Source organism: Ceratotherium simum, chromosome 14 (assembly GCF_057802395.1).
Source record: "Ceratotherium simum simum isolate JZ-2026a chromosome 14, ASM5780239v1, whole genome shotgun sequence".
NCBI classification, from domain to species: domain Eukaryota; kingdom Metazoa; phylum Chordata; class Mammalia; order Perissodactyla; family Rhinocerotidae; genus Ceratotherium; species Ceratotherium simum.
The window spans coordinates 52,726,301-52,870,479 of NC_141913.1; positions in this window are offsets into that span (position 1 = coordinate 52,726,301).

Here is a 144,179-nt window from a genome sequence, read left to right on the forward strand (position 1 = left end):
AGCTTATGGAGCCCAAGTGATCAACCGGGGTCTGGCACACATGTATCTCTCAGTCACTCCAAAATGTCCATGCACTTATTCTGCGATTATTTTCCTGATTGTATAAATGGGAGGAATAAATTATAACTGGAAGAACCCCATGAATGTTTTCTTACTTGTGAAATAAGAATCACTAAGATGCAGAAGGCCAAGTGGAAGTCCCTGAAACCCTCTTCTCCTTCCATCACACAAATAAATTCATACTTGGATGAATTAAATAGATTAACACCACCATCAAAGAATAAAGGATACAATGGTAGTGTGCCCTAAAAATCTACATTTAGTTCCCAGTCTGGGCACTGCAAAAATCAAGCAAATTGTGTCAGATAATTGTGGAATATCATAAACTTAAACAGACGGTTCTTCGGTTGCAGCTGGTATGTCACATATGGTATTGATACTCAAATAACACAGCCTCTGGAACTGGGTACGTGGCTATTGATCAAAGTTAAGAACTGCCGTGAAAAGACATCAGTGAGAGAATCAAAAAGTCAAGCCCCAGAGAGATGATAGTTGCAATAATTATAGCCAACAAATTATTCATATTTCAAATACGAAAAGGATTATGTATCAAAAATGTGGGCAATCCAATTGAAAAATGATCAAAAGGACTTGGGCAGTTTCTTCACAAAATAGGATATCCAATTGGCAATAAAAATAAAAACATACTTGAATTGATATGTCATCAAGGAAATACAAATGAAATCACCATGTGATACCTTTAAACACCCACCAACATTGCCAAAAGTGAAAAAACAAAAAAAGACAATGGTGTTGGAGGGATGTGCACCAAATGGAATTCTCATATATAAATCAGTGAGCTGTAAATTGGAGCAACTGCAATTGAAAGCTGCTTGGCAACGTCGACTAAAGCTGTACAACTGCAAGCCTTGTTACCTGATGATTTCTCTCCTAGGTATACACAAAAGGAAAATCCATATAAATATTTAACTAAAGACACGTACAAGAGTCTTTTGGAAGCACTATTTATAACAGCCTCAAATTGAAGACCCAAATGTGCGTCAACAGTTGGCTGAATAAACTGTAATATATTCATAAACGGAATCCTATAGAGCAGTCAGAATAAATAATTTACAACTACATACAACAACATGGATGGATCTCACAAAGATAATGTTGAACAAAAGACAACAGTTACAAAGAAGTACCGAAAAAAGGCAAAACAAATCTGGTGTTCGACGCCGAGATTGTGGTTATCCCTGCGAGGAGGGTGATGACTAGAAAACAGTTGACAGTCTCTTTCTGGCCGTCATGCTGGTTATAAGCATGTGTCTACTCTGAAAATTGACCAATGCGCAAACCTCTGGCTTGTTTACTTTTCTCTATTTATTTTATACTTGAATAAAGCTTCTTTATGTTGAAAGAACAACAACACACACTCACTGTCCTGCCCCAGGGTGGTGTTTATTCCTCTGTTCTCTGCTACAATATTGTCTGCAGGGGTTTTTGCCACCCTGTTATCCTGCAGAACATCACGCTGGTCACTATATTGATGCAATCATGTTTACTGCAATCAAACTAATCAGGAAGTAGTACTCTGGGTACCTTAGTAAGACATGCATTGCCAAGGCTAGGAAATAAGGCCCGCAAAGACTACAGGATCTGCCACATCAAAAACAATTTTTAGCCTCTGATAGTTTGATTCATATCTTCCTATCTCCTCTAAGGTACAGGGTGATTGCTTGCACTTTTGTACCACCTTACCTTAAGCTTGCTGGGTCTCTTTGGATTCTGGAGGGGCCATCCATGACATCTGGAATGCTATTCCAATGAATTTATCAGGTGATTCAGAAGTCCCTGAGCAAGAAAGTGTCCTGCAGCATTTCGAGGCTGCAGCACAAGCTGTCTTTCCACTCACGCCACTTGACTCCACGGATCCGACACTACTACAGGTATCTGAGTAGATGAAGTACTGTGTGGTATCTCTAGTAAGCCAAAAAGGAGAGTCTCAGAGCTGATTCTCAAGAACTGAAGCCAGGTCTTGGCTCCTCTGGTGGAGAACTACTCATCATTTCAAAAACAGCTATTGGTATTGGTCCTTATTAGGGCTGAACTTCTGATCATGGAACAAATGACTATGCAACCAGAGCAGGCCATCCTGACCTGGTTATTCTGAGATCTGTCAGGCAGGCTTGAGCAGCCACAGCAGCAATCCATTGAACATTGAGAATAATGCATTATAGATCTGGCCTGGAGAGGTCCAGAAGGGAAAAATAGGTTGAATGAATAGGTGACTTAGATTCCTTTCTCAACTCCCTCTGTTACATCAATGATTCTTTTTCAGTTGATATACGTGGCCTTTTAGGGACTTCTCCATCGTAACCTCATAACGGAGAAGAGCATTTTTCATAAATTCATTGGGTTAATATGACACACTTCAGTGATTATGCATTATATTTATTCTGCTACACAACAGGCCTATCAAGGATGGCCTTACGAGCAAGGATCAAGGGAAATCTTCCCACTGAGCAGAGCAGTTGGCTGTGGACTTGGTCATTTACCTTATACAGAGGGATGCCTGAGATATAGATATACATGGACACCTGAACAAGTGGTTGAGATGTTTAGTTAGGGGCCTGGAAGAATGAAGATAGAAAACTGGAGCCAAAGACGTTTGGGAAAGGGGCAAAGTGTATGGATCTGTGGGAGGGGGCGCAAAGAGGAGCAATCTTTGTGTTTTTGCACAACGGACCTGCAAGCACCACTATTCATAGGCTAATGGATTATCTGAGATTCCACATAATACCGCCTAGAACCGAGGGACACATTTGATAGTATGGGAGGCACAATATTCAGTTTGGGACCATGGGATTCATTGGTTTTACCAAAACACATTTCTTTGAAACAGCCAGCTGGATGATATATTACATGCTTGGGTAAGATGACAGCTTGGAACAACACACTGCAGAACGCATTATACACACTATACCACAATAGATGTATGGCTCTGTTTCCCCAAAAGCTGGAATATGATGAAATCATATCAGGGATGAAAGTAGTATTGGTCCCTTCACCATCTATCCCAGAGATGCACTTGCAGAACATTTTCTTCTCAAACTCATAATTATACACTTTGTGGGATTAGAATGCTTGGGTCCAGGGACCAGAGACTGCAGCTGGCCACCAATGTTATGAATGTGTGATGGGTTGGACTTTTTGTAGGATATGAGTTTTCTGAATGTGTCAGGTAGTGGATGTCTTATGTCCTGTTTTATATCCTCTTAGCCTTTCTTTGAATTCTAAACTCCAGCCATTAGTCTGCCTCTGGGCACAGGAGTAAACTTGGGCAGCTCTTTCTTTCTGCCCCAGATCATCTGTGACATCACTATTTGGCACACCTGCGGGAAACTTAGCTATTTTGACACAAGAACCAACCTGGATGTGGAAGGACATTAACTTTTGACTGGTGGTGTGAAGCAGAGCATAAGTCCTCTCCTTCTAGACGCCTTTGGTAGACAGTGTCCAGGTGCAAACAGAGGTGAGGAGCTTCATCATGTACCGAATGATTGACTTTTCTTCCATCTCTTTTTCTATTCCCAGCCTCAAGTTCTGTTTTCTGGGATCAATTCCCAATGTAATCTACCTGCACTCTACAGGTTTCCCAGACTTTGGGGGAAAAACAAGAAGATATTGACATCTGAATAAAAAGAAACAAAACACCTTGGTAATTGTGAGGGACTTTAGACAGGAAATATGAGGACTTGAAGTGTTCTTGTCAGGAAGTTTCTTGGATTGGAGTCGGTATATCTAGGTGCAATATAAGCAGTTTAACTTCCTAATTTTAGACATCCTGCTACCCTTCATTCTGACAATTATTAAAATCATAGCCTTTTGTATGCAAGGGAAAATCTGTTTCAATATGATGGACTAGAGTCACTTAATCATATCTGTAATTGCTGAGTATTAACGTGTGAGACATTTTAATAAATAAAAATGTACTTTTGTCACAGCTCAAGCTATTTTAATTACATTTGTACTTCCTCGTGCATACTAGAACCCCAGTCTCTGCCTACCATTGTATACTTATTTGCAAACTTACTAATAGTTAGACTGCTGAACAATCTTCAGTAAGTAATTTGATTTCATACAGACTTTTGCTTGCTCGTATATGGTACAGCTAAATAGATATTCAGAGAGCTGTCCTGACCTCAGATTCCTGGAAAGTAGGAAGTTTGGCTAAGGGCAGTGGCTCAGCATCAGCAGGGGAAGTTCTGAGGGTGTTTTTCTTCCTGGACTTAGGTAGCTATACAAGGAGAATGAGGCAAGCAGAGAAATCATCTGTGGAATTCATCTCTTCATTTCTGAACCCTAGTCAGGTTCATGCTTGCCCTCACTATATGTTTGCACAGCACTTACAACATGGTGAGCACTCTCATAGTTGCAGTTATGAAACTCTATGGAAGAAGTAGAAGAGGAAAAAAGAGATTGCACAAGGTATTTTCAATTTACATGGGCCTCTCTTGTGAATTGACTCAAAGAATGTTGGAACCCAGATATACTTAGCTTTTTAAAAAAAAAATACTTATATACATGTATCTACCAAGGTAAGGGTTATTTGGTGACTTTATTTAACTCTAGTTTAGTTTTATTTATTGATCTTCACCAATGTTTATTTAGGAAGAAAAAATAATCCCACCTAGTGCCTCCGCACGGAGCAAGAATGAAAGGTTGAAATGGAGTAGACAATGTGACAGCTCAAGGGGAAAGAGGAGCTAATTATTGTCCACTGCTGTGCCTCAGGATCTGTGATGAGACCTGAGTGCCCCCTGAATAGAAGGATTCTCTTTCTGTTACAGGGGAAGAATGACTCATGGTCAGGATAGAGTCTCTCTTTTCTTCTTATACAAAGGAGACAATGCAATTTGGAAGGCAGGGTGCTTTCACCACAGAAGCACAAAACATTGTGTAGCCTCGAGGATAATGACATTCTTCAGCTATGCCTTCCTTTTCTTTGTCATTGACTAGAATAGTATCATCTTCGACTTCTTTTGTGTATTCTTGTATTATGCTGTGTGTACAGTGATGATACAGCCATTTTAATTACCCCATTTCCGATCTCGATAGACAAACATTTCACTTGGGGACTTTTCCTTGTTTTCACCAGGCAACATATCAGAAAATAGACAAAAGAGGAAATCATTGATTTACAGATTATGTCCCAGATATCTGTATAATAATTGTTTAGAATGCAATGCATGTCAGAGAAACTGTGAATAATAGTGATAAGGTACAACTTGGATCAACCAAAATAAAAGAAAAAGCTACTTAGCTCATAACATTCCTGAAGCATCATATTAGTAGCATTTCTCATTCATAGAGGAAAGGGAAGAAAATGATTAGATGGAGAGAAAGAAAACTAACACTAGCTGTGAACCCTCTATATGCTGGATACTTTAGACAAAGGATCCCATTAAATTAACACACAGTGCTATTATTTCCCTATTTTATAAATGTGAATGCTAAAACTTAGGTTGTTGATAACCTGTCCAAGGTCACTTAAAACTTGTGAATAGCTAAGCTAGTATATAAACGCAGTTCTGTCTCACTCAGAAATTTTTTCTACTGGAGCTTTTCAGGATGGCCAAGAAATGGATGCTGCCTGAGTTCCCTTACAGTTCCAGTTCATGGAAGAAAAGATCCAAACAGTACAGGAGCATCACCATCTTAACTTAGTCACTCACCTCTTTTAAACTTCACAAGAAACCTTCTTAAAACCAGACCATTATTATCAGGACTCAGACCTGATCCTGGGGATTTGGAGGGTATTGGAAAAGAGGGCAGATATACAGCAGAAAGCAACTCTGGGTGTCCCTAAGTGTCCACAACAGGTGCTTGGCAGTTTTTGTGGACAAAATACAACTCTTAGAGCTGTGTCTTTGGTCATTAAGACCTTTAACAAATAATGTTAGTAAGTAAATTGACCTCTAACAAATAGATGATTTAGGTCAGTTTACTTATAATCCACTTAGATGAATTTCACTATTTTAATCAGATCCAAGAAAATCTTTTCCTTCAGATCACTGTTTTATGGAAAGATAACAACTGTTTAAAAATCTTTGTATAGGGGAGGAAATCTGAATTCTTTCATTCTTATCTGTCTCCCTAATTGAGAACTGCACTCGCATAAAAAGAGCAACAATTCTTAAGGGATATTTTAAACAGGAAAAAAAGCAGAGTTGATGTCTTTCCCCCTCCCCATTATCACTTCTTCCAGTTTTACAGCTGTGATTGATTATCTATTGGGTGATCAAGGATTTAGCTACCTCATTCTGTTTTTCCATGAATGTTAATCAAAAGGCTCTTCCAAGGCAGTTACTTAGTCACCATACAGAAAATATGTCCTTACAAGCACAATATTCCAGTCTAGAATGTGTGACTGACATCAATGACACGTAGGATGCTATTCTTATCTTTTGGCTCATGGGAGAGTGATGGGAATATATAACTCACTTTCAGGAACTGGCAGATACTGGGAAAAAAAAATCTAGATGTCAGTGCTTTCCTTGAAGAAAAGATAGACAGCTCAATACACCTGTAATTTGCTAAGTAATTTTTTCTATATTTGCTATGGTCACAGGTTCTGGGAATGAAGGAAACTACCCATTTAAAAGCATAATGGGATTATATATTTATTTTCATAATTATTTTTTGAAAGATAGAAGTTTCTTTTCAACAAAATCTAATACTGTAAAATTCGTTCTCTCTTTTCTCCAAAGTCAACCATAAGCACATTACCAACTTACATATATTAAAATTATTTTTAAAAATAAAAGTTCTCAGCTACCCTTCTTTAAGCAAAATTTCTCTTTATGTTAGTGGAGAATGTAAATATCCTGTGATAAAAATGGCAACACATTTTATATTCTACAATTTTGAGGTAGTCTTAATAAATCACAGAGGAATTGATTAGATGTTTACTGCATATGAGAAAATTCAGGCCATTACATTAATATGATATTTATGCACACACCCTTCATATCACTGACATTTCTTATTTTGGACAAATACATACACTTTGCCATAGCTTATTTGCATACATTCATAATTTGAGTCAATTTTCAAATAAAAATTTCATAATTAATTTGATTCTAGCTGGTTGTTTACAGAGAAAGATTTTATCAAATTTAAGAGAGGTGAAGAAAAAGATGATTAACATCTGTGTGAGAACAATACTTTTCATAAAAGGACCCATAATTTTTTAGGATAAATTGTCTTTGTCTTTACAATCTATATTCAGGCAGGTATGAATAAAAGAATACCCATTATTTAAATAACTTCAATTATTTAATTTCCCATTTGCATTTTAATATAAATTTCGACTGCACCACCTGAGACTTTCCATAACGGCAGAATTTAAATATTAAAGTAATTAAGAACTGAGCAAGTTGGGAATTTTTCTCTGATCTGCTTAATAATTGTGTTTACAGCCACCCACTGAACCCAAGTTATAGGCTGGGAAGAAAGAAGGTACTTCCCGTTATAATAAGGATCTTAAATTTTGTAATGTGGTCTCAAATTTGAATACAGGATAATAATAAACATTGTGTGTGCTAGTTCTCACGCTAAGGAAAAAAACACAATTAGGGCTGATTCAATGCTATACCCTTTCGTTTTTCATGGTTGAGAGAAATTCAGAAGTTAAAGAAGTTGTCAGGTAAATGGATTCTTAGAATGGTCCACAATACATTTAAAGTGTAACCTTTGATTTGTCTGACACTAGGTTGATAATCCACATTAATTCTCTTGCTGAATTTATATTTATTTATCATATGTACAGTGTGTGTGTGTGCAGTGTGTACAATGTGTGTACACACTGGTACTAGGTTACAACCTTGCATTGCTCTAATAAAATATGAACTTTGGCTAATGATTTCTATTTTTGTCAACCCAATTTTTGCATTTTCACATCTTGTAATAAATTAATAGTTTCCATTACAAATTTTGTAACTTCCTGAATACTGGAGGTACATTTATCTTAATTAAATTCAGCAAAGGCTAAAGAAGAGTATTATAGAATATGTATAGTTGACCCTTTCATATATTTGTGAAAGAAATATATTTGCTTTCTCTTTGGAGAGAAAGCAATTGTATAGATGACACAACTTTGGGACTTTTTTTCATTGTGAAAGCCACCTGATGAAAGTCACAGCTGTTTTATACCCCACTGGCAGGGCAGCCACCCCATCAGGAGAAGTACATATTTTAGTGACCCCTGAGCTCCACATTTGCAAAAACAGGCAACCAGTGTGGTTGGTCTGTTTAATTCTACTTATCTGAAAGCCAATAGGGATTATAAATATGCATACATTTCCAGTGGCATGATCTAAATATTGCTATAAGGGAGAATTAGCTTATAAACAGATCAAGTGAATATAAGACACATTGTGATTAGAATCTAGGTTCTAACTTGGCGCAAACCAATGACTTTGAAACCAAAAACTAGGAAAAAGTGTTATTCTTAGGGTTGTATATCTTAGCATGTATTTCTCCACTAATGTAATTTTCTCATTTATGACAGTTTTAATATGATCAATTGCACTAAACTCTTATAAGATGGCAATCATGATTCAGGAAGCATAGTATGTACCAGGCATTCAAAGATGAGGAAGTCAGAACTCTTTCCTAAAGAAGCCTAGAGAGTAATAGGGACATCTATAGATAAATAGATAACGTCATTTTAGGGCAGAATTTCTCAACCTCAGTACTGTTGGCATTTGTGGCCAGGTGACGCTTTGCTGTGAGGTCTGTCTTGTGTATTGTAAGACATTTAGCAACATCCCTTGTATCTATCCAGTAGACTCTAGTATCTGTTACCCCTTTCTTCAAAAATTTCTCCAAACGTTGGCAAATGTCTCCCAGGGACAAAAATCACCCCTGTTTGAGAACCATTGACCAAAAAATAGACGTGTTTAAAAAGTAAAAATTTAACTATATTACTAAGTGATTAACCCTGGTGGGTGTTGAGAGGGATGGGGTGGAAAGAAAGAGTGGTTAGAGTTGTCTTCAGAGAACAGAGTATGTTTTCTGAACAGCTTCTTGAACTATAACTAGGATAATGCACAAATCAGCCAGGATGAGGTGAGGCCATTAGAAGGAGGGAGATAATGTGTGTGAAATAGGAAGACCTGAATCGCATGGGGATTGCTGATTCACTGTTTCACGCAGTCTACAGGAAGTTTGCGAAAGAACCCAGAATGTTATGTGGGTGCTAGATTATAGTAGACACTGAAGCCTTTCTAGGAAACTGGGCACACACAACCCTTTGATGATGAGGAAAATTAATAGTGATCATCTTTGCAGGCAACTAATTTATTCAGATTTCTGGTTGAGAAATGCAAAACTGGTTGCTGTGTGGAGATAGAACTGGAGGAGGACAGCCTATAGGTAAGGTTAGGGCTTTACTATGTGTAGGCAAGAGGACAGGAGGCTCTGAATTAAGACAGCATGAAAAGGAAAAGAGAAGCGTGTTTGCATTTGAGTATAATTGGGAAAATACATTAAAATAACTTTTTGGTTACTGAACATAAGGGGATGAACAAAGTGAAGTTGAGAACCACTGAAAGATTTTCGGACTGAGTCAGGTAGCAGATGCTTTCAGGGCTCACCCATGACCCCTTGGGTCCCTCTACATTTTGAGTGCACTGATCCCCAACAGTGAGCAGCTGGGTCTCCTCCCAGAGGAGCCCCCTCAGGCTGTGGGAGCCTGCTTGCTGGCACTCATGGACAGCCAGATTGCCTGGGAATTTACATGTGCCCTGAGGTGGCCTTCAACCAATGACTGACAGGCACAGGAAGATGACTACTCCAGCTCCCTTGCACATGAGCAGGGCAACTCTGAGATGCTGCCTGCACTCTCTCCAGAGTTTCCCTGCAGGATTAAGCCAAAGTTACTACCTATCATACTTTGCTTGTTAGTTTACCCTTTCTTAACCTCCATCCTTTTCTGGTACTTTTTTTTTTTTTTTTCTGAACACAGTTACTAATCTTTCCTGAACATAGTTTTTAATAAATTACGTTAACATAAATCCTTGTGTCAAGATCTGCTTCTAACAAACCAAACGTTTTATTTGTTTATTTCAGGTACCTATGGGATATTGGAGATGACCAGTCATCATTTGACTATCTGGAAATGGAGATCAAAAAAGATCTGATTGAAGTTTTTGGTTATGTAGATATTGAGGAAATATAATTTTTTTTTATTTGTTTGCTGAGGAAGATTTCCCCTGAGCTAACATCTGTGCCAATCTTTCTCTATTTTGTATGTGGGACACCTCTACAGCATGGTTGACAAGTGGTTTAGGTCCGCGCCCAGGATCTGAACCAGCAAACCCTGGGCTGCTGAAGCATGGTGCGCCAAAGTTAACCACTACGCCACCAGGCGGGCCCCAAGGAAATAATATTTTTAACTGTTACTGTCTCCGATTCTGTGTAATAGTATGCATTCATGTTTGTCGAAGTCTTTCAATATGTAGAAACAGCCCCTTTCAAATAAAAGAAAGATGAAAACAGGTTCTGCTAATATATTAACACCTCTTACAAAACAGCAGGTGGATTGTGAAATTAATACCCTGTCCTATCTCCACGGCATATGTTTTTTCCATTATGACCTCGATCTCATTTGCCATTTGAGCTGAAGCTTTTTGATTAACGCTGTCAATGGTTCATTTATTTGCTTGTCCCCTATTCATTTATTTATTCATGTGTTCATAATTAATAAATAGTTGTGACTGTCTGTAAAGTGCCAGGCTCTGTGTTAGTCACTGGGAAACAATCATACATTACAGAGTTACCTTTCTACACGTAAAGTGACTATAATATCTAATATCTGACAAGCCTATGCTCCTATCAATTAAAAACAATGAATAATTTGCTACAGTTTACCAAGGAATATTAAGAGATTACACATTATAGTCATTGTTAAAAGCCAAGCATGACTAAAGTTATATTAGATAACCTTGTTTTATACATGCAAAAAAGACAGAAAACCTAAGTGCTAAGAAGATGAATTGGACAGTTAACGTCTTAGTAGTTGTGCATAAATAGGCTTCAGGACAGACACTTGGGTTTCTCATATGCTTTAGCCAGGACTTCATGGGAATGTGCAGTTCAAAGTTTTAGCTCATAAAACTTCAAGAGTCTGAATAAGAAGAACTATGATCCCCACTACGCTGTGTGCTCCCCCTTGCTGAATCTTCAACATTGCCTGGAACTGTAATTTTCATGAGAAGCCTCCCATTAAGTGTTCATTTAATTGAATAATTATATTTAATTAATCAAAATACTGTTCTGAGGCAATGAAATATTTTATTCCCAAATTAGACATAAAGTAATATTCAAATAGTCTTAGGAGACTAGCACACAATGCATTCTTAGTAACATGTACCATCTTATAGCATTACTTTCCTAAAAGTTGTCTTTGACTAAGTACTAAGGAAATAAAATAGTGGATGTGCCTTCTGCCCATTTCAGACTTTGCACAGGGAGGGAGGGGGCAGTCCAGAATTTACATACTTCATCCTCTATATGTGAAGACAGCCTAGGGACTAGGAGTCAAAAATATTGGTTTTCGGTAGCTCAGACACTCCTAGCTACATCTATTCTTTGTATTTGAAATAGTGGGAAACAACACTGAAGCATGGTACAGAACTTCAGTTTTCAAAGTGTTTTCAATTCCATTATTGCATATGAGGATTAGATACAGTGCCCTCTTTACTTCACAAGGATACAGTGAGGAGATAAAGTACTTTGAGCAGTAAAAAAAAAAGCCTCTTCAAATGAGTGTGTCTGTCTATATAAGAAATTATAACAGAAATAATAAGTATGTCTTGTCAAATTGCCGGGTAATTCCTCCAAGGATATAAAATTGATTTTGAATGAATAGAAAATAGGAGTTACTAACAGAAAATACAAATGGCAGTGGTGAAGCGGATCATGTTTTTAAACAGTTCTGTTCAAATGTCTTGGTGACTACAGACGATCTATTTTTAACAAGTTATAGCTACAGTCTAGCTGTGGATAACCACCAAACATCAATTTTCAGAATTTCCATTTCAGCTGACTAAAAATCATTTAGTTGCTAAAGGCAAAGAAAGTATCTTTGTTCCTGATGTTGTATCAGCCTACATGTCTTGCTGTCCTAATCTACTCTAACGAAAATGAACAAAGAATCAGGCAGGAGAAGGCTGAGGCTATCAAGGAAATGTGTGCATTCTACAGGACAGGACATACCAACTCAGCTTTTGGCCATGCTTCCTCTTACGTCACCTGAGAGGAATACGCTCTGAACTGATATGTTGGGTAGTTGTTTTTATAAATCTGTTTTTTCTTAGTTCTTGCCTGTGAAATTATTTGCTCTTTTATTTTGAAATTTTAATCTATGTTTTTAATTGACAGCCAAATAGTAGGACCTTATAGAACAAAGGATGGCATACATAAAAGTTAATTTTATCCTTGTGTGCTATAAATATTTTCAAGCACAAGTAATCCATAATTCAAAGAGTAGCTCAGAAACACAATGCAACTTGATGGAATTAGAACATGCATTCAAATACTGCCAGTTTACATAGAGAGGGTATATCTTCTGGGTAGGAAGAAAATGTATCTCTTTCAACCAACAAAATATGTAACTCTTGGTTTGACAACTTGTTTACAGTTCCCTCAGGATGTAAGGGAAACTTGTTCCCCTCTCATTGACAAACTCTTCATTGATCTGTTGTGGGGGTAGTTAAATAATTTTTATGTTGAAATACCATATACACAAAGATTGATCATTAAAATGACATAAAACAAATTTCATCATATTATAGACTATTTTTATCCTTAGTGTTACTATTTTCCTTCCAACTTTGTATTTAAATAAACATTCTAGAAAAATAAAGACTCTATCATTCTGAATAAATTATGACAACCCTCTACATTGATTACATTTTGTATTCTTAATTGATAATATCATCTATCTTCTGGTTACACAAGAAAGAGAACATATATCATACTATATCTAACATATAGGCATCATATAACAATAGGAATGGCTCAGGAGATCCACTGTAATTTTATCATAAATAAACTCCAGAGTTAGTTTACAAAAGTGTGCACTTGGGAGAGAGTAAAATATATGATTGTTAAACTCTATAGCTACTCAATATCCACCACTTCTCTAAATACTAATGTATTAAGATAGTATAGGATGAATGTGAATTTGCTTCACAAAACATCGTCTTGATAATTTAAATTAACTCAAAATGATAAATTAATTTTGTGCTTTAGAAATTTGGCAAGGCAGTTAAGTTACAGTCTACTCATCAAAATAAGAAAAGTTTAAAATTTGTCTTTCTAATATAGGATTATACATAGTGCCTCTTAAGAATTTATCTCATCTAAGGATATGTGGCAAAATTTTACATTCTTCCTTTGCTGGCTTCTCACGGAGATTTCTTTACTTGCTTGACTTGAAGTTTCTATTACTACTATCATTCCTTTGGTTGGAGTTTAAAGACAAAACCATTGTCTCCAAAAGACTAAAATTAAAATAAATATGGTTTACCATATCACATAGAAAGGGCTTTTTTTTTTTTTTTTTTTTTTTAACTTTACTCTCTAGTCATCCCTACAATTTTCTTCTCTCTTATGGCAAAATTTCTCAAAAAAAATAGTCTTTTCTTGTGATTTTAAATTATTTCCTCTCATTTCTCTCTTGAACTACCTCCAGTCAGTTTTACACATACTATGCAGCTAAAATTAACCTTCTCAAGGTTATAAATGACATCTGACCTAATCTAGTAGAAACATTTGATCACTATTATCTCTTTAAAACACTTTCTTCACTTGGATTTTCTGACACCACTTTCATCTGGTTTTCCTCATACCATTTTGTCTACTGCTCACTCTCCTTTTCTAATTCCTCTTCACTGTCCCAAATTCTGAATGTGGCAGTGCACCATAGATAAGTCTTTGGACCACTTCTCTTTTTTATTTGCGTTCACTCCCTAGGTGTTCCCTCTAGATTTTTGGCTTTAAGTACTCTCTATATTATGGAGACCGTGAAATTTATATCTCAGACTCAGAGCATTCCTCTGAGTCCCAGATCTTTATATCCACTGCTTCAGACACCTATAATTGTGTGTACCATAAGCATTAAAATCCTAAAATAGACCTACACAGAGCACTGTACCCAATAATAGCAGAAGACACATTCTTCTCAAGAGCACATGGAACCTTCTCCAGGATAAGACCACATGTTAAGACACAAAATAAATCTTAACAAATTAAAGAAGATTGAGATCATGCAAAGTATTTTTTTACAATCAGAGTGAAATAAAACGATATATAAATAGCACAAGGAAAACTGGGAAATCTGCAAACATATGGGAATCAAGCACTTTTAAACAAGCAATGGGTCAAAGAAGTCACAAAGCAAGTTAGAAAACGCCTTGAGACAAATTAACATGAAAATAAGTCTTATAAGACATAGTGAAAATAGTGCTAAGATGAGCGCATATAGCTATAAATACATAGGTATAAAATTAAGAAAGATCCAAGCCAACAACTTAACTTTCACCTCAAGAAACTAGAAAAAGAGGAACAAACTAAACTCAAAGCTAGCAGATGAAGGCAATAATAAAGATTGGAGCATAAATAGACAAAATAGAGAATAAAAAAACAATAGAAAAAATCAACACTATGAATTGTTTTTTTGAAAAAATAAAATTGACACTTAGCTAGATTAACTAAGAAAAAAGAGATAAGAGACCAATAAATAAAATCAGAAATGAAAGAGGGGACATTACAACTGATGCCTCAGAAATAAAAAGGATTATAAAAAGAATACTATGAACAATTTCACCCCAACAAATTGGATAACCTAGAATAAATGGATAAATTCCTAGAAACACACAGCCTACTAAGACTGAATCATGAAGAAATTGAGCATCTGAAAGGACCAATAAGGAGTGAGGAGACTGAATTAGTAATCAAAATCCCCCAACAAATAAAAGACCAGGATCAGATGGCTTTACTGGGAAATTCTACCAAACACTTAGAGAAGAATTAACACTAGTCCTCCTGAAACTCTTCCAAAAAATTGAAGAGGAAGAAACATTGCTAAGATCATTCTATGAGGCCAGCATTACACCGATACCAAAGCCAAACAAAGACACTACAAGAAAAGCACAAATCAATATCCCTGATGAGTATTGATGCAAAAATAAATTAAATTTAACAACACACTAAAAGGATTATACATCATGACCAAACAGGATTTATCCCTGGAATGCAAGGATGGTTCAACACACTAAAATCAATGTACTACATCACATTAACATAATGAAGGACAAAACCCACATAATCAATTGATGTAGAAAAATTATTTGAGAAGATTCAACATCATTTCATGATAAAAAACACTCAGTAAACTAGTAATAGAAGTAACTAAACATAAAAAAAGGTCATTTGTGAAAAGTCCATGGCTAACATCATACTCAATAGTGAAACACTGAAAGCTTTTCTTCTAATATCAAGAATACAAGGATGCCCTTCTTGCCACTTCTATTCAACACAGTATTAGACAACATAGCTAGATCAATTAAGCAAGAAAAATAAAAAGCATACAAATTGGAAAGGAAGAAGTAAAATTATCTCTGTTTGCAGATAACAAGATTTTATAGGTAGAAAACACTAAAGATTTCACACACACACCTGTCAGAACTAATAAATTCAGCAAAGTGGCATGTTACAAAATTACAACACAAATCAGTTGTTTCTATACACTAACAATGAATCATCCAAAAAGGAACTTAAGAAAACAGTTCTATTTATAATGACATCAAAAAGAATAAAATATATGGGAATAAAACTAACCAAGGAGGTGAAAGATACATACTGGAATCTTCAAAACATTGCCAAATGAAATGAAAGAAGACACAAATAAATGGAAAGACATCTCATGTTCATGGATTGAAAGACTTAATATTCTTCATATGTTCATAATGCCCAAAGAAATCTACAAATTCTATGCAAGCCCTATTCAAATATCAATGACATTTTTTGCAGAAATAGAAAAATTCATCCTAAATTTCCTATGGAATCTCAAGGGACTTTGATAGCCAAAACAGTTTTGAAAAAGAAGAATAAAGTTAGAAAATTCACACTTCCTGATTTCAAAAGAATTGAAACAGTATCTAAAAGAGATATTTGCACACCCATGTTCATAGCAACATTATTCACAATAGCCACCCAAAAGTCCTTGGACAGATGAATGGATAAACAAAATGTGGTCTATACATGCAATGGAATATTATTCAGCCTTAAAAAGGAAGGAAATCCTGTGACAATACAACATGGTTGAAACTTTAGGACGTCATGCTAAGTGAAACAAGCCAGTCACAAAAAGATAAATATTGTATTATTCCAGTCATTTGAGGTATCTAGGGTAGTCAATTTCACAGAAACAAAAAGTAGAACCATGGTTGCCAGGAGCTGGAGTTAGGGCAAAAAGAGGAGTTGTTATTTAATGGGTATAGACTGTCAGATTTGCAAGATGAAAAAGTTCTGAAGACCTGTTCCTCAACAAGGTAAATGTAATTACCATACTGAAGTGTACACTTAAAAATGATTAAGGTGGGGGCCGGCCGTGTGGCGCAAGCAGTTAAGTGCGAGCGCTCTGCTGCAGCCGCCCAGGGTTCGCTGGTTCGGATCCCGGGTGCACACAGACACACCGCTTGTTAATCCATGTTGTGGCGGTGTCCCATATAAAGTAGAGGAAGATGGGCACGGATGTTAGCCCAGGGCCAGTCTTTCTCAGCAAAAAAGAGGAGGATTGGCGTCAGAGGTAAGCTCAGGGCTGGTCTTCCTCACAAAAAAAAAAAAAAAATGATTAAGGTGGTGGTAAATTGTATCTTACACCTTTTTTACCACAATGAAAAAGTCAAAAAAAAAAAAAAAAAAGAAAGAAATTGGGTACAGAACCTACAAAAACAAAGAATTTGAAAATTTTGCATCATGTCTATCAACATCATTATTTCTTGTACGTATTAATAAAACCTTACTGCTCCCACTCTCATCCCTCTGTTGTTTATTCTCAATGCTATAATGCCAAGTGTCCTATTACATTTAAATTAGATAATATCCTTCTTTTCTTCAAAATCCTTCAATAGCTTCCTATATCCCTCAAGGTAAAAACCAAAGTTCTCTCAAGGAACTACAATTTCTCTCCCTATCGCCACACATTACGTCTCTGACCTCACCTGCTCACTTGGCCGCAGCCACACTTGTCTACGCCTATGCACGCTTCTTCCCCACTCCTATCTCTGGGCCATTGTTTTTGCTAATTCCTTTAAACAGAATGTTCTTCTCCAGGACATCTACTTGGCAAAATTGCTTTAGGCCTTTACTCAAAATTTATTTTCTAAGTGAGACTTATCTAACCGCATTATCAAAAAAATTAATCAACCACTTCTTTTATAAAATCTTTCCTTGCCTTCTTTTTTTTTTTTTTACAGTTTTTCATGGTTTAATATACTATATATTTTAGTTATGTTTCTCGTATAACACAAGTGATTGAGATAATAAGAGTAGACATGTCAATTCAGAAATTCCAACTAAATTAAAGATGCAAAAGCAAAATGAACCGAGCAGAAAATGGAATCAGTGACATGGAGAAAACATTCTAGAACATCATAGAGACTGGAGAGAGAGAGAAAGAGAGAGAGAGGGAATTATCTGCATTTGCTTTAAAGAGGAATGACTCAAGACCACAGCAAATAGTTAGTTCTCCCCAAGAAGATACTGTTGTGTCAGGTATAGCTAAGAGAGTCAAAAAACAAAATCAAGAATGATCCAGAAAAAGGTTAAGTTTTTAGTGCATAATTCTTTGTCATTATTTGTTTAATTTACTTACTCTTTCAAATAATATTTTGCTGAGATCCATATCATAGTGCAGAGGGATGAATTGGATACAGAAGTTTACTGCCAACTGAAGCATACCTGCTAACAAAGAATTACAATATAACGGGTTAACACTGTAACAAAAGACTGTGCAAAATCCTATTACTTTAATATAAAGCACCTCTTATCCACACATGATTTGGGGAGGTGGATTGTACCTAAATGCCCAGACCAGCAATGACCTGGTTTATGTGGATTTGCTTTTGAAAGAAACACCAAGAATTTCTATATAGACAAGCTTATGGAAGTTGTTTTTATTTGTTTAGCTTGTGTATTAGTTTTCTAGGCTAGTGTATAATGCTGCCATAACAAAGTACGACAAACTGGGTGACAGACAAAAGAAATGTATTTTGGCACAGTTCTGGAAGTAAGAAGTCCAAGATCAAGGTGTCAGCAAGGTTGTTTTATTCTGAGGCCTTTCTCCCTGACGCTGTGCAGTCTCAGGGTCTTCTCTGTGTGTGTATCTGTGTCCTAATCTCCTTTTCTTATAAAGACACCAGTCATATTCAATTAGGGCATACCCTTATGACTTCACTTAACCTTAATTATAATTAATTAATACCTCTTTAAAGACCCTATCTCCAAATACAGTCACTTTCTGAGGTACTAGGAGGTTAGAGCTTCCACAAATGAACTTTGGGGAGATGAAATTCCATACATAACAGATTGATTAGCATTTTAAAAAATATTCAACAGCACAACAATACTCTCAATAGTAATTTAAGTTACATATGCCTAATATACAACTCTGAAAATTTTAGAGTTGAAAAATATCTCAAAAACATATAATATTTGAATATGTAATTTAAATATACTATAACTAATATAATATAAACTAACTATAACTAAACTAATATTTTAATTGAGATACACTGTCTTTCACTAAAATTCACGAGGTTTTTATTTTCTTTATGAGACGTCTGTATATCTTCTCTCCAAAGTACATGATAAACGTTTTTGTTTCAATATTGTGTTTTATCTGGGAATCGTGTTTCTGTTTTGTTGATACAACAGTTATGCAAGTGTGAGGCTTACCAGACATTTTTCTACCTAATTTGTTCATTATATAAAACACCTAGGGCATTTTTATTTAGGCAATATGTATTTTGCTGATTTTCTTTATTTTAGGAATCACAATGATTTAAAAATAGAAAAACTTTAAATAAAATTAAAGGCAACACATTTCAATGATTCAAAAACCTTAAAGCTTAGATTTTAACTGTAAAGTTCCTAAATATTATTGGGTACAGTGTTCAAATATTAATTCTAAACTAATTAACGAAACTAATTAAACCTAAACAAATATTAATCCCACTGTGGCGTATGCAGTCTGTCATTGTCTGAAACATCATTATGCCACAATGTCTTTCCTGTAGTAGGAAAGACAAATATAGACTGCATTGTTTTCAACTGACAGAAAAAGTTATTTAAATAAAATTGTAAACCATTCAAACTTAGTTCACAAAATGTATAAATAATATGAATAATTACATTTAGAGATTTTAAATTTTTTATTAAGGATAAATTTTTAGGCTAAAGAAAATTGTTTTCCATCGAAACTTGCAATAAAATACACATATTTGAAATGTATTTGGATGTAAATAATACTTTTTTATTCATTTCCCTATGGCTATCTTTGTTTTTTGAAATAGCGTAAACAATACAATGTAGTCTGTTAAATAGAAGGTGGAAAAACAAATTTCAGAAAGGAACAACTTTAAGAACTCCTCTACATCATACGAGCATTTTCCAGAAATTCTGAGTGTGAATGGATTCATACATATATATTATTTAGCCATTTACTTTTGCTTAATTTGTGGCAAAAGAACACACTGTGTGTGATTTCACTCTTTTTAAATTTATTGAAGCTTAATTTATGGTCTGGCATATGTTCTATCATGGAGAATGTTCCATGTGCAATTTGAGAAAAATGTGTATAATGCTACTGTTGTAGAATGCTCTGTAGATGTCTATTAATTTATAGTATTATTCAAGTCTTCTATTACCATGATGATCTTTTGCCTAATACGTCTGTCTATCATTTAAAGTGGGATATTAGTGTCTCCAAATAGGATTGGCATTTTTATTATTATAAAGTACACCTCTAAAAGAAAAGTACTCACACACACGCACACACACACACACACGATGGAATATTATTCAGCCATAAAGAGAAGGAAATCTTGCCATTTGTGACAACATGGATGGCCCTTGAGGGCATTATGCTAAGTGAAATAAGTCAGATGGAGAAAGACAAATATAGTATGATCTCACTTATATGTGGAATCTAAAAACTAAATAATAAACCCTAACTCATAGATACAGAGAATAGATTGGTGGTTGCTAGAGGTGGGGAGTGATGGGGGTGGGCCAAATGGGTGAAGGAGGTCAATAGATACAAACTTACAGTTATAAAATAAATAAGTCCCTGGGGATGTAATGCACAACATGGTGACTATAGCTAATAATACTGTATTCTATATTTGAAAGTTTCTAAGAGAGTAGATTTTAAAATTTCTCATCACAAAGAAAAAAATTTTGTAACTATGTGTGGTACTGGATGTTAACTAGACTTATTGTGGTGATCATTTCACAATATATACAAATATGGAAACATTTTGTTGTACACCTGAAACTAGTATAAAGTTATATGTCAATTATATCACAATTAAAAAATAAAGTGAAACTTGTTATCTCTAGTAACAATTTTTGTTTTAGTTTTGTCTGACACTAGTATAGCCATTCTTATTTTCTTAAGGTTGCTATCTGCATAACATGTGTTTTTACTTTGTTTTATTTTCAGGCTATTCATGTCTTTGAATCTAAAGTGTGTCTCCTGTATATAGTAGTTACTTTATACACTATATAATATATACTATATAGTTAGTTACTTTATACACTATTCCAATCTCTGCCTTTTAATCAGTGTTTACACCATTTCCATGTAATATAATTATTGATAAGGTAGGATTTATATCTGCCATTTTGCTATTTTTTTCAATATGTCTTATGTGGTTTTTGTTCCTCTATTGCTCCATTTTGACCTCTCTTTTATGTTAAATATTTTCTAGCCTATTATTTTAATTCCTTAGTATTTTCTTTTACTGTATTCTTCTGAATTATTTTCTTAGTGAAAGTAACTTATTATAAGTTATTTTCTTACAATAATTTTCTATCATCTTAAGCTAAAACAATCTAGTTCAGATTAATTCTAATTTAATTTGAATAATATTCAGAAATTTTGCTAGCTTAATTCCCTCCCTTCCCCTTTGTGCTCCTATTGTTATTCAATTATATCTTCATACATCAGAAGCCCATTAAAACAGTTTTGTAATTATTGCTTTATACATTTGTTCAAATCAAATAAGAGGAAAATCGTTACCAAAAAAACATTTAAAGTGTCTTTTATGTTTACCTGTGTCATTCTTTTTAATGGTACTTATTTTTCTTTACATTGTATTGAGTTACTCTCTAGTGTTTTTTTATTCAATATAGAAGGACTAATATTTCTTGCAGAGTAAGTTTGCTACTGACAAACTCACAGTTTTTGTTTATCTGATTGTTTAAATTTAATAATAAATTTAATAAATTAATAAGTAAATTTAATAGTGAAGGCACTATTAAAGCAAACTGATGCTGGATATAAATTTACAGGTGGATAGTATTTTTCTTTTAGCATTTTAAATATGTCATCCTTCTGCCTTCTGGCTTACATGCTTTCTGATGAGAACTCATCTGTTAATCTTTTTGAGGATGTTTTGTATGATGTTTTGTATGTGATGAGTTATTTTTCCTCACTTCTCTGAAGATACTCGCATTGTCTGTGACTTTTTAGAATTTGACTATAATGTGTCTACCTCTGGAGTTCTTTGAGCTTCTTAGCTATGTAGATTAAAGTTTTTCATCACATTTGGGGAATTTGTGGCTATTCTGTCTCTTCTCTTTTCTGGGGCTCCCATCACACATATATTTAATTCTTGATGGTATCCCACAGGTCCGAGGCTCTGTCCATTTTTCTTCATTTTTCTTTCTGTTTCTCAGATTAAATATTCTCAAATTGATCTAACTTCAGGTTTGCTGATTGTTTGTTCTGCTAACTCAAATTTGCTGTCGAGATCCTCGAGGGAATTTTCCATTTCAGTTATTTTAATTTTTAACTCTAGAATTTCTGCAGTCATTTTTAAAAAATAATTTATATCCCTTTATTGATGATATTTATGTGGTGAGACACGGGTCTCATACTTTGCTTTAATTATTTAGACATAATTTTCTTTAGTTTTTTGAAGATATTTATAACGGCTGATTTGATGTCTTTGTTAAACATCCGGGCTCTCTCAGAAACAATTCCTGTTGACTGCTTCCCCTCACCTCCCCTGCCTGTTTATGGTCATACAGTCCTATTCTGTGTATGTCTAATAATTTTTAAATTGAAAACTGGACCAATTATATAACATATTGTGACAAGTCTGGAAAATATATTCCGTCCTCTTCTCTCAGGGCTTGTTTTCGTTGTGTTTCTTTATTGTTTGTTGTATCTACTATATAATCATTAAGTGACTTATATGGACAAAATCTGTGAAAGCTATTATCTGTAGTGTTAGATCATGGACATCTCTTCTCAGTCAGATTACTGCTCAGTTATTGGTCAGTAATATCATCAAATGCCTTGAACCAACGTTCTTTCCTCCTTTGGTAAGAGGCTCTGGGTGTGTGTTGAATTATCTTGTCATGAGTCAGCAGTTTAGAACAGTGCCTTTTCCTTCCATTTCCTAGTTTAACAGGGCCCAAATGTCAGCCATAGATGACATATAAGGCCCACTCATTTATGACTTTCTTGCACATGCAAACAGATCTCAGTCATGATTTGCCTTCTAGATCTCCAGGGATATGTGTATAGGTCAGTGTCCTTTTTTTTTTTTTTTTTGTGAGGAAGATCGGCCCTGAGCTAACATCTGCCAATCCTCCTCTTTTTTTCCAGAAGAAGACTGGCCCTGGGCTAACATCTGTACCCATTTCCTGCACTTTATATGGGATGCCGCCACAGCATGGCTTGCCAAGCGGTGTGTCCGGTGAGCGCCGGGAATCCGAATCGGCCAACCCCAGGCCGCCGAAGCGGAGCGGGCGCACTTAACTGCTTGTGCCACCAGGCCGGCCTCTAGGTCAGTGTCTTTCAAAAACTCCTATGAACATCCCATTCCCAATATCCTCCTTTTAAAATTTTGGCCAAGCTCTTGTTTTCCCAACTGGCTGCTTCAGGCAGCCATGAAATTACATAATTGTTGCTGATTGCATGCGAGAAATACCCTGAAGATATGGCTTTTCTTGAAGAGTAACTCAGGTCAAATAACAACTAAAATTGAGCTTTTCCAGGAAACAAGACAGTGGCAACGCTCTAGGTATGGACTTTTTGAGGAGCTCAAAACCGGGTCTACTCCCTTCCATGGATGCTAAGATGCTGTGTTTGTGGCTTTCATGGCTACAAGGCTGTTGGTTTTCAAGGCTCTTGTGGAGATGGGGAGAATTAAATGGAGTAGGGGAAAGAAATTGTTAAAAGACCACACAAACTTATTTTTTTTTACTTAAGTTCCATAGTTTTTCTTGAACAAACACTCCACAAGCCTTTGTTTAATTTCCAAATCTCTGAAAAATGTTAATTTTAACCGTTTTACTAGTGTTTTTTTTTTTTAATGGAGAACAGATTTATCTTATTCTATAGCCCAGAGGTACCACCCTAGCCATCTATTTTAAACCACTTGCAGAAGGCCATTAATTTTCCCAAGATGCTTCTTTCAATATTAAGTAATTTAAAATTACCTCTCACCATCATCTTTCCTAATTGTGGTTTAACCTTTGAACCACGGGATATTTTATATGTATATTGGTTCTCCAAACTAAAACCTCATTTTCCGACATATTACTTCATATGCAGCACATTTTCATATTAGAGGAAAGGCCATGTTTCCTACCCAAAGTCATTTAACTTCCTCTGCAGTTAATTTTGAAATATAAATAAGAGGGGAGAATAATCCTATCATTCTTTGCCTCCCTGAAATAAAGAAAAAAACGAATAATATTATAATAAAACAAAGAAAATGTGCAGGAAAGATATGTGCACATGACTAGTACTAAATATTATAATGCACATTTATATTCAATCAGGTAATATAAAAATCCAATAGTATTGCAACTGAATAAATCAAAGAACCTTATTATTTTCTCCATAAAAAGATTGTTTCCCAATTCATGAATTGAGTATCTTATAGAGAAGATATCACTGAAATGTTAAATGGATCATTTAAAGTAATTCTGAAGCATAATTATTCAGAAAACAAACTACATGTTTGAAGTTACTTTGAAAAGTACTGCCTTCCTCATGTTTAATGACAAATTTGTTGTTTTTGAAAACTGAAAATCAGTACAGAGATCAGTAAAGAAAGTAAACATTTTGTTTTAGGACGAATTGAGTCTTAAAAACTGAAGAAAGTATTATATCATGCTTTAATTTGATTTCCCCACTTGAAAATTAAAGCTTTTTTTTTTTTTTTGCTTTACCTGTCTATTTAAGCTTAGTAATCCCTGTGCAAAAAATGCATGCATATCAAATCTCGTCTATGTACAGCAGTGCGTAGAAATAAGCACAGTTTTACTACCTAGAGTCTTTTCTCCCAGTTCACATGCTTTTATAAAAAAAAGAAGAAAAAACTTAAGAATCGCCCCCCCCAAAACAGAAATAAAAACACTAAAACAAGAAATTGTGCTTTCTCGGAGGGAATGCCCCAAGATGTGGTAGAGAAGATATAAAACAATACTACGGGTAAACTACTGACAGTTACATAATGAACATCTACTTATACATAAGACACAATTTCCTACCATTTTATTGACGTGTCCTTATATAATGTGCAGCTGCTCATCGTTAGAGTTGCTTCTCTGAATTTACATGACGTCACTTTCTGGTCTTCTCTGGTCACATCCACACTAAAAACCGTATAAGAACTCTCGGACTGAATTTGGATTTGCTTAGTATTCAGTTACCACAGTGGAAGGGTTTGTTACTGGTTTTAACACTTCCTGATAACTTTTCAAATTGTATTGAATTGTGTTTAGGCTGTTTTAGTCTTAGTTTCCCTTGTTTATTTTTCTTGTGTTGATTTTGTATCTGATCTCAAGAACATGCTTTATCTTTCGTTGTCTACCCACTTATGCCTAGTTTCAGTTCTGACAGTCCTCAGATGTAATGATTCTTGAATTGGGTTCCAAAGAGCCCACTAAAGTGTCTTATGGACTATCACACCACAGGTGAATGACAATGGTGTGGGTGATGCTCACAGCCCACCTCTGTATCAAGCAGAGCATCTACCTTTATCTCTTTATATATTTGGTTCCTGTCTCAAATTTTACTTGAAAGAAAAAAAAAAAAAGGAGAGAAATAAAATAAAGGAGAATCAATGAAAAAAGAAAGAAAAGGAAGAAAAACGTAGTTGGGGGACATAGAAACACTAACTATGAATAAAATACAAAACATATACACATAAAACACTAATTTGTTCACCTCAGTGATACCTTGCTTTCCTTTCTGATGTTTCTGAAATATTTTTTTTTTCTGTTTCTCTTAGATCTGTAGAGAAATATATGATGCCTAGGGAAAACGATTTTAGGAAAGTCATCCTATGGAAAACAACAAATCCCTTTATTTACGGCCCTTTCCTGTTTTCACATTTCAGATTCTCCTTTAAGCCCAAGAGCAAAAGCATGAAAAAATGTTCATGCTTTTAAATGCTTCCAGCTTAGATTCACACCAAAAGTCCTTAATGAGTTCTTGGCATTACATAAAGTTTTTTGAATCAATTCATGATGACCTAGTATAATTTAATTACGTGCACAAATTTGTCCAGCAAGGATAACAAGGAAAAATTTTAATGCTATTTATTGCAGTGTCAACTCATTTCTACACACCCTGTTCCTGGTTCTTTCATCAGAGCTGGCTTGGCAATGCATCATACGCATAGTTCAGATGAGTCTCACCACAGTCAGTGTGCTGTCTTACGTATTCATCCAAATTTGCCTTTCTATTTGCCTATCTGAACTGTCATTCTCTGTTCTATTTACTTGAGAGTTTTCCAAAGTTGACTTTGTACCCTGGTTTTTGGAGTTGACTTCTTCCCCTCCTGCTTGTTTAGGTGACTTATTCAGATTCTGTTATCTGCATTACAAAACTCTGTCACCCTATTTAATTTACTATCTTCTCAGATATTTTGATCATCATATCACTTACTGGTCCAACCAAGTAGACACTGATAATGTCTGCCCTATGAGACCCTCTGAAGCAGAATCTCTTTGTTCATGTGTCCCAACTAAGGAAATGAGTGATGGAAGGGCCATGCTCCATAAACAATAATTGCAAATCCAAAGGACACTACTCTCTGTTCAGCTTCTAGTGCCTGGACTCATCTACTGCGGAGTAATTAGTGACTTAACTTCAAGTTCTTCACAGGCCACAGTTACTATTTCTAGTGAAAGTAAAACTCACTAGGCTCCCACTAATCTGCATTTTTTTCCTACTGCAAGATGCATATACACCCTCAATTTCAGTCATGGGAATCACTTAAGGAATCTTAAGTGCAATTACAGGGGAAATACAATGATGTGTTTCTCTATTCCAACAATCAGAAAAAATATGGAAGGAATTTTTTCTGGGTCCCTTGATTTCCTATAGAATAGAGTTGAGAGATCTGTCAATTAATTTTGGATCAAATTTGGAAATCACTGGCTGTCAGGGAGCAGTGGCAGTGGCAAAATATTTATTTTCGGTCTCGTTCCCAGGGAAAAAAAGTTAATAGAATGAGGTTAGAAATAAGCCTGATTTAGGAGGAAAGAAAAGAAATGTTGAGTGATAAACTCCCTGGGATTTCCAGTACCCTTCACGTTATCAGGATTCTCTGAACTCACATTTTTCTGTTAGGTTAAAAGTGTACCTGCTTGCATTTCCTGCTTCTTCAACATAACAACCCTACTCCATCCACATCCCTACCTTCCAAAACAGGGCTCTGTGGGAAAGAACTTATATCCAGCTGCTATTTTCAATCATATATTGACTCTTTGAATGTGGAATTAAATTCCAATATTTGTATGTTGAAATCCCCCTGAAACAGGAGTTAATGAAGCCTCAATAAAGCTGTTCTACCTTATAGAAGCCCATTTTAGAAGAAGGATGAGGAACTGTCTGTATAGTAATTATGACAGGCTCAGTATCATTAATATTCCATTTAGAAACTATTTAATGTGCTCCCGAAAATCAGTACAAAAGTTTTCAGGAGGAGGGAACTTCAGTTTCCAATTAGAATGTAGAACATGAAAGACCTTTGATCTTTGGGTAATAGCATGAAATAACCAGATACAATAAAAACCATATTTTCTATGAAAATATTGAATAGCAAAGAGTGCAAGTAAAGCTTGATGAATTGAAATCCAGAAAAACAAATGCTTCATAGTTAAGTAAAGAGCCACAGAATCATCAATACCTGAGGGGAAGTAGAAAAGAAATGAAAGTTTGAAGGGTCAAGGAGAGAGTAACCAAAGTAGTGTTTAAAGAACACTACGAATTGATTGGAGGAATCAATTGGAAGAAAATACAAAAATACACTGCTCAGCCTAAAAATTCCCTAACCACCACTCTCCTCCAACCTCAGAATTTTCATGAAAAGCCAGAGTGGAGCAGGGTTAGTAAAAAAGAAATCAGTCTCCTACAATAATATGGTGCTTGGTTTCCAAATGGATTTAAAAATGTAAATCCATACAATGACGTATTATTCAGCTATGAAAAGAATGAATTACATATACTGCTACATGGATGAACCTTAAACACATTATGCAATGTGAAAGAAGTCTGTCATAAAAGGCCACATACTAAATGATTCCATTCACATGAAATTTCCGAAAAAGGGAAATCTATAGAGAATCTATACAGTCAGAAAGTACCTAAGTGTTTGCTAAGGGCTGGGGGTGGGTGTGTGTAACACAGGGCAGTGATATCTAAAGGGTATGGGTTTCTTTATTGAGATGATGCAAATCTCTAAAATTGACCATGGGGATGATGCACGTATCTGAGAATATACTGAAAACCACAGAATTATATCCCTAAAATGGGAATGTATATATGTGAATTATATCTCAATGAAGTTGTTAAAAATAGATATCTGCTCTGTTCTTTAAAAATATTGTCCAGAATAGGGGACCAAATTTCAAAATATGTGGAAACTAGGAAATCTTGACCCAAAATCAAGAGAAAAAAATAGGTCAACATGAGACTATCCATTGATTATACAGATATTAAAATTTGCAAAAAATAACTTTAAAATATTACAGCCATATAATTTAGAGACTACAATTACTGTAATGGCTGAAGATATGAGAAGTTTCTGGAGAGAATGAAAAACTTAAAGAAAATATAATTATAGAACTGAAAAATGCAAATGCCAAATTTAAAAATTCATCAAATTGGTCTAAGAAAAGATTGGATGCTATAGAAAAAAAAACAAAAAACCCTGGCCTTGAGTACAGGTTAATAGAAAAAAAAAAACTGAATTATAGAAAATAAAAAGACAAAAAATGAAGCATGTACATGACTGACTGTGGGACAATATATAGTCATCTCATATCTGGATAATTGGAGTTCCAAAAGATCAGATGAAAAAGGATGGGGCAATTGCATAGATTTGAAGAAGAAAATGGCTGAATTTTTCCAAATTATATTTTAAAATGAAATCACACATCTAAGAAACTTCATGAAAACCAAAGACATGGGGGAAAAAACAACTCTATCATAGAGAAAGAAAATAAATAATAATATTGTCAACCAAAAATTATATATCCAGCAAAATATCATTTAAAAGTGAGACTAAAAAAAAGATATTTTCAGATAAATGAAAGCTAAAAGAATTCCTTGCCGGTAGATCTACGCTATCAGACATGCTAAGAGAAGTTCTTCATGATAAAGGCAAATGAGGCCAAAAGGAGACTCCATTGCACCTTAAACAACAAAGTTCCCTGGTAATATTAAATGTGTCTGCAAATGCAGAAGACTACATTTTCTAATTTCTTGTAAATCAGTTATTCAAATGACGATTGTACATAGCAAAAGTAATGGATAGGAGGAATAATAATTTTAGAAATAAATATTTGATAGTAATACAAAAAAAATCCAATGAAGTAGGTAAATGGAATTTTACCATTGTAGGTTTCTCACATTGAAAGTGAAGGGTAATGTAACTATTTTTCCAACACACAATGGAGCTCATGGATAGTCTATTAAGTATAAAATAAAGAGACATAGCTAAAAAGCCAATAAAGTAGAAATATATAATACTAAAAATAATTGATTAATGAACATAAAAGTTCCAAAGAAACAAACATGCAATCCATATCATACTCTATTAAGTGTAAATTGATTAAACCCTTGATTTTCAAAAAGCATGAATTGGCAAATTAGATGAAAGGAAGATATAATGATATGCTGTTTATGAGAGGCACAGTTTTAAAATAAAGACAGATGGGAAAATGCAGGAGAAAGAAATAACATGCAAACACTAATCATGATAAAGCAGGTGTGCCTTACTATCATGCAAAGTAGATTTCAAGACAGAGTATTAGTTGATAAAAAGGGACATTTCATAATAGAAAGAGATTAATACATCAAGAAGAAATAACAATTCAATATGTGAATGTCAATAAGAGTTCAAAATTAATGAAACCAAATTAGGTTGATTTAAGAGATAAATACACAACGCTAAATGATTTTTGACACTCTTTTCTAAGTAATTGATACAAGTGTAGGAGATGAAAATGCTATCACTGAACCAAACCTAATTAGCAGGTATAGAAGACTATACCCAGCAACTGCTGAGGACACGTATTTTCTTTGTATATGAAGCATTCACCAAAAAGTCATGAAAATGTCTGAATAAACTTTAAAGTACAGAAATAATATATGTCAGAAGTAAATTAAAAATCATTGACAAAATATAATTAGAAAATCCCCGTATATTTGGAAATTAAGCAAAATAACTTCAAAATAAAGTAGAAGACATAAAACAGGAAATATTTCACACTGAATGATAATGAAAAAACGGCACATAAAAATGTCTGAGATGCATTAGAACAGTGCATACAGCCAATTTATATCTTTCAAAACATATTTAAAGAAGAAATGTCTAAAATTAATAATGAAAAGTTCTACCTTAAGTATTTAAAGAAAAGTAGAGTACTTTAAACCCAGTGTAAAGAAAGAAGTAAATAATAAAAATAGTAGAAACAATAAAATAGAAAACAGTGAAAAAATCAGCAAAACTAAAAGCTGATTCTTTAAAAGCCTTAAGAAAATGGATAAACCTCTAAGTAAACTAGTCCAAAAAGAAGAGAGAGAACCAGGTTACAAATATCAGGAATGATGGAGGAAATCACAAGAGATCTTCTGGAAAAGCTTAATAAAGAACACTTTATGCCAAAGACAAGACAATCCAGCTGACAAGGTACTTTTCTTATAAAAACATAATATAAAAGGACTCAAGAGAAAATTGAAAATCAGGATAGTTCTCTATGTGTTTAAAAAATATAATTTGTAACAACAAATCTTTTCACAAACAAAATCCAAGGCCCAGATGTCTCTAATGATTAATCACACTTAGTTATAGAATAAAAAAAAGATACACTCTTTGAGAAAACATAGGTGGTTAAGACCGTTTCTTAATTCATTTTTTGATACCAATATAAAAGTTATTTAAAATTATGTAAGTAATTAGATTTAAAGTCACAAGGACATTACAAGGAAAGACAATTACAGCCTGTAACTTCTAAACTTAGATGCCAAACCCATCTTTATATAAATCAAGACCAAGTGAATCTTATCACAGCAATGCAAAATATCTGTCCACAAAACTCATCACTAACAGAATAAAGAAGAATCACAGGGTCACCTGATTACACACACAAAGCCTTTAACAAAATCAATACATATTTATGATAAAAATTGAACAACTTAGGAAAGAATCAATCATCTCAATCTGATAAAATCATCCATAAAACACCTGTAGCTAGTATCATAACAAATGGTGTTCAATGCAACAATTTAAGAATAAGAAATAAAAGGCACAAAGGTAGAATTAATTGCTATTATTTATAAAAAACCTCATTTTGTACACAGATAAACCTAGGAAATGTACAAAAATCTATAAATAAGTGATTTAGCAAGGTATGGGATAAAAAATTAACATAAAAATTACTTGTTTTTCTATTTATTAGGAACAAAATCTTAGAAAATTAAATGCAAAACAATGCCTTTTGTACTAATCCAAAAATGGTAATCCATTTGCCAATGACGTGTAAGACGTTTTCCCTGAAAAGTACAAATATTATAAAGTTCAATTTAAAATAAGCTAAATCAGGGGTTGCAAAGAATATCTTGCAGACCAATCTGGCCCACTGCCTATTTATGAACGGTCCACAAGTTGCCATTGTTTTACATTTCATATATATATATATAATTTCATATATATGAAATTTATATGAAATATATATGAAATATATATGAAATTATATATATATATGAAATATATATTTCATATATATATATAATCTCTGTCATATATATGTGATACACATGCACACACACATATCCGCAACAGAGATGATACGTGTTGAACAAAGACAAAACATTTAATATCTTACCCTTTATAGAAAGTTTGCTAACTCCTGGTTTAAATAAATAGAGATATATACCATGTTCATGGATTTCATGACCATATTACTAAGCTGTCTTCTATCCCTAATTTGAGCTACAGTTTCAGTGCAATCTGTATCATATTGCCAGATTATTTGTTTCCTTTTGTAGAGACTGGCAATTTTATTCTAAAATGTATGGTAATGTAAAAAATATATATAATATCCAAAAAGAAGGAGTCTTGTAAAAGAAAAAATTTGGATGAAAGTTTTAGTATGATAAAATATTCTATTTCTTGATATTTTTTGAAGTTGGTTTCAATAAGTGTATACATTTGTCAAATCTCATACTGTGTCGTTAAGATCTATGCTTTGTATTCTGTAAAATGTACCTTAGTTAATGAGACAAAAAGAGAGAGAAGTAAAAGACAGAAACAGAGAAAATTGAGAGAAAACAATATTCCTGAAATAGAAACTTCAAGATGACTCAAACCTCACTTTCATCAACAAGGCAGGTAAACGAAATATAACTAGTATAAATGTCTTGGCTCATTTCAGTAACAAAGGAATGTTGTTTAGAGTGTGCAATATCCATGTCATCTTCGAGGGCTGAGTAGTATTAGTACTTGAAATCAAGTCATGTCAATCTTGTAGTTTGTTCTTCATGTTCCAAGTTGCCTTGGCTATTCTAGGTCCTTTGCATTTCCACATGAGTTTTAGAATCAGCTTGTCAACTGCGTTAATAAAGCCTGCTGGGATTTTTGACTTTGATTGCCTTAAATTTAGAGATGAAACTGGGGAGAGCCAACATCTTAACAATAGTGTGCTCTAATTTATGAACAGAGTATACCTCTTTACTTATTTAGGTATTCTTTAGTTTTTCTCAGTAATATTTTATAGTTTTCAGGATATAGGTATTGCACATTTTTTTTTTCAGATTTACCCATAGGTATTTTATATTTTTAATGCTAATGAAAATAGTATTTTTCTTAATTTCTCTTTATTTTTCATTGGTAGTATATACACACGCATTCATTTTTATATATTAATCTTGTGTTCAGCAATCTTGATAATCTCACTTAGTAGTCATAATAGCATTTTGTATGTCATAGAGTTTTTTTGTTTTTTCTTTTTAGGTTTTAATCTTTTTTTTAATTAAAAATTAAAAAAACTTTTTCAGCTTGAAATTATTTCAAATTTACAATTCAGTTGTGAAAATAGTAAAAAGTGTTTCCATATACACTTCACACAGCTTCTTCAAATGTTAACATCTTACATAACCATAGCCCACTTATGGAAACGAGAAAATTACCACTGATAAAATACTCTTCAGATGTTGACCTTATTGAGCGAAGTGTTGGGTCTGAGGAGAGAGAGCCGGGAGCATTCTGGGCAACTGATCACCCGCCTTATGGGTGATTTAAAACAGTGGACAATTCTGAACACCATTTAGTTCTGGCTTCCAATGATGAAATGGTGGGAGGGGGCATGCACTTTACCTTGCTGATTTTCTTTTGTGTACATTTACGCCAAAATTTACATGGATGCTTTTTTTTTTTTAATTTAATTTTATTTTTTCCCCCAAAGCCCCAGTAGATAGTTGTATGTCACAGATGCACATCCTTCTAGTTGCTGTACGTGGGACGCGGCCTCAGCATGGCCAGAGAAGCGGTGTGTCGGTGGGCGCCCGGGATCCCAACCGGGGCCGCCAGTAGCGGAGGGCCTGCACTTAACCGCTAAGTCACAGAGCCGGCCCACATGGCTTCTTGAAAGACATAAACTCAAGAGAGTTCTTATCCCAACCACTATTTAATCAATTCCTTACAAGGTGCCAGCAGCTCTGCTGGATTTTGGGAAATCAAAGATAAGTGAGATTCCTGTTCTACTTGTGTGCCGCTGCTGTTTTCATCTTTAGAGGAATTATCACATTTATTCCTTACAACGATCTAGCAGATAAAAACTATTGTTATCCATATTTGATGGAAGCAAAAATTGAGGCTTAGAGACGTTCCATAGATTTTTACATTTCTCATTTACCTTAACTTTATGTGTGTGTGTGCATGCACGTGTGTGTTTGTTGAAAGAGATTGGATATTAATTTTTGACATGCTATCATTGGTCTCCTTCCCATTTTTCTGTGATCATCACATGCCTTTTAGTAAATGATTTTCACCAAAAGGAGAGACCTAGTCCAGCCTTGGTCCTTTAAACTGGCATTAACTTACCTCGGGCAAAGTGATTTGACAGCTGTGACAAATTTACAATGTCTTTCTATTAGGAAGTATAAATGATTGTACATCAAAAATCTCCTCACAGTTCTAGATCTAGAATTTCTTATTTTCACAAAATCAAGTGTGAGATCAGAAGCTATCTAGAATAAAAAGATAATAGGGATTTTATCAATGTTCTTTGTAACATGCACTCTGAACACACTTCAAATGGTGGCTAACTTGGGAAGTTCTCAGCTTCAACTTCGATGTACTCTGAAGTATGCTTGGGCTTGGAATAGGTTCGCTTTTTAGCATGGATTTGTTTTCGTTTATGTATAATAAAAATATGTGGTCTGATTAAGCTGTTAGGAATTGGGTACTCATCCATTCATTCAACAAACATTTCTTGAGTGCTCACTGTGCACAAAATTGGTCAAGTACCTAACGATTTTTATCAAATTATTTTTCTACTCAGTGAGAGAAAAATTTTTTTTAAATATGCATGCACATTCATATGCTTACCTGAGTACTAAGCCAGAGAAGAATCTCATCCCAGTAGCTCCAATTTGAAAGGGCAAGACTGGATATAATTATCTACTGCCACCTTTCTATCTAGTTTACCCTTTAAATATAAATTATCTTGCTATATTTTTGACTACAAAATAGAGGAATAGAGAAGAGATGAAACGTTATCTTTCACCATCCATTCATGTACCACACTCCTGCTTCCTCCATTTTTGGAGCAGATCCCACCATTCATTGCTCTCTACTTGCTTTGTTACGGAAGTTGATAAAACTAAGTAGTTAAATAAAGTGTTGTCTGTGTTATCTTCCATCTCCCTCATAACTCTCTCTCTGGCTCTCTCTGCAACTCTCTGTCTTTACACACACACACACACCCTGAATCAATAAATATATGACATTACTCTGGACAAAAAAAATCAAAAAACTAAATTGGAAGAGTTAGAAATTCACTTCAAAATACAGAAAGCAAAGGAATAATCAAGAGTAATGTAGGAAAATTGAGTTACAGTGTTATTTATCTGAAAAAATATGAATAGTAAATAATCATGAGAGCAGTTGGATAAAAATTTGAAAACTGAAATTCATAAGATTTTCTCATAAGTATATTAATTTAATTTGAAAAAATAATTTCCCAAATATAACTGACTTTCTCTTTTCATAGGGAGTTTTAGAATAAATTACCATATTCAAACGGAAAAACAAAACACTATATATGATCCAATTCTAATTGTTTCATTTTACGGAAAGTGTAGCTGAGACCCAGAGAAATTCAGCAACATGCCCAAGGTTACAAATCTAGTAGTTTTAAAGAGCTTTAGGGTAACACTCTATTAAAAACAATTTACTGTAGAAAAATATTCAAGAATCAAGAAGAATACATGTAAACTATTTAAATTCCAAATATTTGAAGAATTAAGACAGCTATCACACATAAAATATACGAGGTGGTATGAAAACTGATGATCTCACTAATAAGCTGTGTGTGTGGCTGGGGGAGGTGAGGGAGGTTAGGAACAGCCGTGAGCATCACTATTAGTATATAGAATGTTTATTGCATATCACAAGCTATTGTGCCTTGAAGTTCTTCTGTTTTAGGAGATGATTGTGTTGGTTTTTCAAAGTATTACATCACTTGTAAATCACAGCAATCTTAGAGGATAAAAATATACCTATCTTGTCACAGTTGCTATATTTATTGGATTTATCACAATTTTTCACTGGGTATCTTCTGCTGTTCCAAAAATTCAAGCAAATCATAAAAAGTAAAACAATTTGACATCAAAATTGTCAATTACAACATGATAGCTCACATAAAAGAAATTTCCAGGAGTTTCTCATACATATCAATGCATGTCTAGAGCAGTGGGGCAGTTATATATTAGAGAGAAGAAAATTATTAGAGATTACTCATGTTTCATTCTATTGTTAAATAATATTTATTTATTTCATAATTGCCAAACTGATCCCAACTTGGAGGTACCGGAAACTAATAAATGTGTTGTGGAAGATTTTTCTTAAGTATAAATTTGCTTTTGAAGTGCTATTATTTTTCCCTTTCCTATTGAACTCCTTTCCTCCTCTTCTAGAAAAGATTTTGTGGCATACAAGGTGATATATTAAAAAAGAGAAAACTTGGGGCCGGCCCTGTGGCATAGTGATTAAGTGTGCGTGCCCCACTGCTTGGCGGCCTGCGTTCGGATCCCAGGCGCACACTGAGGCATCGCTTGTCAAGTCATGCTGTGGCGGCATCACATATAAAGTGGAGGAAGATGGGCACAGATGTTAGCCCAGGGTCAGTCTTCCTCAGCAGAAAGAGAAGGATTGGCATGGATGTTAGCTCAGGGCTGATCTTCCTCACAAAAAAAAGAAAAAACTTATTTGGTCCTTCAAATGTGATAAGAATATTAGATGCTTCTGAGAAAGAGTAGACATATGTTTTCCTAGTCCTACTGCTAAATACAGCTGAAAACTCTATACACTGTAAATAAAACAAACACTAAAAGGTTTTGAAGGGTGAGAGAAGGTGGAAGACAAGCTAGGATCATTCGAAACCAAGGAACAATATGGTGATGTGTTCCCCGGGGTTTTTTTTTTTTTTTTTTTTTTATCTCATATATTCCAGATTTAGAGCTGAAGAAACTGTCAACTCAGAAATGCCAATGGGCACAGACAAAAGCAAACAACAAAACCCTGCTATCTCTAGCCAAATGAAGAAGAAAAAGGCAGCCTTTTGAATGATAGACTTTAAAAAGCAGAAAATTTTTAGATAACCACTGATCTAACTCAGACAAGCATTACAGAAGAGATCTGTGGCTCTGCTCCACCCCAGGCCAGTGAAGGCCCAGTAAGGAGCCAAGATTTCCAACCTCTCAAGCATAAATAATGCACTTGCCTGGCTTGTGCCAGAGAAGGTCAGGTAAGGAGCCAGGACTTCTGTCACCACTGGCCCATAATACCCACCCCCATACTGTTAGTGGGCACCACATGGGAAGTCAGAACTCCCACCCCTACTAAGCAGTAATGAGGAGCTGCCCCACTTAGGTGTCAATGGAGACCAAGTGGGAAAACTGGAATTCTACTTCCACCTGGCAGTACTGATGTAACATCTCCTCTTACCTTCTTCCCCCATAGCTGTCAGAGCAAGCCAGCTAAAACAGAACATTGAAATAAGATGCAGAGTCTCATAGCATAGTACCAAAATGTCAAGTTTCATTTGAAAATCAGTTTCCTACCAAGTACCAGAAAAACTTCAAACTAAATTTAAATAAAATAACAATTAATAGATGGCAACACAAGATGACAGAGATGTTAGAATTATCTGAAAAATATTTTAAAGCAACCATGATAAAAATGCTTTAACAAGCTATTATAAACATGCTTGTAACAAATAAAATGAATAGAAAGGCTCAGCACAAAAAGAACAAATTGGAAATATCAGAATTGAAAAATATAATAACCAAAATAAAAAGCTCTGTGGTTGTGCTTATCAGCAGACTGAGGAGGACATCATCAAAGGACAAAGGAAAGAATCACTAACATTTGCATAATTGGAGTCCCAGAAAGAGAGGAGAAAGAGGATGAGGCCGGAAAACTAATCAAAAAAGGATGGCTGAAAACTTTTGAAATTAAGCAAGATATATAACTATTGATTCAAGAAACTGAGCATATTTCACAAATGATCAACCCAAAGAAATCCATGTTGAGACATAACACATTACACTTTTGAACACCAAAAACAAGAGAAAAATCTTGAAAGCAACCAGAGAAAAATGACCCCTTGACTATAGGAGAAAAATAAAATGAATTATAGTGGATTTGGAAGTCAGAAGGAAGTGGTCTCCACTTGATATTTCTCAGATGCTGAAAGAATTATCAACCTAGAATCTTATACCCAGAGAAAATATGCTTCATCAATAAAGAAGAAATCAAGACATTCTCAGATAAAAGAAAACAAAGATCGTTAGCAACAGCAGATCCACTATAAAAGAATGACTAAAGTTCTTTAAACATAAAGGAAATAACAGAAAAAGGAATCTTTAAACATGAAGAATAAAGAAAAAAGTTAGCAAGTATATGAGTAAATATAATAGGCTTTCCTTCTCTTGAAAATTCTAAATTTTGACAGTTGAATCATAATTTATAATCTTGTCAGATGCGGTGCTAAACATAAATTTATATTCTAAATAGGGGATTGTTAAGGGATATAAAGAGAGTTAAGGTTTGTACCTTACTCAAACTAGTATACTCAAAACTCTATAGGTAAATAAAAATTGAATTATGAAAAACGTTCAAGTAATTCATAGGAAGACAAGAAAAAGAAAACAGAAAGGAAAAGAGAACAAAGATAAAATTTTTTTTAAAGTTAAACACTACTATTTCAGTAATTACTTTAAATACAAAATAGGCTAAATATACCAATTAAATAATGTAGATTGGTAGATTTAAAAACATGACCCAACTACATGCTGTCTACACAAAATTCACCTCAAATATAATAATATAGGTAGGTATCTTAGTCTACTAAGGCTGCCATAACAAATTACTACAGCCTGGGTGGCTTAAACAACAGAAATTTATTTTCTCATGGTTCTGGAGATTGGAAGTCCAAGATCAAGGTGCCAGCTAGCTTGGTGTCTGGTGAGGGCACTCTTCTTGGATTACAGACAGCGCCTTCTCTCTGTGTCCTCACACGGCCTTTCCCTGGTGCATGCATACAGACAGAGAGATTTCTCTCTTCCTCTCCTTATATAGCTGCCAATCACAGTGGTGAGGGCACCACCCTCATTACTTCATTTAACCTTAAGTACTTTCTAAAGTTCCTATCTCCAAATACAACCATGTAGGGGATTAGAGCTACAACATATAAATTTCAGGGGACAAAATTCAGAATATAGTAGCAGGTTAAAATAAAATGAATGGCAAAAGATATATCATACAAATATTAATAAAAGAAAAGCAGAAGTAGTTATATTAATATCAGATTTTTAAAAGCTAGATTATAGAGCAATGAAAATTACCAGAGACAGAGAGGGACATTATATAATGATAAAAGTGTCAATGTCCCAGGAAAATATAGTAATCCTATGTGTATATGCACCAAACATCAAAGCTGGAAAATATTTGAAGCAAAAACTGATAGAACTGAAAAAAGGAATAGACAAATCCACGATTATAGTTGAAGATTTCAGTACCTACATATCAACAAATGCTATAAAAAAAGATCATCACAGGAAGGAACACTTCTCTGCTCATTTTATGAAGCTAGTGTTACTCTAAACCAGACAAAGAGTACAAAAAGAAAACTGCAGACTAATATCCCTCATAAATATAGATACAAAAATACTTAATAAAATATTAGCGAATAGAATTCAGCAATATGCAAAAGAATTATGCTCCATGATCAAGTCAGGTTTATTTCAGGGATAAAGCAACCAAAGTAATCCACCATATTAACAGGATAAAGAAGAAAATCATATGGTCATATCAATTGTTGAGAAAAATCATTTGACAAAATCTAATACCCATTCATGACAAAAATTCTCAGAATAATAGGAATAGCACAACCTAGAGCTAACATATTGAATGGTAAAAGACTGAATGCTTTCCCCCTAAGAAAGGGAACAGAATAAGAAGGTTCATTGTCATTACTTTAATTCAACATAGTGCCAGAAATTCTAGCACTAAGGCAATAAAAGGAAATAAAAGGAACACAAATAAGAAAAGAAGAAACGAAAATACTTCTATTCTTATACCGTATGATTATCAGCATGAAAAACCACAATAAATCTACAAATAACGCTTGAAAAATGAGTAATCTCAGCAAGATATCAGAATACAAAATCAACAGTAAAAGTCAATTGTATTTCTATATGCTAGCAATGAACATGTGTAAGCGGAAAAAGCTACAATGCCATTTATGACTGATGAAAAATTTAAATAGGTGTAAACCTAATAAGCATTTATAGGACTCTTATGCTAAAAACTACACAATGCTGGTGAGAGAAGTAAAGAAGATCTAAATAAAAAGAGATATACTATTTTCTGAACTCAAAGACTCAACTGAGTAATGACATCAATTCTCCTCTAATTGGTACACAGGTTTAACAAAATTCCTATTAAAATCTTACCAAGATTTTTTGTAGATATATTCAAGATTATCCTAAAATTTATATGGAAAGTCTAAAATAGCTACAACCATGTTGAAAAAAGAATAAGAAAGTGGAAGAAAAAGTCTACCCAGTTTCAAGACTAATTATATAGCTACAGTAATCAATATAGAGATATAGACATATAGATCAATGGGACAGAATTAAGAACCCAGAAATAATTCCACACAAATAAGCCCAAATGAATTTTGACACAGGTGTAAAAGCAAAGCAATGGAGAAAAGCAACTGCATACTTTAACTTCTAAAGACTTTTGTCTCATTTCTCCAAAAATATACCAATGGCCTATTTCACATTATTATATTACTGGCTGGCAATGGTAACTGTTCTCCTGACCTCTTGTCCTGCCATCCTAAAATCCATCATTTTCATGGGGGCTGGCCTGGTGGCATAGGGGTTAGGTTCACAACCTCCGTTTCAGCGGCTCAAGGTTCACAGGTTTGGATCCTGGGCACGGACCTACACACTACTTATCAAGCCATGCTTTGGCAGTGTACCATATACAAAAATAGAGGGAGATTGGTGAGGACGTTGTCTTAAGGACCATCTTCCTCAAGCAAAAAGAAGAAGATTGGCAACAGATGTTAGCTCAGAGTGAACCCTCCTCACCAAAAAAAAAGGAAAAAAATCAGTCATTTTCATTATGAGATCTCTGCTCAACTATCACCTTATCAGTGAGATCTTCTCTTATAATTCCTCCTAAAATGGATTCTCTCCCACGTTCTCTACTTCTTTATTCTTTTTTCGCACATTATATTTCTTCCTGTTAGCAACTATTGACATGTATCTTTGTCTTCCCCAACTAAATGTAAATTACAGGAGATAAATGACTTTCTTCTGTGGATTGGTCTATCTCTCAGGTGTGTGGAATGTGCCTGGCATGTAACAGATGCTCAACACATACTTCTTGAATGAATGAATGTCACCTAGCAGCTAAATTGTTTACTGCAGATTTTCCTATGATAACAAAACTTGAGTGGAAACACAGATCCTGATAAAAAAGGATGATATTATGGACTCACATGCAGAATCTGGCCCACCTGCAAATAGAATGTTTTGAAGTTAAAGAAAAATGATAAGCTATCATATAAATGAGATTATTCAAAGTCATTTCTAGATTTTAAAGACAAGAACATCTTTAAATTAGTTTGCCATATCTAACTGTTATTAAATTTTTAATTTTCATTTGGTAGTAATATTCCACTTATTTGAAAATGTTTGGTAATTCTTGATGTCTGTAAAGAGTTTAATATTGACAGAATCTTAAAGAAAAATTTTGACTTAATTATTTTTGCTATTGACAGTATTTACTTCTTTTCAAAGATCTTATTTTAAGAAAGATGAAGAAATGAAGGGTGCTGAGTTGGGGGAATGCTCTACGGAATATGTTGAATTTTTATATGTTCTTAATCTCTAACAGTATTTTGAATTTATATATTGATGCATTGTAAATATATTACTTCTAATAAAGTATCATAAAAAATAATTCCAGGTGTAGTTGATACAATTATTAAACAAAGATTTATAATGAAAAAAAACCAAGTACCTTCATTGTATTTCTTACTGTTTTGAAACATTGGGTCAAAAAGTGTTACTCCTGCTAGCAAGTGTATCTTCCCTAATTTGTAGTGATCAAATGAACAAAACAGTATCTTTTATTTATCTAACCGTATCTTCATACTGAGGTCATTATAGCAGTGGGCAGTATGAAGAGGAGTAAGAACACTTTGCTGTGGTATTATCTTATTTACTTTGATGAGTTTTTAAAAATGCAAAAAAGTAAATGAATTCTTTAGTCTGCAAACTATAATAAATCATGAACAAAAATTATTTTGTTGCTGATGTTTTCACCAACACCCCCCTCCTCCCTTGTTTAAAAGCCTGTATTGGTTTCCAGTGGTGAAAAGGCTTAAAAAAAAAACCCTAAAATATATTATCGTAATCCTTGAATTATTATGGCCTTGCCTACTCTTTCACTTTAACTTTTGTCCCTGGTTTTATCGCTCTCTATGGTGCAGACAAATTGGCCTTCCTTCCGTTTCATGAAAGTATATTCTCGGGCTTTCCTCTGCTTAATTGCAACTCACTTTACTGACCTCACACTAAATATTGTGCGTCAGAAAGCCTCTTCTAACTTGATAGTCTAGGCTGGACTCTTTTTTTCTTATAAGCTCACAAAACGCACATTACTTCCAGATAAATTACTTGTTTTTCTTTCAACACTGTGACTTCAATCTCCTCCATAGCAGTTTGCATATAGTATATAGTATATGCTCACTAAATTTATTGAATGAATTCTCTGTCAATAGTTTTAGATTTCTCCTCTTATTGTATTTTAGCTTTTTTTTTTTTTTTTTGCTATCTTACACTTTCTTCTTTAGGTTGGAGAACACACAAATTTGTCTTAATCAGACTACTAGAATTTTTGCATTCTATGTACTCACACTATAGCTGGAGCAAAACGAAAAAATCATATAATCTACTTGGAGTACAGATTGATATACTATCAAGTTTAATAAAATTTTAATGATTATTTTACTGTAGTAGTTGTTTTGTCATTGTTATTGTTCGTGAAATTACAATTGTACAGTTCAGGATTATGGCCTGAAACTTTAAATTACTCCCTATAATTACTGTCAACAGTAAAAATTTTAAAGGTAGTATGAAGTATCCATTGCATTTTTGTATTTTCAAATTTCAAAAGAAAATTAAGAGTGGAAAAATAACACCACAGATATCTAATACAAGGAACTTAGCATCGTATTATGAAAAAAACCCAAAAACTAGAATTTACTGTAAGCTTGGGCGAGTTAACTTCTTTGTAGCTTGGTTTCCTAACAAATCATATATAATTTTAAAGGTTGTCCTGAAGTTAAAATGCATAAAAGTGCCATATAAATGTGTGGACAAGACTACATTACTATGATCTTAAATAAAATCATGGTAATCTGAATAACAGATTCAGCTCTTGCTATAGTCTGAATGTTTGCATCTCCTCCCACCCCAAATTTGTACATTGAAATTCTAATGCCCAATGTGATGATATTAGGAGATAGGGCTTTTGTGTGGTGCTTAGGTCATGAGGGTAGAACCCTCATAAATAAGATTAGTGTTCTTAGAAAGGAGACCTCACAGAGCTCCCTAGGTTCCTTCCCTTATTAAAGATACAACAAGATATCTGTACCCTGAAAGAGGGCCCTCACCTGACTACGCTGGCACCCTGATCTAGGATTTCCAGCTTCCAGAACTGTGAGAAATATGTTTCTGTTGTTTATAAGCTAATCAGTCTGTGGTATTTTGTTATAGCAGCCCAAATAGACTAAGACAGCTATTTTAAAATTTGGAGGTGATAGTCAAAGGGTACAAAGCTTCAGTTTTGCAAGATAATTAGGTTCTATACATCTAACATACAGCATAGTGCCTATAGCTAACAATATTGTATACTTAAAATTTCCTAAAATGGTAGACCTTTTGTCAAGTGTTCTTACCACAAAATAATTTTAAAAAATAATAAAAAAGGAGGTAGGAGGAAACTTTGGGAAGTGATGGATGTGTCTATGGCCTTGATGGTGGTGATGGTTTCATGAGTGTCTATTTATCCCCAAACTCATCAAGTTGTATACATTAAATATACACTGTTTTTGTACATGTCAATCATACCTCAATAGTGGTTTAAAAAAATGTGGATTGTATCTGTGAGATCAAATGAGAACAAAAATGGTTAAAGCTCATCTCTTACTGACTTTTGTATTAAAAAGTTTTAGTCTTAAGAGAAACTTCAACAGAAGGAAGCACACCAAATTTACATTTACACCAACTATTGGTGCTTGAGCTAGAAAACAAGAGTAAATAGCAGCAGCCACAGCAGTGAGAGAGGGAGGAGAAAAAGAAATTTGTATAGTGAGGTTGGTCCCCCTCTTCATTCCATTCATGGCCTGGATAAAATTCATGCGTCTTTCGTGAGAGAGGCGGGAGAGATGCATCCCAGTGGGACCAGGAAGTAAATCTAGATGTGTTAGACACATCGAGAGAGAGTTTTTTGGGAACTTAATGGGAATCCAAATTTCCCCACTTGTTCCCAGCCTGAGTTTGGAATAATTGAAAGAGAAATGAGTTACCTAGTTACCACTAGCACTGAAAACACTATTGAGCAGGGGTTTAACCCTGTAAAACTTTGAGCATGGAGAAATAGAGAAGCTTATTTATTATAATTAGGCAACTGTCACCCAAGACAGGGAAAAGTTGAGCAGTCCAAGTCCAGTTCCTTTCACCAAAGCCACCAGATCTTTAAGTCACAACCCCAGCCCTGGGGAGAAGCGAATTAGGTTACAAAGAGTATCATTCTATCTGCTATGGAAAGCTACATCAGAAACATGGAATGAAGTCCTCCCTAAAGTATATGTCTGTCCCAGTCTAGCAACTTCCTGAAATAATTTTATCTAAATGTGATTAATTTTTGCCATATACTCTGACATTAGACCCTAACTGTATTTCTGCCATTATTGAAATCTAATGTAAGAAACAGTTTGTCATAAATTTTTTGCACTGTTCTTGCGGCTTGACACTCTCTGGGTTGTAAGCTTCTTTAGGAGTTAGGAACTGTGTGTTTATAATTTTTATTTGTCTCATGGCTTGACATAGACTAAATATTCCATAGGTTTTTATGAAATAACTGACCGAATACAAAATGAATAAATCAATAGAATGCATTAGTTCTATGATCACCAAATACTAAGTATTAAGTGACATATAAATAAACACATTTGGCCAAATATACTAATGAAATCACCGGGATTTATAAAACTCAAAGAATATGTACACATAAATCTGATTTCAACTTGGAACACACATGTAATTTTACACTAATTTAAGCACACTGCATCCCTGTACAAACCAAGAGGTCAGCATGACATTTAAAGCATTTTGGATCTTTAGGACTATGGTAGTGGGGTGTTTCACGATCTTTCCCTCCTTTGCCCTTGTTATAAATAAAAGTTAATGAGGAGTTCTTGGTCCTTTAGTGTTTTCCAAAACGACTCTGTCCACTAATTGGCTAAATTGAACAGCCGCCACCTACTTCATTTAGCACAGCATAAATTAAGCAGACTTCGCTTAATAAAAACCTATAATATTTGCAGCAAACCAACCTCTAATCAGCAGAACATGAATGATACATCTGCATATTCAAGTTAACAGTACAGGGTTCAGCAAACTCATTTCAATGCTGAGGAAGTGACATATTTCCAACCATTTCAAAGGCAATAGGGAAGGCAAGGTTAATAATAATATCTGAAACTACAGGGAATATTTTTTTGTAATGGGTATTGGAGGAAATGCTGTTTCATGGAAAGTCTCAAGATACACACAAAATTAAACTTGTTTGGCATGGTTTCTCTGAAAATATGCCAAGCACATATTAAGGTATGTTTTTTTCTCTTGGCACTCTCAGATTGCATTAGGCAAGGGTTTCACATCTCTAAACTGTTTCTGAATAATTTCTTCTTGTGGTGGCTTATCATAAAGTATTTAAAAATATCCCAGTAGAAAGTTCCTGAATAGACGCTTTCCCAAAATAGAAGTGCAGTGGGTCATATGTTAATAGCGTAATCTAACAAGTTGAAAGAAACCCTGTCGGGTAAAAACAGTTTAGGATCAGATGCTGAGAATGAAGGAAATGTCTTCAGAATATTAGACACTTTGTAATACTCTCATAAGTTTTCTCACTATTTCAGAAAAAGAACTAATCTAAATGCACAGCAGACAAAATATAATCAGGTAGGACACTTGGAGAACAACATTCAAACTCAACCTGACAGATGCTAAAAAATTGTAATTTCTTAGGTCACTTCTCACTGTTACTGCTTTTTTTTTTTTTTTGCATTTTATGAGATTCTGATTTTTATTTAGCTACAATATAAATATATATTTAAATTATTTTAGTAATAACAACCTCTAGTCCTTGAAGACAAATTAACCAATTTTCTTTTTTTTTATACAGCTAAGTGAAAAAAAATAATTTAAAGCCTGGCTATGCTTAGAGAATTTCTTTGGAAAAAAATTAGTTAACTTAAGTGTGCATAGGAAGCATCAGTGGAGAATTTTTAAAAATGCAATTACCTAGCTGCCCCCAGATATTTTGGTTTAATCGATCTGGCTCCCCTATCACGACAATATTCTGAAACTAACGTATTGTGAAACAATGCTGCACAAAGTAGGGAGGAATCTGCTGGCCCGAAGACTGTCGCTGGTCTCCAACAAGGCAAGGGCTGAAGCTGAGAGCAAACTTTCAGAGACATTTATAGACCTTGGACAAAGTAGTCTAATCGTTGTTCAACCTAACAATAAATTTTGGCTCCTACTCCTATGCTGTGTTGTATTGGCAATTGAGAACTTTTCAAAATTATCTTTAAAAGGAAATGACTCTAGTAAAAATGAATTCAAAACTTTAGGAAGAGAGAGCTTTGTAACCACTAAAAATTCAATTCAATTCACTTGTTGCTTAATTTTAAAATATATTTTTTATAATTATCATTTTGTTGTTGATTCTTAGTTATATCTGTTATGGTCAGACAATATGGATATGATTTCAATCCATTTAAATTTATCAAGACTTTCTTCATGACATGGTGCAACCGAAAAATGTGAATATTCTGTAGTGGTTGGGTATATTTCTCTATTAATGTCAATTGGCTTCTACTGTTGTTCAAATAATCTATATCTGTATGTATATTTTCTACTTCTGCTATAAATTATTGCAAGAAGTATGTTAAAAACTTCAAAATTGTGAATTCCAGTTCTGACATAGGAGGGTACACAAACTAAAGCTAATCCTCCCCAAGGATGACAACTAAAAACGTTGGTCAAAATAAAAGAACAACACCAAACAGTAAAAGATCAATGTAGAGGGAGACAGATGGCTACTGCAAATGTAGGTTTACATCAGAGCTGAGAAATCCTGAGCTTAGAGAATGTGAATCTCATACAATAGGCTGCAAGCAAAGCTATTCTTTAATGCATACAGTGACATTATAACTATTATACTGGATGTAAATAAATTTGCCTCTGTTTCAGTGGGAGATACTATCTTCATATTCCATGGCTGTTTGCTATACAAATATCCTTGAAAAGACAGTTCTAAATAAAATCTTTCAGTGTATCTGCTTGTAGGGTTTCAAGATATAACGAGAGCTGGCCAGTTAAATATGAGGTAAACGATGATTTCTTTTTTTTTTTTTTTTTGTGAGGAGATCAGCCCTGTGCTAACATCTGCCAATCCTCCTCTTTTTTTTGTTGCTGAGGAAGATTGGCCCTGGGTTAACATCTGTGCCCATCTTCCTCCACTTTATAAGGGATACTGCCACAGCATGGCTTGCCAAGCAGTGCGTCCGTATGCACCTGGGATCCGAACCAGTGAATCCCGGGCTGCCGCAGCCCAGCAAGCGCACTTAGCCGCTTGAGCCACCAGGCTGGCCCCAAACGGTGATTTCTTTTAGTATTAATATGTCTGCTGTAGCATGTGGGATACACTTCTGCTAAAAGTTATTCGTCGTTTATTTGAAATCCAAATTTAAGTGAGTAACTTTTACTTTTATTTACTAAAATGGCCACATTGCTTGAAAGACATGAAGAAATGTCAGAGACTCATGCAGAACTGTCTACCAGAAGTGAGTTTCCCAATTATTTCTTTTGGTGTCTTTTCCCCCAGGGCAAGCCTCAGTTGCTAATTTGAACAGAAATACGATGATAGAAATCCCACCATCTTTCTGGTCAGAGGAACCAGGGAAAAGAGTCCAGACAGGCTGGAGAGAGATAAGAGAATTCCAGAGAAGAATGAACCAGAGAAGGGTATTCCAAATCTCTATGATAAATTCATAAAATTCTCAATCTTGTTTCTAAACTATGCATGCACAGGAGTGACCCAAAACATCATGTTAAAGTACAAATCTCTAATGTGAGATTTTAACCACTGCCCAAAGAAGGTGAGACAGCTTTAACTTTGATTCTGACAAGACTAATTGCCTGCTAACATAAAAACACCAACATGCCCCAGGTGACTATAAAAGAAATCAGAGTTTAAAAAACATTATAGTCACAATAGCCAGGATGTATTCTGAATGTACGCAATAAAAAAAAAATTAAATAATTAAAAATAACAAGGATATTTGACTTATTTTCAAGGAAAAAAAATGAAAACATGCCAATACTTTATGAGTTAGATGCTGTAACTATCAGAAAAAGATTTCAAAGCAGCTCCTATAACTATGCTCCTTGAAACAAAGGAAAATACACTTGAAATAAATGAAAAGACAGGAAATCCCACTGGAGAAAATAAAAGCAAATAAAAATTATGGAATGAAAACAACGTCTGATTTTAAAATATCATAGATGGGCTTAATAGCAGAATGGAAATAACAAAAACACCAGGAACTTCAAAATAGATCAACATAAATTATGCACTCTGAGAAGCACAAAGAAAAAAGTGGAAAAAGGGAAAAGACTTAGGAAACGCTGGGACAACATCATAAGTCTAACAAACGTGCAATTGGAGCCTCAGAAGGATTAGTGAAAGAGTTTGGACATAACAGTATTTGAATAAAAATGGCTGAAAACTTTCCAAAATTAGGGCAAGATGTAAATTCAGAGTGAGGACTAGTAAGGGTAAATTCAAATTGAACAAAGCCTAGACACGTCATGATCAAACTGTTGAAATCCAAAGATAATGAAAATATCTCGAAAGAAGCCATAGGCTGAGGATAGTAATACTAGACAGAAGCCTGGACTTTGGGGAAACATTAGGTGGATGCAAAATGGCAAATATCTGGGTAAATACAAAAGATTATCTGTTTTCCTCTTAAGTTGTTTAAAATGCATATGACAATTTAAAGCAAAAATCTTAGTACTGAGACTTACAGTTTCACTGTGACATGTAAAGAGCTTGGAAGTCACCACTTTTATCCTTACAACAAAAGAAAGTTGGACGAACTGAAAATAATAACATTCTTAGACTCATCAGAGAACTGAGGCTGCTGGGCAAACCACTACCCTGGAGTCTAGAAAAACAGGAGCATCCAGAGAAAACAGCTGAAGTCAGCTTGCCTAGGGTAGAAGCCACCTAAGCCCTTAGTTGGTAGGAACACTTAAATGGTAATTGTGCTCAACTGTTGGATACTAGATGTGGACTATCAGGAGTGTGAGCAATTCCCGGGGACCACATTTTAGATGGACCCCAACGCTTCTTTGGGTTCACCTCCAATGGGAATCTACCATGTTCTTTCAGTGAAGATGCAAGAAATATCCCCATCATTCTTCTGACAGAAGGAAGGGGAAAGTAATCATCATGAAACACACCCAGAGTCTTCTCTATAAGAAAAATCTACCCTCCAGGAAAAAGGACTTTGCCAGAGCCTGATTTAAGCTGATGAAAAAGAACTCCTACCCTTCCCAGCCTTCCTATTTCACCAAAGCAGGAAAAAAATATAGTCATCAGGGGTCAGAGATTCAAGCAAGTAGATTGGGAAAGCTGCAGTTAGAGAAGGAAGAAGCGGCCGGGGTAAAAAGCTATAACACTGGAGAAGCATTTGTGAATATCACAGCACTGAAACACTGGCACACTAGGAGATAATGAGACTTAATCAGAAGCATATCAAATATTCCACCTAACCACCAAACCTTACCATCACACCTAGAGTATAATAACAGTGGATTAGAGATGTGAGACTGTGAGACACAACTCCAAGGAAAAGTACTTATGAAAATGCAAAATCAAGAGGAGAGACAAAGGAGGGACACTAGAAGAATTTGAACCCTCTGGCACAAATGGCTACAGAAATGTTAAACGAAGACCAACCACAAACCAAAATGCAAAGAGAAAAAATAAAGAGTTAAAAATAAAAGAACAGAGCATCCAAGAATTGTAGAAAAATATTCAAAATCGGTATTATTGGAATAACAAAAGAAGAGAGAATGGAGTAGAACAATATTTGAAGCAATAATGGACAAGAATTTTCAAAAATTAATGGATAATACCAAGTTAGAGATTCAGAGAGCTCAGAGGACAATAAAAAGGATAAATACCAAATAAGTCACACTAGGCATATTGTATTTGAGGTGAAGAAAACCAAAGACAAAGAAAAATTATGAAATAATTCAGATTAAAATAATACCTTTCTTATAGAGGAACAGAAATAATAATTAGAGCAGACTTCTTATCACAAACTGTGCAAGAAAATTGAATGTGGAGTAAAATATTTAAAGTTCTGAAAGAAAACACACTAACCAGATCTACTTCAAGGAGAATATTATTCAACCACGAAGAGAAATACAGCCTCTCTCAGATAAACAAGAAATGAGAGAATTCACTGCCCGCAGAACCTTCCTGAAAGAAATATTATACAGAATGTTCAGAGAAAAGGAAAATTATATGTCAGACCTTGTATCTACACAAAGAAAGGGAAGGAGACAGAGGAGGAAGAATGAAAGTAAAATAATATTATTAGTTTTCATATTCTTGAGTGATCTAAAAGTAAAAGAAAAAAAAATAGTAACAGTGAATTAGGCGATTATAAACATGGATAACTGAAATCAATTACTGTACAATCACAAGAGGCAGGAGGCGGATTTGAGAGTTTTATTTTGTAAGTTACGAGTACCACATGTGAAGCAGTATAGTGTTATCTGAAAGTCAACATAGATCAGTTAAAAATCTATTTTGTAGACTCCAGGGAAACCACCTAAAATTTTTAAAAATGTGTAATTGATGCCCTGAGAGAGGAGATACAATGGAATTCTATAAAATATTCAGTTAAAATCAGAGGGAGCATAAAGAGGTGGGGAAAAAAGGAAAAAAAAAAGAGATAAATGCAACAACTAGGAAACTGTTACAAACATGAAAAGTATCAATCCAACTAAATCAATAATCACTGGAGATGGGAATGGTCTAAATACACCAATTAAAAGATAGAGTTTGTCAGAAGGAATTTAAAAAACAAGATGAAACTATATATTATCTACAAGTAACCTACTCTAAATCTAAAGACCCAGATAGGTTAACAGTAAAGGGGTAGAGAAAGATATACCATGCTAATATTAATCAAAAGAAATCTGGATTAGCCATATTAATTTCAGACAGAGCTGACTTCAGACCAAGGAAGATTATCAAGAATAAAGAAGGGTGATACATAAAGATAAAGGGATGGTAAATTCTCCAGGAAACAAAACAATTCTTCACATGTATGCACCTAAAAAGAGAGCATCAATATGCAGGTGGTAAAAATTGATAGAACTAAAAGGAGAAAGAGACAAATCCAATATTATATTTGGAGACATCCAAATGCCTCTGTTCAGAATTGATCAAACCCGGGGCGGGCCGGTGGCACAAGCGGTTACGTGTGCAGGCTCCGCTGCTGCTGCTGCTGCTGCGATGGCCCGGGGCTCGCCGGTTCGGAACTCCGGGCGCACACCGACACACTGCTTGTCAAACCATGCTGTGGCGGCATCCCATATAAGGTGGAGGAAGATGGGCACGGATGTTAGCCTCAGCAAAAAGAGGAGGATTGGCAGATGTTAGCTCAGGGCCAATCTTGCTCACAAAAAAGAAAAAAAAAAAAAAAGAATTGATCAATCAGGCAGAAAATTAGTAAGAATACATATGACCTGAACAGCACTATTAATCAACTTGATCGCTTTGACAATTATAGAATATTTCATCCAACAATAGAATGCAATTCTTCTCAAGCTCACATAGAATATTCACCAAGATAGACCACATTCTGAGCCATAAAACAAAGTTTAACACATGTAAAATTATAGAAATGATAGAAACTCTGTTCTAAGATAATAATGGAATTAAAAAGGAAATCAAAAGAAAGACAGCTGTAAAATCCACGAATATTTGGAAAATATACAACACACTTCAAATGATACATTTGTCAAATAATTTTGAGAAATTTAAGAGCATGTTTAAGTTAAAACAAAAATGTCACTAATGAAAACGTTTGAGATGCAGTTAGAAGTGACTATTTAGAGGGAAATATATATCACTAAAATAGGTATACTTTAGGAAAGATATAAAATAGATAATCTAATCTAGTTTAGGAAACTATAAAAAGAAGAACAAATTTCTCCTAAAGCAAAAAGAAAAGAAATAATAAACGTTAGAGTAAAACCCAATGAAATTGAAAATAGCAAAATGGAGAAAAATCAATGAAGCCAAAAGATTGTTCTTTGAAAACATCAATATTAATGATAAATCTCTAGCAGACTAAACGGAGGAGTGGGAGAGATACTGGTCCCATGGGCATTAAACAAACAAAGGAACACTCCATTCTCACAAATTTGATAATTGGTTGAAATAATGTAATTTTTGAAAAGACACAAACTATCAAAATTCACACAGGCTAAGTGAATAATCTATATAGCACTGCATCTATTAAGGAAGTGAATTCATAAGTAACCTTCCAAAAAGAAAAAAACAAAACATCAAGCCCAGTAGAATTGCCTATGCAATCTATTCCAGAAAATAGAAGCAGCAAGTACATTCCCTAACTCATTCTATGAGTCCACATTACCCTAATATCAAAATCAGATAAAGATTGCTAGAAAATAAAACCACAACCCAACCTCTCTCATGAACATAGATGGGAAAATCCTAACAAAATAATAGCAAATGAAATCCAACAATACCTAAAAAGTAGACAGCATGACCAAGAAGGATTTATTCCGTCTATTCATGGTACATTCAATACTGAAAATCAACCAAGGTAATCCACTATATCAACAAACTAAAGAATAAAAATCATATAGTGCTATAAATTGAGACAGAGAAAGCATTTGACAAAATCCATACCCACTCATGATTTTTAAAAAATATCTCAGCAATCTGGGAATAGAGGGGAACTTCAAACTGATAAAGAAAATCTACAAAACCTAGGGCTAACATGATACCAAATGGTGAGAAATTGAATGCTTTCCTCCTAAGACCAGGAACAAGGCAAGAATGTCTTCTTTTTCATCATTTCTGTTCAACACCATACTGGAAATTCTAGTAGTACAATAAGAATAATATGAGAAATAAAACTTACAAGAAGCAATAAAACTTTTATTTTCAGATAATGCAATGATCTATGTAGAAAACCTGAAAGAATCTACAGAAAAACTCCTGGAATTGAGTACAGCACATTCCAGGATACAATATCAATATACAAAAGTCAGTTGCTTTCTTATATATATATACCAGAAGTGAACAACTGTTATTTGAAATTTTAAAATTCTGTCATTTAGCATAGCATCAAAAAAAAAAAAAAAACTTAAGTATAAATCCAACAAAATATGTACAGAGTCTGTATGTAGAAACTACAAAACACTGATAAAGAAATCAAAGATGATCTAAATAAACGGGAAAATATTTTTTGTACACGCACTACTTTGGACTACTCACTATTAAAATATCAGTTCTTCCCAGCCTGATCTATAGATTCAATACAATCCCAATCAAAACTCCAGCAAGTTATTTTATAGGTATACACAAATTTAAAATATATATGGAAAACATAAGATCCAGTATAGCCAACACAAAAATGAAGAAGAACAAAGATAGAAGACTCAGAGTCTTTGATTTCATGACTTTCCGTAAAGCTACAGTAATCAAGACAACAGGGTGTTGGTGAAAGAAAAGACGAATAGATTAATCAAATAGAATGGAGAGCCCAGAAACAAACACACACAAAGATAGTTAACTGATTTTGACAAAGATGCAAAGGAAATTCAATTAAGAAAGGATAGTTTTTAAAATAACTTGTTCTGAAACAATTAAATGTCTATAGGCAAAAAAAAAAAAAAAATTAAACTTGACACATACCTTACACCTTTATAAAAATTAACTTAAAATAGATTGTAGACATAAATGTAAAATGCAGAATTATAAAACTTCTAGAAGGAAACATAAGGAAAAGCCTACATGACATTGTGATGAGGTTTTAGACACAACCTATTAAGGAAAAAATTGATATGCTGGACTTTATTTAACTAAAAACCTCTGTTCTGCAAAAGCCACTGTTGAGAGAATGGGGAGGAAAGCCAGACACTGCAAGAAAATACTTTCAAATATTTTTGACACAAATATCTGATTGTGTCAAAGGATTTATATCAAAATATTCCAGGAATATTTAAACCTTAACAATGAGAAAACAAATTTGGAAAATGGGCAAAAGATTAGAACGGATATCACACCAAAGAAGGCACCCAGATGGCAAACAGGCATATGAAAGGATTCTCCACATCGTAAGTCATGAGGGAAATGCAAATTAAAACCATGAGATACCACTACTTACCTGTTGGAATGGCTAAAATTCAGAACACAGACAACACCAAAGGGTGGTGAGGATGCGGAGCACAGAAATTCTCATTCATCGCTGTTAGGAATGCAAAATGGTACAGCCACTTTGGAAGAAAGTTTGGCAGTTTCTTATACAAAACTAAACATCTTCTTACCACATGATCCAGCAATTGTGCTCCTTGGTATTTACCCAAAGGAACTGTAAACTTATGTCCATACAAAAATCTGCACATGGGTATTTATCACCAATTTAAACATAATTGCCAAAACTTGGAAGCAACCAAGATGTCCTTCAGTAAATGAATAGATAAATAAACCGTGGTACACCCAGATGACAGAATATTTTTCAGTGCTAAAAAGGTATGAGATATCAAGCCATGAAAATACATGGAGGAACCTTGAATGCATATTAGTAAGTGTTAGAAGTCAATATGAAAATGCTATATATTGTATAATTCCAAATATATGACATTCTGGAAAAGGCAAAACTATGGAAATAGAAAAAGATTGGTGGTTGCCAGGGGTTGGGGAGGAGGAATGAATAGGAAGCACACAGGGGATTTTTAGGGCAGTGAAAATACTCTGTATGATTATATATATATTTATATATACTATAATGATGGATACATGCCACTATACATTTGTTCAAATCCATAGAATTATAACACCAAGAGGGAACTTTAATGTGAGCTAGGACTTTGGGTGATTATGATGTGTTAAGGTAAGTTCATCAATTGCAACAAATGTACCACTCTTGTAGAGGGTATTAATAATGGGGGAGGCTATGCATGTGTAGGGGCAGTAGGGTATGTGGAAAATATCTCTACCTTCCTCCTAATTTTTCTGGGAACCTAGAACCAGTTGAAGAAAATAAAAACTTAAAAAAAAATCTGTATTTTATCCTTACTTTGAAGGATATTTTTGCTCTATGTAGAATTCTAGATCATACTATTTTCCTTTCACTATTATAAAGGTGTTAAAATTGTAGAGTCTCTTGGAGAAAATGGATAAGTAAAAATACAATTGCAATGTTTTTAGTAAGTGATACATTTGCTAAATATACACACGTGCACACATACACACACACTTCCTCTATATGGGAAGTATACCACATAGTCATCTAAATCACAAGCGCATCTGAAAAATCTTACCTGATGGGCTAGTACGTAAGTGAATTTTAAGGGAGAAGCTTGGAAGGAGATGAAGGTTAAAGTCAGATATTTTAAATAAGTAGCAAAGATTTTTCAAGGGATTTAAGTGAAAGAAAAAAATGACATAGCTGGAAAAATGCTCAATTTGACTAAAATATAAAGTTCAAAGGGAACAATGACAGAAGATCTGTCTGTTTTATATGGTAAAGGTTTTAAATGCTCACCTGAATGTCGCAAGGATTCATTAAAGAATTTCCAGCATGGGCTTTGAATATATTATGTTTGCATTTTTAAGAGATTTTGTGGGTGACTGACTAAAGGATGAATTTAAAGCAGTCACACTTAAGAAAGGGATTTCAATAAGGAAACTGTTGGAGTAATCTGAAGGAAATGACCAAAGGTTGAAACACAGCACAGATTGTGGGGATTGTAGATAAATTTGGAAATGCAAAATTAATACGATGTCATCAAGGATTGGATTTATGGATCAGTGAAAGAGAGAGAAGGATACATCTAGAATGGTGCCCACATTTATGGCTTTCAGAACTTGGCAATATGGAGGTACCAGTCACTGAGATGGAGACGGACAAAGAACAGGAGAGGGAGGGATAACGAGTTCACATAGAACCAATCATAACCTGAGGCTCCTGTTCATTGGGCAACGGTATATGTAGGTCTGAAGTTCAGGACAGTTCTACCATCTGGATGGTAGAAGCCTATTTTGGAGCATACTTCATGGTCACCAAAGTCTTTAGCATGATGAGATCTCATAGGGAGATTGTGAGGAGAAAAGTTGAACGAGGAAAAAACACTAAGAAACACCAGCATTTTAGATAACAGTGACAAAAATAGAAACCTCTAAAGAATTCTGAGAAAGCACAGATACAGAGGCAGAGGTAAATTAAGGAAGACTGATGTCATGAAAGCCAAAGGAGGAAAGGGTTTCAATGAAAAAACCCAGCATCGACAAAAGAAAGCATAAAATCAAGATCATTGAATCTGTAGAGATTGCTTTAAAAAGCAATAAATGAAGAGAGCTTTAAGATAATCTTGCTATCTAGAGATGAATCTGGTTCAAAGAACAAGGATGAGTTCTTTTTATCAGCGAAAATTCCTTAAGCTGCCTGTGCCTCAGTTTCCTCATTTATAAAATTAGCACAAAAATAGTTTACCTACAATAAGAATTGTTTTTTAATCAGGAACAAATAGCATCTAAGTATATATGTATATACACACACAAAGTATTTACAGCAATACCTAATTGATAGTGCATGTTACATAAGTATTTGCTGTTATTATCTGAATTAATTTCCTTGTTTTTTTCCTTTGGATCTATTGTTGAGATTGGAGGATTTTTTTTTTTTGTTAAAAATATGCAAATACACTTCTGTAAAACTTGTAGTTTTGATGATTTTTGAAATTTCTTTGAATACATACTATATAATCTGCATCATATCCTTGAATGTTAATACTACTGCCTCCTATTCATAGCACACCAGGACACTCTGGGAAGAAGTACAATTACCAGATGTGACTGGAGTTTATTACTGCCAGAGAATGTGCCAGATTTCCTCTTATCTCTCCAAACCATGTTCCCAAATGAACAGTCAGACTAGATGGTTAATCCTTATGTCAGACATAAATATGGGACAGATGTTGTTTTGGACATTGAGGGATGTGGTACTGGACCACTGAACATTTGAGGAAGCTGATTTCTCTGAGCTGTGCTTGGGAGGATATGTTCAGTATCCTTCTAAGTATCTCCCAGATTGACTGACTCCACCAATGACCTGAAATGGGCCACAATTATTGAGTGGGTATGTTGAAACTCATGACAACTTTACCTATCAAGAGGCTACAGATGACAGTGTAAGATTAATTTTAATGGAGCAGTTGGATAAAAAGTAGCATTGCAATGGGTTTTGGAAAACTAGGAAGTAAACACAGAGCGTGTAGACTGTTGGTGAAAGGAATGATGAGAGCAAGAGGGAAACTGGAATTGAGGCACGGGTTTCTTTAGTAAGGGAAAGATCTTTATACTGGAGTAATTTAAATTCTGATGAGAAATTATAAAGGGAGAAAGGGAAGATATTAGGGGAGAGGGAGAATAATTTGGAGAGGTCTCTGGGAAGGAAAGTAGAGACTGAGATCCAGTTTAGCATAAGGGATGAGCATTAGAGTGAAAGAAGGACTTCACACAAAATAACAGTACAGGACTCAATAACAGTAGGTAAAAGAGAATATAGATTAAGTTCCTACTGTTGCCAGAAATTGTTCTAAGTCCTCAGCTTGGATTTATTCATTTCATGCCCATGTCAGCCTTACTCTATTGTTCTCATTTCACAAATAAGGAAACTGAGGTCTGGAAAAGTTATATAACTGGCCCGAGGGAATATAGCAAGGGTACAACAGAGCCATGGTTTGGAATCAGACAGACTGGCTCCAAAACTCCTGCCTTTTGCTTCTATCTTAGATAGTAATTGTGATGGATATGGGTAGATGGAAAGCAGACAGGGAATATGGATACAGACAAAATATGAAAATACGGGCAGGAAATTGAACCAGTTGAAATCTCTTTCTTTCCTGTCTGATAATTTGTGCATTACCTGTAAAGTATGAGGCACTGTTTACTTGGAGTTAACTGCAAGAAGCTAAAATAAGTGACCTTAGGGTAGACATTTAGATTGATACATAGATACAAATATTCTTAGTGGTGAAAAAAAAAGAAACAATGTCAAGAGGCTTGAAGGTATTGGCCAGGGAATCATTAAAATACTGGATCAGAAAATGTGGCCTGAATAGGAATTGAAAGGAAACCGATAAATGCAGGAGATAAATCAATAGAGCAGTATTTAATGTTAAGAAACATTTAGCGCAAGTGAGCTAGTTACAGAGTGGAGGAAACAGAGATTGCGTTCAGAGGCGAGCCGCTCCTGAGAATGCAGTCATGAGAGTAGACATGTGAAGAGGAGAGGAAAGTCTTTGGATAAAAGGAACTCATGTCTACTACGGTTGTTGTAAGTATAATCTGCCTGCCAAACATCTTTAACTTTACTTATGCTGCTGCGGGAAATATGTTTGCAAATTTTAATATTCAAATTTATCTATTCTTTTTTCTTACTTTTATCTTTGTGACTTAAAACCTTCACTACTCTAAGATAATAAAAATATTATTCGTTTTCCTCTAATGTATAACTTTTCTTTCACTTTATCTTTTTTTTTTTAACTTCCCTAATAACCTATTTGGTTTTTTTCCTCCTGTGTATCTGCATTATAACCATCCTGCTTTTTTTTTTTCTTTTTTTTTTTTGGTGAGAAAGATTTGCCCTGAGCTAACATTGGTGCCAGTCTTCCTCTATTTTGTACGTGGGTTGCTGCCTCAGCATGGCTGATGAGTGGTATACATCCATGCCTGGGATCCGAACACGTGAACCCAGGCCCCCGAAGCAAGCGTGCAGAACTTAAGCATTGCGCCACTGAGGGCATGGGGAGGAGTGTCCCTTATGTACTCTTAAACACCATATGAAGTTTATTTTTTAATTCTTTTAAGGTAGAATCTATCTTTTCTTCCCTATATAATTACTTCTACACGTAGTTTATTCAGTTATTCAATTAACACCCTTAGCCCAAACACAGGTCTGTAAAATTGCTTTTATCACATATCGAAGTCCTGTTTCCTTTCTGTAACACTGTCCCACTCCCTTTCTGGTGCTCTCTCAGATTAACACTTTTTCACTCCCTCTTCCATCCATGGCCTCATCATGTGCTGAATGTATTCCCCATCCCTTGACTTTGAGCCCTGTCATGTGATTTGTTTTGGCCAATTTCATATGTATAGAAATGACAGTGGCAAGCCCATGCCAAACCCAGGCCATAGGGGGCCACATGCATGCTTGCCACCTAGTCATAACTAGGACAAACACACCACAGGTCTCCCACTATCTCAGAGGAGGATAAAAAACATGGAGCAGAGATGGCCCAGCTGCACTCTGAAGCAGAGCCACCCAGGTTACCCATGGAACTATCCAACCTACCAAGGTCGAGGTCAGCTCATCCTCTGCCAACGGACAGGGGCACGTATTCAAATACATGATGGTTTTTGAAACCACTGAGTGCTGGGGTCGGGGGTTACTATTTGATATGCAGCATTATTTAGGAAAATGCCATTTGATATAACATTTGCTTCTAAAAAGTGTTGCTGCTAATCAGAAAAAAGGTAAGAAATGTGAAATATATAGTATTTACTTAGGGACAGAATTTCAGGTTAGAAAACTAATGTAGGAAGCTGGAAAATAGTCTTTTGCTTTATTCGATAAATTTTTTGTTCGTGTATGTGAGAAAGATCAGCCCTGAGCTAACATCCATGCCAATCCTCCTCTTTTTGCTGAGGAAGACTGGTCCTGGGCTAACATCCGTGCCCATCTTCCTCCACTTTATATGGGACGCCGCCACAGCATGGCCTGACAAGCGGTGCGTTGGTGTGAGCCCGGGATCCGCACCCGGGCTGCCAGCAGCGCAGCGCGTGCACTTAACCACTACGCCACAGGACCGCCCCAATAAATTTTTAATTTCAGATGTTCTATTCTGCAATTCTAGATTATTCTTTTAATGTTTATATGTAGATTCTGATGCTTGTTAAGACTTTCTTTTTCATATATGTTATCTTTTCTTCTATTTTTATCAACATATTAACTGTATCTTTTGAAGTTCTTCTCTGCTAGTTCCAAAATCTTGACCATCTGTGGATATGTATCTACTTTTTCTTTAAATTTAATTATCTATCATATTCTTTGGGCTCTTTACACGTCTGGCAAATGAAAAATTTTTTTACCTCAGAGTTTTGGTATATAAAAGCACCATACGAAATCCATATGACATCTTCTGCCAACAGTGGTCATCTTTACTCTTTTGGACATTTAGAATGAGAGGCTGACTGCCTCCATTCAAACAGAGATGGATTTGGTCTGGAGCTTGGCTGCAGTTTTGGTAGGATTCAGTCATCCTCTAGCTTGTCTCTGTCCCTGTGTTCCTGCTCAGCTCTCAACTGAGAGTCAGGATGATCCCATTGTCTTCAGCTATGAGAGTCAGAAGAGCTCACTCCAATTAAGAATCCTAATTCATCTAATCCTTGTTTTAGGTGTTCAAAAATGTGATTTTTGTACTGCATTTCTTTTTCTAAATGTTGCCGTGGGAGCACTAAGCTTACTGGATCTACTATATCCTACTCAGAAGTTCGGAATTATCTCCTGGGAGCTTATCCAAAGTGTCAGTTTAAGATAACATCTTGTAAGACAAAAATGTTGTCCTTCAGAATGTGTTACAAACTTTAAGTAATTTGCTATTACATAGAGATGCAACCCTAATACTTAGAATACCTGGTTCTAGGGTCCCAGGGGTTAAAATAGAGTGACTCTTCTCACCATCATGTCCATTGTCTCACTTGGGGAGTTTTTGCTTCTTGTACGCTATCTGATAGCTTAGTAGATTAGATGTTCTGGTTCCAGGGGTGGTGGCAGTGGTGGACAATTTATCAAAATTCAACAGAGTATGTATTTAATTAAACTCAAAGTACGGCTGCTACCAGATCATATTTTGTTGCTCCTGTGCATAGTTCATCAGGTAAAGAAAGGGACAGCCATTCTGGCAGAGGTGATTGACCATATTTATTATGAGAACGTAGGGTTATTGCTACAAGATGGGGGCCTGGATAAGCACGTCTCAAATTCAATGGATTCACTGAGGCGCAATGCAGTGAGCCTTTTGAGCAACCATAATCTGACCAGTGTAAAATGACCGGAGGTTCAGACCCCTCATGGAATAGGTGTCTGTTTCACTCTGCCAAGAAAGTAACCTAGAGTAATAGAAGTACTTGGCTCAGTGGGAGAGGAATCTAGCATGGGTGGTAGAAGAGGGAAATTACAAATAATAAATTATGGCGTTGGAACCAACTGCAGGTGGTCCTACTGTAATTGTGATCCTACTGCCATTACCTTGAAACATTAGAGGAAAAACAGACCAGATTCAACCAGGGTCTGAGTGAACCTTAGCAATGCAAAGAGTGGACTTAAGTAAATGCCATTATGCTGCCCACATCCCTCAGGATTAAACTATATATGCCAAAGGCTGCCAACAGCAACTGTTTATGCCTCTCAGCCTGTGTGCTGGGATAGCTGGACCTGCTAGAGAGTTATTGTCCCCAGAACCAATCTTCATCCATGGAACTGGTGAATAAAGTTCTTCCTCAGCCTTCAGTTAGAGTAACTCTTTGGCACGTTCTGTACTATTTTCCTAGCCTCCTGGAAAACTGAGCTCCACTTGTCCCCAGTAGCAACATGCTGGTTAAAGTTCCTTTGACACTTTGTCCCTCTGAAAGCAGGAAATATATCTTCCATGTGAAAGGTACCCTTTCTATACCAGGAGGTAGAGAGATATCCTTACCACCAGAGATAGAAAATTCAGGGCTGAGAAGGCTGTGTAAACAAACTTTGTTACTTCTTTACCAATTTACAACACTAAACCCTAACTTCTTTGTCTTGTCAATTCTTCACAAGTTTATTGTTTCTTTGTCTAAAAGGTATAAAACCTGCCTGTTTTGATCACTTCTTTGGGTCCCATATCAATGAAACTTCTGTAGGTACAAAACTAAATTTGTATTTTTTTCTCCTATTAATCTATCTAATGTGTCAATTTATTAGACCAGCCAAAAGAACCAAGAGGAGTAGGGGAAAATTTTTCCCTCCTCAGCAACATATATCTATATGTTTATACACATAAATCTACATCTATATCACCCTGGTTTGGAAGTATGGGATGGAGAAAGCTCTATGGTGAAAAGTACAAATTTTTATTAAAATAAATTAAAAGAGAAGATATATCATCTTCATGAATAGCAATTATTAATATAAAAATACTCATTCTTTTAAATCAATCTATACTTTAATGCTATCAGAATATTTATGATATAGTAATTACTTATAAAACATGGCATAGTTTTACCTGGAATTTAAATTCCATAACAGCAAACATCTAAGGACAGCTAAGTCATACTTCTAAAGGACAAGATAGCAGAACTTTCTCTACAAAGTATCTTGGCTTATTATGAAGTTATCACAGTGTTAGATAGTATGATACTGGCCTAGGATAGAAAAAATAAACAAATAGAACAAAATAGAGACTCCATCAGTAAGACTTACGCATATACAAAGTTTTGATAAAGATGGAGATTGCTTGCAGGTCAGTTGGGAAAGATACACCTTCACTAAATAGTGGTGGAAAAAGGTGTATCTGTATGGAACTAATCTGCATATTTACCTCATATCATATGTAGAAGTCAGTTTAATTTGGATTAACAGTCTAAATGGGGAAAGAAAGTCTTCTTAACACTTGGAAGGAAATCTAGCATAATATGACATTAGAAAAAGGAAAACTTGCTTAAGTAATAATGGAAAATATTGATAATTAAGCTTTCCTAGAATTTTACAAGTTATACGTATATATTATACACATAATCACTATATATATATATCATGACCCTCTCTCTGTCTATTTGAAAGGTATGTGGAACAGAACTTAAAAGAAAAATGAAGACATGCAAAAAATAAATTCACAAAATAGAAAAATCAGATCACTAGGAAACATGAAAAAGTTATCATTCTCATTAATGATCACAGAAATACATGTTATACCAGAAGAAAAAATCCTTATACACATACCAGACAAGCAAAAATTAAGATTTATGTCAATTCCACTTATGGTCAAGGGTGTGTGAATATTCTGTAAATTGGTAAAACCATTGGGTTAGCTATTTGGCAAATAACTGTGAGATTGTTCACAGCAACATTACTTTTTTTTTTTTTTGTGAGGAGATCAGCCCTGTGCTAACATCCGCCAATCCTCCTCTTTTTTTGCTGAAGAAGACGGCCCTGGGCTAACATCTGTGCCCATCTTCCTCCACTTTATATGGGACGCCGCCACAGCATGGCTTACCAAGCAGTGCGTCGGTGCGCGCCCGGGATCCGAACCAGCGAACCCCGGGCAGCCGCAGCGGAGCGCGCGCACTTAACCGCTTGTGCCACCGGGCCGGCCCCATCATTATTTTTAATAGTGAAAGATTCTAAGTACCTAGATTTCCTTCAAAAGAAATTGGAAAAGTAATTTATTGTATGTTGATACAACTAAATGCTATAACACTAAAAACAAATGGACTATTGCTACAAGTACTAACATGGAAACTATTCAGAAACATAAAATTAAGTTTCAAAAGAAAGATGAAGAAGATATACACAAGTGTATCAGTTAAATTAAATTTGCCCACTGATGAATCATACTTTATATTGTATAGGGATATATTTAGTAAGAATATGAATCACGTATATGAAGAATAGACACAAAAACCAGCATCACCTTTATCTCTGAGTAAGATGGAGGGTTATACCACACCCTCAACTATACTTTAAATATTCTATTTGTTTAGATAGTTGATAGATATAATTGTTCATTACATTCTTTTAAAAACCATTTTAGATATCTGAAGTATATTCTGATTATTTTAAAAAAAGAAAATATCTGATTTACTTTTGATGAAATAGTTATTTTACAATAAGAAATCCAGAACTTTGTGTCCAAGGAGACTTCTCTCCTCCTTTCTAAGTTACCAAAAAAAAAAAAAAAAGTCAGCATTTTATAGCAAGAGAACCTCCAGGTTGATGCCCGGTTGTAGAGCAATTCACGACCAGATTTGATTTACGACACAGTAGGGACTGATTGTGAAACTATGTAGCTATATCTAGGCTCACATTTTTAACATAGAGCTACAAAATTATTTTTTCATATTGACTATAAATACTTCACATATAGTAGTTGCTTAATGATGTTCTGCTAATTAAAAAGTTGCTCTTATATGCTTGATCATATTCACCAATCCCAGAAGATTCTCAGAATTAAGAGAATTAGAATCTCATTTTGCAGCTTCCATCTTTATGACTCTGGAAAAAATCCTGACCTTCTTGGATCCTAGTTTTCTTATTTAAATAAAATGACACTATAGTCGTCCTTCGGTATCTGCTGCGGATTGGTTTCAGGCCACCCCCCCCCCCCCCCCCCCCCCCCCCGCAGATGCTCAAGTCCCTTACTCAGTCCTCTGTAGCCACTCCCCGGGGGGATGTGGAGCCCGTGTATTCCGAGGGCCGACAGCTTAGATAGATTAGATTTTTTTAAATTAGATTTTTAAACAAGCTAACTGTTTTATGGATTCTGGTAGGTTTAGTGTTTTCTCTATGACTAGAAAAGTAATTCAGGATATACCCTTGGATTATTCTTTTTCTTTTTAATTATTAAAAAAAATTTTTAGTGTAATAAGACATGTAACATGAGATCTACTTTACTGCTTTTATGATAACTTTTCGAGTTCCCTCACATACCTCTTAGTTTTCTAAGGTGCTAACCATTTTCACTAATTTGCTTAAATAGGCACCAGTTTAACCTTTAGCACATATAAAACAAAGAAAAAAGTGACATAAATATGGCTAAAAACTTTATTTTTCAGCTCTCTCTTCTTTTCTACCTTTTCTTGCTGCAGGGCACAATTTGACGTCTTAAATTTAATATGGAATCATCTAATTATAAGATGTCATAAGGTAGACACAACTATAGATATCACGAAAATGATAGGCATGCTAAGATGTAATTTATTCTAGACACTAAGTTTTTTGCAATCTCAGTTTCCCTCAAGCCTTTTAAGGGACAAGAGAGTTTAATTACATCCACAGTAATGAATTACAAGTTAATTTTTATCCACAAATAAACAAATAACAATCTGCTTTGGATTGTGTTGATCGACTCCATAGTTCTGAGTAGATGTCTTCAGGATGCTAGCCATTTTATTACATGTGTTACAATAATTAAAGCACACATACACCAATTCTCATTTCTACAGTGTCTATTGTTTTTCACTGTCTCTTGAGCTTTACCAAAACATTTAATTTAATATTGCCCTAAAATATATTAAAATGTTGTCTTTTAAAAAATGCTTTTTTGTAGTAATTTTTAGTTCTTCTGCATAACTTGAGAATTCCTTTGTCAGAGAAAATCACATTTGATTTTAATTGGAATATCTTTGAAAGCATATCATTTAAAAGGATACCTTTAAATTTTGCAAATACATACAGAAATAATGAAAAATGGCAATTATTGCAGGGGTATAGATTATTTATATATTTTTATGTATTTCTAGTTTTCTAAAAATTAATGTAATTATTTTAATCAGAAAATAATATTTCAAATGGAAGAACGAATAAGTGAGAAATAAAGAGAATTTTGGAAAGAGAGATCATACACGAGAAACTTGCCATATAATTAAAATACATATTGTGAATTTTATGTATTAAAAATATTAGAGTGGGGCAAAATATTAATAAAAGAAATGGGTCTTGGTAGAAAGACTTGAAATGGAAAATATGGAATTAAATCATTGGAGAATAGAAGCTTTTTTCCCTTAAGTAAAATCATTCAAATATTTGTTAAAATATTTAGATATAAAATTAAGTTTGAGTTTACCTAAATACTATATCCAAATAAATATTACTTGGCTTAAAGTTACAATTGCATAAAATAAAGCCATAAAATTCTAGAAAGTGTATAATAAATACCTAATTATTCTTGAGATTCTGAAATTTGTGTAACTGCATTAAGCAATCACTAAGATTAACTCTATATTTGGCAAAATGAAAACTTTAAACATCTCTGTGTCAAAATAATAAGTATAATTTAAGATGCAACAAATGACCTAGGAAAAGTTCATATAAAATTGGTAATTTAGAAATTTGCCATTCTAGGGGCCGGCCCAGTGGCATAGTGGGTGAGTTTGCATACTCTGTTTCAGTGGCCTGGGGTTCACGGGTTCTGATCCCGGGCACAGACATACGCACTGCTTATCAAGCCATGCTGTGGTAGGCATCCCACATATAAAGTAGAGGAAGGTGGACACAGATGTTAACTCACGACCAATCTTCTTCAGCAAAACGAGGAAGATTGGCAACAGATGTTAGCTCAGGGCTAATCTTCCTTACCAAAAAAAAAAAAAAATGCCATCTAAATATGAAATATTTTTATACCAAGATAAAGTTATAGAAGTCCCACTTAGAAATGAATTAAGTTCAAGGATAGACAATTTACTTCAAAAAACAAGTGGCTAATGGATGGTTTAATATCCTCACTAGTATACCAAGAGATGAAGACTAAACAAATAATATAGCATAAACAGTGTTTTACAAAAGCTAGTACTCTGATTTAGAAACATTTTGAGAAAGATAATATATGGAAATAAATTTTCTGAAAAGTAAAAACAACATAGATATATGTGTCAAGGACTTCGAACAAGATCATAGTCAGAGAATTCCTTGTAAATATCCTCTATTGACATAATTACAAATTCTTCTAAAATTTCCTGTGCCGTGATGTTTACTATTTACAAAGTAACATATAAAAAGTAATTGGCAAAAATAACCTAAATAAAAGAGGAGCAATCCAATAACTTATTTTATACCAATGTGATGGGATATACAATATGATTAAAAGGGTAAGTTTTCAAATAATATTAACGGCATCAGAAAGTAAGTACATTTTCATGATAAGTGCAACATGCTGAACAGAAAATATTAGGATATTAACTGTATAAAAAGTGTATGTGTGTTTCTAGAAAAAGAAGCTGGAAAAAAGTTATAAAACTATTCACATGATGTGATTTTAATTTCTTTACATTGAATCCATATTTTATATAATAAATGACTTCTATATTCATAATTGCAGTGTCCTTATAAAGGGAGCAAAAGAATTTAAATGCAGCAGCAAGTCCAAAACAAAATCAGCGTCAGTGATGAGGAAGTAGGCAAATTTCACCATCAAAACAGAGAACTGAGGGTAAATCAGGTACCCAGTCAGTAAAAAGGAAAATCAAGAAAATGTAAGTTGAAGTACAGCCATCAATCAAAAGTCAAGGAAGTATTGAGTAGAGCAGACAAAATATACCAAATGCAAGTGAATTTCCTCATGAGACAGACCCTGTTTTAAACAAAGTTTTTATTTTTACCAAACAAGCTGAAATGCAAACAGGTGGGTCAAATTAAGGAATTAATAATTAAGTCAGAGTGTTTGAAGTATACCTCATTTATGAAAAATAAGAAATTGTCAAATAATTTATAATTTCAAAGAACATTACAGGATGCTGACAGATTGACTAAAATAAATTCAAAGATAGCATGCTTATTCACTTCTATGTTGAAATACTATTTATACACTAAAAAGAGAACATGAATAAAACTATACATAATTATAATACTCTACTTTGAAATATTTTAATGTTTTTGATGTATTTCTTTATAGCCTTTCAATATGATGTTGTCAGTTTAAGTTAATTTTAGTTGTTCAGCAACTAGAAGTTTGTATTCCATTTCTTTTCAAACTGAACTATTACATTATTTATTTACAACGTATATAATATTTTATAGCCTCGATAACCATCAAATAGAATGACTGGAGAATATTATTCTAAAAGGATTATTCACCTATATTTGTTGTTATATCTACCACATAGTTTTTGTATTATAAATGAAACAGATGTGTTTATATTTGCGATATATGTTATATAAACCTATCTTCCTTCACCCTTTCATATTTGGAAATTTATATATATATAATACATACATAAACACATATACTTTTTGTGTACTAGATTTCTCTCAAGTTATCAGATTAAAAATACTATTTTTAGAGGCTGGCCTGCTGGTGTAGTGGTTAACTTCACATGCTCTGCTTCAGTGGCCCGGGGTTTGCAGGTTCGGATCCTGGGAGTGGACCTATACACTGCTTATCAAGCCATGTTGTGGCAGGCATCCTACATATAAAGTAGAGGAAGATGGGCACAGATGTAGGTCAGGGCCAATCTTCCTCAGCAAAAAGAGGAAGATTGGCAATGGATGTTAGCTCAGGGCTAATCTTCCTCACACATACATACACACACACACACAAAATACTGTTTTTAAAAGATTGGACACTGGCAATATGTTTTCTGAAAGGTTGGTGCAATTTTACAAAAGTAGGATTAATATTTGAATAGCAATTTCACTGTAGCTTTAAAAAATATTTATGTATACATATCATTCTTAATAGGATTGCTGAAGATGATGTTCAAATATATATTTCTTCATTTAAAGTGAAGATGTTTTATGTATAATTCATTTACTTAACTGTCAAATATTTGTGCCAATCCTATAGGCACAGAGCACACAATCTTGAACATGGTGTCTGTTCTCATGGAAATTAGCTAATAATAATAATAACCATAATGATACCCTCTGACAGCTATTGAACTATTAAATGGGCCAGGCAATGGTTTAACCCCTTTACCTGCATTAACCCTTTTCCCTTCATAGTAATTCTCAGGAATATAAATACTTAATTCTCACTTTTCTGATGAACGCTGTGTTATAGGTAGGTTAAATAATTTGCCAGAGGTTAAATTGCATGTAAATAGCAAAATGGAGTTTGAACACTAATCAGGAAGAAACGAATTTAACAAGACATGAACATACATTTACAAGAGCTTATGATATCAGCTATGTAGGAACGATCAAAATGTTATAGTAGAGAATATCATGGAAAATCATTTTGTGGTAATGAGGGTTTCTATATAAGTGACATAAAATCTGAGACCTGATATATAAGAAGAAGCCATTCTTCCCATGAGTGGAAGAAAGCTGAGAAGACCTCAAGTGAAGGATTTGAGATATGAATACACATTGGCACACATTGCTTTTGTATAATATGTTTTCAAGTGGCTTGCCTATTGAAATACGCTTTTAAAATACTTTTTCTTTTTAGGCTTAGCCCAGTAAATCATTTTGTGGAATCACAATACAGAATTAGAGGCAGAAATAAGGGGAAATGGTTATCAGAATAAAAATCAGCCAAGAACTGTCAACAGACTCTTATTTTTGATCACTTAACGATGCTTTTTTCAAGTAAGTTTCAGAATATTTTTCAATAATTAAGAAAAATGTTATTTTACGTTTATCTGCATATTTTCCACTTCTGGCCCTGTCTGTTTCTGTGTAGAGGTTCTGATTTTCATCTGGTCTCATTTTCCTTCTGCCTGTGAACGTTTTTTTAATGTTTTTATAGTAAAGTTCAAAGTTCAAATGGAATGAATTCTCTCAGCATATGTTTGCGAGATAAAGTCTTTATTTTGCCTGTATTTCTGGAAGATATATTCAGATGGTATAGAAATCTGGGTTGACTGTATATATATTTCTCTATTATGTAGAGATGTTTCTCCATTGATCCCTGGTAGTGTGGTTCCTACAAAATCACTACTCACATTTCATTATCTCTCAATATGAATTTTTTTTCCCCTCCAGCTTCCTTCAACTTTTTATTTTAAGCCTTGATTTTCAGAAGTTTTACTATGCTGTACCATTTACTTATTTACTTTTAAGTCTTTCATAGTTTCTGGAAAATTCTTGAACTTGGAGACAAGGATTTCTTTGGCAGAATTATATAAAGCAAGAACAAGAATAGGAAAAATAAAATATTGGCAAATTCCTTAGAAGTCACAAACTCTGCCTCTTGAAAAGGCACTATTAAATAAAACAAAATATAAGCCATAAATTGGGAGAAGACATCTACAACACGTAGCTGTCAAAGTCCTATTCTCTGATTAAAAAATGGGATAAACTTCCCAAAAGAAGATAATGTGAATGACTGATAAATACATGAAAAGTTGCTCACCATCATCGATTAGGGAAACACAAATTAGAACTAAAATATGGTACCACTACACACCCACTAGAATGATTAAAATTACAAAAGACTGACAAGGAAGGATATGGATAAACTGGAACTCTCATATTCCTGTCATTTATATAAAATTTCATACCCATTTTATCAAACATCATTGCCGTATCTTAAAAGTTCAACGTACACATATCATATGACGCAGCAATTCCACTCCTTGGCATTTACCAAAAAAATGAAAACACACCTCCACACAAACTCAGAATTTCATAACATCTTTATTAGTAGTAGCTCCAAACTAGAAACAACCCAAACATCTATCAACTAGCAAATAGTTAAACAAAATGTGATATATCCACACAACGGAATAATATTCAGTAATAAATAGCACTACTGATAACATGCAACAACATAGATGATTTTCATAAACAGTGTGCTGAGTGGAAGAAGCCAGACACAAGGGTATATATAGTGGGACTCATTTTATATCTGTCTCTAGAAAAGACAAATCTAATCTATGGTGACAAAAAAAGATTGATTTTTGCTGAGGCGAAGGGTAATATGAAAATGACTTAGTGAAGATAAAAGAAACGATTTGTACTGATAGAACTGTTCAATATCTTGATTATGGTTGTGAATATAGGGGTGTATATATTTGTCAACACTCATTGAACCATACAATTAAAATGGATGTTATCTTTATGTAAATCATACCTAAATAAAGATAGTTTTAAAAAATGTCTGTGCGTACAGATCTTTGTACTATATGTGCTGTTGACTATTTGAGTACCAATTAATTGATTCTATTGGTTGTCTTATCACTATAGAAAATGAAATAGATTGTGTTTCAAACACTGATCTTTTTTGGCCACTTTGTTTCTTCTCATACGTGACATTCTCCTTCAGTCTGACTTCACTGACTCTAAAACTAATGGATGCTTTCTGTCAGCTTCATTCTTAAATAAGAAACAATCTCTACACTTGTGTTTACTCATTTTTTTATTTGATGAGGAAAGAGTAGATATGGAAGATGTCAAAGAAAATGTTAAACAAGTAGGTGAGATTTAGAAAAAGGTTGAAGAAGGGGAGGGGTATGTTACTGAATTTTTCACAAAGAAAAAAGATGAACTAAGAAAAATTTTTGTCTAGGCAAGATGTAAGGAAAGAAGCAAGTTAGGTGAAGAAGAGCAACCTAATGATGGAAGGGGGGAGATACTATAGAGTGACGATAATTAGTACATAAGTAAAAAAAAAAAATGGAAAAGAAATCAATATAAATAATTTCTCCTTTTAGAAAATCTTGAGGCTTGCTATATTACATACACCAAAGAGCGCTAAGACCCTGGGTATTGACTCGTGTAAGCTTTTTATTCAAGTTCTCCTGAATGTTTTATAGGTTCTAATCTGACCTGTCACCAGCCACTCTGGCATCTTGGTCAAGTGCTTACTTTGTCTGGGATTCAGTTCTGTCTCTACATTGTGAAGGGCAGAGATGTTTTCTTTGAATCAGCTTCAAATTTGGGGGTAGGTGTTATGTCAAGAGGCAAATCCATAGATTTTAGAACACTAAATCAAAGTTTCTACCAATCTTACCTTTCTTTTCCTACAAGTTTAGTTGCCATAGGGCATAGTTAAAGGTGACACAGCTTTGCTCAGGCAGATACTCTTTAAGTTTTGATTGTTAACAGATGAATTTTATTTTGCTTCACTAAATAAATAAGATTAAGACTCACAAATAAAAAATTTCATAGGGCCGGTTTTAATAGAACTTCGTTCTTTAATACCTTCGTTGTCTTTAACGTGTGTACATGCAGTATTATAAAAAATATTGGTGGTTACTTTTTCTACAGACATTTTTATGTATTCTGATTGCTCAGTAATGTATTAATGTAACAGCTCAAATATTTTTCACTACCAATGAATAAAGTGGCTATAGATTTAGAACCTCAAAGAATTCCTACAATCATTTTTAAATCTTGGCTCTTTGATTCTAGCTACCCACTAGGATGATGTCTTAAACTGTAGCTCATCTGGACTGACATTGTAATAGGCTTTCTCTAGAAAATCCAGATGCCACATAATAGGTCAGCATTCAATTTTCAAATTCAGTACCAGTAATGGAGATGTACAAGTTTATCTTTTCATAGTGGGAATCAAACTCATTATTGGCTTAGGTGCTGGAATAGAGAGTATACTTCGCACAACTGTATGGAGGTTACAGACCATTTTATTGTTCTCACTGATGTTCTTCCTAACTTTGTGATTTTGCAATAAATTTTTAATCATTTAATTGTCAAAGTCTTATTTTTCTTGGCAGTTTTTCCTAGCTCTAGACTTCAATACAAAGACTCTCCTCAAGAGTAAGGGTGGCTATATTGAAAGTGCCACTTCACAGGTCAATCGGAGTTCTTTTATCTCCAACATTCTTACCCAAACTAAACTAAATTGTTCTAAATAATAGCAACAGCAGATGGCTCATTTATGATTCTTAGTACATTGCGTTCAGCAATGATTCCAACATCGTTTTTGGCTTGTTCCTGGGAGTCACTAAAATAAGTTGGTACTGTGCCAATAGCATTGTTAATTGTCTCCCTAAGTTAGGTGGCTGCAATATTTTCATAAACTTAGAATAGAAGCTTTCTTTCTCCTTCTTATACTTTGGATCTTTGGCCTCTCTGAATTATTCACCACCACAGAAAGCTTCATATCTGCCTGGACTACTACATTATCAAATGTGTATCCAGTCAAATGTTCACAACAAAAATGTATTGATGGGATTCATTGCAATGTTAATCTTTGAACTAAATAATCAGTATGTCCATTTCATTAATACATATAAGGTAGCTCAAGATGGTGCCATTTCCCAGATTATTGGTAATAACCACAACTTTCCTGTTCTGGAATATATTCACAAATGTACGGCAGTGTCAAGATCAACACTAACTCTAGTTTTCTTTGAGGTGGTTGCTAGGGAAGTTTAGTATAGCATGCTGGAGAAAACAGTAGATACCAGGTTGACATTGGATTCAATAGAAGTATAGATTGTCTTAGAAGTCTAAATTTATCATAAAAATATTCTTTAATTATATTGCTTAGAGGTTATTTAATCCAACATTCTTAAAGATAAATAAAATGAGGCCCTAAATTATAAAATTTAGTTTGTAAATCAAAGCCAATCAGTTATTGGTAGAGCAGCATTAGACTGATGTCTCTTAATTCAAATGCAAGGTTTCTTATAAACAATGTACCACTTTGAGACTATGAAAAAAATATTATTTTACTTCAGGCATAAAATTTAAAAGTAAAAATAAAAGCTTTTGAAGACTGATGATGAAAAGTACAAAAGGATGGCACACATTTAAAAAATAATTTCTGAAGAGCTCATTAGGATTTGAAATACTTGTGATCTTCTATGGCTAAGATTCATGAAACACTGTGAGAGAATCTGAAGTCTTCATTGTAACTAACACATACTATAAGCAAATTATTTTGAAGGAAAATTTTAAAATGTTATGTTGCTTTTCAGCAAAGAGAAAATCCAAATCATTGCCTACCACCATTTTACCTAATGTACCAACGGTACCACAGCAAATTTACAGATCTTTTGCCGTGAAATCAACATTTGAAAACACCTGCCTTAATGTTTTTATTTATCTTATTTACCTTACATTAAAAGATTTAGAATTTTTGTTGTTGTTGTTTTTGTTGTTCTGTGAGGAAGATTAGCCCTGAGCTAACATCCGATGCCAATCCTCCTCTTTTTGGTGAGGAAGATTGGCCATGGGCTAACATCCATGCCCATCTTCCTCTATTTCATATGGGATGCCACAGCATGGCTTGACAAGTGTGAATCGGTGCGTGCCTGGGATCCGAGCCTGCGAACCCTGGGCTGCCGAAGCGAAGTCCGCGCACTTAACCACTGCACCACCAGACCAGCCCGTTAGAATTACTTTTGAAACCTTCTGGGACAATAACTCATTCAATATTAATACATGATATATAGTTGATAGTAAACTCCAAGCTCCATGATCACAGTATATGTGTATTTTGCTCACTATTTTATCTGTGATATCTGGAATTCAATAACTATATACTTAATAAATGGATGAATTTACTCAATAAACGCTAAACGGATAAGTATTTCTCTAACATATTTCAATTCCAGCAAGAGCAGTGCCACCTATCCTAACAGAACTCATTTTTTACCTCAATTTTTTTTCCAGTAGCCTCAGCAGTAAAATGACAACAGAGATGCAGAGAAGCAGAGATAAGTAGGCAATATAGCCTCTCGACTTTGGGTGGCATGTTTTTATGGAAGTTGAATTTGATTGTGAGTAATAGATTATAAACTAGATGAGGAAAAACATAATTTCTATTTTGATTTTGTCTCTCTCATATTTAGCACCGGACGTTTAGGTAGTAAAATGATATTTATTCAAAGAACAGTAAATCTGGCAAATTGTATCATGCCCTACACAAAGAGAGACAGTTTTAGGCGGATGTAGGAAAGTAGACTGTATATTGATTTCCTGTTGCTGCTGTAACAAATTGCCACAGACTTAGTGGCCTAAAGCAACTGTCACTGAAAATGTTCAAATAGTCTGTTTTCAGGGATATTTAAAGGGGATTCATATTCAGGTAGGAAGACTGGACAAGAAGATTTATATAAAACCTTGCATTCAATGATTTCTGTGAACTATTACCAACTTAATTCATAAATATCAAGTCTTTTGGCAAAAGTGTCTTTGTGGAATGGATCTAAATGGTTACAACAATGTGATCTGTTTTTATATGGTTAGTTATTAAAATATGCCATCTGGAACAATGGGAATGGCAATATTGCTTTTTAAGCCACAAGTTAATACTAAAAGTACCCATCCTAACAACTTAGCTATCAGTATCACAAAAAGTATGATTTTCTCTCTATTTTAAAAAGGTTTTTTACTTTTACATTCAATGTGAATTGATGGGATAACATTTGTATTGTATATTACATACAGAGCCTTGTACTCATTGTGGGGGAATCGAGAAATGAGATGGCTGTGATTCTTATCCCAGAAGATTAACTTTATAAACTGCATGCATATCCATTAAAAACAGTCAATCCCTTCCTTCTTCTGACTAATCAGGAAATATAAAAAAGCCTGAAGTAACTCTCAGGGTTGCTTTAGCTGGTGCCTAGTTTGCTGTGAGGCTAGTGTTATTTATCTAATTTTTAGAAGCAGAATCCATGATTCATGTTAACCAAATTTAGATTAAAAGTAGTTATCTACTCTTCTATTAAAATATCTAATCGTACTAATTTCATTAGATGCCTGAAAGGTGTTTTCTGGAAACAATCAATGGGAAAATACATGTATATTTTATTCTATAAAAATAGAGTTATGTTATATTTTATATGAAAGTTTTATTCTAACAGATCAATATCCGTTATGAAGTACTATATCTTCAGGATTCTAGCAACCACATCAACAACTCATTGTGAAGCATTTCTTTCTCCAGTAAATGTTTGAATAATAAAGTTTCACAATTTGATTTAAAGTATTTAAAATGTGTTACCTTAAGCATTTTTTTTTAATTTCCTGAGTTTAAATCAAGGAGTATAAACCAAGTTTAACTTCAATTATTAAAATGCTGTAGTATTTATTTTTACATGGAAAAATATAACCTTACTTCAAAAGAAAATAATATTTGAAATAAAATTCCCATTTAAAACATCAAAACACATCATTGGTTCTTCCGCATGCTGCTGTTGTCTGTCTGGAGGCTGCAGGCTTAAATGACACTGATTATACCTGTTACTCTAATGCATTATTCATGAAATTGGTGATAGAGCATCTTCAAACAGGCTGTCATTTTCCATTACATTCCATCAAAGAACCATATGCTGCTTTCACAGTGTATTGATACAAAGGCATACATAACATACTCAGAAAGGCATATGGAGGCATTATAGGCTTTCTGATGAGCTTTTAAAAATAGTTACGCAGTGTTTGAAGTGGCTTATATGCTGATGCAATGCTTTGACTAACAAGCTTGAACAAAGGAGGTACTAGGTAGCCACCAGCTGTTAGACCCAAGGTGTCACACTAAAGCTTTCTTGACCCTTTCCTTACCTGTCAATTGGGGTTAACAAGGTGGTTGTGAATATGAAATGTAATGAGTATGTGAATCCTATCAGTTTCTGTCAGAACAATGATATTCAATAAGAGTTCATTGTACTAGCTAGATTTCTGGTATGTAGATAGGTAAGAGTAGAAGCATAAAGGAATTTTCAGAGTGGTAAAAGGCACTTCACAGTTATAATAAAAGCTGTGCATGTTTATTTTGTAGCATTCAATATCTTACAAAACGCACTTCTTTCCTGCAATTTAGAATGTTGGCTGATAGACCACTCCATTAATATATAAGGAATCCTTGTGGCTATGAGAAGATTGACAATTTTTTTAACCTAACACCATTTAGCTGCACTGGAGACTTTCTTCTGGCTTGTCACTGCCATGTGCCATTGGATGATAATATTTAGTTCTATGTCCGTATTACTCTGAAATGTGATGCTACATTTTTATCAGTGGGAAACACAGTCAGACTAGGTTTTGGTTATTAAAATAGAAAAACTTCTCTCTCCTCACCCCTCTTTTGATGCTCAGTTAACAATGGTTGCAAAGAATTCATATGCTGCTGACGTTCTACCTAAGCACATTAAAGATTTACTGGATTTAAGATTAAGGAAATAATAATGCAGTTAGAGGGACAATATCCTTTAAAACTTAATAGAGTTATCTCGACTTTGCATTTCGGGATTATTCTTCGCAATTCTTTTATAGGAGGAAATGAATATAATCTCACCATATGGAAAACATAAAATCTAAAAATAAACTAGACAAATTCCTTTAGAATGACATTGTGGGAAGACAATTTGCTAATAATCTGGAGCTCAAACAGTGGGTTTGCAATGAGTTAATAGGTTAATATCAGAGGATAATTGCCTGATGTTGGTGAGAATACTTGGATTTTGAGTTTAAGACCAACCTGGCTTCTTTTGAGAAAGTATTTTTTGAGATAAAGAAATATGAAAGTTAGAAAAGCAACAAATTACATATGTTTGTAGCACCATTCATTGAAATCTGTACTATGAACCACTGATATTTACCAGAAGTAATAGAGATTTATGACTAAGACTGGGCTAGCAGGCAACGGATTCTTTATTCTTTTTTGATAATGCAGTTGATCCCAAAGAATCTTTGTATATTAAACTGATTTTCTTTTTCATAGTTATTAGAAAGTTACTATATTCAACTCATATAAAGTGACAGAAAATATTGTAGTTTTATCCATGTTAAGAATGACATAACTGGAGGCCAGAATAAATGAATGTATATGTAAAATACATTGTAATATATGCATACATAAAACATGTGTATACATATATAATGCATACACAATTGTTGAATATACACAAAGCATACATTTTTTCTGAAGCTAGAGGAAGCAGTAACAGGTCTCAACTTGTTTTAAGAGGCAGGCATAAAACCTCTGTCTCTCATACATATGGTTGTGCGTGCAGGTCTATATCTATACATACGCATATATATTTGCCTTGTAAGTTTGTTCATGTGTTTTACAATATAGAGATTTGCAATTATTATATACTCTGATCAGTTTTGTCACTTCAGCCTTTAGAATCACTCTTAGTAAGTCTAACACCTTTGATTCTATTAAAAACTGATCTGTGCTATATTACTGAGATGTTTTGATTTTCAGTTGTCTGTATATTAACGGGATTTTTTTTTTAGAAAAAAATAGATGTAGTAATCAACATTAATTTTTATTCATAATTTGTGGACTTTAAATTCTGATTCATTGAATTTATGTTTAACAAATGACATCTGACCTATTGTTACTAGCCAAGGTGGGGTCTTCTGCCGGCCGTAAGACAAGCCAACAGTCCAGAGGCAAGGTGGGAGGAGAGAAAGGACTTTTTACTACAGCTTGCTAGCAAGAGGGAAGATGGCCAACTAATGTCCAAAAAAAAGCATCTTACAGAGCCAAGACTACACGCTAGTTATATATGGGGCTGATCTCCGGTTGGGGAGGCAGCTGGTCTCCGAGTGGGGGCATCCATCTGATCTCCCAGTGGGAGCAGACATCTGGTCTTAGTTCCTGATAGTCTTTGGTTTTATTGGATATGCATCAGAGACCGGAGCAATGCCCTATACCCAGATCTGTCAGTTGTCCTTGATGATGGCTATCAGCATAGACTCTCTGCCCGGGTTCATCACATTCCTAAGGGATCAGGAGAACAAAGTTATCAACTTATAGCAGCTAGGAGGGGCCATAAAATCCACAGAGCATGTCTGGGTTAGTTAGTCAGAGGTCATTCAAAGTTACAATAGGGTCTCTTTTCTACAGTATGGCTTCCTTCATGTCAGCCTTGTGTTGAGCCGGTATCACTATGAACTATGATTTTAGAAGAACTTATTGATTAGTACTTTCTGAGATATTATGATTAGTGTATTTTCAAATTAATCCTAACATATAAAAATAAAATTTCAAAATAAAATTTAATCAAAAACAATTTCATAAGTATTTTTGACAAAGCTTGTATTGCACAGAAGATAGTAATTAGAACACTTTAAATCATCTTTTATTTAAACTTTTTGTTTTTACTTCTTCTCGTCTTTGAGTTTGGCCGTTACCTTTCATAATGTTTTTCTCAAATGCTGATTGTTATGTTCATTTACCTGTCTATATAAGGTAGCTTGCTTCTGATAGTTGGGTGGAAAGAGAGATATGTACCCAAGATTTTTATGTTAGTAGATTGTCTTCTGGTTATGATGGCCTCCACCCATTTTGGCGGTCAGTGGCTACCTACCAGCATTTTTGCCTTTTTGACCCCTAAGTGTACACTCACACCTATATCCTGAGATCAAACAAATTGCCTACATCACAGTCTTAGGGTATCTTTTCAGGACACTGTTTTTACCATGGGTATTGGATAGTCCCATGTGCTTTTCTCTGCACTTATTGAAAATATGTGGATTTTCTCTTGTGTTCTGTTAACATGGTAATCTCCATTGAATGATTTCTGAATATTAAGCTAAGCTTGCATTCTTAGAATAAGCCCTACCTGGTCATGGCATATTATTGTTGGTATATGTTTTTGTATTTCTTTTGATAATATTTTAAGAGTTTTGGGTTGTATGTTTATGAGGAATATTAGTCTGCAATATGCTTTTTAATATAATATTGTAGGAGAAGAAAAATCTTTTTTCCCTTCATCCTCATAGGTTCAGTGGCTGGGGTTCATGGATCAAATTGATAAAATACAGATTAACAAAAGATTGATTTTAATTACATTCCCATGCAAGAAATAGAAAAATGTGGCTCAAGGAAGTGGCCAGATGATTGAGGATTAAATAACCTGTTAGGCTAAAGAAAGGAAAGGGGTTTTGGGCTTCTGGGCAGAGGAGGAAATGTTTGGTAAACAAGGTTTGTCTTGTTATGCAGACAAGAGTCTCTTAAGTGATGAGTTGTCTCCCAAGAAGCTCTCTTCCTGGTACAGAAACATCTTTACAAATGGAAACTTCCTTCATAAATGTAAACGTCCTTTACAAAAGGGGAAATCTATATTCTATTTTTAGGCAGTTTAGGGAGAGTGGAAGAGCTTTTCCTACATATACTCTTTCTCAATTGCCTTTAGCTCAAAATAATCCATGCACCAAAGAGGTATATTTGGGGGCAGCATATCCAGGTACCCTTCAATATTAAATATTGGTAACAAAGTTAAGCTGACATTTTAACACAAGTTGGGTTGTTTCCCTGCTGTTCTATTTTCTGAAAAACCTGCTTAATTTTGGTATTTTTTTCCCCTTAACTATTTGATACAGTTCACCGGAAAAACCATCTGGACTTGGCGTTTGTGTCAGAATTTCTTTAATGTGCGTTGGATTATTTACATTTGTTTCATATTATATCAGGATTTTTTTAGTTATGGAAGATATATAGAGCATAACATTTTCCGTAATACAATTTTAAATTATACAATTCAGTGGAATGTAGTATACTCACAATGTTGTGCAACTGTTACCACTCTCTAGTTCCACAGTATTTAATGCTCGAGAAGGAAACCCCACATTCATTAGCACTCCCTCCCCATTCCCCTCCACTCAGCCCTGGACAACCACTCACTTGGTTGCTGCAGCCTTTGACTATTTTCCAGAGTCTGACAAAGATGATTCTAACAATTTTGATTTTTTGATGTTTATGTGAAAGGATAGGCTGTTGGAGCTGTATACACTGCCATTTTCCCATAACTATTTCTTGATTTTAATTTCAATAATAATATGTCACATTTTAGGAGTCATTGGATTTTAGAAAAATTTGATTTGAATTTTTTTACCCTTACAGTAAATATATGGGTAATTCATAATTATCTTCAATAAAAGTTAATGAAACTAATTTTCTGTGGGATTGAGACTTGTCTATAATAACAGAATGAAAAGAAAAGAGAATATTTAGCCAATACTTCCTATGTTCCATATAATATACTAGGAGATGTACATTGTTTCTTATATTTATTTGTAACATGAAATTCAAACTCAGATTTTCTATTCTAGTTTTAGTACAGATTCCTCCTTAATAAATGATATTTGCATAATATTTCAAAGTTTTCAAATTGTTTTCATGAATAGGTATCACCTGCTTTTATATTTGAGAAACTAGTGTACACACGTATAAAGTTATGTAGGAGAAGAAGACAATTTCTCTACCTCTAGGTCCTTCTGGCTGGTCTAAAAATTAAAATGACATGAGACAGAATAACAGGAGAAAATCAAACAAAGTTTAATAACATGTATACATGGGAGAAACCCAGGAAAGCTGAGCAACTCACCAGAATGGCCAAAGCTGCCAACTTAAATATCATCTTCAGCTAAAGACACAGGAGGATGTTGGGGTAGTGGGTTGGGATTTCAAAGGGGAGGAAGGCAATTCATGTGGAGATGGAAAAGCAAATGTTTGGTAGACAGAACTTTGATAGGAATGGGCTTAGCAAGGACCCTCATAGTCTATGAATACCCAGAGTTATCTATGGCAATGGACTGTCCTGGGGAGAGGTCTTTTATCTTAAATTCTTTTAGGCAGTTAGGGAGAAGGTCAAAGTTTCTTTCAGAGTCTTTTGTTCTTAAAAATAGTCAAGGCAAAGACACACATTTTGGGGTGGCCAATTCTGATCCCCCACAGTTACTAGGTCTAGATTACAAGGGTAAAGTGAACACTTGGTGAAGTTAAAATTTAAATTTACACCTAACTTCTAAAGCGTAGTTTTTACTCTACCATCATGACTTACTACATGTAGCACCCATGTGTGTACATATGCATGCACACCTACCATTTACACTCTAGACTATTCGTATGTCAACCAAAATTTCTCTGCTTTATGGTAGCAAGATGATTTGTCCAAGTGTTGTATGTACAATTTAGCAATTGCTAGCTAATTATCATTGGTTTTCCAGAGAATTAGCTACGTCAACTGAATATTGAATTATTTCTAACAAAAACACTGTGCAACTTGAAATATACTTGTTTGATGGTCTTTGCAGAGTATTCTGTTCTAAACTAAAAAAAGCTTTTGATTTCGAGTTTGATTTTGAAGTGGTAATACCTTAGCCAGTAAAAGTGTCAGCTTCATGTTGGATAATGTAGTGATGTACATGAAATCTAATAGTGGAAAGATGTTTCTTGGGCTTTTCATAATAAATATTGTGTAAATGTTGACCTCTACCGAGCCCCTTGGAGATTTAGGTATCTGTTTGAATATCCCAGACAGATTTTGTCATATCACTATATTCTCATGTGCCTTTTGAAATTGTGCTCTTAAAAATGACACCATTTATAGAACTCATAAAGAATATGATTTCTCTGGAGTTTTAGGTGATTCTAGTGAAATATTGAAAAACATGCCATATTAAATATAGTTGTATTAGAACTTGCCTCCAGGCAGGCAAATAAGAGGCTTAAGAAGTATTTAAACATCAAATCAGCAGGTCCTTTAAGTACTTTCTAAATGTATAAATAAGAAATAATCTATGGAGATTTTGACAGCTATCTTGCATTCCAATGAGTGTTTTTTTACTTCAAAAAATTTTAAAGATATTTTCCCTAATTGCCTGTAATATTTTATCATTTAATAAAATTAAGCATTGGGTTATATCTCTGAAACTAGTCCCCTCCTTCCATGTAAAAGGTACTCTATTTTCCCTTCTTTTGCTCTTGTGTCAAGGATATTAATGCCATAAGAAGTGGAATAGGGGGACTATAGAAATATTTTAAACCAGAAAGCTATTTAAATATCACTGAGAATTAATTCCGTTTTGACAAAGTGATACTGTGTCAAGTAGTGTCAGCCCTTTTGGGAACATCGAGTGGTCAGCAGCAGAGGCAACAGCAGAATAACCCATTCTTTTGGTGAGATATTTTGTATATACTTTTAGGCACCTAGTATTCCCTTTTCCTATTTCCTTAGCCTAATTCCCTAGTTTTCCAGTAAATTCTGTGAGGCATCTAGTCTCCATCTAATACATTTATGCTCTACATTAATCAGAGTTCATTTAGACTACCTAACTAGTTAGAAGATTATTAGAAGTGAAGTTCAAAGAAATGGGTAAAATCTGGAAGTGGGTTCTTGATCTAGTTGGGGCTAGACAAGTACAAACCAGTTAATCAAATACTGGAAAACTGCACACATGCAAACAGCATGATGGCCCACTACAGTATCTCTCAGGGCCGCCTAGAATAAATTCTCCATTGAAGGCCAAGTTTTGAGATCCATCAAGAACTACATGGCTGCAAGATGAGGGTGTCTGAATAACCATAAATATGAAGAACAAACTTAAATCCCTAAATTCTTGGCATAAAGAACAGTTTAAGTCATAGAGGATTCCTATAACAGTTCTAAAAGAATCTTTGTAATATTTGCAGAGCTATGATACTTTATGCAAATGCCTGCACCAATTTGTTCCCAAGAGAAGCTGAAATGTAATTCATAGTTTCATCAGATCTCCTATGTGAAAATTTGGGTATCAGGCAAGAGACTCTGAGAAGTACAAAAGAGACTTTTAAGGACTTGGAGTATTCCTAGTTCCAAAGCCCTAGTGATGTTTTCTTGGCAACCAGAGATGTCCCTTCTTCCTTGAGTGACAATTCTGTTGCCTATATGCTGTAACTTACCATCCAAATGAGTTCCTTGCAATGGAAAACTAGTTGCCATCCTGACAGCAACCCCGAAGTCTATAGTCCTATAAATTCAGACTTAGATTTAGATAACCAAGTATCCTGAGGAACCTTGTAGAAGCCTTTCATTCTATAAGAGTTGCAGAGATTAGCTAATTTAAATTGCCAACAACCTAAAGAATATGTGTGACTGAAAAAGAGGAATTGAATGCAGACTGAGATGAAATTATCCGTATGGTTTCATTACTTAGATAATGGATTGAAGCTTCTAGCTCAAGCAGCTAGGACTGGTTTTATTTTATTATTTTCTTCAAAAAAGTGGTTTTGGCTATATCAATCACAGAATAAATGTTAAGTAATATTGTAATATCAAAAAAACTTTGGTATACAAAAAGAAAGTGATCTAGTTATTTGCGAAGGCAGATTTCTGGCTTGGATTTATCAAGAGCTACCCATACAAGGACCCATGGATGCCAGCTCTATCTCAGGATCTCTTTTCAAATACATTGGTTAGGGGAGGACCAGCCCCTTTATAAGGACTTTTGGCTGTTTGTCTTGTTGTTGTTGTTGTTTATTTTGGCCTGATACCAGGTGGTGATGCAGTTTCACAGACTCTATCATATCGATGGTGGTGAGAGGTACCCCTTTACCAGACACAAGACAAATTTTAGTTTCTCATTTCAATGGATCAATTAGTAACAAAAAAATTCAGTGTCAGTAAGGCGTTTGACCATGACAATCAAGGGAAAATTCAAGTGCTAGTATACTAAAAAGAATAATGGGTAGAATGTGGATAATTAACTGGCATGCTTGCTTGCACCATCATACTCAATATTAAAAGGTAATGAAACAGTTTGGGACCATATTGACGCAAAATGTTCAAAGACTCATTGGTTAAAAGACATTGACTAGTTTAGATGCTAAGTATAGGTGGGAGGACAAAGAAATAAAGGATAGAGGAGAAAACACAAAAGCCACCAAACCTTCACAGAGAGTTTCAGAAACAAAAGTTACAACTTCTATCAGATTTTTCTATGTGATGTGTTATTTTTCCACATGCTTGAGATTTTCCCTATATTTCTTTCCTATTAATGTATTATTATATATGTATTTTTTGATATTAATCAATTGTATCATTTAATGCATAGATTACAGAGCTGTACAAGCAGTAAGGAATGGATACCACTCAGATCCTTGGCTTGCAGCTAGATGCAGTAAGTGATAAAAGTTCAGGCTGTCTGGGGGGGAATTTCTCAATAGTTCAAGGAAATGTTGAGTAGATGAAACTATTTATTTTTGGAACCATATACATGGAAAGATAGGTGTGTGTTAATATTTGTAGCTACAACAGTGGATTGGTTGGATATTTATCATTTTTGGCTGCTTAGTATCTGAAACCTCTTCCTATGTTTAGAGACCCTGTACTGTGGTGAATCTTGGCTAATGCCCTCACCTAGTGAATTTAAAAGACATTTGGCCCTTGATGTTTGGAGAATTAGTGACTGAAGACATCTACACTTAAGGACTACCATAAGCCAGACACCAATCTAAACACATACGTAGCATATTCATGGGAAGTTATCAGAAGTCAAGGTGAATTAGATGGCAAGATGCATGAACTCCAGACACCAAATATAATGAAAATTACAAAATATCAAATTAACTTTAATGCAGGACAAGTATCTACCTTGTATTAACAACATCTAGAGACTAAAGTTGTAGAATGCTAAGCATATTTGGAGGGTCCTGCTAACAGACCCATCAAAGAAGAATTTTCAAAGTCAGAAAAAAAAGTCTGACATTTCACGTGTCAATAGGGAGATACTAAGGATTTTTGAGGAGACAAGAACATTTTCTTCTGGCAGCAGAGTACTTGGCTGTTTGAAGTAAAGAGATTAAAGAGATGGAAACTTAATTATAAGGCTACAATCGTTGGCAAGGATATAGGTAATAAGAACTGAAGCAGCTAACGTGAATGGGTATGAAAAGTATTGCACAGGCGGGAAAGTCATTGGCCCCTAGGTAGTTTAAACTAAGATGTAGTGACTCAGTGTGGGAGCTGGCCATGCCAGAAAGACCAACCATGTGATTAGAGGGTTGGGATTTCAAGTTACATGACGTCAGCCCAACTTCGGAAGAGGGGAGAGGGAGGTGGAGTTCAACCTCATGACCAGTAATTCAATCAATTATGACTATGTAATAAAACTCCAGTAAAAGCTCTTGACACTGAAGCTTAGTTACTGGGTGAGCTTTTCTGGCTGGCAATACTTCGTGTATATGGTTATACATCAATACAATCAATGTGCTAGGAGAATGACATATCTTGATCCCATGGCAGAGGACAATGGAAGCATCACATCTGGAACCTTCCTAGACTTCACACCATGCATCTCTGCTTTTGGCTGGTTCTGACTTGTATCTTTTTTGCTATAATAAAACTAAGATAGTAAGTATAGCTTTCCTGAGTTCTGTGAATTGTTCTGGTGAATTATCAAACCTGAAGAGCTAGTGGGAACACCTGAATTTGTAGTCTGTCAGAAGTGAGGGTGGCCCTGGGAACTCCAAGTTTGTGGCTGGTGTGTGAAGTGAGAGCCACCTTGTGGAAGACTCTGTCCTCAACCTGTGAAGTTTGTCCTAACTCCAAGTAGTTAGCATCAGAAGTTACTGCACATACAAAATAAGGCTTTTTTTTTTTTTTTCCAAAGAGTCCCCAAAGAGAGTGAGTGTAAATTGGGCTGGATTCTGCAGTATTTATGTTAAAACAAAATAGAGACATGTAAGAACAATTTTTATTCTGAGTAGCTTTTAGTCTGTATTTGGGTAATGATTACAGCATTTTAAAGAAATTTACTACAAATAAATAGAACAGATTTCATTGCTTGTTTAAAAAGGAAATAAGGCTCTCTGCTGTCAACTCTGTTTCATGTTTAAACAATTTAATCTTGTTATCTGAGATGTAAATACATTCTAAGAGCTCAGTCAACCTGCTCTTTGTTTATAAGACACTATCAAATATTAATTGCATTAATGAATAAATAATTTGCTTACCTCCATCCGGCAGGGAAGTGTAGGGAAGTGATTGGCTTCCATTTATAATGCACTTACTTCTCTATGATAACTGCTCTCCCATAAAGCCAAGACGGTTCTGTTCTTTATTCATAATTCAAATGGCCTGAAAAACCAGATCAAAATAGTTTATTCACACTTGCAACTTTATCAAGTGAAACTAAATGTTGAAAAATGAGAATCAAAGACAGTTTGGGTTCATCTCTTATTCATCATTGTATCCTCCTCACCTAGCAAGTCTTGCCACATAACACAAACTCAATAAATGCAGGACATTGAATTGACGATGGCTTTCCATAACCTACAATATATGCAAATAGGAAATTAGAATCTGGATCATTCAGTACAGATCCGGGATACTTCTTTAAATGTTGCTACCTTCTTTAAATGTTGCTATCTTTTAAGTTTAAATAAATATTTTTCAGGAAATATAAATACTGTCACTTCAAAAATTCTTTCAACCCCACATCCATTTTTCTATTGCTCATTTTATGAGGGTTAACATAAAAGTGATGTCCAAATCACCCAAAATAGTGTGTTTAGCCAAGTAGAAAAGGTACTTTGTATTCTAGGTCTTTGAAAAAAATTACACAAATCTTTATTCTAATAATATTTATCAAGATTTCCCAGTTAAAGATTTAGTCAGAATGCAGGTTGTTTGCTATTTTCATAACAAAACAAAAATATACTCCATACAAAATATGCAGTGGTTTACAAATTCGAATATGTGTGTATGTGTAAATTTCATATTCCTATAAGGAATGTTTGTGGTATAGATAGATGACACAATATTAATGTATATCAGTGTGATTTTCTCAGGAAAAAATATTCTTGATTAAAATACATATAACTTCTCATTAGAGTTAATGTTTCAATACCCTTGCAATTTATTTTAATAATCAAATAATCTTCTAAAAATGAAAAGTGGCAAATACTCAGTTAAATACGTATTATCAATAGAGATCAATGTTTGCCCAAACATAATAAGTTTTTTTTAAACATGGCTCAAGAAAAATTCTGTAAGCACTATCTACAAGTCTTTTTACACACTTATGCTTTTCAAAATAGTTGGTTATTTGTTTTAATCTCTAATTTTAAAAAACCCTCTGAATTATATTAGAAGGAACACATACTGCCAAAAAAAATCATATTTTACTATTTAGTAATTAATGTTATTATATACTCATAGAAACTATTTGAGAAAAGTTTTAATCTCATATTTTGATCAAAAAAGTTAGAAGTTGAAAAAGGCATCATCTCATAGATTGTTAGCATAATCAATTGCTAGAGAAGATAGACAATTCTCCTACATGTTATTTTTCTTTCTTCTCATTCTTCACTCTTTCTAGTAAGAGTTAGTGTTCATTCAGCTCTTTTTTCTAGATTCCCCAGTGGTTAACATTTTGCTCATTTGCTTTCTCTCATACTCTCTTTGTGTATAAAGACAACAAAAACTGAGGATAACAGAAGACAGTGAGGGAAGGGAACTGTCATCTCTTTTATATTGTTGAGGCCCTAAAAAACCCAACCCTAAAGCCCTCTATCACATTAGACAGTTCGTGTCTGTGTTTAATTTGGTGTTTTCATTACTTCTCAGTGAAAACATCTCACCTGAAAAATCCAGAAACTGATTTGTTCACTATACATGCAGAATCTTATTTAATCTTCACAATCTGCCTTCTAGAATAGTTCAGTTGTCATCCCCAGTACATGAGAGAGGAAATTGCAGAACAGGGAGGCTAGGAAGCTTGCTCAAGAACACAAGTACCTGATATTCAAATCCAGACTGGCCAATTGCAAAGCCTGCTGTCTGTATCACTGCACTAGTATGCCTTCTCTACATTCCACTCACTGTCTCTTTACTGTGTAACCTATGGGCTCAACTCTTGTGCAAATTTGAAATGTGGCATGTGATGCTCAAAGATTACAGCCAAATTTGTATCTGGGACAAAGAGAGAACACTTGACATGGAGACTGGTGTTTGACCTATTGAGATGCCATTTCTTCTCATCCAAGAAATCATTTCAGTTAGCATGCAAATGATTCCAAGAGGGAGAAACTATTCAATTTTGCTTTTTTTTAATCTGATCTTTTAGGATTATTTGCCTAGTGTTTTCTATCTAAATACATTTTCCTATATTTTACTAAAAAATTTGGAAAAGAACTGCCTTAATTTTATTTTGTTTTTACTTTAAATGGAAAAAGATCCAATTTGGATAATAAAAAGTGAATGATTCCATAAAAAGCTATGTGTGCACATGCTTATAGTGCTCTAGTAATAAAAGTAGGGATTTAGAAACAAGATTGGAAGTAATACATATGCTTAGATTCATTGCTGGGTTCATAAAAGATAACAGCAATGGCTTCCTGCTATCTTGATTAACATGCAAAATATAGGATAGTGTTTGCCAAAGCTGCTTTCAAAGATAAATGCATTGCATCTGAATCCGTGATGCATAGCATGTCATCTAATTGATTACACAGCCCCATTCGTCTATCTTACACAAAAAGACTAATGGATCACTGAAGCCCCGAGAAGAATTAGCTACTGAACAAAACAACACATGATTCAATTCAACTTCTCACTAGAAATATGGCCTGGCTACTGCAATTGGCCATTAAGAGCAACTGGATGCTAGATACAGATACAGATCCTCTACGGCAACCTGTACAGAACTTTCATCTGTGTTGATTCGGAATATCGCAGACATCTTACAGAAAAACTGCAAGTTGGAAAAACTGCAGACTCAAATTTACTATCAGAAAACCATGTGGCATATCATAATAGTCATTTAAAGGCTGTATAAGCCCTATATTAGTATAATTATAGTTTGAAATATGTGTAGACAGATCATAAACTGATGCAATTCTGAAATATGTTGATAGCACCTGGATTAACATGTTTCTGTGGTACTCAAGGGTGCTGATGAGGTAAAGCATCATTCAGCCACAGTAAACATGATGGAGATCTTCCCAAGGCTGCCAGAAGAAGGTTTTCTATTTTTTATAGTTTGATGAAATTGAAGTAAGGAACATCATATCAGGAAAAGTTAGACATGAACTTATTAAGTATGTCAAGCAAATGGGAGCAAATGCTTACTCAAGGCTCCTATAAAAGTTTGTATCAGAGAAAAGAGTTTCTTAGTTGGTAGAAATTTTATAGCATAAAGCTGTTCAAGTGCATTATCATTCTGTTTGGTTTTATTTGCATGACAGAATGACTAAGTTAAATAATGGACGACACAAGATGGTTTAAAATGATTGCATTGGCCACATATTAAAGATGAACATTTTAGAGATGAACACATATTAGTACATATATCATGAACTTTGGCACATGGCTTTCATAGTTAAAGTTAATAACAAATATGAGCCTAAATCTATTCTCTCTTTTGTGAAGTAATTGGCTGTATTTAAAAGTTAGCTCATAATTGCCTAGAATCCTAAGTGCTTGATAAAGTCTATGAGTAGAGACTGAGGCATGATTGAATCCAGCACTACTAGGAGAATTATTTTGTAAGTTGACCTACAAATGATCATGTTAAATCTTCAATACAGTTAAGAGTGTCTCAATATGATTTTAATGGACCTTCATCAGGAAGTCTATTTTCTGAAGTAGTGTTTTTTACATTTTTGAAGCTATTGAACTCTTTTATGCACAAAAAAAATTTGTACTATCAATGACAAAGTAAATCAAAATTGGTATTTAATTGGCATAAGTGGATTTCATAAATTAAGATGTGTGACAGTTTTAAAAGTCAATTAAAATAATAAAGATTTTGATAAATAATTTTGGTGATTGATTTGAAGACTGAATAGAATGAAAATATTTGATGATTAATTTAGTGATGAATGAGGATTACTTTCTCCTTTAAAACTCAGCATACAATTTATCTGCTTCATTTTGGTTATACACCACTAAGAAAAACCTGGCAAACTGTTGCAAATGGTGACCATTTTAAAAATAGATTTTTTTTTAAATCTAAAAATATCCTTGAATAAAACTACATTTGTATTTGACACCAAAAGCAACAACAACAAAAGCAAAAAAAAAAAAAAACCAAACAAGTCGGACTACATCAAAGAAAAAAGCATCTGCACAGCAAAGGAAACCAACAAAATGAAAAAGCAATGAAAATATTTGTAAATCATATTTGATAAGGGGTTAATATCCAAAATATATGAAGAACTTACACAACTTAATAGCAAAAAAAATCAGGTAAAAAAATGGGCAGAGGATCTGAGCAGACATTTTTCTAAAGAAGACATACATTGGCCAAAAGGTACATGAAATGGTGCTTAATGTCACTAATCATCAGGGAAATGCAAATCAAAACCACAATGAGATATCATTTTAAACATGTTAGAATGGCTATTATCAAAAAAAACAATAGGGGCCGGCCCGGTGGCACAAGCGGTTAAGTGTGTGTGCTCCGCTGCGGCTGCCTGGGGTTATCCAGTTCAATTCCCGGGCGCGCACTGACGCACCGCCTGTCAAGCCATGCTGTGGCGACATCCCATATAAAGTAGAGGAAAATGGGCATGGATGTTAGGCCAGGTCCAGTCTTCCTCAGCAAAAAAAAAAAAGAGGAGGATTGGCAGATGTTAGCTCAGGGCCAATCTTCCTCACCAAAAAAACAAAAACAAGTGTTGGTGAGGATATGAAAAAAAGGAAACCCTTGTCTGCTATTGGTGGGATTATAAATTGCTACAGCCACTGTGGAAAACAGCAATGCAAGTTCCTCAACAAAGTTAAAAACAAAACTACCACATAATTCAGCAATTCCACTTCTGGGTATTTGTCTGAAGAAAACAAAAACGCTAATTTGAAAAGATATATGTACCCCCACATTCAGTGCAGCATTATTTACAACAGCCTAGACATGGAAGCAGCCTGTGTCCATTGGTGGGTGAAGGGATCAAGAAAATGTGGCATATGCATATAAATGGAGTATCATTCAGCCATAAATAAAGAAGGAAATCTTGCCATTTGCAACAATATGGATGGACCTTGAGGGCATTATGCAAAGTGAAATAAGTCAGACAGAGAGAAAAATACCGTTTGATTTCACCTTTATGTGGAATCTTAAAAACAAATAAAAGCTAAAAAACTAACTCATAGATACAGAGAACAGATTGGTGGTTGTCACAGGTAGGGGTGGAGGCAAAAGGGTGAAAGGGGGTCAAAAGGTACAAACTTCTAGTTATAAAATAAATAAGCCCTGGGGAGGTAATGAACAGCATAGTGACTACAGTTAGTAACACTGTATTGCGTATTTGAAAGTTGCTAAGAGAGTAGATCTTAAAAGTCCTCATCACAAGAAAAAAAATTTGTAACTATGTATGATGATGGATGTTAACTAGACTCACTGTGTCGAACATTTTGCAATATATACAAATATCAAAACATGTACACATGAAACTATTATAATGTTATGTGTCAATTATATCTCAGTTAAAAACACTTTCCTAAGTCTTCAGAGACAAGTAATGGAAATTTGAATTACTAGCAATTTCTAACTACTAGTGTCTTAAAATCAGAAATGCTAATACTTCTGTTACTAAGGTATTACTCCTACTGATATTGCTATTGACACTGTCACAAGGAACAGCAGCAGGGATAGTGGGAGTCATAAGGATATTGGTATTACTTCAAGTGTTATTATTTAAATTTTTGTGCATAAATCATATTTGGAAAAAGATTGCTCCCCCGATCAACAAAGTAGTTTAGATTTTCATTATACAAAGCTAAATCCCAGAACAAACCCTGGAATCAGAAGGTTGTGATAAAAATATGGTTGCCGGATTTAACAAAAACAGAGGATGCCAAGTTAAATTTAAAAAAAACAGGTTTTTTGTAAGTATAAGTTTGTCCCAAATATTGTATGCAACATACTTACACTAAAATATTATTTGCTGTTTATCTGAAATTCAGTTTAACTTGGCATCCTGTATTTTATCAAGCAAGCCCAGACAAAAAGGAAACAAACTGACCCCAATAAAAATGTAAACTGAACTCTTTATTGCGGACATGGCAGCATCACTGCAAATCCATTTTAGGCAATTGTTTTTTCTTTCCTCTAGATGGTTACACAGAAATATGTGGAGTCTTCAGCTTAAGAATAGATAGATATAGGAATAAAACTTCTGATCTGAAAGAGGGTTTCAGCATTGTAGTAACAGATGGAGATTATGAGGGAGGCAAGGAGGCAACCCCCAGGGAGAGGGCGTGGCCAGGACACTATGCCCAGCCTTCAATAACCTACACTATATACCATAGTCTCTTGTTACTGCAAAGAAGGGCATGGCTTTGCACTTTCTTAGGGGCTGGCGGTTTGGAGCCACCTGGAGAAATTGTGACAAGACATCAAGAGGAGGCCACAGAGCAGCTAGGGCTGACTTCTGGATTAAGAGTGGCATGTCACACACTTTCCAGAAATATCAGAGTGTTCAGAGAGGTGCCTTGGAGGGAGGGTAAGAAAACTTAGGGAACACTTGAGAAGGCAAGTACTATTATGTTTCTCCGTTTTAAAGACAGGATATTGGAGTGGAGAGGGTTACTTAAATGTTCTATAGTCTCTGCTTTAGTTTCCCCTTGCTACTCAACAAATTACCAGAAAATTAGGGGCTAAAACAACACAAATTTATTATCTTACAGTTCTGGAGGTCAGAAGTCCAAATGGATTTCGTTGGGCTAAAACCATGGTGTCGGCAGGGCTGTGTTCCCTTCTGGAAGCTCTAGAGGAGAATCTGTTTTCCTGCTTTTTCAGTTTCTAGAGGCTGCCTGTATTTCTTGTCAAATGGCCTCTTCCTCCAGCTTCAAAACCAGCCAGCACCTCACTCCAACCTTCACTCCCATCATCACGTCTCCTTCTCTAACTTTCCTGCAGTCTCTTTCCTTTATAGAGGCCTAGTGATTACGTTGGGCCCACCAGGAAAATCCAGGATAATCTTCCCACTTCAAGATTCTCAACTTAATCTCATCTGCAAAGTATTTACTATGTGATAGAACATGTTCATTGGTTCTGGGGATTAGGACATGAGCATCTTTGGGGGTGCTATTGTTCTGCCTACCACACTTTCACATGTAAGGACTTAAACCAAATAACCTATACTAAACTCACGCTCTTAATCAAGTATTAATTGGCAAATACATAGAACTCCTCTAATTTATGGATGTGTTAACTAATTTAAATATCACATTTATTAACCCCATTTTACAGATAAAGAAATTGAGGCTTCCAGAGGTTAATTAACTTACTCAAAGTTACATGGCTGGTAAGTGGCCTCGCTACCCCCACGACAACCCAGCTGAATTACTAATCTCTGTTGCCTCCAACTAATAAACATTGAAGATGAACTACACAAAATTTACAGTGATAAAATTATTCCCTAAACATGACAACTTATTTAATACCTGAAAAAGAAAAATTTAGTAGAAAAGATGTTATTTTTTTTAACCTAATTAAGCAAGGCCTAACTCTTATAATAAAGAAAATATTGATTATATGAAGTTTTATTGAATACTAAGTGCCAGGCATTGTGCTGATTGCTTTAATGGCATTGACTTATTTGATTCATCATGCAATTCTAACAAGTTAATGGTGCTGTGAAAACCTGTTAGTTTCCTTATGGGGAAACTGAAATTTATACTTCTAACATTAGTTTTTTTCCTTCATATTTTTTATCTAGTATGGACATTTGTCGTTGATTTGTCTTTATTATGTATACAGTTTCACACTATAGAAACACTTTAACTGTATCATATACTTTGTCTAGCAAGGCAGTTATGGATATGTATTGCTTTCTAGCTCCCCACACTTGTGCTATTGCAAGAGAGTGCCAGGCACAAATATACCATAGTCATTATATCCGACAAACACTTCCCCAAACTTGGTGATATTTAAAGGCATGTTACAATTCCAATTAGTAACAGATGAAGTAGGAGAGGGTAGCAGAGAGTAACAGAATCAGATAAAACTAGTTTTGCTCCATTTGTTACCTATTATAACAGAAATGCCAGCTACTAGACTTTTCCACCCCCAGAATCTTGTTCTCTTTATTTCTTTTTTTCCAAAGCAATTTACGTCATAAATTTCTATTTGGGCACATATGCAAATGAAACAAAGACTATTGTTTTGCTTCCCTTACCATCAGATCTTGGCAATGAAGTCATAATCAATAATTGGTAATTGGAAATGTTGTGAATTATATCCAGAGAGTATTTTTAAAGAGAGGAATGCACTTTTCCATTTCTCTCCATCTTTCTGTGGGCAGTCCTATGATATGAATGATTGTAACGAGAGAAGCTACTTTGGGCCCTGAGGTGGATACTGAGTTTAGGTGAAAAAGATAGAACAGCCTGGTCCTTGAAGCTCATAGGTCTTCCATACCAGCCTTGGAGCATCTAGGTTTAACTGAGAGAAAAGTAACCTTCTACCTTGCTCAGTCTACTGATAATTTGGATTTCATGTTGTTTACAAATAAAGCTAATCCTAACTAATACAGAATTTGAAACTTGGAAGTGGCATGCCATTTATGGCAGAAACTAAAAATGTAGCACTAATATAGTGGTTAGAGAAAAGCCAGAGCTATCTTAGATATCGCAGAGTGTAAATGTATTCACCCTTCGTAAGAGAAAAACATTCAACTAATGCTCACAATACCTTGAAAGGAGTAGATATGGGGACCAAGACAACAATAGGAAAGTGATTAATTTAGTCAATTCTAGTAGCTTTAGAGAAACAAAGATATAAAGAGATGAATCCAGGCTACAGTTACCTAGTCTGCAAGGATTATAGAACCTAAGTGGACATGGTCCTGCTACGGGGAGCATTTTCTGCTTGTGATGTACATCTCGTGATATGAGTTCAGCAATCTAGAGCTTTGCAAGGAGCTACTTCAATTTCTTTATAATTTATAATAAGTGACGTCTTTGAAGCCTCACCCTGGGTCAGAGATGAGATTGTTGCCACAAACTATGCCGAATAATGGCAGCCAGCAAAAACAATCAAATTGATATGGTTACTTTATTACCCAGGCCTATTGCTTTTGACAGCTCAAGATTAGGTTGAGAGAAAGATGGAGAAAGAAAGAAGTTGAGCTCTGTATTAGTTTCTTAGGACTGCCATAACAAATTAGCACAATCTTGGTGGTCTAAAACAACAGAAATGTTATTCTCTCACACTTCTGGAGGCCAGAACTGCAAAAGCAAGTTGTGGCAGGGACATACTTCCATCAGAGCTTCTGGTGGGAGAATCCATTCCTTGCCAGTTCTGGTTTCTAGTGTCTGCTCGGTATTCATGGCATTCCTTGACTTGTGGCCACATCACTCCAATCTCTGCCTTCAATTTCCAATCACCTTCTCCTCCGTGTGTGTCTTCTGCTGTCCGTCATGTCTAATCTCCCTCCATCTCTCTCTGATATGAATGCCTGTGAAATACATTTAGGGCATCCTTGGATAATCCTTAACTTAATCACATGTTTCCTTGTACAACATAACAGTCACTCTTTTGCCACATAAGTCAATGTTTACAGGCTCCAGGAGTTAGGATGTGGACATATCTTTAGGGTCATCATTCAGCCCAACACACGCTCACAAACCATTAAGTAAATGACTTCTTTATACCTGTGGAGTTTTTTTATATGTGATATTAACAATATATAAAAACACAGAAGGAGGCCAACTATAAGACCTGTAGCCCCTAAGGGGAGCATAGCCCCTGTGTCCACCTCAGACATGTTAATGGGAGATAATAGACAAGGACCAATCTCCAAGAAAGCAGAGTCTGCCAGTGTAAGGAGCTTACGCTACAGCCAGAGAAAGAAATGCTCTCCATTCCTGTCCCTGAGATTTGATAATGCCTGTGTTCCAATGGCTTCTATTTGTTTTCCAATCTTCTTGTGTTCTGATAGGAGTTTTTGCCTCAGACATGCTGTTCTTTCTTTACTGTTGTATCTTAGGCAGTTTATAGTAAGCTAATACACCTTTTAGAGTATGAAAAACTCTACCTTTATCGAATGGTGTATAATTCACTAAGCTACGAAGAGCATCTCTCCTTAGAGTTTCAGCTTTATGAAGTAACTAAATGGGACTTTAGGGTAATTTCTTTTAGAAAAGAGTGAATATATTTCTACAGAGAAGAAAGTGCATGGATATCCAATTGGCCAGAGGGGTGTGCTCTAGTAGAGATCATCTATCCCCCCATTTTTGCTCTCTTCTTATTTGTTACTAATAAAATATCTGATTTGTGTTGGGCACATGGTTCATATATGGAACCTCCCTTGAAGCCAGTGGATTTAGAGGTTTATGTGCCGTATCCTCAATATATTATATACATGGTAGATAACTGTAAAACTGAAAATCTTTTTACTCCTCTTCTTATTCCGGCTTGTGATTTAATTATCAGCACAAAGTTGGCTTTTAATATATTTTGAATTCAGTTGATATGAAGTTTTTATTGTCCACAGGCCATACTAAAATATGTACAACTACTACAATATACATTTGTATCTTTTCACATACTATTTCCTTTTTGTGAAATTTTTTTATTCCTTGAATGAAGAAAAATATTCTTCGCACATTGCATGATAAACTAATATTAGAAAACTAAATTTACCCAAGGCTACTCAGAAAATATGTGGTAGATACATATTATATAATAGACAGTACAGTAAAATGTATTGTTTTTGTCATTTTTTTAACAGTTTTATTGCAGAATAATTTACATACAATAACTAAACATATTTAAATTGCAAAATTTGATGAGTTTGGACATTTTGACGTATATATTCATCCTTGAAATTGTTAGTATAATCAAGATCCATCACCCACACAAATTTCCTATTGCTCCTTCGTACTCTATCCCTGCAGCTGACCCCCAGCCCTCACCACAGTCTCCAGTCAACCACTGATCGATTTTTCTTTTCTATTACTAAGAAGTATTTGGTTTTATTGCTATACCACACCTGATTGTCCATTCTCCTTTGAACAGACATTGAATTTTCCCTAGGTTTTGACAAATACAAATAAAGCTGCTAAGAACATCTGTGCTAAAGTCATCGTGTGGATATATGCTTTCATTTCACTTGAGTAAATACCTAGTAATGCAATGGTTGGGTTATATGGTAGGTGTGTGTTTATCTTTTCAAGAAACTACCAAACTGTATCAAAGTAGTTGTATATAGTAGCACTGTAGGAGAGTTCAATTAGTTCCACATCCTTGTAAGCATTTGGTTTGGTCAATTTTTTAATTTTTAGCCATACTAGTCAATGTGTAGTAGTTTATTTGCATTTTCTTAGTGACTAGAGATGTTGAGTATCTTTTCATAAATTTATTTGTTATCCTTACATCTTCTTTGTTCAGTGTCTCCGTACATCTTTCGCCCATTTTTCCTTAGGTTGTTTATCTTCTTGTCATTGAGTTGTAAGAGCTCTTTATATATTCTAGATAAACTCCTTGGTTGGGTACAAGTTTTCTGAGTATGTTCTCCTAGTTTGTGTCTTGCCTTTTGTTTTCATAACAGTGTCTTTTGAAGAACAATCATTTTTTATTTTGATGGAGTTTAATTTATTGACATTTTATTAATAGTTCATGTTTGTTGTGTCCTATTTAAGAAATCTTGGCCAGACTCAAAATCACTAAAGTTGTCTCATTTAATTCTAGTAGCACTATGATTTTAGCTGTATATTTAGGTGTATGATCAATTTTTAGTTAATTTCTGTATAAGATGTAAGGTAAGGTTTGCTGTTCTGTTCATTCATTCATTTATTTATTTTTATTTATTTGCATATGACTATCCTATTGTTTCTGTACCATTTGTTAAAAAGATTATTCTGTTCCCATTAAATTGCTTTTGCCCATTTGTCAAAATTCAATTGTCCGTTTATGTGTGGTTCTGTTTCTAGATTCCCTATTCTGTTCTACTTATCTATGTATTTTTACTCCAATACCACACTGACTTGTACTGTAGCTCTACAGTAAGTTCTGAAATAATAGAACATAATTCTTCCAACTGTATTTCTCTTTTTCAAACTTGTTTTGGCTGTTGTAGTTCCTTTGCATTTCTATATAAATTTTAGAATGACTTTGTTTCTCCACACGATCTAGTGCCTGTCTGTTCTCCCAGCAGTGATAGTACATAGGTGAGCCTTGATGAAGGGGAGCCCATGCTGTTGATCCATTTATAGCCTTTATCCCTGACCTGACACTGTGGCTGCTCCATTCATAAGCATATTGTGTCAGCAGAGACTGGCTGACATCAACTAGCTGAGTAATTCTGTCTATTTAGTTGTTTGGTGCCTTTTCTGGCTTGGTGCCTCCTTCTGTCTACTTGGTTGTTTGGATGCTATCTGGTGTGTTCATTTGTGATAAAAAGAGTTTCACTCTTTATGTTCACTCCCATAAATCTGTCCACATGATTATTTCCAAGACCTTCTTGTCTTCAGTCTTCCATTCTTAATCTTTCCACACTTCTCACCAGCTGACTAAACCATTCACCAGTACCTGTCAGTTATTGTATATGATTACTTTGGGCTACTTATTTTTCTACACAAAGTGGATAATCCGGTGCACTGCCCAAAGTTCCACCATAGAAGGGTACCTTCTCATTGTTTTTATTCAGGGTCATGTTTGAATATAGTAGAGCAAGAATCCATATATGGCTCTCGCTTTCTGAATTGATTTATCTGTGAACCAAAAAGCTCTGCATTTTTCTTCTGACAATGGATTATAATTTACCTAATCAAAATAGCTAATCATAAGTATATAATATTTTATACTTTATATTTATAAACTACATACAAATGTTTTATATTTAATACTATATAATGTTTTATATATTTATATATATTTTATATTATAAATACTATACAATATTATTTTTTTTAATATTATATAGTGTTAAATAATAATAGCAATAAACCTAATAACTAATAATAATAGCTATACCTATTAACTGAGAATCACCAGCCCACAGTGCATTCTGGGTCACTTAAATATTCAGTTTACTTGTGGCTCCTGAACCTGCTTGTATGTAATCCCAGATACACGACTTCCATTTTACACTAGATTGTTGTTGGGTTTATCTAATCTTATTATTTAGTTGATGATAGGCCATTCAGGCCACGTGGTTACTTGATACCCCGTAGCTAGGCATTCCATTTCTACAGTGCCAGGATCTGTCTTTTGAATATTGAATAATTCTCTTCCACAGAGGGAGACGCCTTGTTGCTCAACTCTAGGTTTGCTGAACCCTAATTCTTCCATTGGGCCTTACTGCAAACTCTATACAGCATCTTTTCCCACCACAGCCAGCTATACCATAGAGTACATTAGGTTGTATGGCCCAAGTGCTAAGGCTTCTTTCTCCACAGCCTGGACCCACTACAGTCTCCATTCCTATTATGCCTCTGAAAGCCCTTCACCTCCTTTGGTAAGTAAGTCTGTGTCATATTCTCAAGTATGGAATATTCTTCTTCCAGAAACTACAGGAGTTTTCCAGGAATTGTGCTTTCTTACTGCTGGGAGGTGTGAAATGAATAATTTTTCCTTTACTTTGTGGATAATTTACTGGAAAGTCCCTGAGTATTCAAATCCTAAAAACTTTACTGATGAAACAGGTCCTTGAAACTTCATACAGTTTATTTCCCACTCTCTGGGCTCTGTGTGTCTTACTAGTCCTCCAACATACTTGCCATTTCTTGCTCACCCAGTGTGATTAAAACGATGTTATCAATACATCTTATGGACCAATGTGATATTCAGTAGAATGTCCAGATGTTCCATGTTACTTTGGATTGTAGTTACGATAAATAGTAATATAACCCTGAGGTAAGACCATAAATGTGTACTACTGTCTATTTTAGGTAAAGGCAAATTGCTTCTGGAAAACACATTCGGCAGCTCAATGAATGTATACTATATTCCTGCGGCAGCATAAATCTGCTAGAGCAAAATACTACATCAAGTAACACAGCTGTCATTGGGGTTACTACAAGGTGGAGTTTGCAGTGGAACACTGGCACCCTCCAGGATCTGCTTTCTGAATCCTTTAGATCATTAAGTGTGTGGTACTAATATCTGTCATTCTATCTATTATCATTTTTTATTTATTGTATTTCCTGGGATAGAAGTAGTTTCAGAAACTTCTACTTGGCCTTCTCCATTCTAGAAGCTCTACATCACAGACCAAGGAACCAAGTGGGGATTCTGCCAGCTACCAAGTAAGCCAATTTTTGTTATTCGTTGTTCTACAGGCGATATGGCCACTGGATGGATTTGTGCATCTTTGAGACCTCTTATAGGCTGGATCTGGGCCAGAATTTCACATATTCTTCCCACTAAGTGACCATTCTCACAGATACCATTATGGCCCTTCAGGTCCCTATTCATCAATGTCAACTTGGACACTGTGTTAGCTGGTCCATGAAACATCTATCTAAACTCCTTTTCCTGAAGTATGAGCCTAACTAAATGATTGTAGATTCTTTGTGGGAAGGGCTGAGAGAATTATTAACACACTCACCTGCCATGGTATTGCAATGTCTTTCTTCTTGGGGTCCCATATTTTCTTTCATTCATTGGGCTCTAGTTCAGAAGACTGGCTCAGATCTGGGCACTGGGCAAGGGATAGTGACATTTTTATTGGGATTCTCATCCTTGATTTCGTCTGATGGTAAAATTGAGAGATACTCTCATGACTGCCTCTCTGTCTTGTCCCTGGGGAAGCCAAGTTCTATTAACCTTCATGGCTCTCTGCATGGGAGCCACACCTCAGCCTGTTTGCTCCTCAGTACATAATTGTTTGCACCTGGCTTCTAAACGTTAAGTTCCATCACCTACCCTCAATTGTTTTGAGGTCCTACTGTCATCATTATGATGAGGCAAGCCAATATTTTAAGTGCATCTCTTATTAACAGTTGTAGCTTGTAGAGCACAGCCAACATTGGGATTCTCAGTAACACTGGCACAATTCTTACCAGTGTGTTGCTTAGCAATTTGATAAGTGTCCCTCCATGGAACGTATTTTGTGGGCCTTCCACAGAATATAATTGGCTACCAGGTTTTCTAACCTTATATAGTGTAGCCACTCTAGCATGTTAACTTCAAGAGAATTTTGATCTCTTCCTCCACTGTCTGCTATGCAAGTCATAACATTTGTTTTTCATCTATAGTTGGCAATACTTTCCCCAAGATTCTAAGAGCCATCGTAATGATACTTTAAAACCACGTCTTGGGGTACTTGCAGGGGTAGTACATTCTGTTTAATGGGACAGAATTTCTATATCAATAAACTCTCCTTTACCTAACTTTTTGTTTGACCACCCTCTCTCTCAATCCAGCACCTTAAGGTCTAGTCCTATACTTACTCTCCCGGCTCCGGTTAACGCACATTGTCTAGCTCCTGCAGCTTTTTTCGGATATATTTTCTTGCTTCCCTTTGCAAAGCCAGCACATTTCTGGCAGTGCACATTGCAGTTCAATCATAGTTATTGGTCTTGTGATTAGGATGAGATGTGGGGTTACTTACTAATACAGATAAATGCTTTCCTGCAAGGCAGGAATATTTGTAACATCTTGAAAAAAGGGGAAACAATAAACTCTATCAGAGTAGGATTAGGCTACTTTTGCAGGCTGCAAAGTTTCAGGAGATTTGGGGATTTAAGATTTTCAAGTGTATTGAAATTGATGCCCCATCCCATGTCCCAGAGTCTCAATCCTTCTCAATCACAGCCCTGACCTTGAAATGGCAGACTTGCCAAAGCTGAGAATTCAATATTCTCTGGAGCTCTGACACCTAATATTAAGTCCTGGGCCTCATCCTCAGCTTTTTCTTCCCTCCAACTGCAGGAGATTAACGTCTCTTTATATACTGCTAAGGAAGCTGCCAGCTTTGTCTTAAATTGGTTATTAATACTCCTTGGCCTTTCAATGTCTTCTCTAATGAATCATTATTCTTCAGCACCAGGCATTTGATTCAAACTTCTATTTCCTCAAACATCTCAAAATCTTGATATATTACATCATCAATGCATGATCTTCCAAAGGCATTCCATCCTGCTTCACTACCAGTAAATTTTTACAAAGGCTCTGCTGCTGTCTTCCAATGGCTATCAGCACTCCACTCATCACCACCAGAGATGGAGTGCTCGTTGTCACCAGTCAGCAGGTGATCGGCTTCAAAAATCCCATTTCAGAGTCTGTTCCAAGACCACTCCTGGTAGAGTGTTGTTGGGCAGATTCTCCAGGAAGCACTGTTTGCATCAGAGATTTGCATAGTGGTGGTTTTTGGGAATTGCTCTCAAGAACAAAAGCAATAAAAGTGAAGGAAGAAGAATGGGACAGAAGAAAACAATTGGGTTGTGATACAATAACCATAGAAGCTTCAGCTCATCTGATGTGAAGTTTTCAGCCTGGAAGGCCCTTCAGATATATCGCAAGCAGAGGCACGGCGTCCAGACAGTCTTACATACACATCAAACACTCAGTGACTGTGGGAAGCCCTTGTTTGGAGAGTGGGTAAAGCCTTGAGCAAAACAGCTCTCTTAAAAGGAAAGCAATCCCTGGAGAAGTACTGAGCTTCGAGCCATTATACGGCAACACATCTGATAGCTTGGAGAAAAGTTCTGGGATCTTGAAAGAGCTATCTGACCACGGCACTATAGCATCCGATCCATCACGTTTTCAAGAAATGATAAAGCACATCAGTAGCATTAACAAAACCACCTCATCATGTCTATGTGGTTTTGCTTAAGTTATGCATTTTAGTAATAGTTGTTTCAAGGCAATAGAATTGTCTGGCACAGTTTACGTTTTCACTATATATTCTATGTTCTTTCATTTTCTTTTAAAATGAACAAGCAATCTTTATGTAACCAGATTGCCATATACATCTATTTTTATTGCTAAATTTTTTTCTGTGTGTGTGAGGAAGATCGGCCTTGAACTAACATCTGCCAATCCTCCTCTTTGCTGAGGAAGACTGGCCCTAGGCTAACATCCATGCCCATCTTCCTCCACTTTATATGGGATGCCGCCACAGCATGGCTTGACAAGCGGTGCGTCAGTGCGTGCCCTGGACCCGAACTGGTGAACCCTGGGCCGCTGCAGTGGAGCATGCACACTTAACCGCTTGCGCCACCAGGCCGGTCTCTAAAATATTTTTTTTAATTAAAAATATGACAAATGATTTAGAACCTGTTTTCCACTAAATCTTGGTATGCTTTTAGGTTTTTAGGGTTTTCTTTTTAACGACTTAATTGAGATATGATTGACATACAAAAAGCTGTACATATTTAATCTATACAACTCAATGAGTTTGATGATCAATATACACATGAAGCCATCACCACCAACCAGGCTAGAAACATATCCATCACCTCCCAAACTTTCCTCTGGCTCCCTTTATTATTATTAGGTGTTTTTGTTATTGTTGTTTTGCTTTTGTTTTTGCAGTAAGAATGCTTAACAGAAGCTCTACCCTCTTAGCAGATTTTCAGTATACAATACAGTCTTGGGTATTGGGTAATGGGTATAGGGTACAAAGCTTCAGTCGTGTAAGTTAAGTTCTGGAGACCTATAGAGCATAGTGCCTACAGGTTTTTAGTTTTTAAATCAGAGAAAAAACTAATGAGTTTATATATATTCAGCAAATCTTTTTAATTAAAGTAATTCAACTTGGACTGACTTTTATCTTCTTTCCATTTCGGTTCAAGTTAAATATCTGCAGTCATTCTCTTGTTTCTCTGTTATATATATATTAAACCTCTCTTATTTTATATATTTTATGAACTCAGTTTCGATAGACTGAGTTTTTCCCTCACTGTTTATATTCCTTGTTTCTATTTTATAGCTCCTGTAACCGTAGTACACTTTGGTGTTATTTCGATTTCTAGGTGAAATTTGTATTAGCTTTTGGTGATATTTTTCAAGAAATTGTTTGTAGGTCAATCTCGTGTTCTCTGCGGATCCTGTCATTTTCCTCAATAAGATCTTTAACAGGCCCCCTTTTCTCCCACTGCAGCTTGCAGTGAGACTAACAGGCTTTTGAAGTTGCTTGTTAGATTTTCTTTGATGTGTTTCTGAAGATTGTAGAGAACACAATCAACCCCTGGTGTGTTCATATATGTTTTGATGTCTTTTCAAATCCAAGTTTTGTTTCTCAAGTGGAGAAGTTCACAACCATATTTCTAACAGTTTTTGTCCTTCTGAACTAACGTCTTTCAGTCTTTCGCCTCAGTCACTGTGATAGCATTAAATTGTTCACTTCTATTGTATTCTTTAAGATGGAAAACAGAAAGATTATGACATTTAGATATGCTTGTGAGAGAAGTAGGTATACATTAGAACATAGCATGGCTTGGAAATTTTATGATTTTATTGGAATTTATATTCATTTTATTGAGGACATTCTGGACCAAATCAGAGTAGAGAGAAGAGATGGGCTAATAAGCAGACTCACAGATTATGGTTCATCTTTCTTTTATCATTTTACTGAGAGGGAGAGAATGTTTCTGACTAATTACTCTGAAAGCAACCTTTATGAGTAGTTAGGTTACTGATTGGTAGCTTTTACTTTGGGGATAGACTGGACCATTACTACTAATGAGATTCCCCATATCATCGCCCTGACTCTAGCATACAGGAGTTCTAATAGTCAGGACAAAGAAATTTCTCCTCTTGTCCTTTCGTATATTGTGCTATTATCGGTTAAACATCAGTGAGAATTCATGATGGCTACCACATAACTAGAGAGAAGCAATACGAATGATAATATATACCATTGTATATATTGGTATACATGGTATATATTGCAGAGAAAGTCAAACCGAATAATAATTGCAAAAGTATGTACAATATCCTCAGTAATAATTATGTAGTGAATATAAATAAGTAAATGATAATTTAGAAATTAAGTGATTTTTAGTTGCCCTAATGTGATTCCTATTGGATCTTATTACAATTAGACTAATCTGTTGAAAACTCATTTATTCTTAATAGAAATGAAAAGAATCAAATCTAATATTCAATGTTTCAGGGCTCAGTTTTTCTCCACCTGGCTTTGTATTTGACAACTCAAGGCAACTCCACCTGCTTCCCCACCAGTGCTTCTTCATCTTGAGAACTAATATCAAGAAAAATCATCAAGTCTAGGGCACCGGCCTGGTAGCATAGTGGTTAAGTTCACACGTTCTGCTTTGGCGGCCTGGGGTTCCCAGGTTCAGATCCCCGGTGCAAACCTACACACAGCTCCTCAAGTTATGCTGTGGCGGAGTCCCACATACTAAATAAAGGAATATAGACACAGATGTTAGCTCAGGCCAATCTTCCTCACCAAAAAAAGAAAAATCATCAAGTCTAACGTCAAGAGGAAGCTTATTTTCCAGAAGTTTTTTTCAAACATTCCAACTTCAACAAGGCTTGGCTAAGTGACGCTCTTCTAAATGCCCACTCTCATATGCATAGCTTTGTTGCATTTGCATCTTTATATTTTCCTGTTTATATGTCTTTCTCCATAAGTAGATTGATATAAAGGTATATCTTGAAGTGATGGTGTGTCTTCATCATTTATCCTTGGTATCTGATATATAATGGGTGACCAATAAGTGTTCATTTCCTAAAATGAATGTCATCTTTTAAACTTTCTGACAAGATGGCAAACTGCAAGGCTGCCTGCGTTTCCCCTCAAAAATCAACAGTGGAGGGGCTGGCCCCATGGCATAGTAGTTAAGCTCGGCACGTTCTGCTTTGGTGGCCCAGGTTCACAGGATTGGATCCTGGGCATGGACGTATACCACTCATCAGCCACGCTGTGGCGGTGACCCACATATAAAGCAGAGGAAGATTGGCACAGATGTTACCTCAGGGCTAATCTTCCTCAAGCAAAAAAAAAAAAAACATAAACTGAGGAAGATTGGCAACAGATATCAGCTCAGGGCTGATCTTCCTCAGCAAAAAACAATAATAAAAATAAAATACATAAATAAATAAAAATCAACACTAGAAACAATAAAGGGACTATAAAGCTGAAACTATAAAGCTGAAATCCAAGAAATAAAAACAATAATAATAAACCATGAGACAGCCCTGAGATGCAGAGGCAGAAAGGAAATGGAGATAGAAAAAATTCAGGGTATTTCAGAAGAATATATGCATGATTTTGGCAAAAAAACCATAATCATAAAGGAAATATTGATGGATTTACTACAGTAAAATCAGAAACTTCTGTTCATCAAAATACTCTATTAGGAAAATGAAAAGGCAAAGCAGAGAGGAGAATCTGTTTTTGCAATAGATATAATAGACAAGCGAGTTATATCTGGAATACATAGAGAATACCTATAAATCAATAAGAAACATATAAGTAACCCCACCCCCAGAACAGGCATACACTTGAACACGCATTTCACTGAAGGGAATATAAAATGTTTATTAAGCATATAAAAAGGTGTTCAATTTCATTAATACTCAGGGGAAGTGTAAATGGAAACTGTGATTAGGTATGACAGCACCAGAGTGGTTACAAAGAAAAAGTCTGATGATCCCAAGTGTTGTAAAGAAAGTGGAGCACCTAGAACTCTTATACCTGTATGTTGCAATGTAAATCATTTCCATCACTTTGGGAAACAATTGGGCATTATCTACTGATGTAGATAACATGGCTACCATCTGTACAGCAATTCTGCTTCTGGGTATGTTTCTAGCAGAATTGTACACACCTGTATGCCAATATGATGTTAATAGCAGCACTATTTAAGACAACAACAAAATCATTGAAAACAACCTAAATGGTCATCAATAGCATAACGCATAAGTAAATTGTGATATATTCACAGTGGAATACTATACAGTAATGAAAATAAGCAAACTTCTGCTACACTTGATGTCATGGATATGTCTCCCAAATACAGTGGTAAGAGAAAGAAGCCAGACACAAACAAATGCCTATTACATGATTTCAGAGATCCAGATAGAAATAGCATCCTCAGCAGATACCAATTGTGCAGGCTATGAGACCCATTTTACCAAATAAGTGGAACAAGCTCATAGTTGGTGGGAGTTCTGAGACAAGTTAAGGTAGAAACTTATCCAGAATTTGAGTAATTATTTTATAACCAGAAATATATGGGCAAAGTTACTTCACAGAGCTATATAAAATACATTTCTTATTATGCACTTTATAAATGAATAATTGATATTTAGAAAAATGAGCACCAAAAGTTGTGACCTATTATTTTGAAAAATCTCATGAATCAAATGGAAAATTTCCGTTCCCACCAAAAAATTTGTATTCCTATCTGTGTTCAATCTGATAAGGGCTTAATCTCCAAAATATATAAAGAACTCATGCATCTCAACAACAAAAAAACTACCAACCCAATTAAAAAATGGGCAAAAGACCTGAACAGACATTTCGCCAAAGAAGATATACAGATGGCCAACAGGCACATGAAAAGATGTTCAAAATCATTAACTATCAGGGAAATGAAAATCAAAACTACAATGAGATATCACTTCACGCCCGTCAGAATGGCTATAATTAACAAGACAGGAAACAACATGTGTTGGAGAGGATGTGGAGAGAAGGGAACACTCATACACTGCTGGTGGGAGTGCAAACTGGTGCAGCCACTCTGGAAAACAGTATGGAGATTCCTCAAAAAATCGAGGATAGAACTACCATATGATCCAGCTATTCCACTGCTGGGTATTTATCCAAAGAACTTGAAAACACCAATTTGTAAAGTTACATGCACCCCTGTGTTCATTGCAGCGTTATTCACAATAGCCAAGACTTGGGAGCAACCTAAGTGCCCATCAAGGGACCAATGGATAAAGAAGATGTGGTATATATACACAATGGAATACTACTCAGCCATAAGAAACGATGAAATCCACCCATTTGTGACCACATGGATGGACATTGAGGGTATTATGCAAAGTGAAATAAGTCAGAGGGAGAAGGTCAAATACCGTATGATTTCCTTCATTAAGTAGTAGGTAATAACAACAATAAACAAACACATAGAGACAGAGATTGGATTGGTGGTTACCAGAGGGGAAGGGGGGAAGGGGGAGGGCGGAAGGGATAATTTGGCACATGTGTGTGGTGATGGGTTGTAATTAGTATTTGGGTGGTGAACATGAGGTAATCTATGCAGAAATAGAAGTATAATGATGTACACCTGAAATTTATACCATGTTATAAACCAATGTTACAGCAATAAATAAAAAATTAAAAAATAAATAAATAAATAAATAAAATACCATCCTTAAAAAAAAAAAAAAAAAAAAGAATGTTGGTTATAAGTTAACCTTATGAGATGTTATTATCCCTTTCTGCATGATACATTTGTCAAGTTTGAATGGTTGTTGATACTTAAATGTTATATTTAACTAGTAATATTCACATCCATTCAAGTTTATTACGCCTTTTAAGACTAAGCTAAAGTACACTCTCTTCTAAGAAGCCTTTTCAGTAAATTCAGGTCAAAGTAATTTATTTTTCTGTTAGACTAATAGCCTTTACTGTCTCTAATACTTAAACAATAATTAATCACTTAATTGTTAAATAAAGCCATTGCATTATCTGTAGTTCTTTTACTCATTTTATAGTAAAATAGCTCATGTGCTTTTACCATTTTATATGCAAAAGAAAAAATTGTGCTTCTTAAATATTATATTTTTATTTATAATATAATCTTGGAGTATACATCAAATTGCACCTATCTGGCGTCAAAACGTTTATTTACATATTAATATTCCCCTATGTAAATATACCATAAACTTAACTTGAGTCAAGTTAAGTGTAAAATTTTGCAATTCTTACAGAGAATGTTTTATGTGAGCAGTAGGTATTATTTATTACTGTTCAATATTCAATGTTTGGTAAATGTTACTAAAGGTTGCCAATGAATTAATGATTTTCTATTCTTAAAAAAGCTCACATATTATAGTAAAAGTGGAGTTCATTCTGTAAAGTATTAAACAATTTAGTATTTTAATAATGAATGAATATATATATTCATATAGCAACATTACATAATTAATATTTGTAATGTCCCTTAAAATGTGACATTGACATTGTTGTCATAATTTCAATGTAAGTAGGATTATTATCATGGAAATTTCTTTTCCATGTCTATCAACTTCTAGCAACCTAGTCTAGATTTAGTCAGTTTAGCTATTGAACATGAGCATATCTTAATTACTAAAACATATCTTTACTCTTGCACAGGTATTGTGTTTGAAAAATATCATCTTTAATACTTAAAAACTATTTAGACCTTTACCAAAATGAGTTTTGAGGGAAAAGAAAACCATAAGAAATAGACAAATGGGTTTAAAGGCTTGTGATGGCTCATTTTCCCAGAAGTTTTTGAAACAAGGGATGTAATTTCCACCATTACAGTAAGCCATTTATTCTAAAAACTGGAAGGGAATATCTATCATTTGGATATTTTAAAACAGCCTCCCAGAATAATCCTGATAAATGAACTGTTGCATTGCCAGGCTATAATGGAGTAACTGCAAACACAGAAGTCCTTGTGTTAGACCCCATCTGTTCTAAGAAGTGCCTCTCCTATGCAATGTTTTTTTTTTGTTTGTTTTTGGAACATCAGTTTATCTTAATTATCATTTCAAAAATTATTTAGGAATTCTTTTATCACTAAAGTTATTGGTAAAATATATCGGAAGAATAGCTCTTGCCCTTTTATTTTTTTGAGTGTTTACCTTCAATAGTGAATTAGCTCCAAGCATTCAGGATGGCACTTTTGTCCTATTCTTATATAAGAGTTCTTACTGCAATGTCAAGAAAGTGATAAGTAGCCTTGAAAAATCCAACCTTAGACAGCGTTGTACTCAGTAACTTCACTTCATCTCTTGACAGATGTGATAATTTGGAAAATGAAATAAAATATCTAATTTTAGAAAAAGAGAACTACAAAGCCTAATGTACCCTTTTCAACATGATGGATGTAGCATTTTAGATTACAAGTGACCTCATGAAATGTTGCTGTACTTACACCTTCTCTATGGGGGATTAACAGGTAGTTTCTTATGTGCTTGGGTATGACTTTTCCAATCAAAGACATTGGGAAAGACCACAGTTTTTCTGCATGTGAAAAGTTCTAAAAAGGGGAAAAAAATTATTTGTATATGAGAGGTTCTTAAATTGGCTAATAAAAGAAAAGCGGGGGCCGGCCCTGTGGCTTAGCAGTTAAGTGCCAGTGCTCCACTGCTGGCGGCCCAGGTTCGGTTCCCTCGTGCACACTGACACACTGCTTGTCCAGCCATGCTGAGGCGGCGTCCCACATACAGCAACTAGAAGGATGTTCAACTGTGACATACAACTATCTACTGGGGCCTTGGGGAGAAAAAGGAGGACGATTGGCAATAGATGTTGGCTCAGGGCTGGTCTTCCTCAGCAAAAAAAGAGGAGGCTTGGCATGGATGTTAGCTCAGGGTTGATCTTCCTCACAACAAAAAAAGAAAAGAAAAGGGAAGGATATTTAAATATTGAAACAGCATGTCTAACTGGTGCAGGTATTATAGTCATAAATCGTTTACAGATCTTTTGGCTATGTCATACTGATGACTAACAATATATCTTTGTGTTACTTATGTTTAATCAGAATGGCCCCCTTTAAAAACCCTTTGTCTATCTTTTGTCTGGAATATGTTCTCAGAAATCCAGGGATTAAGAGAATTACTCTGTTTAATTAAGATTTCTTTCTCCTCAAAATGGATAGAACATTGCATTTAGCAATTTACGTAAAAATTAACATGGGTTTAATTGTATATGGAAAGGGGTTAGAGGTCTTATTTTAGCGTGGCTCAAAATATTTTCACTTAAGTATACTTTGGCCAAAGATATGCAAGACCAGACAAACACTTTTCCTGGAAGGTTAGAGTTCAGTCCAACATTATTCTTTCTTATTTTCTTAAATCATGGAAACTCATTATAGGAGGCCAGCAATAAGAGAGATAGTGTATCATAAAATCTGTTAAATATAGCACCTAGACAAGTGGATGAAATCTGAATCTTATAAATGAAAGCTCCAGAAACATTTTTTAAAAGGCACTCTTGTTTTCCACATGGTCTGATAATGTAAATTATAACATAAATTAATATGAGATCACTAAACACACACTGGTCTCAGGATGATAAATCAGAGGGAAATTGCGCTTTAAGTACATGCACAGAATTCAGCAGTAAAAGCCCGTATTTACTTTAATCCATGTTTTTCTTTCAATGACTGCTCAACCTCAGTAAACTGAGGCACCTGGGAAGGGGATTAGGAGACTGGACAGGTGGGGTAGGAAGAGAAGGAAATGGAGAGTATAAGATATTGAAGATGTTTTTCCTTCTCCAGTGTTTTGCTTAGGATTGCTTGTAACCAATCTCCAAATTTTCTTGCATTGAGGGAAGTTAATATTGAAATATAGAAGAAGACAGTCAAATTGTTAGAGAACCTGATGGGCATCCCGATTTTTCATTGTTGAGTACATTTATGTTAGCAATATGAGACTAATTCTAGAACTAGCTATTTATTTAACTATAGCAATTTGCTTAGTTATTAATTTCAATATAGCTTCAAGATTATCTGATTTTCTTTCTATGAAATACTTCTGTTTTAAATATAATTAGCTATGTCATGTTTCAGTGTTAAAGAAATCAGGTTTTTTACTCTAACCTTTTTCTGGCCTTGGTTTTAAATCAAATTCAGTAGATACCTAAGTGATGTTCATTCTGTTAACCTGAAATCACAGGAACAAGTCAAGAAGAAAGTTCTTAGTCAATGATGTGCTAAACTTAACACTCATCTTGAGTAAAAAAAAAAAAAAATACGTAATTGAAATTCAAGCCTTTCTATAAAGACTAAATATTAAATGTCTCTGTTTTAATATACTGTTTCACAAGGTTTTCATCATAAGCATGAGAATTGCCTAAATATGGTAATGATAATCTGCAGTGATTTTTTTAATTATTTATAAAAAATTAGAGTTAATAAAGTTCATAAAAGTTAACAAAAAGAAATTTGGATTACTATTGCTACTAATTTTAAAAATACGAATAATTATGTGGGTCTAAAAGAAAGGAAGCCTGGTAAAGGCGTGATGGAATGAAATAGTTGACCTTCTGAGAGTGCACACATTCAACATTCAGAGTTGTAAAGGTTAAAAATAGCAACGTTTAGCAGCTACTTTCACAAGTATTTCATATGTTTCTCAGGGTCACAAAGTTGGTGAGAAAGTATATTTGTACTCTGTGCTCCTAACCCACATCCACCTGCATGCTAGTTGTCATCATTATCATTTTGAGACGAGTGAAAGACAGATACAGGTTAAAGTCGGAATATAAAAATCAGTGAATTTATTTGTTCAATAAATGAATGAGAGTAGGAGTATAATATTTTACTGACTATTGTTAAAAGACAATTTTCAAAAAAAAGAATGACTATTATAAAGATGTAAAAATGAGCATGTGTTGAAGATTTTATTTAACTTGAGACTACCAGATGGATGCTATAACTGGTTCAAAGGAGAATCCAAAGAAAAGACATATTTATAGAAAAGGAATATTGAAAAGGATGTGCAAATGGACGCACAATGAGCTTCTTCCACATTCGGGGAGGGAAGTCATTTGAACCTCTACTGGGCAGGACAGAATCTGCGTGCCTATAGACAAGAACTACTTGCATCGCTTAAAGTTTTCTATAATTTCCAGAGTTGTAGAATAACTCCCAGATAATCAGGACCAGATAAAATGCAGGGCTGTCCTCTAGATAATGCATAGTTTTCTACTGAAGCACATTTTTTTTTTCCTGCAATACTAGATTTTAGATAGCTGAATATATATTTTAAGGAAAATTATGATGTTTCAGAAATGGGAACAGCTCTGCTATTTCTGCTACTTAATGTCTGTGCAATCTTAGTCACCTAATGATTCCAAGGCTCAGTTTCCTCATTTGTAAAGTAAATGAAATAACTTCATATAATACAGGTTTTGGGGGACAGGGGCAGAGGATTCAATGAGACAACATATGGAAAAGATCTTAAATGTTATAAACGTGTGACATGTAATTCTTACAATAAATATTTAAGATCAATATTGTCACAACACAGCTCAAAATTTTGCCCTCAAAGTTGTATGCCTATATCATTTCCAGAACTGACTTTTTAGTAATCTCTTTTAGTTGTACTAGTATTTCAGTCCTGTAAATCATCGAACCCATGTTTCCCTCTCTGAAACTGGATGTATTCTTAAATCTTTGGTGTCTAACAGTTGCTCTTGCCCAAGTGGCTGTCGTGGGCATAGCTATAATTGACTGCATGTTCCCGAGTCTGGTCATCGTTGTTCATATTGTCAGCAAATCATTTGAATTATGTGCCTTACTTAAATTGTACACGTTGAAATCATTTGTTGTTTAAATTGTCTTAAAAACAGTATATTGTGGTTCACATTGAAATGAAAAGTTACAGGGTATTCAGAAAATCATGGAAACAAAAATATAATATATTCATTATTGGAGGATTTACTCTATTTAGTCTAAAATTGTATTCATATATAAAATAATAATTCAAAGTTTTTTCTCATAGTTTAATTGGACACACATTTTCTTTCTTAATAATATGTAAATGATGGTCCCTCTTGAAAACCGACAACTTCCTAGATACAGTGGATTACAGTATACTAATTTATTTAATTTTCATAACAGTAATAGAAAGGTAGCTTTTACTGCGTTATGCAAATGAGAAACCTAATTTTTAGAAAGTGCTGGAACTTTCTAAAATTCTAACACCCAATTCAGTTCCCAATTGAACTAATACCCTAGTTAAAAGTTTCGAAGCTACAAGATAAGAATGAATCTGCAAAGGAGGCTGGCATGGAATGGCCATTGAGGAAAACCAGAGAGCAGTATTTCTTGAAAGTTAAATGTAGACATTTCATCAGGGATGAGACAAAATCATCCATCTTAAAAGCTTCTGATAGTTCATATGATATGAGAACTGAGAATTTGGATTTGATAATGAGGCGATCATCAGTAATATGGGTATAACCTTTTCTGGTGGAGTGGTGGAGTAAAAAGCTTAAAGTGGATCAAGAGAGGAATTGGACACAGAAAACAATGGCATCTGTTTTGGGATTTTACCTGTAAGCAGAGAGATGAGGCAATAGCTTATAAAGAAATGGGGTTAAGATAGTTTGTTCCCTTTGGTTGGGGAAATTATCAGCATATTTGTAGGCTGATGTGTGTGCTGCGTATGGTTAAATGGAGCTTTGCCAACAATGTCTTTGATTATGTAAAAAAGGAAGAAACAGATTGGAGATTTATTTAATGTATGTTGCATCATTTGTTACATCAGGCCTCGTGACTTGTGAGTTGAGAACGTCATAACCTGAAAACTCTACAATCCTTCCACACATTAGTTTTAATTTTGTCTTCATAATTTATTTCCAGTGCTTCCTTTTTTCTCTTTAAAATAAAATTTTCAATACCTACGTTCCTATTTTCAAAGTTTGTAGTTCCCTCCAGAAAGAAGATTGTATGACGAAAAGATCCTGGGATGATCTAAGCAAGGAACATTAATGAGGACATGCCACAGGATATTGGCTAAAGGATTACTTTAAAGAGAATTTTCTTAGTATATGTAACAACACATAGAGGTGTTCTTATGCATCTTATTCTAGTCATTCTGTCTTCATGAAGCAGCACCACAACATAGGACATTTTACCTTCTGCTGAGAATTAGATGACACAGTCACCGTTAAACTATAAAATTTTTGTGCAAAATAGCTGAATTCACAAATAAAAGATCTGCCTTTTAAATTAAAACAAATATGTAAAGTCTCATAAAATAGACAAAAATTTAAAATCCCACAAAGCAAAAATTTATCTAGTTAGAATTATATAATAACTTTCAGTAAGGATTCTCATTAATTAAATTTCTGATTTTCAATGGTTCCTGTTCAACACATACAGATTATGCATACACAAACAGATACACCCACACATTTTACAAAGTTACACCCCACATCAATAGCACTTTTGCTATGAATTTCATGGGCCATTATGCTGATGGTTTATTTTTGGCAACTCAAACTAATTTTCATCATTTACTATGACTGAAGGAGAAAGAGCATACAGTGATGATTTTTTCCAAAATCTTTCAATTAAACAAATTTCCTTTAGAGGGAGCACCCCTATTAATTATCACGGGACAGAGATCTTCAAAAATAATAACTTTGCAAAAAACCTAGATTTTCAGAGGCTTTTGCCAGATTGCTTTTGCGGCAATTTGCCTCCTAGTACTTCCTTTTTGGGCCCACAACACTGTGATCTAACAAAATCTAAGCCCACTCATAAAATTATTTATCATAATTATATAATGTCTGATCTTGCATAGTGAAATGGAAGAAAGCGACATAGTTAAACCTAGAATTTAAAACATATTTAATACTTTAAATCCCAATCCGTTTCAAAACATTCTATAGTTTTGCAATAGCCTGTGGGTCTTGGAAAGGATTTACTTGGCCGATGATAAAGGAATATCTTCAAAATATTCTAAAATATATTAATTTTGATTAGGTAGTAAAACCTACAACCATTACTTTTTCATGTTATAGCTCCTTCTTGAAATGCACACATAGATATTTTCTCCAAGATTAGGAGAGGTACTAACTAGGTCATTAGAGATTTCTATCTGTAACCATTTCCCTTACCCCCTGCCTTCTCAATATTACTTTTGAGAAAGATATATTTTTTGTTTGAAATATATATATTTAGCACTTCCAAATTTAACCACCCCAAGATAAGAGCATTCCAAAATATTTTCTAGATTAAGTCATTCTCCCCATCTTCATCTCTTCTATTCCCACTATGTGATTTGACTGACAAATCAATGTAGTATAGACAACCTGCTTAACATTTAACAACTGTGTAATGCTGGACAGATTACTAAACCCTTGTTTGCCTTACTTATTTGTAAATGGGATTGATAATAAGAAAACATTATATATTTTTAAGATTTGTCAATAGACATAAAACACAGCCCTGATAGGTAGTAAATTTGAAATAAATATTATCTCTATGTAATGATACATGAATCACCTCTAATTATTTTACTTCTTTTCTGAACTAATGACATAAGTCATCAATTAAGCCTAGCATATGTCGTGACACCAGAACTTCTCTGTTGTCAAATAAAAGACAAATCTGCACTTAGGTAGGAGAGGCTTTATTAGAAAAGGCTCTTGCTATACGGAGATGGGTGCTATTGTAATAGGAAGAACACTCCCTCCATGAGATCTGTGAGTCTCAAAGGTCAGGCAGATAGGGCTTATTGGATGAGCAGGTGGTGTGATTGGACGGTTGTGCAGGAGATGTTTCTCTCTGTGGTCAGCTGATCCTTGGCAGGACCAGTAAGCTTGTCTAACTGCTAGGACTTGGGGGGAGAAGAGAAGCCCAATTAAAGTTTGGCCAAATCAAATTAGCAGGCATTTGTCCAGACTGGAGGGAGGACAAACAGTTCAACTAGTCATTTATGGAACAAAGAATGGGAATTTGGAGGGGCTGTGCCTGGCTTTGTCATAGGAAACAAGGGGGGCCATAGACAAGTCTTAACTATGTCATACGGAGGAGGGTGGTTCTTTGCAAAGTTTGCAGGAACTTAGAAGGATGAGTGAATTTCTCATCTCTTTTTGTTTTTCAGGAGCACAGGGCACAGATAAAGTTCAACATTGTGGTTGTTAAGCAAATTAAATTATATATTTTTATCTTTGTTTATTTTAGTATTTTCTGCTGATCTACTTTCTTACAAAACAATAATGAAATAATCTATTTTCTCACAAAATAAACACTTGCAAGTTTGTTAAGGCTCTCTTTCTCTCTATCTCTCTTTTTTAGAACATTTCCCATATGTATAATATCCTTATTGCCAAACAACACTTTTTCCATTCTAGTTTTCCAATGAGATCCAGATAAAATCTTAGTTTTTTCCTCTTCTATCCCAAACCTGTATGTTCACCACTTTTTCTAATACTAGTTGTAATTATTTTTTTATCTAACCCATGGGAAGTCTGGTAATATCTATTTTGTACTGGGACTTGTATTTTCCTGTATGTGATCTGAAATGCCAGCTAAATGGAAAGTTGTTTTGCAACAGAAAATATTTAAATGATGTTTTTTTTATTCCAATACTTGGTAAATGTCCCTGCACATGTTAGGTGTGTAATGAATATTATTTTGATGGGAATAACAGTATAGATAGCAATACTGTGAAAATAACGTGATAAACAGAGGGCATAATATACTTTAACTGAGTCAAGTTGTGGTTGCCAAATGATGGATGTGGAAAAAATATAGTTACACTTAATGTAATTTTGTGGCTATTGGATTTATTTTATGCCAAGAAAATATCCTGCTTTCCTGCTAAATTCCTTAAATGATAGTCACAGTTGGAGACAATTTCTAAACTACAAATACCCCTGGGGAATGTAACACTTTTAGTTAATTACAAATACAAAATTATACACACACAACTTGACTCATAACAGACATTTGACTACAACAAAATAAAATCATGGAAAGTGATTTGAATTTCGGAATCAGAATTAGTTCCGTCATCTACTAGCTTTCTAAATTTGGATAATTTACATAACATCTGATGCACATTTTCCAAATGAATACGGTATACTCCTTGTCTCACAAGATTATTCAAATTATAAAATGGTGTCAATATGTGTTAATATGCATCTTCCTCTATTTCCACCATTCTCAACTTGACAGGCTGATATTTGATCACTAGTAGATCATTGAAAGAGATGGGAAGCATATTGGATAGATGGTTCCAGCTTCCTATGATTAAGTCTGAATTCACGTTTTTAATAGAGAGAAATAGAAAACATAATTTCTCTTAATAGTCCAACTTTACATGTCTCTTTTATTATGGCTTACAATTCTCTAATAGACACTTTGGGGAAAAAATAGTTTCAATAATTTTAGATTACAAGATAGGAGAATCAATACTAGAAAAATCTTGAATGAACTAATTATCCTCTGAAAATGGAAGACTTTGTTTTCATTTTTCTTTAGGCAAGATTCACTGAGTAATAATAGATTAGGAGCATGATCATTTGAATTGTTTGAGTCATCAGGACATCATTTATCTGCCTCTAATCAATTTTCTTTGTAATTTTATGTTTAAATTTCTTTTATTCCATGCTTTTTTATTTTTGCTTCTTTACACAAGCATTTTATAACTGTTGATAAGTATGTTTATTCTACTTGTAAATTAGTTCATTCCTAATGAATATGTTGTCATGGCTCATTCATCCCATCAATACACTGAGAATGCCTCATCACTGGAGCAATGAAGAAGTCATCACATAACAATAAGGTTGAATTAATAATAAACAAAGACTGAAACCTGCCAGAACCTTGATCTTGGACTTCTCAGGCCCTACAGCTGTGAGAAAATAAATTTCTGTTGTTTAAGCCACTCAGTCTGTGATATGTTTTTATGGCAGCCCAAGCTGGTTAAGGCAGTTGCTAACAAGCTACCCTAAAATTTAGTGATGTCAAACAATAGCACATTATTTGCTTATGATTTGGGGGTCAGTAATTGAGAAGGAGTTGCATTCACAAGTCCACTGTGCTGTGGTCATCTGAAGGCACAACAGGGCTAGCCTCCAATCGGGCTTACTCCCTAGGCTGGCAATTGATGCTGGTTACCGGCTGGGACCTCACCTCATCTAGATTAGGGTGAATCTATGTGGCCTCTGGAGCTTGGCAAGTAAGGGTATTTGGACTTCTTCTGTGGTGGCTACCTTCGCCCAGAATGAGCCTCAAGAGAGCTGGGTGGAAGCTTCACGGCCTTTTCTGACCTAGCCTCAGAAGTTACCCATCATCCCTTCTGCTGCATTCTATTGTTCAAAGCAGTCAAAAGCCCACTGGGATTCAAGGGGGGGCCATGTAGACCCCACCTCTCAGATGAAGGAGCAGTGAGGATTTATGATCATTAAAACAAACACACACACAATTAATATGCTTGTGTACAACGGATGTTTTGTAACATCTGTGCCAAAAGTGTTACAGAACACATCTTAGAAAATGTAGTATACTGAAGCAGAGTGCTAACAAATATCCTGAGCGGCAACAACCAAACAGCAACAAGACAATAGTGCCCAAAATGTAATGCCTAGAATTTGCTGTTCTGGTGGTGTTTACTCCTACTGGATGGTCACGCCATGTTCATCCTCTGTTATTGTTGGATAATCTGCTTCTGATTGTTCTGGTTTCAGTAATGTCATTTCAAAATTGAAGCAAAGACAAAAATGTTCCTCTGCTAAAAATGTTTTGTATGATATCTAGAATAACATAGCAACACAGATAAAAGTGCTTCAACTCAATTTTTAGAACTTGAGCTTTTAATTTGATGTAAATTATATATTATGTGCTGGTATTATTTCCCAAGAAATAGTCAAAGTCCATGAGTGACTTGTCCTGTAATTCATTGAGAAAAAATTCTCGAGACCCTCATTTGGTCCAAGTTTTACCTTGTAAAAATGGAAAAAATTTGTTCTTACCATTGAATTAAGTTGCCATGGTGACAAATATTATCTGACACTTATTTACTATTAAAAATGCAGTTTTTATAAAGTTAAAAGTATCTAGTATGAATAGTATTAGAAAACATCATTTAAGAGTTTTATTAAACAAAATTAATTCATGAGGTACAATTGGAGAAAATAGCAGCTTTCTAAATAAGTTACTGAATAAAAATTGGGGATAATTTAGACAAAATTGTTGGTTAAAATGCTAACATTTATCCGACAAGAAAGTTATATAAGCTTTATACTCCAGCCATTTCATGCTGTTGTTTACCACCCTATATGAATTAAGCCACAACTTACATTAACATAAACATTGAAGGAGTTCACCCCAAAATATGCCCCTTCGGCATATTGACCATTTTGAGTTAAAGTCACTTGAGAAACAGCAGACGCAAAAAGGGCACTCTGACCCTCCAGTTTGTTTTCTTTTAAGGATGATTGGCCCTGAGCTAACATCTGTGCCAATCTTCCTCTATTTTGTATGTGAGCTGCTACTACAGCGTGGTCACTGATGAGTGGTATAGGTCCGTGCCTGGGAACCGAACCCAGGCCTGCTGAAGTGGAGTGCACCAAACCCAACCATTAGGCCATCAGGGCCAGCCCCTGACCCTCCTCTATTCTTGAAAGCAGGAGATGAAATTCCAATATGAAAGATGTCCTCCTATACCAGAAGGAAAGTAACAGTCTTGTCACCAAGGGCAAGCAGTTGAGACCTAGAAAATTCTACACAAACAGACTTTGTTAAAGTAATTCTTATCTTTCTTTAGCCTCTCCACATAGTTTAGTTACTTTTCCATCATCACCTCTCTTTGTTAAACCTGCTATAAAAGCATTTAGGTTCTGCCATTTCTTTGGGTCTTTATTCCTTATGAGGGCTCCATGTCACATAAGACTTAATATAAATTTGTGTTCTTCTCTCCTGGTGATCTGTCTTATGTCAGTTTAATTCTCAAGCCCAGCTAAAAAGCCCTAAAAGGGTAGAGGTAAAAATTTGCCTCCCCTCACCATCAAATTAAATCTTTGTCATTACCATGCTTAAGTTACATGTTTCTGACATATATAAATATATGGAGAAAAAAGTTACAAGACACATGCAAAAATTTTAAATATTCAGAAAAATGAAAGATATTTGGGAAATATTTTGAAAGCAGTCAAATTAATTTTATATATCCTCATATTAATGCAGTACAATTTTTCTGTAATAAAACTTCCAAAAATATATTAATTTTAACATTTAAATATTAAACACAAACTGACCCCATCTCTTAAACAAGTCTCTTAAAATCTGGCATTACTCTAGCCTAGAAGAACTCTTTGAACAAAATCTGATGATATGAAGTCAAGATCAGATTTTAATTGCTGCAGATGTTGTAAGTTTCATGTCCACAGAATGTTATTTTATACCCAGGGAGTTTTTTGTACTGATCATAAAGGTATCCAGGTGACAATATAAGAATCAATAAATGCATTTCCTTCACTTCTATTAGGATAAAAATTCAAAGGGTGTGCTAATAACGAAAAATTAACTGAACTCTTAAATTAATTATCTTCAAGTATAGTTCTCATTTTAAAGTTATGCTGCCTGTCATTTGGCAGTCATTAAGGCACAGTAATTGGTATAATATTTTGAAAAAAGTAAAATGAGATAGTCTCATTTTCTTTAATTCTTGATGTTGTTTGGCTCCTAAACCACTAAATCGATGGGTTTTAGTATATCAAAGAGCAATAATTTTAATTTAATAATAATAATAAATTTATTGCTACAATAATAAATTTATTGCTCAGTTTTTAAATGTCAATTTTGACTCTTTTTTTTATACTATAATGATAGTCTTATCAGTGAGGCTTTACCAGAAAGAAAAAGAATTTGTTTAATTTTAAGAGCTTATTTTTACATATCAAGAAGTAATCCCAGTGAACTCAGAAGAAAGTTTTACTGAGGCAGATTCTACATAACAGACCCTTACTCTTTGTTTCTTTTTTTTTTGTGTTCGAGGAAGATCAGCCCTGAGCTAACATCCATGCCACAATCCTCCTCTTTTTGCTGAGGAAGACTGGCCCTGAGCTAACATCTATTGCCAATCCTCCTCCTTTTTTTCCCTTTTTCTCCTCAAAGCCCCAGTAGATAGTTGTACGTCATAGTTGCACATCCTTCTAGTTGCTGTATGTGGGACGCCGGCTCAGAACGGCCCGACAAGCCGTGCGTTGGTGTGTGCCCAGGATCCTGGCACCATGAAGAGAATTGATTACAGTCTCAGCACTAGTTGGAGTAACAGGAGCTGTAGCTTAGTTTGCTGTAACTCTTTCTACAATGCTTTTAACACAGGGCTTGGTAAAGAGCTATATATTGTAAATATTTGAGGCATTATGGGTCTCTGTCACAGATTTTTCTTTCTTTTTTTTCCCCATATTCTTTAAATAGGTAAATGCCATTGCCCAGAGACACATAAAAACAGTCCTGTGGGCTGGATTTGGCCATGGGCCTAGTTTGCTAATATTTGATTTAGAAGATTACAGTTAGCCACAACCTTGAAGAATTGGATCTTCCTTCCCTTCTCAGGGAAAAGATCAGGGCATCTTATTTCATGGTGAAATTCCAATATCCTAAGAGTATACAAGTGGATCTGATTTATACAAATGGTAGGCTGAACCAGATTCAGTTTTTGCATCAGTTCAGATTCATGCATCCTTTCTTTCTCAACAGAGAGGGCTTTTAAAGCATAACACCCATCTTGTGTTGTGGAGCTGGAAGCTACTTTTCCCCTATCTGTTGCTACCAATGAGGTTGCTGCTGCTATTGTTCCTCTTAGTCTCGTGTGTCACTCAGAAAACTCAACCTTATGTGCAGTACACTATACTCTTGTCACTTCCCGCTGAGTACCTTCTTGTAGTGTAGAAGTCTGACAAGAATGGGTGGTTAGCTGGTATTGATGCTGTGGCTAGTCCTGCAACAAATTGTCTAATACGTTTTCCTCTTTCCCTGCCACAGTTCCCTGTCCCCTCACTCCTACTTCACTGGGATTGAATCCTTCCCAGTAAATTATTGTCACCCAAACATTTGCCTTGGATTTTTTTTCTAGACTATTCAGGCAAATCATAGCCAAAACCACCTCTAATTGAGACAAAGTCATATGGAGGAGAGAAACAAGGATAGATTTAATGGGTAAATCCAACTCCACTGAACAGTAGAAGTCTGAAGTGAGAAGGAAGGGCAAGAGATCAAATGCCAGTATCCTCAATTCTTCCTATTTACATCTTGGATAATTCATAAAGTGGGAGAGAGTAGAAAAGCATAAATTGTTTCAGAGGAAAACCAGCAAAATAGGGGCTGGAGAGTGCCACTTATAATTTTGAATTCTGGAAGAAAACTGCCTAGCAGATTTCCCTGTGTCAGGATGTAGAAATCAAAGCCTGGTATGTTTAAGGAAACAGACAAGTCCTGCCCTTGACCATTTCTCCCCAGTTTCCCATTGCTGCTTGCTTTGTAACAGATAGCTATTTTCTGAATGCTCATCATATGTCGCTAAGGGCCCAGCATCAGTGGTCAACCTACAGAGTGAACATGTTGAGGACAATGTGGGCCTCATAGAGATAACCAGGCAGCCCCAACCAGAGGCAATAGCAAAAAGGAGTGTATGTTTACAAGAATTGACTACTGCTCCTCAACACACCAAGATTTTTTTTTTAAATCCATACTTTAATTTTGATGGTATGTATTTATATGGACAGTCAAAATGCTTTTGGAGAATCTAGGACTTACAATGTTCCCCAATATTGGAAAAACGGCAATATGTTATATTCAGTAACAAATATTATTGATATAAATTTGCAACAGTAACTGAAATGCTTTTCTATTTCTTTCAATTAAGAACTTATTTCAAAAAAATTCCTGAATGCATCGCTGATTTCTATTTCTCTTACTGTGTTTTTACATATAAAGAATTTTCTTCATTCTTTTTGGTAGACTCTCATGCCACTATGTTAGATTCAGACAAAATGTATTGAGTTACCAGAGAAACATGTGACACAACAAAAGCCAGAACGAAAGCCTGCTAAAGTTAGTGAGAGACAAGTATACATTTCTGAGTTACTCTTAACACGAGACAGTTTTAAAACATGTAGAAGTTAAGAGTGAATAAAGTATGGTCTAGGAAGTGTAATAATTTTTGTAAAGTGCAGCCAAGAATGTCTCTTTCTATAATAGCTATTGAATTTACAAACACTATTAAGGAGAACTACTAGGCTTATGCATCAATTGGACTTGAAGTCTTTCTGAAAAGTCCCATTAGTGTCAAAAGCAAGAAATAAGACCAAGTTTTAGTAACACTGTTAGATTTTCTAATGTAAGGGGAGATAGCAGTGATATTTCTGTTGAATGCATCTATGTGGTAATTCTTAACAATTATTATAGATACAGCATATCTGTAAGGTCATTCACAGGGATATTCACTTATGCATAAGAATATACCACGCCAAAGGAGAAAAAATAAATATGCCATGCAAATTATGCCAAATATAATTAACATTTATTTTATTTGCTAACTTACTCCCATTCTGTTCTTACACCCAAAAACTAATTTAAAGATGTTTCATTATTTTTTTGTTCAATCTCTGGTAAAACCTAAAGAGGAATTTTACATTGCAATATTTGAATATGTAGAATGGAGAGGAAACTGGAAAATGAATAGTAAGAATGTCATAAAGTCTTAATATTTAAAGCTAACTGGGGGAAATGAATAATCTGAAATACAGCAAAGAATATATGATATAATACATAATATATAATGAGAGGAACACCTTTGATTTTTCCATAAGTATAGCAGTAATTCAAAGTGAGAGCTAAGAGAGGTCAAATAACTTCCCTACGTATTTGACTTAAATTTATTTAAATCAACTTAAATTAACAGTTTTACTGTGTTTGTTAAAAGGGTTCTTATTTTCCTGTAAAAAACACATAAACAATAGTGCCTTGGGGAAGCTTCAATGCTTCCCTTAAGATATTGTTGCTATTAATTCAGCTGGCATTACTGAAAATTTGGAAAATTAAGAAAAATTTATCTTCCTGCTCTAAGATTGCTTTTCTAATTTTGCAAAATTTCTTTTGAAAAAGCCTGTTCTTTTGAAAGAGTTAGATTTTTACTATTAATTCTTCACTTTTATAACGTTTACTTTATACAAACTTTCTTTCTGATGCATAAATTTTATGCCACTTTATGACTGGATTAAAAATAATCCTGAATTTGAAAAATCTTAAATAAGATGAGCCTCAATGTCTTATGGTAAGGAGTTAAAATGACATGGTATTTTAAGGTACATTTATGTGGCTGACAGGTTTATAAATTAAGATGATGATGAATACACAGTATTTTTATGCATTTATATAGATTTGCATAATTCCCTTCCTTTTAATTTTACAAAATATGAATGTGCCCACGCTCAAAATAAAATATGTATATGCTGATTTCACTAAAGTATTAAGGATCGATTTTAGCATTTGCGGGACACTGGTTAGACGACAGCTGAAAACCAGAAGTGAGAATTCTCTTTCAAGATATTGACATGGGTACTACACTGGGACACCAAGTCAGTGTTTGCTGAGTCTGCCAAGTTTGTATGATGATGTTTCATAGGGTAGAAGTCCCCAAACCTAAAATATGATTGGGATCTTTCCCCTCTGAATGCACTGGTATACATGATCTGTCAAAGCGTGTTTTAGTTTGGAGCCCAAAGATTGAGCACTCCTTAAAGTGCACTTGTGGTACTGATTTTCAGTAGTGTTTCTGTCTCAATCAATTCCAGCTACTGTAACAAAAATACCATAGGCTCAGTGGCTTAAGCAACAAACATTTATTTCTCACAGTTCTGGAGGCTGTGAAGTCGAAGATAAAGGCATTGGCAGATCTGGTGTCTGATGAAAGCCCATTTTCTGGTTTGCACTTGGCTATCATTTTGCTGTGTCATCAGATGGCAGAAAGTAGAGAGAGGAAGCAAGCTCTCTCATGTCTCTTCTTATAAGAGCAATAATTCCATTCATGAGGGCTCCACCCTTATAACCCAATTACCTCCCAAAGGGCCCATCTCCAAATACTATCATATTAGGGGTTAGGATTTCAACATATGAATTTTGGGGAGACATAAACATTCAGTTCATAACAGCTCCTTATGAATCTTTATAATCATTTTAAAATCATTAAGTATAAAAGTCAATCTATGTTTTCATCCTCCACCAAAAAATATTAAAATCTTAAGAGCAATCAGCATATCTAGCCCTTAATATTGCAAAACACCAATCTAATAAGCATTATTCTTAAATTGTGTACACTGGGTGTTAATATTAGCCACTGGGGACGTTGAGGCCATTAGTCTAATGGAACCAAAAGAGAAAGATAGCATCTTTTAAGAATTTATTCCTAGAAAATGCACTAGATTTTGTACAATTGACATAATTAATTCTCCAACAATCCTATAAAAGTTGTATTATTTTCTAAACTGTATAGAAAAATAATTTTATTATCAAAATCATTAGGTATTTAGACAAACTTGAAACAATAAACAGAAGAATAGAGATGTAATCAGAGTTTTTATTCTAAAATCTGTCTTTCCATACAATTCAAGGACGTGGAATGTTTAGCATTGAATTATAACTTTTCTCTCTATTAAACCTGAAATGCTGCACAGGTCATGAAAAATTTGTACTCTCAGTGGTGTTCAAAGATTTATTCCTTCCATTTGGTATATACTCAGCAGTGAACTTAGGCTAATATACTTTCAATAAAGAGGTGACAAATATAAAGCATTTTGTATTAGTTTAAGAAAATATCCTTCAATCATTAAAAAAAGTAAAATTTCCCTCTTAAAACGTATCTCCTTTTCCCCTTCAGCTATATAATCATCTGCTTATTTAAGTAATGATGACTTAGGGTTGGTTATTTCCTGGCAGAAAAAAATAACCACATTATTACCTGCTGGGAAAACTCTATCCAGAGATCACTAAAACTATTATTAACCATAAATATACAAAAAGAAATAAAATGAGGAAAACGTACCTATTATACTTTATAGATTCTAAGATTTTTAGAGAGAGCAGAGGGTAGGTGGTAAGTTTATTTTTTCCCCCAAGTTGAATAAAATACAGTATTCAATAATTACCATTTTATTAACACCATTTTAGTAATATTGTTTTACCTTGCTATCTTTCTGATAATTTATCACAGCAAGGAAAATGTTAAAAACATTCTCATTCTGTTTCAAAAGTTATTTCAGTTGAAAAGAAATTATCCATAATGTTTTTTCTCTTGCAAAAAAAGGAAGCTCATTTTTTAATTTGATTATTTTTTATTGAGGTAACATTGGTTTAGAGCATATAAATTTCAAATGCACATCATTATATTTAGACTTCTGTGTAGACTACATCACGGTCACCACCCAAAGCCTAGTTGCCATCTGTCACGGTACACATGAGCCCTTTTATCATTTTTGTCCTCCCCAATGCCCCCTTTCCCTCTGGTAACCACCATCTATTATCTTTGTCTATGTGCTTTGTTTTTTGTTGTTTTAGCTTCCACAAACAAGAGAAATCATACAGTATTTGGCTTTCTCCATCTGACTTATTTCACTTAGCATAATACTCTCCAGATCCATCCATGTTGTCACAAATGGCAAGATTTCACTTTTTTTTACGGCTGACTAGTATTCCGTGTATATTTATACCACATCTTCTTTATCCATTCACCTGTTGATGGGCACTTAGGTTGTTTCCAAGTCTTAGCTGTTGTGAATAATGCTGCATATATCTTTTTGAATTAGTGTTTTCATGCTCTTTCGATAAATACCCAAAAGTGGACTAGCTTGATTATATGGTTATATAATAGCCAGATATAGTTCTATTTTTAATTTTTTGAGAAATCTCCATACTGTTTTCCATAGTGGCTGCACCAGTTTATATTCCCATCAGCAGTGTATGAGGGTTCCCTTTCCTCCACATCCTTTCCAACACTTGTTGTTTCTTGTCTTTTTAATAATAGCCGTTTTGATGGATGTGAGGTGATATCTCATTGTGGTTTTGATTTGCATTTCTCTAATAATTAGTGATGTTGAACATCTTTTCACATGCCTGTTGGCCATCTGTATGCCTTCTTTGGAAAAATGTCTGTTCAGATCCTCTGCCCATTTTTCAATTGGGTTGTTTGTTTTTTGTTCTTGAATTGTATGAGTTCTTTATATACTTTAGATATTAACCCCTTACCAGATATATGATTTGCAAATGTTTTCTCCCAATTGTTAGGTTGTCTTTTCGTTTTGTTGATGATTTCCTTTGCTGTGCCGAAGGTTTTTATTTTGATGTAGTCCCATTGGTTTATTTTCTCTTTTGTTTCCCTTGTCTGAGGAGATATGATATTCAAAAAGATACTGCTAAGACCAATGTCAAAGAGCATACTACCTGTTTTCTTCTGTGAGTTTTATGGTTTCAGGTCTTACATTCAAGTCTTTAATCCATTTTGAGTTAATTTTTGTGTATGGTGTAATATAATGGTCTACTTTCATTTTTTCGCATGTAGCAGTCCAGATTTCCCAACACCAGTTATTGAAGAGACTTTCTTTTTGCCATTGTATCATCTTGGCTCCTTTGTCAAAAATTAGCTATCCGTAGATGTGTGGGTTTATTTCTGGGCTGTCAGATCTATTCCATTGGTCTGTGTATCTCTTTTTCTGCCAGTATCATGCTGTTTTGATTACTATAGCTTTATAGTATATTTTGAAATCAGGGAGTGTGATACCGCTAGCTTTGTTTTTTTCTCAGGATTGCTGTGGCTATTTGGGTCTTTTGTTGTTCCATATAAATTTTAGGATTCTTTGTTCTATCTCCATGAAAAATGTCATTGGAATTTTGATAGGGATTACATCGAATGTGTAGATTGCTGTAGGAAATGTGGACATTTTAACTATGTTAATTCTTCCAATCCATGAGCACAGAAAGTCTTTCCATTTCTTTGTGTCTTCTTTGATTTCTTTCAACAATGTTTTATAGTTTCGGTGTACAGTTCTTTCACCTCCTTGGTTAAATTTATTCCTAGGTATTTTATTCATTTTGTTGCAATTGTAAATAGGATTGTATTCTTGATTTCTCTTTCTGCTATTTTGTTGTTAGCGTATAGAAATGCAACAGATTTTTGTATGTGGATTTTGTGCCCTGTAACTTTACTGTATTAGGGTACTGTTTCTAAGAGTTTTTTTGGTGGATTATTTAGGGTTTTCTATATATAAATTCATGCCATCTGCAAATAGTGACAGTTTTACTTTGTCCTTTCCAATTTGGATCCCTTTTATTTCTTTTTCTTGTCTGATTGTTCTGACTAGGACTTCCAATACTATGTTAATAACAGTGGCAAAAGTGGGCATCCTTGTCTGTTTCCTGTTCTTAGAGGGATAACTCAGATTTTGACTATTGAGCATGATGTTAGCTGTGGGTTTGTCATATACGGCCTTTATTATGTTGAGGTACTTTCCTTCTATACCCGTTTTATTCAAAGTTTTTATCATGAATGGTTGTTGCATCTTGTCAAATGCTTTCTCTGCATCTATGGAGATGATCATGTGATTTTTATTCTTCAGTTTGTTAATGTGATGTATCAGATTGGTTGATTTGCAGATGTTGAACCATTCTTGCATCCCTGGAATAAATCCCACTTAATCATGATGTATGATTGCTTTAATGTATTGCTGTATTCAATTTGCTAATATTTATTTGAGGATTTTTACATTTATGTTCACCAGTGATATTGCTCTAAATTTTCTTTTCTGTGTCTTGTCCTTGTCTGATTTTGATATCAGGGTAATGTTGGCCTCATAGAATGAATTAGGAAGTGTCCCCTCCTCTTCAATTTTTGGCAAATTTTGAGAAGGATAGGCATTAAATCTTTGAATGCTTTGTAGAATTCACTGAGGAAGGTGTCTGGTCCTGGACTTCTGTGTTTTGGGGAGGCTTTTGATTACTGTTTCAGTCTCCTTACTTGTGATCACTCTATTCAGATTCTCTATTTGTTCCTGATTCAGTTTTGGAAGGTTATATAATTCTGAGAATTTATCTATTTCTTCTAGATTATCCAATTTGTTGTATATAGCTTTTCATAGTATTCTCTTATATTCCTTTGTATTTCTGTACTGCTATAATTTCTCCTTTTTTGTTTTTGATTTTATTTATTTGAGCTTTCTCTCTTTTCTTGGTGAGTCCATCTAACAATTTGTCAGTTTTGTTTATCTTTTCAAAGAACAAGCTCTTATTTTCATCAATCTTTTCTACTGTCTTTTTAGTCTCCGTATCACTCATTTCTGCCTTGATTTTTACTATTTCCTTTCTTCTACAAATTTTGGAATTCATTTGTTCTTCTTTTGCTAAAAATTATTTCTAGAAATTATTTATAATGTTTTTTCTCTTGCAAAAAAAGAAGCTTATTTTTTAAATTCATTATTAAAATAAAATCGACCATACTTTTTCTGAAAGATTAGTATTTCATTTTTTGGGCATGTCATTTTTCATAAGAACTAAATTGTTTATGGAAATATGTGTATTTGTGTGTAAGAGTAGGTGAGTGTGATGTGTGATATGTGCAAACCTAATCTATAACCCTAAAGTTGATTTCAGCAAAATGATTTTATGAAATTCTTTTATTTATTTATTTATTTTCATTTTTGGGGGGAAGATTGGCCCTGAGCTAACATCTGTTCCCTATCTTCCTCTTTTTTTGTCCCCAAAGCCCCAGTAGATAGTTGTATGTCATAGTTGTACGTCCTTCTAGTTGCTGTATGTGGGACGTGGCCTCAGCATGGCTTCATGAGCAGTAAGTAGGTCCACGCCCAGGATCCAAACTGGCGAGCTCCAGGCTGCGCAAGCAGAGCACACAAACTTAACCGCTACACCACCAGGGCGGACCCTCAGCAAAACGATTTTAATTCCTAGTTTGATACTTTTTATCTCCAAACTGTCTTCCTCTATCTGTACACAGAGAATCAAATTGTAAAAATTTTGAGCAATTAAATAAGTCAATCATTAGGTACTAAAGAATCAAGAATAAACATCACCTCATAAAATTTCAGAATAATGATAATGTCAGAAATTTACAATACTCATAAAAATGAAACTAATAAAATTTGTCCTATTTGTTTCTTCTATTCTTAATATAGTTCACATGCATTTCTAATATTATTTTTAGAGCATTTTTTAATTCTTCCCTCAACATTCAGAGCTTTAAAAAAGCAGGTATATTGAAATTTTCCTTTTAGATAATTTTTGGGGGTGCCACTTTCATGTCTTGAATTGATGTGGAATTTAAAATGATTTCTGTCTATGTGACAGCATTGTAAAGATTCCAAGTGAAAATAAGTACTCATATATTTTAAGCACATATTAATATGCCTGGCACATAGTGGTTCATAGTAAAAGTTTCGAAAGAGAGGTGAAACATGGAAAGACGCTATGAATGCTATTAATTAATTTAAAATGTAAGTGAGAAACAATAGTGCTGATAATATGTGAATATATATACATAAACTCCCCCCCTTTTTTTAATAGATTGCTGTTAGACTCGAAGTAAATCAAACACTAAGCTTGGATTTAGCTTTAGGAAAGGCAACGTTTTTTTTGAGAGTGAATGTAAAAGGTCATATTATTTTTTGTTGAAAACACTAATAACAGGGGCTGGCCCGGTGGCATAGCGGTTAAGTGCTTTGGCAGCCCGGGGTTTGCAGGTTCGGATCCTGGATGCACACCGATGCACTGCGGTCCAGCCATGCTGTGGCAGCGTCCCATATAAAGTAGAGAAAGATGGGCACGGCTGTTAACGCAGGGCCAATCTTCTTCAGAAAAAAGAGGAGGATTGGCATCAGATGTTAGCTCAGGGCTAATCTTCCTCAAAAAAAAGAAAAGAAAAGAAAAAAACCCACTAATAACAGCACCATATATTATTATAAAAATATACAATAGTAACATTTAACTAATATCAGTGTTATAAAAATAATTTCAACTTAAATGTAATTGTGAATTGCTATAATATAAACGATCCAACCCAATAACCCAACTGTTTTCCTAACTGAATATCCATCGATATTTTTACCCTCTACACAAAGAGTTTACGTAATGGAAATAAAATTTTTAAAACCAGTGAATGCATTTTTTTCCTGAACTATTTTGTTGGTTGGTTACTCTCTTCTGCTATAAGAAACAATGAAATCCAGCCATTTGTGACAACATGGATGGACATTGAGGGTATTATGCAAAGTGAAATAAGTCAGAGGGAGAAGGTCAAATACCATATGATTTCCTTCATTATGTAGTAGATAACAACAACAATAAACAAACACATAGAGACAGAGATTGGATTGGTGGTTACCAGAGGGTAAGGGGGGAGGGAGGAGGGCGAAAGGGATAATTTGGCACATGTGTGTGGTGATGGGTTGTAATTAGTATTTGGGTGGTGAACATGATGTAATCTATGCAGAAATAGAAGTATAATGATGTACACCTGAAATTTATACAATGTTATAAACCAATGTTACTGCAATAAACAAAAAATTAAAAAAAAAATCTTCTATGCAATCAGAAACAACTAATATCACAGGAAATAACTAGATTATTGTAGCCACAGTCTAACAGAAAATGTTAATTTTTCAGCTATTTTCCAAAATGGACTTTTAATTTGCACAAAAAGACAATAGCTTTGAAATTCAGATGTTTTGCAAGGTAATCTTTTTTTCTTTTCAACCCAACTGTTTATCTATCGAACAATAGGGTAGAAATTCCTGATATGATAATGGCTGGGTAGCATTTATTGCTCAACACCTCTTAAGGAGAGCAATTCTAAACTCTAGACAAAAGAGAAAAAGCAAATGTTTGAAAGCACTGAAGATCAACCCAAATCAGAGAAAAACAGGGTGGGATATGATCCTAGATCCTAGAAAGAGGTCAACATATTAAGTGAGATGACACAAGCGTGGCTTTTCCTCTTTGACCATCCCCTGAGGGTGCTTCCCCTGAGGGTGCTTCCCCTGAGGCTTAGAGAATCCCTAGTGGAATACAAGAAAGACCACACCTAGGTAGCACATATTCAAATTTCACAAAACCAAATATAAAGAGAAACTGAAAAGCCATCAGAGGGGGAAAAGATACAGTCACGCTCTATCGCACTTCTGGTCTATAAGATGGTGAGACAATAACTGAGTGTTTTTTTTTAATATGCTAAAGTGGTGGTAATTTGTTATGCAGCAATATAAATTGAATACACGTATTACCATATATCAAACGTCTAGCAATAAAATTAATTAAAAATGTTTAAGATCACTACACTGGAAAACAAAACAAAAAAAATCATTGCTAAGAGAAATTTTTAAAATATCCAGTTAAATAGAGGGATATATAATGTTTGTAGACACAAAGACTCAGCATTATTAAGATATACAATTTTCCCCAAAAGGATCTAAAAATTCAAAGTCACCTCAATCAAAATTTCAGCAACTTTTTTTTGGATAAATTAATTCTAAAATTTATATGGAATGTCAAAGGACCTGGGATACTGAAAAAAAATCTTGAAAAATAAACTTGCAAAACTTAAATACATATTTCAAGAGTAACTATTGAGCTATGGATGTTTTTGAAAGGATTAGCAAATAGATCAAATAAATAAATAAATAAATAAATAAATAGAGTGTCAAGACCTAAGTGTTTTATATATATATATATATAGTCTTGGTTGATTAATTTACAATTAATGCACTATTGTACTTCATTAGGAAAATAAAAGACCTGTTAAAAAACTGTCTTGGATCTGGATATATGAATGGAAGTAAGTAATCACTGACACTAACTCATGTCATAATTAAATTGAGATGAGTCATAGACCTAATCCTATAAAGCTGAAACCTAAACCTTCTGGAGAAAATATAGGAGAAAAATCTCATCATAATGGGAGATAAAGAGTCTTAAGAAGGACATAAACAAAACTAATTGTAAAGAAAAATATTCATAAACTGGATTTCATGAAAATTAAAATCTTCTGATCATCAAAAAGTATTATTAAAAAATGAATTTGCAAGCCATAACCTAAGTAATATATTTGCAATACATATATCTGTTAAAGTTCTCACATCCAGAATACACACAGAACTCCTATCCAATTAAAAATGGGTAAATACCTGAACACTTTACAGAAGAAGATATATGAACGACCACCCTCCCGCCCCAAAAATGTTCAGAAAACTGTAAAGAAACACCAGTATATATCTATCAAAATGATTAAAATTAAATGACTGAAAATACCAGGTTTTGGAAAGAATGTGAAGCAACTGAAATTCTCTTACATTGTTGCCTATAGTATAAAACCTACAGTTACTTTGGGAAAAACACATTTAGGAGTTTCTTATAAATTCAAACACACACCTAACCTATGGCCCAGCAATTCTTAGTTCTAGGTATTTATCCAAGAAAAAGAAAACACATGTCCACACAAAACCATGTAGTGGAATTGTTATAGTAACTTGGTTCACAATAGTTTCAAACTGGAAACCAATCAAATGTCCATCTGTTGGAAAATGGAGAATGAATTTTAGCATATCCAAATAATGGAATTCTACTCAGCAATAAAAAGGAGCAAACTACTCATATGTGGAACAACATGATGCTTTACTATAAAAGAACATTAGGAGCTTCCTGGGGTGATAGAAATATTAATGTTCTTCAAATTGTACATTTAATATTTGTATATTTTACTCTGTGTAAAACTTTACCTCATATAAAACAAATATTTAAGTCTATTGTACTAAAAACTGAGAATCTAAAGATAACACGTGAATAATAAAAAGTTAAAATTATATATAAAATAAATGCACACCTAAAAAAAAGAAGTAGGACTCCTACATCATGTAGAATAATGAAAAGTAAGGAGGTAAGATTTAGAAATATACGTGTAGGCTTTTCCTTCTTGCTGTCAGATATCACTGGGAAGATAATGAAGAAGGTAGTGGAAAAGAAGAACAAATAATTTGATGAGATAAGCTGAGCTATACATGCTCTGTACTTCTCTGAGTCCAACCTGAGAAAACGGGCCACCTCAGACCATGTCTGCGCTCAACTGTATATGCAGAATAAGTTGAGGCAAGGCTCTCTAGTCAAAGAGAGAAAGCATTCCCCGCCATCTCTAAGGAGATAACATGTGACGTGAAAAGCATTCAGAGGTTTCTGTGAGCTTGCCCTGGGTGATCCAGAACATTTCTCTTTGGGATGATAACTAGTAGATTTTCCATGGAGTTGCCATGATGTGACATGATATGATGCTTCAGAGGGCTGTGAGGAGAAGGACACTGCTAAAACCAGTGAGGGGTAAAGTGCAGCCACGGTAGCAGTTGAAGTACCAGAGACTCCTGAGCAAGTTGAGAGAACAGAGTTAATATTCACCAGCCATGGACTTCATCAGCGGAAGCCAGAGCACAGCCAGTGACCGTGCATGGCAAAGCACACCAATATTTTCTTTGACATCCAAGTCCTTATGGAACTGGCCTGGCAATTAGTAAGTAAGCCCCGTTATCATTGATTCGTTACCATTAATATTTAACTTTTGTTATAATTAGATTGATGTACCAAGAAAGATCATTTGGTCATATATGGTTACCTTAGTTCATTCTCCTAATTTCTTAGAACATTTTTAATTCACCAAACTGAAAAGTCCAGGGAATGATATCAGTCACTATATGTGCAGAAAGGAGACATTTCATGTCGTATTCATACGCAAAGGTGTAGAAAATAGGCTGGAGCTATTGTTTGAGGACAGATTGTTAGTGAAAGAAGTAGTAAGGGAAGGGAAAGAACAGAGCCAACATTTATTGTGTGCTTACTATATGCTAGAAATTATGAGGCACTTTCCATTTTATATCCCTTGCTATACTCCACAGATAATTTAAAGTTGTTTAAAAGAGAGCAAGCAGTAAAACAAATGTGTGAACAAAATAATAAAATGGCAGAGTAACAACATACGGAATTAAAATAGAAAGTCGATAAGAGAGTGTTACATCAAGGTGCTGGAAATTGTTCCTACTAAGTGATGCTTCAAATGAAAACAAAATGTCTACGTGGTGAGTTACAATACTGGCATTATCCCTACGGAGAAAAATCACCATTTCCATGGGGAATCATAAATTATCTTTGATCTCACACATAAAATATTTTCCTCTCTGTCAGGTTAAACAGTATCCTAAACATTAAATGGAGTAAAGCATTATAAAATCATATATTGAATAATCACTGAGTGGTAGCTGAGTGCAAATCTGGGATATATAAAGTGAAAACAAATTGATTGATTCGCAGAGATAGTTGTATTCCAGGAGATCTGATGTAGCAGAAGAGGCACAGATTTAGGGCAGCAAGTAACAAAAATACCAGGCACTAACATTTGTTCAAGCATTCAATCAATCATTTCTTTAGTATCTACTACTTAGCAAACACCGTAAAATGTACTACGGTTACAATAAGAAACACAAAATACAGAATCAGTTCCTTCCTTCACTGAGCTTCTAAACTAGTGGTGCCCAATAGGTAATAACCAATGAGTGGATTTGAGTTAATTGAGAATTGCACATGAGTAAGCAGCATTTCAGGGTCTCAGCCCAGTGAACTTGGATTTTTGTTAAGGTGATAGTCCCTCAAAATATTTCAAATGATAGGAGGAGAAATTGAGAGAGAAGCCAGGTTGGACAGAGCTGGGAAACACATTGGAGACAGAGCAGCCAGTACAGATGCAAGGCAGAGAACTCTCCAATATATCTTCTCATTTTTGGTATGTTTAAGGAGTCATGGTCCTGGTTAACCCAGAAGAGTCCTAATTGTTGATAGGGTTGCTGCCACTCTTAACATATGTGGAAAATAAACTATATGGTTATATGGTCAAGTGAGTTACACAAAATTTTTTTTTTTTTTAAATATTACAGAAGTACATCCTTCTGTAATATTTCTGAAAGTCTGGATTCCAGCAAATATAAGGCAATGAATGAAAGAGGAGTCTTTATGCAAATGCCATTAGTTCCAGATATGTCCCAAGGCTGTTGGCTCAGGCTTTGACGTAGGACCTTAAACTCTTCAGGCAGCATGGAAACATTCCTGTTGTTCTGGAGAGAATATATGTCATGTTTGAACTTTGTAATTTTCATGGAAATCGTTATCTCGGGTTTTCTCTGAATGGCCGCTGGCTGAGGACCTATTGTCAGAGGAACCTGGACATGCCTGTACAATTTAAATTCTCCTCATCTTTGACATGGAAACTGGTGTCACATCTTCAGAGAACTATTCACGTATATATCAGGAGTTTTCTTGAAAGGTTACACTTTCAGACATTGAACTACTGCATTTTTTCCTAAACATCTGTTCTAAACACTTGTGTATGTACAAGACCAAAGTTAATACATGTCTGTGTATAAATCCAACTACAATAATGCCTAAAGGTTTAGTGGCATGGCCTGTTCAGCATGTCAGCAAATAAAAGCGTGGACTTGAGTCTTGGACTTCAGTACGGTCTTTGCCGGTCATGGCAACACTGAGTGACTATGCTGACCAAGTAGGACAGCAGCCCGGAGTCCACGTGTTTGGAGCAGAGTAAAGATTGTCCTGTGGCTTGAATTATTATTATTTTTTATGGTTTCTTGCGAATACTTGGAATATTTTATGAATAGCTGAGGGGAGGAATATTTTACTCCAAGTCTGTAAACTTCATGCCAATTATGGCTGTGTTTGGGAAGGAGGGGTTCACATTGTTATGGTAGGTAGTCTAATTCTAAGAGAAACAAATTGGGTCACTGCCAAACCGTGCATCTTCTACTGCTTCTAATTTTATGTTCTGGTCATGTTATTTATAGCAGTATTTCTGTTACAAAAAGAAAAGTTAAGAAATTAGCCTGAGTTTGAATAAAAGGAGGGATTGACTAGTAGTTTTATACTGATGAATAAGTTAAAAAATATATTTAAATATTCTTGTCTATGTACTTTGTTCCTGAATGCATCTCATTATCCCAGGGACTAGGAAATGATAAGTTGAACTATATCTTCTTAAAGAATGATGTTCACCTGAAATTTATATAATGTTATAAACCAGTGTTACTGCAATAAACAAAAAATTAAAAAAAAAAAATAAATAAAATAAAATAAAATAAAAATTTATTCCTACTCTTAAAAAAAAAAAAAGGTTATCTGTGTACAGCCTACCTTAATCCGTTGATGGAAGTTTATTATAATCAATACTGCTTTAAAAATATGTCTGTAACTTAGAATAAATATTCAAAAATAAATATTCAAATGTTATTAACTCAAAAAAAAAAAAAAAAAAAGAATAATTCCAGAAAACTGTGGAAATAAAAAAAAAAGATAGATGAATAGATAATTAATTGGACAGATGATAGGTAGATTAGATAGATAGATAGATAGATAGATAGATAGATAGATAGAGATAGATGATAGATAGGATGGGATAAGAATTTACTGACAGGGGCTGGCCCAGTGGCTTAGTGGTTAAGTGCACGTGCTCTGCTGCTGGCGGCCCACATTCGGATCCCAGGCGCGCACCGACGCACCACTTGTCCGGCCATGCTGAGGCGGCGTCCCACATACAGCAACTAGAAGGATGTGCAACTATGACGTGCAACTATCTACTGGGGCTTTGGGGAGAAAAAGGGAAAAAAAGGCAGAGGATTGGCACTAGATGTTAGCTCAGGGCCTGTCTTCCTCAGCAAAAAGAGGTGGATTGGCACGGATGTTAGCTCAGGGCTGATCTTCCTCCCAAAAAAAAAAAAAGAATTTACTGATAAATATTTTCTATCTTTTAAGCTTCAGAATGTTTTTTTAGAGTATTATATTAAGAATATCAATTTTTGACTGAAACTTTTAAAAATATTTTAACAAAAAGCTAATTAATTCTATAAATATACACTATGACTGGCTGAAGAAAATGAGCATTTTTGTTTGTTTTCATTTTTTAGCTCTAGTTACTAGAGGTGCTGCTAACTGAGAAGTACAATTTTGAGAGGAGGAAATTGATGAGTTCAGAACTCCGAGGCAGTTTCTATTTTTCTTTTTTGACATTTATAAGGTAACAAGACCCAGAAATGCAAGAGCGTTTTAAATGTGATATATCAAATAATAGAGAATTAATCTCTCTTATTTTCTCTCGGCATCCTCTGTCCTCCTTTGCCTCCTCCAGGCTTTATTTGGAGAGAAAAATAAGGTTCATTCCCTCTCACTGATAATAAAGTAACCCAGTTTGGAAAAGATATTTTTCTTCTATTTGTTGGAAATGAGATCTTATTTGAGGTTGATGGCATTTACATTTATTGTGCCTGTAGAAGATCTGATTTAAAAGATTAAGAAGTGCTTTATGCATCATGCCTTATGAATATGCACTAGAAACAACACTTCCAGGAGATCATTTGATTCACCCTCGCAGTGACATATGACAATGAGGCTCATACAATTTGACCACATATTATATGAATCAGAGATAAATAAAATAACAAGATAACAAAAAAGATAAAATTCTCCTCTTAGCAAGAAAAATTATGCCACATTAATCTTTCTTCATAAATATAAGTTGTTCTAAGGCAGAAAACATGTTCCTTTTTGTGACTAATATCATAATTGTTCAATAAATATTAATCAAATGTCAAGTAAATCAGTATTACTAACAATTATGTTTGTTCCTTTTTGGAGGGGCTGAAATAGACCCTCATTTGGGCCTTGGTTAGATGTTCTTTTGTTTAATTTAGTGGAATATTTTCTGGAGAGTTCAGTGAACATCACACAAGAGCAATAAAACCACGTATATGGAAAGCATTACACCTAGATGCAATTCAGCAGTGATGGTACATGCAATATTCCTGAAGGATCAATTTTAAAGTCTTGTTATATTTAAACACCTGTATAAAATGATCTTGGTTGCAGTTACTGCGAGCTCATTTACATTTTAATGTGGACAGTACCATTTTGGATGCCACTGGGCCCTGTTTAGAGAAGTTCAAGGAGACTCCTCAGGAGTCTTTTGACATATTACAAGTTGGGTTTGTAGTGAATGTATCTGCACGTAAAATGAAGGCACTGTGGTTTACATCTTAAAATGTAAATGTAAAGAAATCTGTGGATCTTACTACTTTATGCTAACACATAGGGCGTCAGAGTATGAGCATGAATACAGATTGATGTGAAGTGCCTTTATAGTTAAACAGACAACGTCTGTTTATCTAACATCAGTATTGTTTTGTTTTACGTAGTCAGGGAAACTATATGACATTTTTAAGAACCTTTAACAAAACAAACAGAAAACTACAAATACAGATATGTCCTAGAACAGTCTCTGTCTTGAATACAAACTATTGAGAATGATTTTAGTATGTTGATGAATCTTCTCTATTGGAAACTTTATGGAATTTATTGGAGTATAGTATGTAATTCACATAGCCCTCTTTTGAAATTTTGCCTCAGGCATGCTATACTTTTAAAAGCCAATAATAACGTATTTAAATATGGCTCAATACATACAAATAAAGAGGGTTCTATGTTCAACAATTTAGAAGGAATAAAGTATGCCTAGTGATTTGTAAACTATGTCTCTATGATAGCTACAACATTAGGAAAAGCATTAGTCATAGTGATAGATATGATGTTATTTCTCAACTGAAATGCATTTCCAACTTAAGCAAATTGTTCTGTCACCCTTTGCTTTAAGACCATTTTTTTTATTCTACTGAGATAAAATTCTTGGATGAAAGCATTTAGTTTTTTTAATTAACATTTTATAAGCAGGCAAAGTTCTGTTTGATCACCACTGCATTAGATATCTACAAGTGCTTATTGAAATAAGCTGTTCTTTCTTCATATAGAAATTGTAAAATTAGAAAAACAATTTTCCAGTACAATTAAAATATACTCATATTCTTAATGTTATATAGCAATTTTTAAGATTCATGAAAAAATATATGTATATATGTGCTTTATATGTATATACATTATATACATTATATTTGTATACATACATATTATGGATATGTATACATTTATTCTGAATATTATATATATTGTATATATTTATATTTATTCTGAATCTTAAAAATTGCTGACATGAGAGATCTCCAGATATTTATGTGGTACATCATTTATATTAAATCAAACAATATTATGTTTTTCTTTTGCAAAATATCTATTTATGTAAGTTTGTGGAAAAAGGCACTCATGGAATGAAGGCACACTGAACTAGGAAGAGTGGATTGAGATTTAAGGTAGCCATCAAACTAGGTCGTTAGATTGGTCTGTAACTTCTGAATCATTTACTAAGTTAGCATATTCAAATAATCATTACATAATTGGAATTTCATTATTTGATGAACTAAAAACAACCAGAGTATTCCCTATGTTCCATTTGTATCCTCCTATAATAACCCCTATTTCCAACCTCATTATACTGTTCCCTTTTTTTTCATATTTGTTTTACGTCATTTTCTGTGTTAGATTATAGGATTCATGAGAGCTAGCCTCTTATCAGCTTGTTCATTGCTCCATTCTCAATACACAGTGTCTCTCACATTCTCTCACATACACAGTGTTTCCTATAAAAAGACCCTTCTATGTGTTGAATGTATGAGCAAAGAAAAGAATGGTTTTGTCATGCGTTAGACAATACCTATGGACAGTGAAAACAATATTCCTGCTTCTACTTCCACCCTAACATATCTGATCTGTTAGTATTCTCTTCGTCATCACTTAACAGCTCATTGTATATTTATGTTACATTTAGCAACATTTTGGCACAAGTTTATCCTTACAATATTTAGGAGAGATCTTAAAATAAAGAATGCCTATGTTAAATACATTAAAACCTATTATTGAAATGTGTCTATATTCACACATATATATGTGCCATATTTATTTATTATAAAAATAATTTTATACATATTTCATTCTTTTAAGATTATGTACTCATTATATCTTAACTACCAAAAAACTTTTATGTAATTATAATGCTCAGAGCCAGCCCTGGTGATCTAGTGGTTAAGATTCAGCTTTCACTGCGGATTCGTTTCCCAGTTAGGGAACCACACCACCCACCTGTTGGTTGTCAGACTGTGGCAGCAGCGTGTTGCTGTGAACCATTGGCATTTCAAATATCAGCAGAGTCATCCATCGTGGAGAGGTTCAGCGGAGCTTCCAGACTAAGATAGATTAGGAAAAGGACCTGGCCACCCACTTCCAAAAAAATTAGCCATGAAAACCCTATAAATAGCAGTGGACCATTGTCTGCTATAGTGCCAAAAGGTGAGAGGATGGCACAAAAGGACCGGGCAGGGTTCTATTCTGCTATCTGCATGGGCGCTTGGGGTCAGAATCGACTCTTTGGCACTAAGAACAAATAATGCTCAGATCTTTTTAAACCAGTTTTTAATTCTTCTTCCTCTCCTCCATATGTATTTTTAAATCTCCTTTTGCCTTTATTTTCTAACTAGCATGACATATGTAAATAGATAGCTATAGATCCATAATCTTGTGATAAGTACTTTTAAATACAATTTGGAAGTAAGTAGCCTAACTTAAAACATATAATAGTTAGACAGGAATTTATTTTTCACATGTATTTGGCCAAAAGGAAAATATATGCAAATTATACACATTTTCAAAGGAATGGTAATTGATGTCTGCATTATTTGTTAATATTTCCAGAATGAACCAAGTCTAGGTAATTATTATGCATAAGGTAGCATGTATATGTTTATATTTTATATATTAACATTTTCATAATTGCAAGATGTGAAAAAACAATTTTCACATTAGGACATAATACAAAGTGGATATCGTTATAAAAATCAAAATACGTTTAAAGAACTGATAATTTGCCAAGATAAATGTAAGTAGAGAACATGATTTTCTTAGTGTAGTTTCTCGATGGGAAACATGAAATACTCTAATTGACATCTGCCTCAAAAGCTGAATTGTGTGCTCTAAGGCCGAATTGTTTACAAAAACAAACCCCACTGAAACAAAGGAAAATGTGTATTCTAAAAAAATTAATAGAGGAAATATCAAATCTACTTGTGTTGCAAACATTAAGGTAACTCTGGTGAAAATTTAAATTCTTTAATTAAAAATGCATTGCAATAAATTTATGCCTATTGTGGCCATTTAGAATTATTTCACATTAAATACATTATATACCTTATATGTTTTAGTTTATTATTCAAATTTGGTATACACTTGCAAAAACACAGTCCCACAATTAACTCCTCCTTGCTACATTTGAAAACATTACAAATAGTAGCTCAAAGTTGTGACAAAAGCAAAGTAATCCTGAATTATTGATGAGCTTTTATTTCTTTAGTAAATGAATTACTAAAAAAACACTAGATTTTCTGTTTAATTACTAATTCTCATGTATGCATATGATTTAATAATTTATGCAAACTACTTTGCTGTTGTTTGTGATAAAATTTTATCCATCACACTACAAATAATGAGGTATGGTACTGTTTCTTTGTTTATTCTTTTCAGATAGTTCATGACATTTTATAACTGTCTCCTGTGATCGTTAATATGCTAATTCAACAGTTATTTTAACAAAACTCTTTGATGACTGGCACGTTTTCTATAAAAGATGTTTCTAATAGACAGGCAACAATAATACTCAAAGGATTATGAATGGAATGTTATATTGAAGCTGTCAGATTCATTGGTCAGGTCTGTGCAGATATTCTTTGTCCATTTTTATAAGTCTACAGTCTTAAAATACATCAAATTGCTGATTTTGTTCTTAAAAAAATAAAAATATTTATCATAAAACACAGGAGGAATTTATTGAATACTATTTAAAAT